Source organism: Gymnoscopelus braueri (genome assembly GCF_963280865.1).
Source record: "Gymnoscopelus braueri genome assembly, chromosome: 7".
NCBI classification, from domain to species: domain Eukaryota; kingdom Metazoa; phylum Chordata; class Actinopteri; order Myctophiformes; family Myctophidae; genus Gymnoscopelus; species Gymnoscopelus braueri.
Window position 1 is genome coordinate 49,327,936 of NC_137608.1, and position 144,179 is coordinate 49,472,114.

A 144,179-nucleotide genomic window follows, 5' to 3' on the forward strand; every position below is an offset into this window, starting at 1 on the left:
TACAATTGCATTAATCCTATTGTGATAAGGCTCATTGGTGAGAAATGTAAAACATGAATATATACAAATACATTCTCTCTTCACTTGTCAATACAGACAACTACATTATCAGCCTGTTCAACAGCCAATAACTCATTATGCCTTAATCCTACTACAAACATCAGGGATCTCCATATATGGGCATAAAAGAGACATGGACAGACCGATACAGAGATCTCCATACAGTATATGGACATTAAAGGGACACAGGCAGATACAGAGATCTCTAGATATGGCATAAAAATACACAGACAGACAGACAGGTACAACGGCAACTTTGACAACGGGCACAACGGCATCCCATAGGGGCATGCTAGCTGTAGTATACAACCCTCGTAGACGTATTTATGATTCTGACGTCTTTGAAGACGTCAGAATCATAAATACGTCTACGAGGGTGTATACTACAGCTAGGGGCATGCATGCATTCCCAACTTTCATCGTTCTCTACTTTCGTTCCTGGTCTGGTGTTGCAGTATATAAATACAGGACAGAGAGACATTTACTTTTTATCAATATGAATATACATCTCTCTAAAGCTGGGAAATAAGGATTCTCTAAGAGATGCCATTTGTTTTTGCTTTTTAGAAATCTTGAGACGTAGATGTTGTTTGACTGTACTTCTTCTCTTCACTTAACGCATTTGCAATTTTTAAAACGAAAGAGCTCCACAGTGTCTTCTTAATGTCTTTGCCCATGAATGCATAGAGAAATGGATTCATGCAACTGTTTGCGCTCGCAAGAGTCACTGATATCATCGTTCCAGTTGAAACGAATGCGTGTTGACTGTTGTTAATGTCTAGTAAAACAAAGATGTGGTAGGGAAGCCAACAGATGACAAATATAACTATCAGGGCCGTCATGACTTTGAATTGCTTAGTGATCATGCCCTCCTCGTTCCGTAGACTTACAATGATGATAGGATAACACACAGTGATGATTGCCAGTGGAACTACGAAGCCTAGAACGAAGCGAACAACAGGAATACTTACAGAGCTGTTGGGTAGAACTGCAAAATTGTTGTAGCATTTAATAACCTGCTTATGGTCGTTGGATGTAACGTCACGAACCACAAAGGAGGGAATGCTCAGCACCACAGAAAAGAGCCAGGCAACAAAAACTACAACTGCTGCCTTTTTCACCGTACGACTGTTTCGGGTCCAAAATACGAACACAACAGTCACACAACGGTCAACACTGATAATCACCATTAGGAAGATGCTGCTGAACATGTTGAGTAACATAACAAAGGAGGTGAACTTGCACATGAAAAGTCCAAAGAGCCAAGATCCTGTTGCTGTCATTGTGATGATGGTGAAAGGCAGCGTTGCACAGTAGATGAAGTCGGAGACGGCCAGGCTCAAGTACCACGTTGTGGTCATTGTCTTCTCTTTCATCTTGAAGACAATAACCCAGATGACCAGGCCATTCCCCAAAAGCCCTAGCAGGAAGATGATCACATTTATCACAGCCAGGGTGACATACCCTGCTTGGTTAATGGACAATGGTGGGGTGATGATGTATGGAGGTGGTGACTCATAGTCATAGTCATGGTCATAGTCAAACTCTGCACTGGTAGGTGAAGGTGATGATGGCACAGATGTCATGGTGTACTCCTATAGAAAAGGAAAGTTGTTGATGTGTTAAAGTCAAGTTCATTTTTGTCATAACACAAGGAGCAATTTGTACATTTTGGGTAACAGAAAAGAATGACTCACAACTTACAGTGAAAATATTGTATACTGTAAGCACTGCAAGTAATACAGGCTACTGAATGGCTGCACCTGCATACAGATAAAGAAAAGGGAAAATATATATATTTTTTATATTTTGAAAGTATGAAATTATTAAATATGTCATTTCTTTATATCTTTTTTTGTTTGCAAAGCCTAAATGCAAACAGAAATGTAATTGTAATTCATACATTCCCATGTGCAAAACTCAAAACACAATTAAATCATTAGTCACAATGCCCTATACTTCTTCATACTGTCACACAAAAGCAGCTATTGTTTTGAATTAAAAATAAAAAGTGAAAGTGTGTTTGTGGGTTTTATAAATATTGAACAAATGAAAAGTATTAACAAGAGCTTGTGACTAAATAACTACATTTGATCCATTGGAACAACACAGGTTCTGGAAAATCTGGAATTCTGGAAATGTCACTCACCTCACACAAGAGCTCCTGTTGAGAACAGATCTGGTCAATGAGTCAGAAGAGGATGTCACTGCTTTTTTCCCCCCAGTGGTGGAAGAAGTACTCACATTTTTTACTTAAGTAAAAGTATCAGCAATTTAGAAATACTCTGTTACAAGTAAAAGTAAAAGTCAGGTGTTCAAAATGTACTTGAGTAAGAGTACAAAAGTATTGGCATCAAAATGTACTTAAAGAACCAAAAGTAAAAGTAGCCTACTCATTCATTATGCAGTATGTCCCATTTCACAAGTTTGTGGTGTATACATTTCTTTTGAAAATAGCTTATCTCACAAGCTTGTAGATCGGCTATTTTCAAATGATATAGGGTTGAAGTGGTTAATGCATGTTTTGTTTTGTAATAATACTCCAAATCTACAAAGTAACTGTAGGGGGCGTTGTGGTATAAAGGTGGACGTCTAATTTAAATAGGACACTAGTGAAAAAATAAGTACAGTACTTATTTACTCAAGTACTGTACTTAAAGTTGGACAATGCAAATTCACAACTAACGATTTTTAGCAACCTCTGCTGGTCACTACCGTCACTGCATACAATTTCCGAAGTCCTCGATTACCCAGAATTCCATTCGTTTTCACCGGAAGGCGGAAGCGTTTCAAAAAGCGATCTTTTAATTGTTTTATACTATCTACGGATCGTTTCTCTTAGCCAGTGGAGCATTAGTTACCATGAGCTGTGCTTTCTTTTTCTGTTCTTTTTCGATCTTCTAATCCTACATTCTCTTAAAATCAGCGTGAGGTTCATTTTTGTTATTAGCGCGATAGTTCCTGGCCAAACAGGAAACCGTTGCGGTAGTTCCTGGCCAAACAGGAAACCAGTGCATTTCCACCTCCGTTTTCCGGCCAGATGACGTCATTTCCCCGGGAAAGTCCCCCCAGTCCACGTTCAATATAAAATATATAAATAAAAGGCTTCCGGGGGTGAAATTCATGGAGTGGGTGTTGTGAAACTTTTGCCACTCACAAAAGATATACAATTTAACTTTAGTTTTGTTGAAAACGTTACCTAGTATGCCTTTAAGTACAATTTTGAGGTATTCAGACTTTACTGGGGTGTTAAAAAATACTTTACTAGTACTCCACTACATCTCAGAGCCAATGTCAGTACTTTTACTTGTACTCCACTACATCTCAGAGCCAGGAAAATGTTATACTTTTACTCCACTACAATTATTTGAAAACATCCGGCTTTGTCAAGTGTGCTCCTGGTGCCAAGAGTACAGAATCACATGACTTACAAGAAGCCAGGCAGAGGCTGTCAAGAGGTTGTATTGAAAATGGTGTATTGCTGCATGCAATACTAAATAGTACCATAGGGTGGTGTCTCCCTTTGTTTTGGTTTGTTACACATTACACTAGACTAGAGCAGTGGTCTTCAACGTTTTTCAGGCCAAGGACCCCTTGGCAGAGAGAGAGATGAAGCAGGGACCCCCCCCCACCACATATTGTATGACATTATGTTTCAGATTAAACTTTTTCATAGATTTCATAGATAGCTTCAGAGACCTGTTTGACAGCACTATCATCAGTGTTGTGTAAATTCATGTTTTTGTTTGATTTAATTGTTTAGACATTTTCTAAAATGTTGGATTCATGTTAATGTGTATTTTCAGACAGTTAACCTTTTAAACCCTCAATATTAAGTCAACTTGACCTTTATCTCTTTTGGCTCTTTTTCCCTCTACACCAACTCTCCGAAAATAGCCGATCTACAAGCTCACAAGGCCTCACACTTTTTTTTTGCTATGTTCCCCATCACACAAAGATTTGGCGGACCCCATAGGTACTCTGAGGACTCCCTAGGGGTCCCTGACCCCCTGTTGAAGACCCCTGCACTAGAGCTAAGGGTCCACACATTATTTTCATTACAAAACATACATTAACCACTTACATTTCAGCCATTTGAAAATAGCCGATCTACAAGCTCAAAATGCTCGTAGATCGGCTATTTTCAAAAGATTTTTATATATTTTACACATTTTAAAATTGTGAAATGGCACATTCTGCATAATGAGTATTTTTACTTTTGGTACTTTAAGTATATTTTGATACCAATACTTTAGTACTTTTACTTACATTTTGAATTCCAGAGTATTTCTACATTGCAGTTTTGATACTTTTACTTAAGTAAAAAAAAAAGAAGTACTTTCCCCACCACTGAACAATCTAGTATAAGCACAGAACAATTACTAAATGTTCAGACTAAGTGCATACATGTCCAAAACTGTTAAAGAACCTGTGTTCCAATGGATCCAATTATTATTTAATAATTAGAGATTCAATACTTAAGAGTGGAAGTAAAAGTGGTTAAGGTCATGTGTAACCAACAACTACAAAATAAAAAATAAACCTATCTGCTATTTTGCTACTTTTGTGTGACACTGTCTCTCTCCTGATTGGTATCCCGACCAGAACATTTTATTCATTATATTTTCTGTTCACAAAATATACAGGAGAGATGGGGAGAGTCCTGTTACTGAACAAACACTCAATACAATAGCAATGATTACTATCAGAATATAGACTTTCTTTTCTTTCTTTTTTTCACAAACATATGTCACTTACACCACCATTGGCATTGACTTTACAATGCCAGGTCTCTATAATCATACATAAGCAGTGGCATATAGACACCATAAACTGCACCAACTCATTACTGATGAAAATAATGCGTGGACCCATAGCTCTAGTGTAATGCAGTAATACACCACTTTTACTGGAAACTCTGCCTGGCTTCTTGTAAATCGTGTGATTCTGCACTCTTGGCATCATGAGCACACTTTACCAGCCTAGGTGCCCAGCCGCCCACGCCTTTTTTAATCATACCTGTCATCTCCAGCCTCTGAAGGAATGGTATTCAAGAACAGTACCACTGTCAGGTCATAACGTGACAGTGGGCCTGCGGCCAAACCTACAATACAGTAGGTGAGGATGAGGATTTTGGTGGGGTGGGTTGTGCTAAGTGCTGTCTAAAAACAAATTCCTCTCTGTGTTATGACAACTTTAACACATCAATAACTTTCCTTTTCTATATGAGTATACACCATGACCTCTGTGCCATCACCTTCACCTGTGCAGATTTTGATTATGACTATCCTACTATATAATTGGAGTAACCTCTGTCTGTCTGTCTGTCTTGGTGTCTTGGGTCGACCGGGTATGGGCTAGTGAGTGGTAAACCGCAGAGATTGTGGGTTGTGGGTTCGAAACCACCGTGGTCAATGCACGCCTTATCTCAGCACCAAAGGAAGAGATCATGGAAGTACACTTGTGGACAGAATTACTTCCTGTTGATGAACATGATTCCAAGTGTGAATGTTTATTACTAGTAGAAGCCCTAGGAGGGGTCCACGCGCACCCTCTTATTTTTTTTTCTAGTTTGGATTTTTGGCATCCATAGGACCTCTAATATAGGGTTTTTGATGATCCCAAGAAAAAAAGTGGTCCAAAGTGTGTTTTTTTCAATGTTTTATAACCCCTATGAGACCTGCAGGATTGCTGGCTGGAACGCCGGCGAGACTGTCTTTCGGAGACTGTGGCACGCTCAAATTTAGACGTAGCCCAAAGATAGAGATACCATTTGATTCTAGACAACCTCAGGTTTCCAATGGGACCAACCTTGTCATGCTACCTTGTCGGGAAAGGGGCTAAATACCTAATGATTCAAAGTTTGACAACATTTTGGCGAGGGAAAAACGGCCATCACCATTTTCCAAATGGTCCCTTGAGCTGTCACCTCGATATAAGTGAATTGAAATGGGTTCCATAGATACCTACAAGCCCCCCCTGTACAGAAATGCCACATTTATGCCTATCTCATGCAGTTTTGGGCAAGAACATGCAGTTTTTTGCATGCAGTACAAATATGTAATTTCCGCCTATTGTAAAAAGGAGACCACTTTACTGTATCTATAGCTGCATGAGATCACTGTACTGTATCTATAGCTGTATGAGACCACTGTACTGCATCTAGAGACCACTGTACTGTATCTATAGCTGTATGAGACCACTGTACTGCATCTAGAGACCACTTTACTGTATCTATAGCTGTATGAGACCACTGTACTGCATCTAGAGACCACTGTACTGTATCTATAGCTGTATGAGACCACTGTACTGCATCTAGAGACCACTGTACTGTATCTATAGCTGTATGAGACCACTGTACTGCATCTAGAGACCACTGTACTGTATCTATAGCTGTATGAGACCACTGTACTGCATCTATAGCTGCATGAGACCACTGTACTGTATCTATAGACCACATACATTGACCACTGTATCTATAGACCACTACTGCATCTCAACTCAACACTCAATGTATTTATAAAGCACATTTAACTTGACCAGGTCACCCAAAGTGCTGTAAAAAAAAGAGTACAGGGTAAAACAAAACCAGGACACAAAACCGGACATAAACCAGTGGGGGGGGGGGTCACCACGAAGGCTCGGTAGATGCAGCACAGTGGTCTATAGATGAAGTACAGTAGTCTACAGATGCACTACAGTGGGCTACAGATGCACTACAGCGGTCTACAGTGAGCTACAGATGCACTACAGTGGGCTACAGTCAGATGCTCAACAGTGGGCTACAGATAAACTACGATGGTCTACAAATTCACTAGAGTGGTCTACAGATGCTCTACAGATGCACTAGAGTGGTCTACAGATCACGACAGTGGTCTACAGATGCACTAGAGTAGTCTACAGATACACTAGAGTGGGCTACAGATGCACTAGAGTGGGCTACAGATGCACTAGAGTAGTCTACAGATACACTAGAGTGGGCTACAGATGCACTAGAGTGGGCTACAGATGCACTAGAGTGGGCTACAGATGCACTAGAGTGGACTACAGATGCACTAGAGTGGTCTACAGATACACTAGAGTGGGCTACAGATGCACTAGAGTGGGCTACAGATCACGACAGTGGTCTACAGATGCACTAGAGTGGTCTACAGATCACGACAGTGGTCTACAGATGCACTAGAGTGGTCTACAGATGCACTAGAGTGGTCTACAGAGGCACTAGAGTGGTCTACAGAGGCACTAGAGTGGTCTACAGAGGCACTAGAGTGGTCTACAGAGGCACTAGAGTGGTCTACAGATGCACTAGAGTGGTCTACAGAGGCACTAGAGTGGTCTACAGATGCACTAGAGTGGTCTACAGATGCACTAGAGTAGTCTACAGATGCTCTACAGATGCACTAGAGTGGTCTACAGATCACGACAGTGGTCTACAGATGCACTAGAGTGGGCTACAGAGGCACTACAGTGGTCTACAGATCACGACAGTTGTCTACAGAGGCACTAGAGTGGGCTACAGATCACGACAGTGGTCTACAGATGCACTAGAGTGGTCTACAGATGCACTAGAGTGGTCTACAGATGCACTACAGTGGGCTTCAAATGCACTTGAGTGGTCTACAGATGCACTACAATGGTCTACATATCACAACAGTGGTCTACATATGCACTAGAGTAGTCTATAGATACAGTACAGCATTCTATAGATACAGTAGTCTATAGATGTAGTACAGTGGTCTCATAAAGCTATAGATACAGTGCAGTGGTCTATAGATACAGTACAGTGGTATATAGATGCAGTACAGTGGTTTATAGATTCAGTACAGTGGTCCATAGATGCAGTTCAATGGTCTATATATGCAGTACAGTTTATGGATTCAGCACAGTTGTCTATAGATGCAGTACAGTGGTCAAGATGCAGTATGTGATCTCATGCAGCTATAGATGCAGTGGTCTCATATAGCGCAGTACAGTGGTCTAGATACAGTACAGTGGTCTCTAGATGTAGTGCAGTGGTCTCATGCAGCTATAGATGCAGTACAGTGGTCTAGATACAGTACAGTGGTCTCTAGATGTAGTGCAGTGGTCTCATGCAGCTATAGATGCAGTACAGTGGTCTAGATACAGTACAGCGGTCTCTAGATGTAGTGCAGTGGTCTCATGCAGCTATAGATGCAGTACAGTGGTCTAGATACAGTACAGCGGTCTCTAGATACAGTAAAGTGGTCTCCTTTTAACAATAGGCGTAAATTACATATTTGTACTGCATGCAAAAAACTGCATGGTTCTTGCCCAAAACTGCATGAGATAGGCATAAATGTGGCATTTCTGTTCAGGGGAGGCTTGTAGGTATCTATGTAACCCATTTTAATTCACTTATATCGAGGTGACAGCTCAAGGGACCATTTGGAAAATGGTGATGGCCGTTTTTCCCCTCACCAAAATGTTGTCAAACTTTGAATCATTAGGTATTTAGCCCCCTTCCCGACAAGGTAGCATGACAAGGTTGGTCCCATTGGAAACCTGAGGTTGTCTAGAATCAAATGGTATCTCTATCTTTGGGCTACGTCTAAATTTGAGCGTGCCACAGTCTCCGAAAGATAGTCTCGCCGGCGTTCCAGCCAGCAATCCTGCAGGTCTCATAGGGGTTATAAAACATTGAAAAAAACACACTTTGGACCACTTTTTTTCTTGGGATCATCAAAATCCCTATATTAGAGGTCCTATGGATGCCAAAAATCCAAACTAGAAAAAAAAATAAGAGGGTGCGCGTGGACCCCTCCTAGGGCTTCTACTATACTGTAAGTTACTGACTGTGAACAGACGGTGGTGGGGGATTTCTGTAAAGGAGAAGCTTACTGACAAGATAATGCAGGTACATCCACTTCAGTGTCCATGGGCAGGACAAACTAAATAATTGATGAGACCTTGATGAGATGGAATTTCCTGGAAATGACCTTATTTGAAAATTACCTTGTTTGGGCCTTAGTTTTCCATCAGTAAACCAAGGCCTATAAGAAGTTTAAGACTGCATTTACAGAATAATGGTAAATAACACTTGATGACATGGAATTTCCTGAAAATTACCTGGTTTTTCACTCTGTAACTATGTTTAAACAGTACAGAGCTTCAGTTAACTATTAAGTGATGAATATACTACAGGTATATTAGGTAAATAATCTACTGTACCTTTTCAATCATTCTATCTATCTGATAATTATGTCCTTGTCTCTCGCTTGCAGCTCAAATGGAATGGAAAAAAAAAGATAAGCCCCTCGGTGGCAACTTCAACCCCAAGGCCTACACCATCCTGGAGGCTGGCGAAGGCTGTAAAGATGGCGCCACTGTGTATGTGACACATGTTTCAGTAAATATTATGTCATGGAACTGTTGCTTGCTACTTGCTAGTGATGTTGCTACTGTACATCCTACTTGCAAAACAATCCATATAAGAGTGAAATAATAATTTATAGCTAAGCCAGCTAGGTCTAAATTCACGCTTCATTCCAGGTTCGAAACCAGGTCAGACAGGGTGAAGTACTAATTCGTACATATCATCAGCAAACAGAATCGATGATACAGCAGCCAGGTCATTGATGGAAATAAGAAATAATAGGGGTCCAAGAATAGGTATGGTTGTTTTTATCATTATTATTATTATTATTATTATTATTATTATTATTATTAGTATTATCATTATTATTATTATTATTGTTATTGTGATTGTTATTGTTGTTATTATTATTATTATTATTATTATTATTATTATTATTATTATTATTATTATCATCATTATTATTATTATTATTATGTCCTAACACCTCGTATTTTATAAGGTATCTAATATCAATCTAATTGATAGATCTATTACCAAGTACTCACAATTCTAGCTGGGAAAGCCTCCCTGCTCGTGCGCATGCGCAGGCAGGGGAAAACGTCCCGGACGGTGCTTCCGGGTTTCTTCAGTCAGCTGACTTCAGTGTGTGTTTGCAAACAAGTGGAGAGACATAACATCAGACACACACTACATTACACGACCCCACGGCGTGCAAGCCGTGTCCGTCCGCGTGTCCGTCCTATCCGTCCTCGTCCTACCCGTCCACGGGGTCGTGCGTGTCCTCCGTCATGGGGGAGAACCAGAACCAGCTGCATGAGGACAGTGAGGTGGTTGAACAGCATGAAGATGATGTGGTTGTTGTGGACCAGGAGGTACAGTAGGGCTGGCAGCCTGGCACCACCATCATCACGACATAATAGATTCATGTTAGCCTTGGATCAAGACTACCAGAGATGTATTTTATTGATTTTTACATTTTTATATCTACGATATTAGTCTTGGCTAGCACCCCCCAGTGCGTCCTGCACTTTCACCAGTAAAGCCCGTACTACTCCGTACATGTACAAAAAAAAGATATAAGGTGCTTACCCGGTTGGCCCAAATGTTAAGTCGTGTTTCGGAGTCTTTGTGCAATGTATTAGTCCGTATTTTTCAATAGCTTTGTGTTTTAATCCCGTCTGTGTCGGATTCTGTCGGAAGTTCCCTGTATTTCTCAATGTGCGGTGGTGACGGGGCGCATCCGGTGAAAGCCGGAATTACACTCACTGTAAACAGGAAGTAAACCAGGGGGGGATGGCGTTCGGCCACAGGCGGGATTAAAACACTTCTTTATTGAGAAATACGGACTAATACATTGCACAAAGACTCCGAAGCGTGACTTAACATTTGGGGCAACCGGGTAAGCACCTTATATATTTGTTCTGTGCATATACGGAGTAGTACGGGCTTTACTGGTGAAAGTGCAGAACGCACAGGGGGGGGGGGGGGGGTGCGGGCCAAGACTAGACACGAAAGTAAAAGACAGACTCGATAAGATACATCTATGATAGTCTTGATCCAATGCTTAAAGCCTAAGGCTAGATTAATGTGGTTGTTGTGGGGCTGTCAGCCTGGCACCAGCACCACCATTATCATGGCATATTATTAGATAATATGATAATATCTATGTATAAGATTATGTGGTTGTTGTGGACCTAGCCCTGGTTCAGAGCGTTAGTGAGTTCCCTCTAACGCCCTGGAAGACCCAGGGCTCTGCGCTTGTACAAGGAATTCCACTGCCCTGCGAGCGCTCAAGAGTAGTGAAAATAAACAAAACCATTTGGCTACACACCGAAACAAAGGCTGTTTTGTGTTGTTGAAAGTCTATTCTCGGAGGTGGGAAGCCTCTCAGCACCCCACCTACTCTGTAAAATACACTTTTTGGGCAGAAAAAAAATATGTCAGCGAGACGGAAATTATATTTATTTACTCCACAGTGCCCTCTACAGATTTTAGTTAATGGTAAGTTCAAATCCTCCAGATCTGTAGAGGGCGCAGTGGAGTAAATAAAAATAATTTCCGTCTAGCTGACATATTTTATTTTCTGCCCAAAAAGTGTATTTTACAGAGTAGGTGGGGTGTTGAGAGGCTTCCCACCGCCGAGAATAAACACAAAACAGCCTTTGTTTCGGTAAGTAGCGAAATGGTTTTGTTTATTTTCACTACTCTTGAGCACTCGCAGGGCAGTGGGATTCCTTGTACAAGCGCAGAGCCCTGGGTCTTCCAGGGCGTTAGAGGGAACTCACTAACGCTCTGAAGGATGTAGGGCTGGCACCACCATCATCATGTCATAATAGATTAATTGCCATGTAAATAATTGGAGATTATAACGATTTAATTGTTTATTTGGCTTGGAACATTGGAATAAGAATTTTAAAAATACATTTCTGTTTGCCTTTTATGGCTTTGTAAACAATAATTGCGATTATGCAAATATCAAAGATCTAATAACTGTGACAGGCCTACCAGGAGGAGGAGGACATGGAGAAGCAGAGGAGGAACATCATCATGATGATGGACCATCATCATCATCATGCAGCGCCTGCTGGACACAGCAGCACTCAGTCCTCTCACAGACTGCTGGCCTACAGCGACGCACTCATCTCTATTATAGCTACTGTCATGGTAGGACTGCATTACAACACATTATTATGATCTATTATAGCTACTGTCATGGTAGGACTGCATTACAACTCATTATTATGATCTATTATAGCTACTGTCATGGTAGGACTGCATTACAACACATTAATATGATCTATTATAGCTACTGTCATGGTAGGACTGCATTACAACTCATTATTATGATCTATTATAGCTACTGTCATGGTAGGACTGCATTACAACACATTATTATGATCTATTATAGCTACTGTCATGGTAGGACTGCATTACAACTCATTATTATGATCTATTATAGCTACTGTCATGGTAGGACTGCATTACAACACATTAATATGATCTATTATAGCTACTGTCATGGTAGGACTGCATTACAACTCATTATTATGATCTATTATAGCTACTGTCATGGTAGGACTGCATTACAACACATTATTATGATCTATTATAGCTACTGTCATGGTAGGACTGCATTACAACTCATTATTATGATCTATTATAGCTACTGTCATGGTAGGACTGCATTACAACACATTATTATGATCTAGTATAGCTACTGTCATGGTAGGACTGCATTACAACACCACATTACTATTATAGCTACTGTCATGGTAAGGAAGACATTACAAACGTTACATTTATTATGTCAGGACAATAAGGAGTTAAGGACATAAACACTGATTTATAATACAGGTGGGGTTGGTGAAAGGGCCTTTCTGTGTGGAGTTTTGCATGTTCTCCCCGTGTCCCCTAGGGTACCCTCACAAAAACATGCAGTAATCCTGGTCTCTATACTGCCTCCCCCTGGTCAGCCGGGGCGCCTGATGGAGGGGAAAGGAACTGGTTGGAATAACGTGTTCCTTCCACGCGCTACGTCCTACCGGGGAAACTCCTCCCTGTCAGGTGATAAGTAAAAAAGGCATGGGTTTCCGAGGCTAGGTGATAAGAAGCGGCCTGCTCACTCCTCATGCATTGAAGGAAGCATGAGCTCAGTTCGGGTCTCTGTCTCTCCCCTGACTGGCAGAGGGAGAGTAGCCGCCAGGATAACAGCTTAGGCATGGGCACTGGGGGAAAAATGGGTTACAAAAATCGTGGGATAAAAATAATGAAAAGAAAAAAGAAAAACACAAATTGCTAATTAAATGTATAATATAATGATATGCATTTGGATGATGCATCCCGAACCCCTCCCCCCAGTTTAACAACACAAATTTTCCACCTGTTACACTTACCTAACTTTTTTTTATTTTATTTTTAGATATTACCTGTTGCACATACCAAGATTGCAGATAACGAGGTAATGAGCTAGTATAACACACTCTTGATGCAGAACAAACAAATTGCTGTAAATAATAAGGTTCTATGACATACTAAATCCATGTGTGTTTGTCTGTTAGGAATTAAGGGAAAGCATTCAACTGATGCTGTCAACAAAGATCGCTGTATACTTGATGACATTCATGATTGTCACTATGGCATGGGCTGCTCATGTTAGGTATATGCTATAACTTCATAGATTTTCAGTTTTGTTTCACATGATCTTTTATGTAACAGTGTTTTTGTTTCTAACATGTTTGTCATTCATTCATTCATTCCTGTTTTATGTTTTCACAGATTGTTTCAAGTCATTGAACGAATTGACGATAGTCTTGCACTTCTGAACCTCGTAAGTGTCAAACAGCCGTGACTTTAAGGTGGTGTTATTATGTTTTGGTTGAAACAAAATGTTTTTCATTATACATTTGAAGCTATAATTATAGTGTTTGTTCAGTAACAGGGGGTCTCTCCAGCTCTTCAATAAACAGAAAGTTAATGTTCGGGGGGGTTGCCAATATCATCCAATCAAGAGAGTGTGCCCATTTATCAGCTACACTTTAGTGTTCCAGTTCCAATTTTGTCTGCTAATGTCTTTGTGTAATCACTTCCAATTTCACTTGTTCATCTTGTATACTATCCAGTATAAGTTCTCTATCCTGATTGGATAAAATTGTTATCCCGACATGAAAATGTATTTACATTTTTTACTAAAAAGCTGGAGAGATGGCTAGACCCTGTTACTGAACAAACACTAGCAATGATTACTATCACAATATAGAGCTCTTTAACACTTATTTTAACAAAAAAATCACACACTTCACTGCTAGCTAATCACAATACTGAATGGAGTCTACCAATCATGTACAAAAAATAAATACATTTATTGAAACACTCTTTATGATGGAAGAAACCATAACTTAAAAAAAAAAAACTTATGTTTTTTTTAAAGTTATGGTTTCTTATATAGGGCTATGCACATGTGTCATGTGACACTGGCCAATCACAGTCCTGAATAGACTGTGATTGGCCAATCACGGTGCAGGGTTAGGCGGGGTACATTTTTGGCCAATCACAGCGCAGGATTTGTTGTACAAATATCCAAACCTCACTTATAGGGGCGGTTTCACCGCCCAAAAATATCACTTACTGGCTGCACCTAAAATGTTATTACTTTACAAATAGTTAATATCCTATATATTAAAATTGGCTTAAGGGAGGATCGGCTGGCTGGCCGGCCGGCCGGCGGACCACAGCCACGTCACTCTGACTCAGACATGACCATAAACAAACCCGATATGCCCATATATAGGCATATATGGAGATCCAGTTGTCCAGAGCCACAGATCCGACTGCTATGCACACAATATGGTCATGTGCACATAATATGGGACCGACCAACTTCAAACTCGGCTCGCACATCTGCAAGGACTGGAGATAGTGTGGTGCCTACCGGATATGCGGTTGTCCAGAACCGCCGATCCGACCGATATGTCCATATATGGGCAATTGGGCATATATGAATATCCAGTTGTCCAGAACCACCGATCCAACCAATACGCCCATATATGGGCATGTCAATATACAGTGTATGGGCATATCTCCATATGGGTATAAAAGGGACACAGACAGGTGGTTACAATGGGTCGGATCGGCGGTGCGACGTAGGTATGAGGGCCGAACCTCTAGTAACTAATATGAGCCAAATGTACGTTAGAGTTATGTCATGCCTTGAATGGTAGTAGAGGGTGGATAAAATAGTAATGTCTGTTTTTCTCTGGTGAAAAGGTTCCCTCTGTTCTAATTTTAAGTTCTGCTCTCGGTTCTGTTTCAGGCCTGCATGATGTTAATAACGTTTCTACCTTACACAGTGAGTATAAGTCGACTGAAAGTGCTGCTCACAGGCATTGTAATAATGTTAGGCAGCTGTGGTGGGTCTATGAAAGGGTACATCATTATACACTGCTGCAAGAGTGTGTTCTCACTCAGTCAACCTGTTTGGTTAAATAGCTTTAGTAGTTGTAGTTGCATGTGACTAAACATTGAATGTCCATGACCATGCCTCCTTCACACTTGCTTTTTACACAGTTTCCTCATCTGGCTCATATTGTTTAACCCATTAACTCTTTCAATGCCATGCTTATTTATGGAATTTTGGTTCTGAGTGCCACAACCAAAATTAATTGTAAAAAAAAAAGTGCTTAGGAGCCGAGATACAGCCTTTTTCAGTAAAAAGTTAAACAAGAAGTGAATGGAGCAGTAAATCTTCAAATCATCATATCTTGGGTTCTGAACATGTTTTTCCCCCCCAAAAAAAAAAAAATTCGAGATTTTTTTTTCATGACGTATTTTCATGTCAAGGACCCCCAAAATGATATATATTTGGCCGTGGACCCCCATCTCACAGTATACCGTAATTTTCGCACTATAAGCCGCACCTGAATATAAGCCGCAGCAGCTAAATTGAATGATTTGTACATGTATAAGCCGCACTGGACTATAAGCCGCGGGTGTAAAATCCATAGATTTAGGAGGTCCCCTAGTGGCCGTTAGCTGTAAAAATCCATAGATAAGCCGCACCGTTATATAAGCCGCAGGGTCGAAAAATGGGAAAAAAGTCGCGGCTTATAGTCCGAATTTAAGGTATATATATTCAAAGATTTGCAAAAATGCTCACGATAAAAACAAAATAGATCTACAAGCTTGTAGATCTGCTATTTTTGAATAGCCAAAGACAGAGTGGTTACACAGATGCATTCCCGGTTTTAATGGGTTAAACAGGGTTCAGAATGAAACATAAAGCCGGTTGATTCTCTTGTTCACAACAGAACAGAAAGCGTGGACTCTGGTGTTGTTTTTCCACACTCGTAACAAGGTTGTCTTTTTCTTTCCTCTGCAGTTCAGCCTCATGGCAACCTTCCCTAACAACATCTTGGGGATTCTGTTGTTCTGTGCGTGTGTCATGGTGATAGGTTTAATTCAGGTAAGGAAGGAGTCTGCTGTGCAAAATGAACAGAGAGGAATCAAAACCACGAGGAAATGCCTGTGATTTTTATTTAGTTTTAATAGTTGTATTGCAGTTGTTTTGCCTATTTCCCCTAGTTCCTATAGTTCCTCTGATTAAATAGGGAAAGGGGAGTATTTTCTTGGCCCTGAGGGAGGATACATTGCTTTTACAGTTTCACCCAGCAGATAGCTGCTCAGGTGACTTTCATGCGCGCATGGGGGTTGGGGGGGGGGGAGGGGGCTGTTTTAAGTGTCTTGCTCAGGGACACTTTGACACATACGGTACATTGGGCGAGCCGAGGGTCAAACCGATCTTCCAATTCCCAGACAGCCTCTCTACACACTCAGCATTGATGACCAATGGATGATTTTTTCCCTACAGTTAGTATGTGTCATGTGTAGCAGAGAAGGCCTGCTTTGATTAAATCTAATTTAAAATGTGTGTATTCACTAACATATTGTTGATGCCGGGCAGAAAGCTTGTATCTCCATATTTAAACTTTTTTAGGTTTGTTTTTGTTTTGCAAATTAATGCCCTACTTCGTTGTATAAGAGTGTCCCTCAAAATATTTTAGAACATTTGTGAAAGTGGTTAAGTCTGTCAGTGTTTTTTTATAATTATTTAACCAATGGCTAAAGGATCCATTGGATCCATTGGAACACGGGTTCTTTATTCCATTTCCTGAAAAGTAACATTTTTGGACATACAAGATTTCCATTCCATTTGTTTGCCATGATTCTCCTTTATTTCGAATCAAAATAAAGGAACACTTGAGCTCACCCTGCCTCTGCTACTTGAGCTCAAGTACTAACAGATACACTCCAGAGCAATGCATGCACATCCAAAACAAACACGGGTGCAGGATGAAGAATACTGAAGATCAGGAAAATAAATAATTATCCACACACCACTCTAAATGCTCCCTTGTATTGGAGGTACTAAGTTTCGCCCATCAGGTCTTCATCAGGTACACGATGAGGAGGTTGGAGATTTAGACACAAGGAAATTTAAACCCTATGGTCGCATAGGACCACTACTAGCTGAAAAGTAGTATTGCCTGAAGCATGAAGCGCAACATCCCACCCTCCCCAAGCAGGCATTCTCTGTGACAGAAATTGTGTTTTCCGTGCTGGAGACCTGCATGTTCGAATTGCGGGAAGGACATAAATCTTACGTAGTGCAGCTTTATCTTCTCTCTCTCATGTGTCTCCAGGCTGTGATTGTGGTCTATGCGTTCAGCCGTCCGTTCCTTCTGAACGAGCAGATCCAGATCTCGGAGAACCAGACCTTCTACAAGCACCACATCCTCAAGGTCATCATGAGGGTTCCCATCATGTGCTTCTTCGCCAGTATCTTCGCGTTCATATTCTTCCAAGTGGTCGGTGGTGCTTTAAAATCTTCTCTCTTTCTGTCTATTCATTTGCAACAAGAAACGGGTCAAGCTGGGTTCTCTGGCGTGCTCGTCATAGATCGAGTTGAGAGAACAGTCTGACTGCCTTTTGTTTAGGAGAAGTCAAGTTGACCCATTATATATTTTATTAACCTTTTAAGACCAGGTGTCATTTTAAGATTTCTTTGGCTATATAAAAAAACTTTTATGTTGCTATATCAGTGGTGCTCCAACCTTTCCATGTCAAGGACCCCCAAAATGATATGTATTTGGCCGCAGACCCCCATCTCAAAATATGTTGTTCCAGGGACCCCCAGAAGAACAGATCGGAGTAAATGTTCGCTTTAAAACGTATATATTCAAAGATTTGCAAAACATTTCGATTTTTCAAAAAATAGCAGATCTACAAGCTCATATGAGCTTGTAGATCTGCCGTTTTTGAATAGCACAAAGACATCAATTGTGAAATCAATTTCAATTGTCAAGCATACAGTATCTTACCTAAATTGGACTGGCTTTTTACTACTACTAAGCAAGGTAGTTAGTAGTTCAGCCAGCTTGCGTGGTGGAAGCCAAACAGTACGGTACCCGTAACTACCAGTGGCAGTGAAACACTGTCTTTGCATCCCTGCAACTTCCATTGGAACGCATATTTCCGAAGGCTGGATATTATATTGTCAATAAAGAGAAGGAATTCCCTTCTACCTGACAATGTGGACAGATTAGACTTCTTGGCACACAACCTGAAGAGTTCATTTGCAAATTTGTGGATTTAACATTTTCCAAGCTACTAGGCTTACTTTTCATTTAAAATGTTGTTGTTTTATATGGGCATATGAAACTCAAACACTTTTATCCACTGCTAGGCTCTGCAATGTTGCCCCCCACTGGATCTATAATGAATTGCAGGTTTTGGATTGTCGGGCCAGCCCTACATATAACATAAGGGCAGAAGTATTAAATATCCTCTTAAAATCTTGTCATAAACATATTAATATTCCTGCATCCAGTGAGCACCTGAACTGTTGTGTCTACTAGTAACTCGCACAGCTTTTTCTTAGATTATGAATTGTTGTACTATATATGCAATTTAATGTCGGATTTGTACTTTTTAACTGTTGTTATTGTAAAGCACTTTGTAACTTGTTTTTGAAAGGCGCTATATAAATAAAGTTATTATTATTAACTTTGTTTTCATTTTTGTCTCGCAGGCCTACGTGCTCTTAGCCATTGTGATCTTCTTGCCATACATCACACAGTCGTTAAAGTGGTGTCGCAGCAAAGCCATCGGTAAGGAATGATTCATCTTAAGCAGTGTTGGGCAGTAGAGCAAGTTGGTATCTTATCAATAAGGATCTTTAGCTGGATAAGTGACCTCCGTGAAGGTGGGTAGGTGGTCACCTAAAGCTGGAGCATGTAACTCCGCTCTGGTTAAGAGCTCCTGTGCATGTTCTTCTAGCTCAGCTATTTTTTTTGAAAGATTTAGAAAGTTAAAGTTAAGTGGTCTATCTGTGGATTTATACATATTTAACCAATGCAAAGTATTAAAGAGCTTATAACTAAATATTAACTACATTGGGTCCATTAGAACATAGGCTCCAGTTTGCTTTTCTGCTTAGATCATTCTTTTGTTACAGAATATGAATGTATGTTTGTTTCAGGTCAAAGGGAGGAGACTCCAGAGTCCATGCAGATGTTTCTGTACCACCCCAATGAACCCCTCAGCAAAGAGCGCGTGGAGGCTTTCAGTGACGGAGTTTACGCCATCGTAGCCACACTCCTCATCCTGGATATTTGGTTTGTTGAATCCCTTTATTTTGTTGTCATAATACAGTAGGATTAATGGAGGGTAAATACCTTTTTTTTAAATCAATTATTTTCACTGAAACATTTCAGTACAGCAGGCCACATGTGCCAAGGGATCATCAAGTCCGTCGACTTGAGCGGTTCTTTTGTGTTTTATATCGATGTGTCAAAGAAAATCTGAACTAATCACCGTTTCCATGTCCTGTGGGGCCTTCAGCGAGGACAACATTCCCGACGCAGACACGGTACAGAAGCAGTACGGCGGCAGTCTGGTCGCAGCTCTGCAGGCCTACGGCCCGGAATTCCTGGCTTACTTCGGCTCCTTCGCCACCGTCGGTCTCCTCTGGTTCGTCCACCACTCCCTCTTCCTCCACGTCACCAGAGCCACGCGTTTCATGGGCCTTCTCAACACCTTCTCCCTCGCCTTCGTCGGAGGCTTGCCTCTAGCCTACCAGCTAACCCACGAGTTCCCGCGCAACTCCCGCAACGAGCTGGAGGCCATTCAGATCAGCTGTGTCATCATCTTCTTTGCGGGCATATTCCAGCTAGCCATTTGGATCGTCGCACTGTTTGATGAACGGAACACTCTGCACCCAAAAGTGAGATACGGTGGATCAGAGCATGCCTTTATGCTAGCGAAGCTAGCGTTGTATCCGAGTATAGCGTTCGGGACGTTTTTTCTAACGTGTATTTTGAGTAGATTTAGCACATCTATCTTTCACCTGATGGAGATCACGGTGCCATTTGCCTTTCTGGTGTTAAGGTTGTTGGTACGTGTTGCCTTGGCGCTTTTGCGGTTAATGTTCTGTCCTGATAGACCAGATGTTCAGTCGGTTTTAGAGGAGGAGGAGGAGGAGGAGGAAGACCCTAGATTGCCCTTTAATGCACTAGTCACTTAGCTTTGAAGGAAGTGGCCATTGGAAAGTGAAATGTTTGTTACTGGAAATGGGCATTGCAAATATGCATGGCCTTAAGGGGGAATGTGGGGTTGGATTGATCCTATTTATTTAGATTCAGGTGAGTGGTACCTTAAATCTGATGTGAGGACCCATTACAAAATAATCGAACACGATAAGTTTCAATTTAAAATCTTAAGTACTGTGCCGTTTAAGGAAAAGCACACAAAAAAAGAAATGGCAAGGGAGGCAAAACTGAAACATTGTGACATGAAGAACTTGTAGAGAATGAGCCGAAGGAGTCCCGTCTTGTACCGTTGGGGCAAACAAACGAGGGAAGTGACAGCAGGTGAGTAGATACTGCAGGACTGATGAGGGAGTGGAGACAGGTGTGTACAGTAGGTAACACTGAGGTGAGGCGAAAGGAGAGAGACAGACTCCTCCTGAACAGTATTATTGGATCAAGCTTATAAAAACTGACATACAACGTGTTGATATCTTTAGTTTTGAGGGCGTGGATCAGTACATAAATTGGGCCAATCATCACAAAAATGTAAGTACCTGAAACATACCCTGTGTAAAATTACTTTGAAATCACACAATAGCAATTTCGGTTCCAAATACATGGACCATGGGCTCTGTGAACATTTGGCTTGAAATCAATGTCAGTTTGTCCAAACATCACCCAACCAGGTATTTTTAACGAAGCTGTTGGAATATTTGGCCTTAAATTAATGTCTGTATAATTGTAATAGTTGGAAGCTGTCTTTAATACAGGTGTTGGAAACTTCATCTTTATCTAATTCATCACCTTCCTCTTTAACATCTTCTATTCTGTGCTTGGACCCCATTAGTTTGCTGCTTGTGGATGGCCATAATATTTTAAAGTGCCAATTGGATGTAGAAGGGTAAAGTTCAACAGTAGAGAAATGATAATGCAGTTGGAGATGGATTCTTCCATTTTTGGCTTTGACATAGCAGGGAGTGATCGACCCCTGGCCACAGTCTGATGTAGAGTCAAACCCCCCCACTGGACATTGAGGGTTAGAACAGTGGGAAAGTGCAATGACTTTGGAGTAGCAGGAGGTGGAATTGAGTGTACTGTAGATCATGGGTTCCCAAACTTTTCAGCACGCGACCCCAAAATAATGCGGCCATTGACTCGCACGTTCGGTGCGCATTTGCGATGTATTAAAATGGTAAAATGTACCATGTGTAATCATTTTTAGATTGTATTTCATCCATTCTGTTGAATTTCAATTTTCATTAATTTTTAATGACCCAAAATAAATTCGCGACCCCACCGTCAGTGTCCCGCAACCCCAAGTGGGGTCGCGACCCCAACTTTGGGAACCCCTGCTGTAGATGGAGGGTATTTGAAACTGTGGTTATGTAGTAAACTGGGTGAGTGATGGGCTAGAAGGACAATGAAGCATTGAGGACTCTCCTCAGTGGGGTGTTGTATAGATTTGTCTGTAGAACGATGAATGAGAATCTCTTAAAATGTGTGTGATTTGTAGGAATAACTTTGATATTGAACACAAACTGAAGATGCATAGACACTCCGTCCAGTTACTGTTATGTTTGATTATGACATGATGATAGAAGAGTGAACTTTGTTTAGTTACAGGTTCAAATGTCAGATGTGCAGGCCATATCTAATCAATGTGTTGTGTTCGTTGCGCCTTTTCTTTTAAAAAGCAATTTAAATATTGGAGTCAGTGTGTGATTCAAAAATGTTTGTGTGTAATGCCACCCCTTTTAAACCTTTATTTATTTTTGTAGGTAGGTTGTTTGTATGTAGTTCTGCTAAATGACTGTATGTTCCTTTAATATTTGTATATCTACTCAGTTTTGAAAGAGACTTGAGATATTAAACTTGAAAATTGTTTAATTATGAACTGAAATCTGTGTGATTTCCTTTGAATGATCACTATTTTTGTATGTAGAAAGTAGGCCTACTATGGCATAACGTACATACATGGTCCAGTAGATGGCGCTGTGAGGGTCCGTTCAAAAGCCAGATCCCAATGCTCAACTTGCTGCCTCCTCCATCCTCCAGCATGGCTGTGTTAGTGTTAGATTGGTGACCTGCTGAAATATGTGACCATCTTGTTGACTTCGTTTATCAACAGAGTATACTAGGTTTAACTGTTAATAAACAAACGGCAGTGATTTGCGTTCACAAGATGGTCACATATTTCAGCAGGTCACCAATTTCACCATAACGCCCGATGGTAATCATTACTATAGAGTGTTTGTTCAGTAACAGTGTTAAATAGCTCTATATTGTGATAGTAATCATTACTATAGAGTGTTTGTTCAGTAACAGTGTTAAATAGCTCTATATTGTGATAGTAATCATTACTATAGAGTGTTTGTTCAGTAACAGTGTTAAATAGCTCTATATTGTGATAGTAATCATTACTATAGAGTGTTTGTTCAGTAACAGTGTTAAATAGCTCTATTTTGTGATAGTAATCATTACTATAGAGTGTTTGTTCAGTAACAGTGTTAAATAGCTCTATATTGTGATAGTAATCATTACTATAGAGTGTTTGTTCAGTAACAGTGTTAAATAGCTCTATATTGTGATAGTAATCATAGCTATAGAGTGTTTGTTCAGTAACAGGAGTCTCCAATTGTGTCTCCAGCTCTTAACTAAACAAATGCACATACACATTAAACAGCTGATGCATGGGCACTCTCTCTTGATTGGCTGAAATTGACAAACAACATGCAGTGAAATGTAAGAGAACATGAGGGACAATTATGTTTTCTCATTCCTTTATTGATATTGTGACATTCCATTCAAACCAAGCAAATTAAAGCCAATATCTAACATCTGAACTTCAAACCATTCATGATCAGGGGCCCAGATCCCAGGGGAGAAGGAGGGGACATGTCTGACATGTTCCTCCAATAAAATATTTAGAAATAAATGATACAATTTGAAATATATAAAGTGATTCCACTTTTGAAATCATTCTCCCATACAGTAAACACAATACCTTTTGAAGGATTAGCTTTTGCCACCCGTGTGTCCTGATCATCAACAACTGCCAAATAAATGAATCCACAAGCCTCATCATCATCATCATCATCATCATCATCATCATCATCACTTGTCCACAGAGCTGTTAACTAGTTTAATGAGTGAAGTTCAGCCAATATGAACGGATAGAAACACAACGGAAAAACGGAAAGATAAATAATACTGATCAAGGAATATCTAAACTGTCCGAATTAGACACATATTTTGTTCTTTGTTTTAGTAAGCATCCGAATGGGGTACCCACTGTCACACCATGAGCGCTCATTCTCCTAATTAACATACTTACAATTAATAATTAAAACCTCATGGGACGATGGGACAGGATAAACTGAATGTATGGATCATGTTATAAATTGAAGTTTATACATATAGGACATTTTTAGGACACTTCACCATGTGTCCTTCAATTAGTGCTGAGAAATGAATTATTATTTATGAACTGACAGGAAGCCCTGCCCAGTTTTTAAGCATTTTAGATATCAATAATTTACAGTAGATATTGATAATAAACGGAAGGTATTGATTACTGGATGTATTGATCATTAGTCAAATCAGGATCCAAACATAAGAACTGAACTCTGTGTTGGTGATATTATTGATGAGAATGATCCTTGTTTGTGCCCCCCCCCCTGAGATCTGCTCCCCTGCTCCTTATACATATGAATGATTACATATCATTACTTAATATAAATGATTGCAATCAGTGTTTCCCATTAATGTCATAGACCAGGGGTCCTCAACTACAAATGTTGAAGGTCCACAAATAATTTTTTGAATAAGCCAAAGGTCCTGTCATTAAAGTCGGTCAATCAAGCCAAGCTTATCAAATCGGATCCCCTCCCAACCAGGGGCGGATTAACCCTTCGTGGTGCCCGGTGCGGTGCCCCCCGGGAGCATTTTGTCAAGGCGGGGGGGGGGGGGGGGACTGCGCAGAGAAAATTACGCTTCACCGGCGCGTAATCATATTTGAACTGGGGACCACCCCCAAAATTTGTCATATTTTAACTGGGGACACCCCACCCAAAACAATCATATTTGAACTGGGGACCCCCACCCAAAATAATCATATTTGAACGGGGGACCCAACCCAAAATTAATCATATTTGAACTGGTGACCCCCACAAAATAATCATATTTAAACTGGGGACCCCCAAAAAAAAAGAATCATATTTTAAATGGGGACCCCCCACCCAAAATAATCATATTTGAACTGGTGACCCCCCCCAAAATAATCATATTTTAACTGGGGACCCCCCACCCAAAATAATCATATTTGAACTGGTGACCCCCCCAAAAGAATCATATTTTAACTGGGGACCCCCCACCCAAAATAATCATATTTTAACTGGGGACCCCCCACCCAAAATAATCATATTTGAACTGGGAAACCCCACCCAAAATAATCATATTTGAACTGGTGACCCCCCCAAAATAATCATATTTTAACTGGGGACCCCCACCCAAAATAATCATATTTGAACTGGGGACCCCCCACCCAAAACAATCATATTTGAGTTGTAGGCATTACATTTAGTTTGACTCGGTTCCACAGATACATATTGTGAGCAGATCTACAAGCTCAGAACGCCTCACCAGCCAGTATTTCAGTAGGTCTGGTTGCTGTGGAATCTGAGAGTGGGATTTTAGCTGTCATTTCCTCTTTTTCTTTGGCTTCAAACATGGTGTCCATCACTTCAATCAAGCATTATTAATTATTTATGCATCAGAGAAAGGCTTCTTGTGCTTACCCAAAACGCACTCTGAGTGAGCACTCCGTTGCTATGTTCAAAATGTAGTCTTTTTCTGTTGGTAACAGGCAGCTAGCAAAGTGCTGGTGCTAGCATACAAACTCACTGCTGTGCTGCTGAACTCTCGTGACCCCAGCTAACAGCCAATCAGCGCTGATTGCTTGCGCAGTCACCCACACCCACACACAGGCACACACACACACAGAGTCAGTCCAAATGCATAGCGTGAATACAAAGAAAATTCTGACTCGTGGTCGCGGTAACTCGCAGATTGGCCTGACCTACAAATAATATTTTTTTTAAAAAGTCCACCACCGCAGTCCACCCTAGAAGGTCTAGGTCCACCCATCACCTCAGACCACCCTATAGGTGTATAGGTCCACCCATCACCTCAGACCACCCTAGAGGGTTTAGGTCCACACATCACCTCAGACCACCCTAGAGGTGTCTATGTCCACCCATCACCTCAGACCACCCTAGAGGGTTTAGGTCCACCCATCACCTCAGACCACCCTAGAGGGTTTAGGTCCACCCATCACCTCAGACCACCCTAGAGGTGTCTAGGTCCACCCATCACCTCAGACCACCTTAGAGGGTTTAGGTCCACCCATCACCTCAGACCACCCTAGAGCTGACCCTCAGGGAAACACTGATGTCATAATGATCGTAACACATTAATTATCACACATTATAAATGATTACATAATAAATGACTTATGGCCAATTATAAAATAATAAAACCCTTTTCACAAACTTGGTTGACTGACTTCCATTCAGATGGATATTAATATTAATGTTCTGAAGAACTGTGATTGTGTGTGTGATCATTTATTTAATGTTTCAATATAGTGTAGAACTGAAATATTATGTTTGTGTTTTCTGACGACATAAACTATACAAAGTAGTTTGATGAACCGCCCACACTAATTGGGACTCCCTCTTCCTCTGGTGTGTTGCCCAGGTGGCGCCTAAACCCTGACCTTTAACCTCACAAACACTATGTCTATAAACCTAACCTTAACCCTAAACCCTGACCTTTAACCTCACAAACACTACGTCTATAAACCTAACCTTAACCCTAACCTTAATCTCACCTCAAAACCACTTCAACCTTTGCGAAACACCGGGAAAAGACAGTAATTATCGTTAGCCTTGGCTAGCCATTTAGCATTTTGAATTGTTTAAAGGACACATTAGTGAAAAAAGTTGATGATCATTGTGCTGCTGTTATGACTATTTAAAAGCTGAATGGACACACATGTATTTCGTCCTCCCTCCACCGTGGAGCAGCGATGACTCTCTGCTTCTCTGAAAACACTCCCAGGTGTTCTGTGAAAAGACAAAAAAACTATAAGAATCTGAATTTATCAACTGTGTGAACATATTAACACTTTAAAATAATAACCCTTATAACAGTAAATTAATCATTCCCAAATTATTATTAATATGTCATTCATAACTTGTTAAATGTTTGTTAATGATTTAACGATTGCTATAAATGGATAATAGATCATGAACAAGTTATTAGTAAACTACTTAAAAAAACCTAACCTCCCAGCACCCTCCCTGCAACTACAGTAACCATCAAAGTAGAAACAACATTTGACCAAAACTTTGTCAATAGTGTATCTTAGTAGGAAGCCCAGCTCAGTTGGTAGAACACTCACTTTTGGACCACAATGTTCTGTCTTTGATCCTGCTAGTGATGAAATGATCTGCTAGTGATGGTTTACCAGGCTAGCTGTTTCACTTATTACACAAGCATGTTGTTTTGTGTATGTTTTCTAGTTTTATACACTTTTATACATTGAAAAAAAAAGTTTAGTAAAAAGAAAGAGGAAGTGAACCTGGGTGTGTGGGAGGAGTCTAGAGATTCTCATTGGTTGTCGGCACCAGAATACGACCTGATAGAAGAAGAAGAGAGACAGTTAAACCAGACACATCATCATATGTACTGTATTGTGTGTATTTCTCCATAAAATGCAGAAATGTTAACACAATAACACAACAACACAGCAACATTAGGGTTGTAATTAAACATGTTAATTAAACATGCTAATCACCTCGTTTCTTCCACTGGAAGTAGATGAATCCAGACAGGAACAAGACCAGACCCAGAACCAGACCTGATGCTCCCATGGCCACCTTGTTCTTCACTGACTCTGGCATGGAGTCATCTGACAATACAAATATCATATCATATCATATCATATCATATCATATCATATCATATCAGTAGATTAAAACACCTTGTTCTTCACAGACTCTGACATGGAGTCATCTGACAATAAGCTGCAACAACCAAACACAATAAACAATAAACAGACGACACAGTCATTGTGAGTCTGTTCAGTAATAATGAGTCCAACCCTATTGGTCCAGTCCTTGAGGAGTTTGTCACCTGATGTGACATGTCCTTCTTAGAGCTAAATACATCCAAAACAAAGGATATGATGATAGATTTTAGAAGACATGAATCAACGTTTTACTATGATGATTATAAACCAGGCTGTGGAATGTGCAGAAAGTATCTTGGGACAGAGTCATAGACTCAGAACTGTGAGGCAGTTTGTAAAAAAGAACATCAGTGCTTGTTCTGTCTAAGAAAACTGTCTTGTTTTCACATTGAAAAAAACATGATGACTCTTTGATCTGCTTTATCGAATCAATCTGGTCTTTTATCTGTTATTATCAAATCAATAAGCTCATAGCGAGCTTGTAGATCTGCAATTTTTTTTAAAATCTTGAACTTTTGTGAAAATAATAAATAATATAATTTATAGAAACATTTATAGAAACATTTTAAACAACATTTTTAACTCAAATATTTGCTTCTGGGTCCCTGGAACAACATATTTTGATGGGGATCAGCGGCCAAAAACATACAATTTTAGGGGTCCTTGACAAGAAAAAGTTTGAGCACCACCGATATAGCAATAATAGTTTCTTTCCGAAAAATTAAGACTGTTGAGAGATGTTTGACAATTACAAATGTTCGCTTTAAAAAATATATGTATTCAAAGATTTGCACTTAATGTTCACGATAAAAAAAAAATAGCATATACAAGCTCATAAAAGCGCGGCACAAGCTCATGAGCTTGTAGATCTGCTATTTTTGAAAAGTCTAGTTTTTTCAGATAAATTAAGACATACAGTATGTTGAGAGATATTTGACAGTTAAAAATGTTCACTTTAAAAATATATACAAATATTCGTGAACATTTGTGCAAATATTTGCACAAATGTTCACGATTTTTCAAAAATAGCAGATATACAAGCTCAGAGTGCGGCACTCAGTGCCGCACTAGGAGCTTGATATTCATGCATTTTATATATTTCTCAAATGTAAAATGCCTGCTTTCTAGCATTGGACAAACAATATGTGGACTCTTATCTCAGTCAGTATAAGAGCGCTCTTGACCACTCTTAAAATATGCTTTTACATATTTGAGAAGAGCAAAGTAAGAAAATAATACTGAATCCCCCACAATAACAAAATTGAAGAAAATCAAGGATAAGAACAAGAAGAAATGTGTTCTTAAATTGTTGCCTGCATGAGGCCTATTGCTCTCTTTTTAGAAGCCTAGTCTAATCCACCACCCAGTGACGTAGTCTCTGGAGTTTCAACTGTATCTGGTTGTGGAATGAATGAATGAACTATATTTCTTTCAACTGACCATCAGCAATGACTTCATATCCACAAAAAAAGTGGTAAAGTTCATTAACAATGCCATGCTCATGCACATCCCAAGGCTTATATCTGCTATTTAGACAGTAGATTACACTAGTTTATAGTAACTGACCCCAGTCCATCTTGATAGGCGCGGTCAGGCTGGGATGTTCCACCATGCATGTGATCTTCTCTCCTGATCTGTAAAACAAATGGCCCATTAATTGGTAGGCTAATATTAAGTGTCACAAACACACACACACACACACACACACACACACACACACACACACACACACACACAGAAGTAGTAGCCGATCTACACGCTGAAATGTGCCGCGATTCGACACATTGATCCGTTGATCTTTGTTAATATTTTGCTTGACTATTTTTGTGTAGGAGCGTGAATGCCCCGCTGGGCTCTCCTCCGCTTTAGTGTTTATTGTGTATTCCACTATTCCCTCCCCATTGCAGAAAAAAATAGGAAGGCAAGAGGCAGAAGAAACTTAGTAACGGGATACGTTATAGCGTATTCCTGTGTGTGTATTCATGTATAGCACACTTGCGCGCCGGTCTCTGTGCGTTCGTCATGCGTGCACGACGACGAGCTTGCTGCGTGGTTGTGTCTGGAGTGGACTGGTGATAAACTCGTGTGTGTGTGTGTGTGTGTGTGTGTGTGTGTGTGTGTGTGTGTGTGTGTGCGTGTGCGTGTGCGTGTGCGTGTGTGTGACACTTAATATTAGCCTATCAATTAATGGGCCATTTGTTTTATTTTTAAGAATATATGTATAGGTGTCTATTAGGTGTGTATTTCTATGTATAGGTGTCTGTTAGGTGTTTACCTGGGTGTGTACTCCAGGTAGGAGTGGTACTGATAGTACCAGTCTCCATCAGACAGCTCATCGGTAGAGGAGAGACCGGAGGTCAAAGGTTCTTGACCTCTCCACCAGGTCACCAGGATCACTTTAGGATAGAAGTCGTAGCTGCTGCACCTCAGCATGTGAGTGTGTTCACCACGACGAGGGGGAGTCTCTGACTTCAGTCTCACTTTGGGCTCCACTCCTAAACAAATATGATTATTATTATTAATTTTATTATTATTATTATTATTATTATTATTATTATTATTATTATTATTATTATTATATACCAGTCATAGGAACATGTCATTATCATTAATAATTGTATATCATCCAAATAAGATCCAAATGATCCAGAAAGCCGCAACACACTTGGTCTTCAAACAGCCAAAATGTTAACGTTTCCCGGCTCTCCCCTGTTCTCCACTCCCTCCATCGGCTCCCACGTGCTGCCCTCACAGAGTACAAAACACTGATGTTGGTCTACAAAGCAACCAAAGGTATGACACCCCCATATCTTCAAGCCTGATCCAACCCTACAACCCCTTCCCGCTCACTCTGAATCTTCTCTAAAAGACCCTGGAAAATGCTCCACACGTCCTAGACTCTTCTTCCTTCTTTAAAACACCCTGGACAACACTCCACACATCCTGGACTCTACTCCCTTCTCTAAAACACCCTGGTCAACGCTCCAAACATCCTAGACTCTTCTCTCTTCTCTAAAACACCCTGTACAGCGCTCCACGCGTCCTAGACTCTACTCCCTTCTCTAAAACACCCTGGACAACGCTCCACACGTCCTAGACTCTTCTCTCTTCTCGAAAATACCCTGGACAACGCTCCACACGTCTTAAACTCTTCTCCCTTCTGGCTCCTAAACGGTGGAACAAACTCCCCATTGCAGTTAGAGCTGCAGACTCACTCCCAATCTACCACCATAATCTGAAGACTGTAGCACTAGACCTAGCCTTGATGACCTTGCAGGCTTATGCAAAATCTATGGGGAACATGTGTTGCTACTGGAGTGACTCAATCACAACAATTTATACCCTGGTGTGTTGTCATTTATATTTTTTAACTTTTCAAAGATTAATTGAATGGTAAAATGTTTTATATGTGGAACTGGACACATTAGGCAATAACATGGCCTTATCAATAATCAATTTCAGGGTCTATGTTGGTGATTTATATAGCTGTAGCATATCAAAGTAAGTGTCAGTGTTTGGCCACCAGATGGCACCAAAGAATAACATTTCATAGAGTAGCCCTAATGTAGATTCTACAATAGTCTACAGTTTTCTACATTTATATAATTTAATTTAAACATATTGAATAATTCACAGTTACACAGTAATTTACCATAAACAACAATACACCATTAAATATCATTTAATGAAAATAGTTCAAATGAACTAGAGAACAAACAAAACAATATATAAATAAACATAATCCTGTAAAATATTACTAAAGTGATTAAAACATACAAAACAAACTAGTAAAGACAATAATTAAAATATAAAATCAGGTGGTGAAATGAAGTGTATAGAGGTGTGTTTTAGCCTGCATGGTTCTTTTTAAAGTTCATTTAAAAACATTAATCCTGGTGTCTCTGTTTTAGGCAGGTCATTATATGAGGGTGAAAACACTCAGAAATAGATCTATATGTTTCATTTATACTCGGTGTATGATGGTGACACCATATGTTGTGAGCTTGTAGGTCTGCTATTTCCACTACGTGACAGTGTGTTAGGATAATTTGATGACCGGCGGTCTCTCCGGTAGGAGACTCAAAGAGTCTCCTTTGAGTCTCCTACCGGATACATTAGCATCTTTCCACCGGTAATCAAATTATTGTCTCAGGAATGAGACAAAAACCAAAAAATCTCCATGAATTCAAGGCTTCATGGCGTTTAATTGATAGAAAATACGTCATTTTTGGGGTGAACTACTCCTTTAAGTGTTTAAGAGGATCTGAAATGTTTCTCAGCAGATTAAGTAATGTTTTATAATCATTATCAGATCAATATTAACACCATTAATCATCTCTGAATAGAATCATGTGATTTCATGTTATAGTTTATGAGGTGATGAGTGTTGAGTGCTGCTCTGAGATCAGCTCACCTCTCTTGTTCAGAACAGAGGAGTATCTGATCTCAATGTTGGGTTTGCAGAGTGTCTCTCGGTTTGCTCTCATCCCAGCCAGTATTCTAGGATCTTTATTGAGGTGCTCTGCGTTCTTCACACCATACTCAGTGTATCCAACAAACTGATCTACTCTACTGTCCCACCTGAGCAGCTCATCACCATCGAAATTCCATGAGTATATGTACTGTATGTCCTTCAGCTCACTGGAGTTAAACACACAGCGGTGAGCCACATAGAACACATATCCATCTGGAAATAGACAATTAAAAATGTCATTAATGTTCAGTTTTATTATCATCTGTATAATATCAACACTAGGCTAACTGCTCCCTATCGGACAAATATGTCACTACATAAAGTCTAAAATAGGTTCAGGATGTGAAATCTGGCATTAAAATGTTTTGAATATATATTGAATATCTTAAATACAATGTGATAGAGCTACCAGTTAAGTTTTTCTCTCTATGTGTCCAGTTGTCTAGGGCAGCTGAGTAAACAAGGACTCTGTCTGTCTGTCTGTCTGTCTGTCTGTCTGTCTGTCTGTCTGTCTGTCTGTCTGTCTGTCTGTCATGTATTTCCAGGATGACCCCTTTTTTTATACCTTTATTTGAAAATAGCAGATCTACAAGCTCATAGCGCGGCACCGAGTGCCGTGCTACGAGCTTGTAGATCTGCTATTTTCAAACATTAGTACTTTTACTTTTGGTACTTTAAGTCAATTTTGATGCCAATACTTTTGCACTTTTACTCAAGTACATTTTGAATTCCGGACTTTTACTTGTAACAGAGTACTTCTAGATTACAGTATTGATACTTTTACTTAAGTAAAACATTTGAGTACTTTTCCCACCACTGACTCTAGTCAGCAAACAAGGTAAATAGTCACATAAGTAGAGAGTAGAGAGAACAATGTAGAGCCTCAAAGAAACTATAGGATACCAGGTCAATCATTATAACAATCAGCTGAGTTATATTAAACAAATAAAAGTCATTATTTATACTGTAATTAAAGCCTGCATTGCAAACCTAAACGAAAACACTAGACTGTTGCTTTTGAATTTAAATTGCAATATTTTATATAACCCCCAAATGTATCAAATAAATCATCATTCAATTCAAATAATTGAATGAGTGCATTGACTTCTGGGGGGTCCTCAGATAACTTTTTTTTGGGGTCCCCAGATGATTAGCTTAATAGGTAACATTGTTTTCTCACTCAACAGTAAACAAACCAACTTGCAGTATAAATGGATACAGGGTATCTGCACATTTATAAAGTGACAATTTAATGACTTAAGACCTTTTTGATAGCAAATTGGCCAAATTGTCAAATGAATAAGAGACAGGCAAACGTTGTGACAATAACCGATCTACAAGCACACAAAAATATAATTATTTTGGGAGGTCCCGAGTTCAAATATGATTACACAAGGTGATAGGCCATACCCAGAGATTCAAACCAACCCCCCCAAGGTGTTAAGCCATGCCTAGAGCTTCAAACCAACCCCCCAAGGTGATAAGCCACGCCCACCCCCAGCCGATAGCAGATCTACGATATAGAGAAATACTCTGTTACAATTAAAAGTCCGTAATTCAAAATGTACTTGAGTAAAAGCACAAAAGTAAAAGTACTCATTATACAAATGTCCCATTTCAAGTTTTTAAATGTATACAAATCTTTTGAAAATAGCAGATCTACAAGCTCACAATGCATCAAATCGTGATCAGTGACGCATTGTGAGCTTGTAGATCGGCTATTTTCAAATGGCCTATATGGCTGAAGTGGTTACTGTATGTTTTGTAATAATAATCAAAATCTACAAAGTAACTAGTAACTAAAGTTTTCAAATACTTGTAGTGGAGTAAAGTACAATATTTGCCTCTAAGATGTAGTGGAGTAGAAGTAAAAGTATTGGAAATTGGAAATACTCAAGTAAAGTACAAATGCCTCAAAATTGTAAATAAGTACAGTACTTGAGTACATGTACTTAGTTACTCACCTCTGTAATTTAATTCATGAATCACAGGAACATTTTGATGGTAACTGTTGTATAATCGTATTATCTTGGATTTTGACATGATTCATTATGTCTTTTAATTTAAAATCCGAATAAAGAAATTAAAGTGTATCAGATACGCTCAGTGGTCATTGGTCATGGGCCGCGGTAACACGCCGTCCCACCAGTCTTTTGAGCAGGAGCACGCACACACACATGCATCGATTAAAACAACCCTTAAGTTCACACCTCAACAAAGGCTGCCGACTGCCGGGTGTCACACCAGGTGAATTAACATAGGAATGAGCCTAGATGCATATCAATTGTCCATTGTGTGAACTGTAGTGTAGGTGTTAAGCCACGTGCGCGTGACCTCTTTAAAATAGTGTCCCACCAGAGATAGATTCACCAAATCAACACTGGATACGCTTCCTCAGACGCTTTTTGGATGCTATACGCTTCAAAAAGAAAATCTTTACAGTATACTACGTATATAGTGTAACACGGTAGAACACACCTCTGCATCTACATAGTTGTACCATCTACACCTCACCTACAGCTCAGGCTGTACTCCTTGAGCACATATTCATGTTTACTAGAAATACATATTATTTAGAAGATATTTCACCATAAATGCTTAATATACATGTTTAAACATTTTCATTCATGTTAAATATATTCAACCGTTTTAGTTCATAACTATTGTGTTCATAGTATTCATGTACCTTTCACTGGTGGTTTCTTCAAGGCAGTGCGAATGGTGTCCAGGCTGGCTTTGCAGAGCGCCTGCTGATTCAAAGCATATCCATAAGCTCCTTGGTAGGTCATATGATCTACAAACGGAGGCTGAGGCTCCACCACCTTCCCTTTATTGAAGTCTGCGTACGCCATCACTTCACCATCCAGTGCAAACATGAACTCTTTATATGGGTCTTTAACTGTGTCTGAACAGCCAATGACATTAATGTCCTCATGGAACACTGGAAATAAAACAAAGCTGAAATTAAATTCAACAACAAACTTCTTCAGTGACAATAACACATAATCATCATGTTAAACAATCATGTTTGCAGTGGTGGAAAAAGTACTCAAATATTTTACTTAAGAAAAAGTATCAATACTGCAATTTAGAAGTACTCTGTTACTGTCTGGAATAAAAAAAAATACAAAGGTATAGGTACAAAGGTATAGGTATCAAAATGTACTTAAAATACCAAAAGTAAAAGTACAAAAATGTTTGAAAATAGCAGATCTAAAGTAACTAGTAACTAAAGTTTTCAAATAATTGTAGTGGAGTAAAATATATTTGCCTGTGAGATGTAGTGGAGAAGAAGTAAAAGTACTGGAAATTGGAAATACTCCAGTAAAGATAAAGTATAAGTACCTCAAAATTGTACTTGACTACAGTACTTTAGTAAATGTAATTAGTTACTTTATACCACTGCATGTTTTGTTCTTATATGAAGTGAAAGGTTGGATATTAAAAGTAGCTTCCTGTCAAACGTTTATTATGAAAGTAATTCATACAGAATGATTTATTTCATGATGTCACAGCAACAGTTCCTAACATCTGTTTTAATGTTTGTATTTGGACCAACATTCAAGATCCAATACTGTATATATATATGTACTGTATAATACTGTATATAATATGTGTGTGTGTGTGTGTGTGTGTGTGTGTGTGTGTGTGTGTGTGTGTGTGTCATGTGCTTATATTGTGCATTATTCATATTTGGTTTTATATAATAACAGTAGATATACATGTATATATAATAACATAAATATAATGTACTTACTTCCTGGGATCGCTTTGACATGAAGTACAGAGGAGAGGATGAGGAGGGTGGCTGTAATCTTCATCATCACTGGTCAAAACTGAACTGAATTTAACAGATGAGAATAAACAGATGAGAATAAACAGATCAGAATAAACAGAACAGAATAAACAGATGTTTACTGAAAGAGAAGTTCTGGAGTCTGAAAGAGAATGAAGGAGGACTCGTTCTCTAGTTCAGAAGATTCAGCCAATCAGATTAAAGATATGATGTTACATCATCTGTTTCCAAGAAGACGACAGTGTGGATTATTGCACATATCATGAACAGTATATAGCTGCTGCTTATGCACCTTATGTCTCATCATGTACATGCTGTACCTTATGCACCTTATGTCTATGCACCTTATGTCTCCTCATGAACATACTGTACCTTATGCACCATATGTCTAACCTCAAGTACATGCTGTACCTTATGCACCTTATGTTTATGCACCTTATGTCTCCTCATGAACATACTGTACCTTATGCACCTTATGTCAAACCTCATATACATACTGTAGGTAAATATCTTTGTTTAATTGTCTCCGCCAGGCCGAAAGGCATGGCGAGAGAGTATGTTTTACCCTCCGTCCGTGTGTCCGTGTGTGTGTGTGTGTGTGTGTGTGTGTGTGTGTGTGTGTGTGTGTGTGTGTGTGTGTGTGTGTGTGTGTGTGTGTGTGTGTGTGTGTGTGTGTGTGTGTGTGTGTGTGTGTGTGTGTGTGTGTGTGTGTGTGTGTGTGTGTGTGTGTGTGTGTGTGTGTGTGCGTGCGTGCGTGCGTGCGTGCGTGTGTGTGTGTGTGTGTGTGTGTGTGCGTGTGTGTGTGTGTGTGTGTCATTTGTTTGTATTGTGCATCGTTCATATTTGGTTTATAAACGTAGATATACATGTATATATTATATAATAACATAAATATAATTTACTTACTTCCTGGGATGCTTTGACATGAAGTACAAAGGACAGGATGAGGAGGGTGGCTGTAATCTTTATCATCACTGATCAAAACTGAACTGAATTTAATAGATGAGAATAAACAGATGAGAATAAACAGATGAGAATAAATAGATCAGAATAAAAAGATGAGAATAAACAGATGTTTACTGAAAGAGAAGTTCTGGAGTCTGAAAGAGAATGAAGGAGGACTCGTTCTTTAGTTCAGAAGAATCAGCCAATCAGATTAAAGATATGATGTTACATCATCTGTTTCTGGAAAGAGGACAGTCTGGATTATTGCACATATCATGAACAGTATAGCTGCTGCTAATGCACCTTATATCTCCTCATGTACATACCGTACCTTATGCACCTTATGTCTAACCTCATGTACATACTGTCTGTAAATATCTTTGTTTAATTCATCTTTTATTCTTTCCATGCCCCTCCCCCGTCTTCTTTTCTTTGCGTGTGTGCGTGTGTGCGTGCGTGCGTGCGTGCGGTTGGTTGAAGCTTCTCACTGGAAACTCACCAAACTTGTATTTCCTGATTCACTCAACAGCCAATCAGGATTATTCTTTTATTAAACATCAGCAGTTACTAGAGAAAGAGACATGTTGATGTGAACAACCTGTCAGACTGACTGTACATTTATTTATTTATTGTTTTATTTGACTCGCTTTGACAATGTAAACATATCATGACAATAGGGACACTGAATCTAGTCTATTCCATTTCACAGTGAAATGAGCACCAACAAGGGTTAAATAAAGCTTAGTTTAGGACCAATCAAGGACTTGTTGATCTAGGATTTATTTTAATTAGAGTTGTGTTGTTCATTTTAAGCATTGCTTAACAAATCTGCGATAACATCCTTAACCTGTGATTAAAACTGAAAGGGTGCACCCCCCCATTCCTAAACCCCCCCAGGGGGGGGGGGTTTCGGAATGGGGGTGTGTATGAGTGGGGGGGTTTAGGAATGGGGGGTGCACCCCTCAAGGGGCGGTAGTGACGGGACGCATCCGGTGAAAGAAGGAATTACACTCACTGTAAACAGGAAGTAAATCAGGGGGGGGGAATGGCGTTCGGCCACAGACGGGATTAAAACACTTCTTTATTGAGAAATACGGACTAATACATTGCGCAAAGACTCCGAAGCGTGACTTAACATTTGGAACAACCGGGTAAGCACCTTATATATTTGTTTTGTACAAGTATGGAGAAGTACGGGCTTTACTGGTGAAAGTGCAGGACGCACTGGCTGGGGGGTGCAGGCCAAGACTAGACACGAAAGTAAAAGACAGACTTCGATACAATACATCTATGATCATCATGCAGCGCCTGCTGGACACAGCAGCACACAGTCCTCTCACAGACTGCTGGCCTACAGCGACGCACTCATCTCTATTATAGCTACTGTCATGGTAGGACTGCATTACAACAACACATTAATATGATCTATTATAGCTACTGTCATGGTAGGACTGCATTACAACACATTAATATGATCTATTATATACTACTGTCATGGTAGGACTGCATTACAAAAACACATTAATATGATCTATTATAGCTACTGTCATGGTAGGACTGCATTACAACACATTATTATGATCTATTATAGTTACAGTCATGGTAGGACTGCATTACAACATATTAATATGATCTATTATAGCTACTGTCATGGTAGGACTGCATTACAACACATTAATATGATCTATTATAGCTACTGTCTTTGTAGGACTGCATTACAACACATTAATATGATCTATTATAATTACTGTCATGGTACAGTAGGACTGCATTACAACTCATTATTATGATCTATTATAGTTACAGTCATGGTAGGACTGCATTACAACACATTAATATGATCTATTATAGCTACTGTCATGGTAGGACTGCATTACAACTCATTATTATGATCTATTATAGCTACTGTCATGGTAGGACTGCATTACAACACATTATTATGATCTATTATAGTTACAGTCATGGTAGGACTGCATTACAACTCATTATTATGATCTATTATAGCTACTGTCATGGTAGGACTGCATTACAACACATTATTATGATCTATTATAGTTACTGTCATGGTAGGACTGCATTACAACTCATTATTATGATCTATTATAGTTACTGTCATGGTAGGACTGCATTACAACTCATTATTATGATCTATTATAGCTACTGTCATGGTAGGACTGCATTACAACACCACATTACTATTATAGCTACTGTCATGATAAGGAAGACATTACAAATGTTAACGTTACATTTATTATGTCGGGACAATAAGGAGTCAAGGACATAAACACTGATTTATAATACAGGTGGGGTTGGCGAAAGGGCCTTTCTGTGTGGAGTTTTGCATGTTCTCCCCGTGTCCCCTATGGTAGGTACCCTCACAAAAACATGCAGTAATCCTGGTCTCTATACTGCCTCCCCCTGGTCAGCCGGGGCGCCTGATGGAGGGGAAAGGAACTGGTTGGAATAACGTGTTCCTTCCACGCGCTACGTCCTACCGGGGAAACTCCCCCCTGTCAGGTGATAAGTAGAAAAGGCATGGGTTTCCGAGGCTAGGTGATAAGAAGAGGCCTGCTCACTCCTTATGCAGTGAAGGAAGCATGAGCTCAGTTCGTGGCTCTCCCCTGACTGGCAGAGGGAGAGTAGCGGCCAGGATAACAACTTAGGCATTGGCACTGGGGGAAAAATGGGTTAAAAAAAATCAAGGGATACAAATAATTAAAACAAAAAAGAAAAACACAAATTGCTAATTAAAGGTATAATATAATGATATGCATTTGGATGATGCATCCCGAACCCCTCCCCCCCAGTTTAACAACACACATCTTCCACCTGTTACACTTACCTAACTGCTTTTTATCCTTTTATTTATAGATATTACCTGTTGCACATACCAAGATTGCAGATAACGAGGTAATAATGAGCTAGTATAACACACTCTTGATGCAGAACAAACAAATTGCTGTAAATAATAAGGTTCTATGACATACTAAATCCATGTGTGTTTGTCTGTTAGGAATTAAGGGAAAGCATTCAACTGATGCTGTCAACAAAGATCGCTGTATACTTGATGACATTCATGATTGTCACTATGGCATGGGCTGCTCATGTTAGGTATATGCTATAACTTTATAGTTTTTCAGTTTTGTTTCACATGATCTTTTATGTAACAGTGTTTTTGTTTCTAACATGTTTGTCATTCATTCATTCATTCCTGTTTTATGTTTTCACAGATTGTTTCAAGTCATTGAACGAATTGACGATAGTCTTGCACTTCTGAACCTCGTAAGTGTCAAACAGCCGTGACTTTATGGTGGTGTTAGTGATATGTTTTGGTTGAAATTATACATTTGAAGATATACTTATAGTGTTTGTTCAGTAACAGGGGGTCTCTCCAGCTCTTCAATAAACAGAAAGTTAATGTTCGGGTGGGTTGCCAATATCATCCAATCAAGAGAGCGTGCCCATTCATTCCCGGTATGCCCATATATAGGCATATATGTAGATCCAGTTGTCCAGAGCCACAGATCCGACTGCTATGCACACAATATGGTCATGTACACATATGGGACCGACCAACTTCAAACTCGGCTCGCACATCGGCAAGGACTCGAGGGAGTGTGGTGCCTACCGGATATGCGGTTGTCCAGAACCGCCGATTCCGACCGATATGTCCATTATGGGCAATTGGGCATGTATGAATATCCAGCTGTCCAGAACCACCGATCCAACCAATACGCCCATATATGGGCATGTCAATATACAGGGTATGGGCATATCTCCATATGGTATAAAAGGGACACAGACTGGCAGTTACAATGGGTACTCTGACAAACTCCCGGCATAAGATTCAGACATATGGGTCGGATCGGCGGTGCGACGTGGGTATGAGGGCCGAACCTCTAGTAACTAATATGGGCCAAATGTACGTTAGAGTTATGTCATACCTTGAATGGTAGTAGAGGGTGGATAAAATAGTAATGTCTGTTTTTCTCTGCAGAAAAGGTTCCCTCTGTTCTAATCTTAAGTTCTGCTCTCGGTTCTGTTTCAGGCCTGCATGATGTTGATAACGTTTCTACCTTACACAGTGAGTATAAGTGGACTGGGAGTGCTGCTCACAGGCATTGTAATAATGTTAGGCAGCTGTGGGTCTGTGAAAGGGGTATGAGTCTCTGTTCTTTTACATCATTATACACTGCTGCAAGAGTGTGTTCTCACTCAGTCAACCGGTTTGGTTAAATAGCTGTAGTAGTTGTAGTTGCATGTGACTAAACATTGAATGTCCATGACCATGCCTCCTTCACACTTGCTTTTTACACAGTTTCCTCATCTGGCTCATATTGTTTAACCCATTAAGAGCAAGAACGCATCTGTATTTTTAGATTTCTTTGGCTATTCAAAAATAGCAGATATACAAGCTTTTTCATGTCAAGGACCCCCAACATGATATATATTTGGCCGTGGACCCCCATCTCACAGTATATATATATTCAAAGATTTGCAAAACTGCTCACGATAAAAAAAAAAATAGATCTACAAGCTTGTAGATCTGTTATTTTTGAATAGCCAAAGACAGAGTGGTTACACAGATGCATTCCCGGTTTTAATGTGTTAAACATGGTTCAGAATGAAACATACCAAGCCAGTTGATTCTCTTGTTCACAACAGAACAGAAAGCGTGGTGACTCTGGTGTTGTTTTTCCACACTCGTAACAAGGTTGTCTTTTTCTTTCCTCTGCAGTTCAGCCTCATGGCAACCTTCCCTAACAACATCTTGGGGATTCTGTTGTTCTGTGCGTGTGTCATGGTGATTGGTTTAATTCAGGTAAGGACGGAGTCTGCTGTGCAAAATGAACAGAGAGGAATCAAAACCACGAGGAAATGCCTGTGATTTTTATTTAGTTTTAATACTTGTATTGCAGTTGTTTTGCCTAGTTCCTATAGTTCCTCTGATTAAATAGGGAAAGGGGAGTATTTTCTGGGCCCTGAGGGAGGATAAATTGCTTTTACAGTTTCACCCAGCAGATAGCTAATCAGGTGACTTTCATGAGCGCATGGGGGTTGGGGGGGGGGGGGGGGTCTTGCTCAGGGACACTTTTGACACATACGGTACATTGGGCGAGCCGAGGGTCAAACCGATCTTCCAATTCCCAGACAGCCTCTCTACACACTCAGCATTGATGACCCATTGATGATCTTTTCCCTACAGTTAGTATGTGTCATGTGTAGCAGAGAAGGCCTACTTTGATTTCTCTAATTAAATCTAATTTAAAATGTGTGTATTCACTAACATATTGTTGATGCCGGGCAGAAAGCTTGTATCTCCATATTTAAACTTTTTTAGGTTTGTTTTTGTTTTGCAAATTAATGCCCTACTTCGTTGTATAAGAGTGTCCCTCAAAATATTTTAGAACATTTGTGAAAGTGGTTAAGTCTGTCTGTGTTTGTTTTATAATTATTTAACCAATGGCTAAAGGATCCATTGGATCCATTGGAACACAGGTTCTTTATTCCATTTCCTGAAAAGTAACATTTTTGGACATACAAGATTTCCATTCCATTTGTTTGCCATGATTCTCCTTTATTTCTAATCAAAATAAAGGAACACTTGAGCTCACCCTGCCTCTGCTACTTGAGCTCACTAACACTAACAGATACACTCCAGATCAATGCACGCACATCCAAAACAAACACGGGTGCAGGATGAAGAATACTAAAGATCAAGAAAATAAATAATTATCCACACACCACTCTAAATGCTCCCTCAGAGCAAATTGTTTTGGAGGTACTAAGTTTCGCCCATCAGGTCTTCATCAGGTACATGATGAGGAGGTTGGAGATTTAGACGAAAGGACATTTAAACCATATGGTCGCAGAGGACCACTACTAGCTGAAAAGTAGTATTGCCTGAAGCATGAAGCGCAACACCCCACCCCCTTCCCAAGCAGGCATTCTGTGTGACAGAAATTGTGTTTTCTGTGCTGGAGACCTGCATGTTCGCATCGCGGGAAGGACATAAATCTTACGTAGTGCAGCTTTATCCTCTCTCTCTCTCATGTGTCTCCAGGCTGTGATTGTGGTCTATGCGTTCAGCCGTCCGTTCCTTCTGAACGAGCAGATCCAGATCTCAGAGAACCAGACCTTCTACAAGCACCACATCCTCAAGGTCATCATGAGGGTTCCCATCATGTGCTTCTTCGCCAGTATCTTCGCGTTCATATTCTTCCAAGTGGTCGGTGGTGCTTTAAAATCTTCTCTCTTTCTGTCTATTCATTTGCAACAAGAAACGGGTCAAGCTGGGTTCTCTGGCGTGCTCGTCATAGATTGAGTTGAGAGAACAGTCTGACTGCCTTTTGTTTAAGAGAAGTCAAGTTGACCCATTATATATTTTATTAAATACTAGAGTTCCTTTCAATTGTCAAGCATACAGTATCTTACCTAAATTGGACTGGCTTTTTACTACTACTAAGCAAGGTAGTTAGTAGTTTAGCCAGCTTGCGTGGTGGAAGCCAAACAGTACGGTACCCGTAACTGCCGCTGGCAGTGAAACACTGTCTTTGCATCCCTGCAACTTCCATTGGAACGCATATTTCCGAAGGCTGGATATTATATTGTCAATAAGAGAAGGAATTCCCTTCTACCTGACAATGTGGACAGATTAGACTTCTTGGCACACAACCTGAAGAGTTCATTTGCAAATTTGTGGATTTAACATTTTCCAAGCTACTAGGCTTACTTTTCATTTAAAATGTGTTGTTTATATGAAACTCAAACACTCTTATCCACTGCTAGGCTCTGCAATGTTGCCCCCCACTGGATCTATAATGAATTGCATCTTTTGGATCGTAGGGCCAGCCCTACATATAACATAAGGGCAGAAGTATTAAATAAGACCTCTTAAAATCTTGTCATAAACATATTAATATTCCTGCATCCAGTGAGCACCTGAACTGTTGTGTCTACTAGTAACTTGCACAGCTTTTTCTTAGATTATGAATTGTTGTACTATATAGGCAATTTAATGTCTGATTTGTACTTTTTAGTCAGGGGATATTAGCAGAAAATGTTCCAAGCTTGGAATAAATTCCTTACCAGAAGAAATCTTCACCAATGTGTTTGTAAAAGTGTCTAGTAACACATCTCACAAAGACTGAAATGCAGATTTTTTTTTTGGTAAGGAATTTATTCCAAGATTTCTTTAATATCCCCTGACTATTTTAACTGTTGTTATTGTAAAGCACTTTGTAACTTGTTTTTGAAAGGCGCTATATAAATAAAGTTATTATTATTAACTTTGTTTTCATTTTTGTCTCGCAGGCCTACGTGCTCTTAGCCATTGTGATCTTCTTGCCATACATCACCCAGTCGTTAAAGTGGTGTCGCAGCAAAGCCATCGGTAAGGAATGATTCATCTTAAGCAGTGTTGGGCAGTAGAGCAAGTTGGTATCTTATCAATAAGGATCTTTAGCTGGATAAGTGACCACCGTGAAGGTGGGTAGGTGGTCACCTAAAGCTGGAGCACGTAATTCCACTCTGGTTAAGAGCTCCTGTGCATGTTCTTCTAGCTCAGCATTTTTTTTTGAAAGATTTAGAAAGTTAAAGTTAAGTGGTCTATCTGTGGATTTATACATATTTAACCAATGCAAAGTATTAAAGAGCTTATAACTAAATAATAACTACATTGGGTCCATTAGAACATATGGCTCCAGTTTGGTTTTCTGCGTAGATAATTTTTTTGTTACAGAATATGAATGTATGTTTGTTTCAGGTCAAAGGGAGGAGACTCCAGAGTCCATGCAGATGTTTTTGTACCACCCCAATGAACCCCTCAGCAAAGAGCGCGTGGAGGCTTTCAGTGACGGAGTTTACGCCATCGTAGCCACACTCCTCATCCTGGACATTTGGTTTGTTGAATCCCTTTATTTTGTTGTCATAATACAGTAGGATTAATGGAGGGTAAATACCTTTTTTTAAATCAATTATTTTCACTGAAACATTTCAGTACAGCAGGCCACATGTGCCAAGGGATCATCAAGTCCGTCGACTTGAGCGGTTCTTTTGTGTTTTTATATCGATGTGTCAAAGAAAATCTGAACTAATCACCGTTTCCATGTCCTGTGGGGCCTTCAGCGAGGACAACATTCCCGATGCAGACACGGTACAGAAGCAGTACGGCGGCAGTCTGGTCGCAGCTCTGCAGGCCTACGGCCCGGAATTCCTGGCTTACTTCGGCTCCTTCGCCACCGTCGGTCTCCTCTGGTTCGTCCACCACTCCCTCTTCCTCCACGTCACCAGAGCCACGCGTTTCATGGGCCTTCTCAACACCTTCTCCCTCGCCTTCGTCGGAGGCTTGCCTCTAGCCTACCAGCTAACCCACGAGTTCCCGCGCAACTCCCGCAACGAGCTGGAGGCCATTCAGATCAGCTGTGTCATCATCTTCTTCGCGGGCATATTCCAGCTAGCCATTTGGATCGTCGCACTGTTTGATGAACGGAACACTCTGCACCCAAAAGTGAGATACGGTGGATCAGAGCATGCCTTTATGCTAGCGAAGCTAGCGTTGTATCCGAGTATAGCGTTCGGGACGTTTTTTCTAACGTGTATTTTGAGTAGATTTAGCACATCTATCTTTCACCTGATGGAGATCACGGTGCCATTTGCCTTTCTGGTGTTAAGGTTGTTGGTACGTGTTGCCTTGGCGCTTTTGCGGTTAATGTTCTGTCCTGATAGACCAGATGTTCAGTCGGTTTTAGAGGAGGAGGAGGAGGAGGAGGAGGAGGAAGACCCTAGATTGCCCTTTAATGCACTAGTCACTTAGCTTTGAAGGAAGTGGCCATTGGAAAGTGAAATGTTTGTTACTGGAAATGGGCATTGCAAATATGCATGGCCTTAAGGGGGAATGTGGGGTTAGATTGATCCTATTTATTTAGATTCAGGTGAGCGGTACCTTAAATCTGATGTGAGGACCCATTACAAAATAATCGAACACGATAAGTTTCAATTTAAAATCTTAAGTACTGTGCCGTTTAAGGAAAAGCACACAAAAAAAGAAATGGCAAGGGAGGCAAAACTGAAACATTGTGACATGCTTTAAGAACTTGTAGAGAATGAGCCGAAGGAGTCCCGTCTTGTACCGTTGGGGCAAACAAACGAGGGAAGTGACAGCAGGTGAGTAGATACTGCAGGACTGATGAGGGAGTGGAGACAGGTGTGTACAGTAGGTAACACTGAGGTGAGGCGAAAGGAGAGAGACAGACTCCTCCTGAACAGTATTATTGGATCAAGCTTATAAAAACTGACATACAACGTGTTGATATCTTTAGTTTTGAGGGCGTGGATCAGTACATAAATTGGGCCAATCATCACAAAAATGTAAGTACCTGAAACATACCCTGTGTAAAATTACTTTGAAATCACACAATAGCAATTTCGGTTCCAAATACATGGACCATGGGCTCTGTGAACATTTGGCTTGAAATCAATGTCACTTTGTCCAAACATCACCCAACCAGGTATTTTTAACGAAGCTGTTGGAATATTTGGCCTTAAATTAATGTCTGTACAATTGTAATAGTTGGAAGCTGTCTTTAATACAGGTGTTGGAAACTTCATCTTTATCTAATTCATCACCTTCCTCTTTACCATCTTCTATTCTGTGCTTGGACCCCATTAGTTTGCTGCTTGTGGATGGCCATAATATTTTTAAGTGCCAATTGGATGTAGAAGGGTAAAGTTCAACAGTAGAGAAATGATAATGTAGTTGGAGATGGATTCTTCCATTTTTGGCTTTGACATAGCAGGGAGTGATCGACCCCTGGCCACAGTCTGATGTAGAGTCAAACCCCCCCCACTGGACATTGAGGGTTAGAACAGTGGGGAAAGTGCAACGACTTTGGAGTAGCAGGAGGTGGAATTGAGTGTGATCATGGGTTCCCAAACTTTTCAGCATGTGACCCCAAAATAATGCGGCCATTGACTTGCACGTTCGGTGCGAATTTGTAATGTATTAAACTGGTAAAATGTACCATTTGTAATCATTTTTAGATTGTATTTCATCCATTCTGTTGAATTACAAATTTCAAATTTTTTAATGCCCCAAAATAATTTCGCGACCCCACCGTCAGTGTCCCGCAACAAACCCCTGCTGTAGGATGGAGGGTATTTGTAGTAAACTGGGTGAGTGATGGGCTAGAAGGACAATGACGCATTGAGGACTCTCCTCAGTGGGGTGTTGTATAGATTCGTCTGTAGAACGATGAATGAGAATCTCTTAAAATGTGTGTGATTTGGAGGAATAACTTTGATATCGAACACAAACTGAAGATGCATAGACACTCCGTCCAGTTACTGTTATGTTTGATTATGACATGATGATAGAAGAGTGAACTTTGTTTAGTTACAGGTTCAAATGTCAGATGTGCAGGCCATATCTAATCAATGTGTTGTGTTCGCATTTTCTTTTAAAAAGCAATTTCAATATTGGAGTCAGTGTGTGATTCAAAAATGTTTGTGTGTAATGCCACCTCTTTTAAAGCTTTATTTATTTTTGTAGGTAGGTTGTTTGTATGTAGTTCTGCTAAATGACTGTAATGTTCCTTTAATATTTGTATATCTACTCAGTTTTGAAAGAGACTTGGGATATTAAACTTGGAAATTGTTTCATTTTGAACTGAAATGTATGTGATTTCCTTTGAATGATCACTATTTTTGTATGTAGAAAGTAGGCCTACTATGGCATATGTAACGTACGTACATGGTCCAGTAGATGGCGCTGTGAGGGTCCGGTCAAAAGCCAGATCCCAATGCTCAACTTGCTGCCTCCTCCATCCTCCAGCATGGCTGTGTTAGTGTTAGATTGGTGACCTGCTGAAATATCTGACCATCTTGTTGACTTTGTTTATCAACAGAGTATACTAGGTTTAACTGTTAATAAACAAACGGCAGTGATTTGCGTTCACAAGATGGTCACATATTTCAGCAGGTCACCAATTTCACCATAACGCCCGATGGTAATCATTACTATAGAGTGTTTGTTCAGTAACAGTGTTAAATAGCTCTATATGGTGATAGTAATCATTACTATAGAGTGTTTGTTCAGTAACAGTGTTAAATAGTTCTATATTGTGATAGTAGTCATTACTATAGAGTGTTTGTTCAGTAACAGTGTTAAATAGCTCTATATTGTGATAGTAATCATTACTATAGAGTGTTTGTTCAGTAACAGTGTTAAATAGCTCTATATTGTGATAGTAATCATTACTATAGAGTGTTTGTTCAGTAACAGTGTTAAATAGCTCTATATTGTGATAGTAATCATAGCTATAGAGTGTTTGTTCAGTAACAGGAGTCTCCAATTGTGTCTCCAGCTCTTAACTAAACAAATGCACATACACATTAAACAGCTGATGAATGGGCACTCTCTCTTGATTGGCTGCAATTGGCAAACAACATGCAGTGAAATGTAAGAGAACATGAGGCACAATTATGTTTTCTCATTCCTTTATTGATAATGTGACATTCCATTCAAACCAAGCAAATTAAAGCCAAAATCTAACATCTGAACTTCAAACCATTCATGATCAGGGGCCCAGATCCCAGGGGGGAAGGAGGGGACATGTCTGACATGTTCCTCCAATAACATATTTAGAAATAAATGATACAATTTGAAATTTATAAAGTGATTACACTTTTGAAATCATTCTCCCATACAGTAAACACAATACCTTTTGAAGGATTAGCTTTTGCCACCCGTGTGTCCTGATCATCAACAACTGCCAAATAAATGAATCCACAAGCTTAATCATCATCATCATCATCATCATCACTTGTCCACAGAGCTGTTAACTAGTTTAATGAGTGAAGTTCAGTCAATATGAACGGATAGAAACACAACAGTGGAGCTGAAAAACGGCAAGATAAATAATACTGACCAAGGAATATCTAAACTGTCTGAATTAGACACATATTTTTTTCTTTGTTTTAGTAAGCATCCGAATGGGGTACCCACTGTCACACCATGAGCGCTCATTCTCCTAATTGGGCCGACATGGGACGATGGGACAGGATAAACTGAATGTATGGATCATGTTATAAATTGAAGTTTATACATATAGGACATTTTTAGGACACTTCACCATGTGTCCTTCAATTAGTGCTGAGTAATGAATTATTATTATTTATGAACTGACAGGAAGCCCTGCCCAGTTTTTAAGCATTTTAGATATCAATAATTTACAGTAGATATTGATAATAAACGGAAGGTATTGATTACTGGATGTATTGATCATTAGTCAAATCAGGATCCAAAAATAAGAACTGAACTCTGTGTTGGTGATATTATTGATGAGAATGATCCTTGTGAGATGAGATCTGCTCCCCTGCTCATTATACATATGAATGATTACATATCATTACTTAATATAAATGATTGCAATCAGTGTTTCCCATTAATTGATGAAGCCAAGCTTATCAAATCGGATCCCCTCCCAACCAGGGGCGGATTAACCCTTCGTGGTGCCCAGTGCGGTGCCCCCCGGGAGCGTTTTGTCAAGGGAGGGGGGGAGGTTGATGCGCGGAGAAAATGACGCTTCACAGGCGCGTAATCATATTTGAACTGGTGACCCCCACAAAATAATCATATTTGAACTGGGGACCCCCCCAAAATAATCATATTTTAACTGGGGACCCCCCACCCAAAATAATCATATTTGAACTGGGGACCCCCATCCAAAATAATCATATTTGAACTGGGGACCCCCACCCAAAACAATCATATTTGAGTTGTAGGCATTACATTTAGTTTGACTCGGTTCCACAGATAAATATTGTGAGCAGATCTACAAGCTCAGAACGTCTCACCAGCCAGTATTTCAGTAGGTCTGGTTGCTGTGGAATCTGAGAGTGGGATTTTAGCTGTAATTTCCTCTTTTTCTTTGGCTTCAAACATGGTGTCCATCACTTCAATCAAGCATTATTAATTATTTCTGCATCAGAGAAAGGCTTCTTGTGCTTACCCAAAACGCACTCTGAGTGAGCACTCCGTTGCTACAGTATGTTCAAAATGTAGTCTTTTTCTGTTGGTAACAGGCAGCTAGCAAAGTGCTGGTACGAGCATACAAACTCACTGCTGTGCTGCTGAACTCTCGTGACCCCAGCTAACAGCCAATCAGCACTGATTGCTTGCGCAGTCACCCACACCCACACACAGGCACACACACACACAGAGTCAGTCCACATGCATAGCGTGAATACAAAGAAAATTCTGACTCGTGGTCGCGGTAACTCGCAGATTAATGGCCTGACCTACAAATAATATTTTAAAAAAAAGTCCACCACCGCAGTCCAACCTAGAAGGTCTAGGTCCACCCATCACCTCAGACCACCCTATAGGTGTCTAGGTCCACCCATCACCTCAGACCACCCTATAGGTGTCTAGGTCCACCCATCACCTCAGACCACCCTAGAGGGTTTAGGTCCACACATCACCTCAGACCACCCTAGAGGTGTCTAGGTCCACCCATCACCTCAGACCACCCTATAGGTGTCTAGGTCCACCCATCACCTCAGACCACCCTATAGGTGTCTAGGTCCACCCATCACCTCAGACCACCCTAGAGGGTTTAGGTCCACCCATCACCTCAGACCACCCTAGAGGGTTTAGGTCCACCCATCACCTCAGACCTCCCTAGAGCTGACCCTCAGGGAAACAGTGATGTCATAATGATCGTAACACATTAATTATCACACATTATAAATGATTACATAATAAATGACTTATAGTCAATTATAAAATAATAAAACCCTTTTCACAAACTTGGTTGACTGACTTCCATTCAGATGGATATTAATATTAATGTTCTGAAGAACTGTGATTGTGTGTGATCATTTATTTAATGTTTCAATATAGTATAGAAATGAAATATTATGTTTGTTTTCTGACGACATAAACTATACAAAGTAGTTTGATGAACCGCCCACACTAATTGGGACTCCCTCTTCCTCTGGTGTGTTGCCCAGGTGGCGCCTAAACCCTGACCTTTAACCTCACAAACACTATGTCTATAAACCTAACCTTCACTCTAAACCCTGACCTTTAACCTCACAAACACTATGTCTATAAACCTAACCTTAACCCTAACCTTAATCTCACCTCAAAACCACTTCAACCTTTGCGAAACACCGGGAAAAGACAGTAATTATCGTTAGCCTTGGCTAGCCATTTAGCATTTTGAATTGTTTAAAGGACACATTAGTGAAAAAAGTTGATGATCATTGTGCTGCTGTTATGACTATTTAAAAGCTGAATGGACACACATGTATTTCGTCCTCCCTCCACCGTGGAGCAGCGATGACTCTCTGCTTCTCTGAAAACACACCCAGGTGTTCTGTGAAAAGACAAAAAAACAATAAGAATCAGAATTTATCAACTGTGTGAACATATTAACACTTTAAAATAATAACCCTTATAACAGTAAATTAATCATTCCCAAGTCATTCATAACTTGTTAAATGTTTGTTAATGATTTAACGATTTAAAACTATGCTATAAATGGATAATAGATCATGAACAAGTTATTAGTAAACTACTTAAAAAACCTAACCTCCCAGCACCCTCCCTGCAACTACAGTAACCATCAAAGTAGAAACAACATTTGACCAAAACTTTGTCAATAGTGTATCTTAGTAGGAAGCCCAGCTCAGTTGGTAGAACACTCACTTTTGGACCACAATGTTCTGTCTTTGATCCTGCTAGTGATGGAATGATCTGCTAGTGATGGTTTACCAGGCTAGCTGTTTCACTTATTACACAAGCATGTTGTTTTGTGTATGTTTTCTAGTTTTATACACTTTTATACATTGAAAAAACAAACAAAAAAGTTTAGTAAAAAGAAAGAGGAAGTGAACCTGGGTGTGTGGGAGGAGTCTAGAGATTCTCATTGGTTGTCGGCACCAGAATACGACCTGATAGAAGAAGAAGAAGAAGAGAGACAGTTAAACCAGACACATCATCATATGTACTGTATCGTGTGTATTTCTCCATAAAATGCATAAATGTGAACACAATAACACAACAACACAGCAACATTAGGGTTGTAATTAAACATGTTAATTAAACATGCTAATCACCTCGTTTCTTCCACTGGTAGTAGATGAATCCAGACAGGAACAAGACCAGACCCAGAACCAGACCTGATGCTCCCATGGCCACCTTGTTCTTCACTGACTCTGGCATGGAGTCATCTGACAATACAAATATCATATCATATCATATCAGTAGATTAAAACACCTTGTTCTTCACAGACTCTGACATGGAGTCATCTGACAATAAGCTACAACAACCAAACACAATAAACAATAAACAGACGACACAGTCATTGTGAGTCTGTTCAGTAATAATGAGTCCAACCCTATTGGTCTCGTCCATGAGGAGTTTGTCACCTGATGTGACATGTCCTTCTTAGAGCTAAATACATCCAAAACAAAGGATATGATGATAGATTTTAGAAGACATGAATCAACCTTTTACTATGATGATTATAAACCAGGCTGTGGAATGTGCAGAAAGTATCTTGGGACAGAGTCATAGACTCAGATCTGTGAGGCAGTTTGTAAAAAAGAACATCAGCGCTTGTTCTGTCTAAGAAAATTGTCTTGTTTTCACATTGAAAAAAACATGATGACTCTTTGATCTGCTTTATCAAATCAATCTGGTCTTTTATCTGTTTTTATCAAATCAATAATCTCATAGGCTACGAGCTTGTAGATCTGCTATTTATTTTTTTAAATCTTGAACTTTTGTGCAAATCTTTGAATATAATTTATAAAAACATTTCTTTTGTTTTTAAACTCAAATATTTGCTTCTGGGGGGTCCCTGGAACAACATATTTTGATGGGGATCAGCGGCCAAAAACATAACATTTTGGGGGTCCTTGACAAGAAAAAGTTTGAGCACCACCGATATAGCAATAATAGTTTCTTTCCGAAAAATTAAGACTGTTGAGAGACGTTTGACAATTACAAATGTTCGCTTTAAAAAATATATGTATTCAAAGATTTGCACTTAATGTTCACGATAAGAAAAAAACATAGCATATACAAGCTCATAAAAGCGCGGCACAAGCTCATAGCGAGGCACTCGGTGCCGCGCTATGAGCTTGTAGATCTGCTATTTTTTAAAAGTCTAGTTTTTTTCAGATAAATTAAGACATACAGTATGTTGAGAGATATTTGACAGTTAAAAATGTTCACTTTAAAAATATATACAAATATTCAAAGATTTTTCAAAAATAGCAGATATACAAGCTCAGAGTGCGGCACTCAGTGCCGCACTAGGAGCTTGATATTCATGCATTTTATATATTTCTCAAATGTAAAATGCCTGCTTTCTAGCATTAGATAAACAATATGTGGACTCTTATCTCAGTCAGTATAAGAGCGCTCTTGACCACTCTTAAAATATGCTCTTACCTTAAGAGCAAAGTAAGAAAATATTACTGAATCCCCCACAATAACAAAATAAGAAGAAAATCAAGGATAAGAACAAGAAGAAATGTGTTCTTAAATTGTTTCCTGCATGAGGCCTATTGCTCTCTTTTTAGAAACCTAGTCTAATTCACCACCCAGTGACGTAGTGAATGAACTATATTTCTTTCAACTGACCATCAGCAATGACTTCATATCCACAAAAAAAGTGGTAAAGTTCTTTAACAATGCCATGCTCAAGCACATCCCAAGGCTTATATCTGCTATTTAGACAGTCGATTACACTAGTTTATAGTAACTGACCCCAGTCCATCTTGATAGGCGCGGTCAGGCTGGGATGTTCCACCATGCATGTGATCTTCTCTCCTGATCTGTAAAACAAATGGCCCATTAATTGGTTGGCTAATATTAAGTGACAGACAGACAGACAGACAGACAGACAGACAGACAGACAGACAGACGCCGATCTACACGCTGAAATGTGCCGCGATTCGACACATTGATCCGTTGATCTTTGTTAATATTTTGTTTGACTATTTTTGTGTAGGAGCGTGAATGCCCTGCTGGGCTCTCCTCCGCTTTAGTGTTTATTGTGTATTCCACTATTCCCTCCCCATTGCAGAAGCAAATAGGAAGGCAAGAGGCAGAAGAAACTTAGTAACGGGATACGTTATAGCGTATTCCTCTGTGTGTATTCATGTATAGCACACTTGCGCACCGGTCTTTGTGTGCGTTCGTCATGCGTGCACGACGACGAGCTTGCTGCGTGGTTGTGTCTGGAGTGGACTGGTGATAAACTCGTGAGGTGTGTGTGTGTGTGTGTGTGTGTGTGTGTGTGTGTGTGTGTGTGTGTGTGTGTGTGTGTGTGTGTGTGTGTGTGTGTGTGTGTGTGTGTGTGTGTGTGTGTGTGTGTGTGTGTGTGTGTGTGTGTGAGACACTTAATATTAGCCTACCAATTAATGGGCCATTTGTTTTATTTTTAAGAATATATGTATAGGTGTCTATTAGGTGTGTATTTCTATGTATAGGTGTCTGTTAGGTGTGTACCTGGGTGTGTACTCCAGGTAGGAGTGGTACTGGTAGTACCAGTCTCCATCAGACAGCTCATCGGTAGAGGAGAGACCGGAGGTCAAAGGTTCTTGACCTCTCCACCAGGTCACCAGGATCACTTTAGGATAGAAGTCGTAGCTGCTGCACCTCAGCATGTGAGTGTGTTCACCACGACGAGGGGGAGTCTCTGACTTCAGTCTCACTTTGGGCTCCACTCCTAAAAAAATATGATTATTATTATTATTATTATTATTATTATTATTATTACCCTTATTATAATATACCAGTCATAGGAACATGTCATTATCATTAATAATTGTATATCATCCAAATAAGATCCAAATGATCCAGAAAGCTGCAACACACTTGGTCTTCAAACAGCCAAAAATGTTAACGTTTCCCGGCTCTACCCTGTTCTCCTCTCCCTCCCACGTGCTGCCCTCACAGAGTACAAAACACTGATGTTGGTGTACAAAGCAACCAAAGGTATGACACCCCCATATCTTCAAGCATGATCCAACCCTACAACCCCTTCCCGCTCACTCTGAATCTTCTCTAAAAGACCCTGGAAAATGCTCCACACGTCCTAGACTCTTCTTCCTTCTTTAAAACACCCTGGACAACACTCCACACATCCTGGACTCTACTCCCTTCTCTAAAACACCCTGTATAACGCTCCACGCGTCCTAGACTCTACTCCCTTCTCTAAAACACCCTGGACAACGCTCCACACGTCCTAGACTCTTCTCTCTTCTCTAAAACACCCTGGACAACCCTCCACAAGTCTTAAACTCTTCTCCCTTCTCTAAAACACCCTGGACAACGCTCCACATGTACCAGACTCTTCCCCCTTCTCTAAAACACCCTGGACAACTCTCCACACGTCTTAAACTCTTCTCCCTTCTGGCTCCTAAACGGTGGAACAAACTCCCCATTGCAGTTAGAGCTGCAGACTCACTCCCAATCTACCACCATAATCTGAAGACTGTAGCACTAGACCTAGCCTTGATGACCTTGCAGGCTTATGCAAAATCTATGGGGAACATGTGTTGCTACTGGAGTGACTCAATCACAACAATTTATACCCTGGTGTGTTGTCATTTATTTTTTAACTTTTCAAAGATTAATTGAATGGTAAAATGTTTTATATGTGGAACTGGATACATTAGGCAATAACATGGCCTTATCAATAATCAATTTCAGGGTCTATGTTGGTGATTTATATAGGCACGGTACTGTAGCATATCAAAGTAAGTGTCAGTGTTTGGCCACCAGATGGCACTAAAGAATAACATTTCATAGAGTAGCCCTACTGTAGATTCTACAATAGTCTACAGTTTCATTTATATAATTTAATTTAAACATATTGAATAATTCACAGTTACACAGTGCTTTATATAAACAACAATAAACCATTAAATATAATTTAATGAAAATAGTTCAAATGAACTAGAGTAGAAACAAACAAAACAATATATAAATAAACATAATCCTGTAAAATATTGCTAAAGTGATTAAAAACATACAAAACAAACTAGTAAAGACAATAATTAAAATCAGGTGGTGAAATGAAGTGTATAGAGGTGTGTTTTAGCCTGCATGGTTCTTTTTAAAGTTCATTTAAAAACATTAATCCTGGTGTCTCTGTTTTAGGCAGGTCATTATATGAGGGTGAAAACACAAACAAATAGATCTATATGTTTCATTTATACTCGGTGTACGATGGTGACACCACATGTTGTGAGCTTGTAGATCTGCTATTTCCACTGCGTGACAGCGTGTTAGGATAGAGTATAAATCAGGCTTAAAGGAGTAGTTCACCCCAAAAATGACTTATTTTCTATCAATTACACCCCATGAAGCATTGAATTCATGGAGATTTTTTTTGTTTTTGTCTCTAGCGTATATTATGGACCCTAAGTTGCTTATATTAATCTAAACTAGATGGAACTGTGAAATGTAACCTTGCTAAAGTCAGAAGAGTAATCATGAGTGTTGTGACTGGTGAATGCCTGGTGAATGTGCTAATTCTAACACAGCTACAGCTGTCAATCTAACAGCTGAGCCGAATGGTCATTGCTATTTGTATGTGTACCTATGCTTGTGTCGCTCTTATCTTTAGTACATACCTTATATGACTATTTAAAATAGCATCTTTGGTAAATGGTCTACTATAAGAACTGTGTAAGATGGGTGTTTGGAAGGACTGTCACACGTCGTGAGGCTGCTGGGGGGTGGACAGGGGCTCTGCCCCTGGATGACATTGCTATGATGCTGTTTGTTTGATGCTGAATAAATGAACATGGAACCTGGACACCTGACGTCTCTTCTCTTCCTCTTCTTCATTACAACTACAAGCCTGCTAACACGCAGTTTAATGCCTCATCATATACGACATTTTGGCGAGCCAGCTCCATCGTTGTGCTCACTTTTACGGGTGTGTGCTTCGATTAAAGAACCTGTGTATTTTGAGGTGGCCGTGGGAACAGGCCTGTGAGGAGGATCGGATCCGTGGGTGTCTTCCTACGACGGGGAGGACCACCGCAAAGCAAGCCTTGGAGACGTCGGCTCGACCTGGTTTCTACGCCTACGATGAAGGACTCGCAGCGGCGACGCTGTGATGGCTGACTGCTCGGCCTCGGGACCACATCTCAGATGGCTACACCACTACTCTACTCGATGGAGCGCTTGGCTGTGGAGATGGCGGAGCGGAGAACTTTCTGTGTCAAAGTTATCCGTGGGGGGAGGTGGTGTGAGAATGGAGAGGCTATCTTCTGGCTGGAGGACAATGGAACCACCTGGACCTGCGCTCAGCTTTTCTGCTGAGGTACGTGGATATTGAGATAGAGGCGACAACAGCAGCATTATCGGATGGGAACTCTGAACATTCAGGAGAGAGGTTGTATTTTTGGTGATAAAGTGGTTTAAACTACGGAGCGTTGTTTTCGTTGCCGTGAGTAACAGTGTGACGTGAGGATTTTGTTGTTTCACTTTCTGGTCTCTTGTATTTAATGTGGGTTTACTTTGTGATTTATTATTTCATTGAGGGTACACTGTCCTTCTGTTATCAATGTGGGCACTTCCGTTGGTAGTTATCATATGTAATTAAATGGTTTGTATTTTTGGTTGCTCGGCGGGGGGGGACATTGGTCGGGAGGGGGGTGTTATCGGCTTGGTGAGTGTAATTCAACTGTGTTCTTTCAGCTTCTATCATATTAGGGTGGACGTGTGTTATGGTCCCTTTCTAGGTAAAGGAGACATTCGTTCATGCCAAAATATTTATGGTTGGCTGTGTACATTTTATTCTAGAGTTTAAGGAACAGAAAGGCCTGCGCACTAATTGGAAGGGAAATGCATTTTGATGCGACGTGAGCATATTGATGTATTTTCTCTGAATAAGATTTTCTAGGTTGTTTTATATTTTTAAGCTTGTTTTATTGGGAAATAAGTTCCAGTATTGCCGTTATCGTCAGACGAGCGCCATGTGATCCATGACTACGTAGTGATTTAAGCCGACACGTTTCTAAATACCGATATTCTTTCTTATTTTGTGAAACAGTCTGTCTATTTTTATTCTGAAATTTGAGGTAAATCACCCTATGACTCAATTGTGTAATTTCGATGCCTGTATCTACAGTTGCTCTGTCTGATGTGATGTTGTTTGTGTTTACTCTTACTGAATGTCTTTTGTTCTGCTTGAGTTCTATTCTATGAGAATCTAACAGCTGAGCCGAATGGTCATTGCTATTTGTATGTGTACCTATGCTTGTGTCGCTCTTATCTTTAGTACATACCTTATATGACTATTTAGAATAGCATCTTTGGTAAATGGTCTACTATAAGAACTGTGTAAGATGGGTGCTTGGAAGGACTGTCACACGTCGTGAGGCTGCTGGGGGGTGGACAGGGGCTCTGCCCCTGGATGAAGTTGCTATGATGCTGTTTGTTTGATGCTGAATAAATGAACATGGAACCTGGACACCTGACGTCTCTTCTCTTCTCCTCTTCTTTATTACAACCAGCCTGCTAACACGCAGTTTGCTGCCTATTTTACACGACATCTCATTCCTGAGACAATAATTTAATGACCGACGGTCTCTCCGGTAGGAGACTCAAAGAGTCTCCTTTGAGTCTCCTACCGGATACATTAGCATCTTTCCACCAATAATCAAATTATTGTCTCAGGAATGAGACAAAAACTAAAAAAAATCTCCATGAATTCAAGGCTTCATGGGGTGTAATTGATAGAAAATAAGTCATTTTTGGGGTGAACTACTCCTTTAAGTGTTTAAGAGGATCTGAAATGTTTGTCAGCAGATTAAGTAATGTTTTATAATCATTATCAAATCAATATCAACACCATTAATCATCTCTGAATAGAATCATGTGATTTCATGTTATAGTTTATGAGGTGATGAGTGTTGAGTGCTGCTCTGAGATCAGCTCACCTCTCTTGTTCAGAACAGAGGAGTAGTAGAGCTCAATGTTGTGTTTGCAGAATGTCTCTCGGTATGCTCTCCTATAAGCCAGTATTCCAGGATCTTTATTGAGGCGCTCTGCGTTCTTCACACCAAGCTCAGTGTATCCAACATACTGATCTACTCTACTGTCCCACCTGACGAACTCATCACCATCAAAATTCAATGACTCTATGTACTGTATGTCCTTCAGCTCACTGGAGTTAAACACACAGCGGTGAGTGTCATAGAACACATATCCATCTGGAAATAGACAATTAAAAATGTCATTAATGTTCAGTTTTATTATCATCTGTATAATATCAACACTAGGCTAACTGCCCCCCATCGGCCAAATATGTCTCTACATAAAGTCTAAAATAGGTTCAGGATGTGAAATCTGGCATTAAAATGTTTTGAATATATGGCTGAGTAAACAAGGACCCTGTCTGTCTGTCTGTCTGTCTGTCAAACATTTTAGTACTTTTACTTTTGGTACTTTAAGTCAATTTTGATGCCAATACTTTTGCACTTTTACTCAAGTACATTTTGAATTCCGGACTTTTACTTGTAACAGAGTACTTCTAGATTGCAGTATTGATACTTTTACTTAAGTAAAACATTTGAGTACTTTTCCCTCCACTGACTCAGCAAACAAGGTAAATAGTCACATAAGTAGAGAGTAGAGAGAACAATGTAGAGCCTCAAAGAAACTATAGGATACCAGGTCAATCATTATAACAATCAGCTGAGTTATATTAAACAATAAAAAGTTATTTATACTGTAATTAAAGCCTGCATTGCAATCCTAAATGAAAACACTAGACTGTTGCTTTTGAATTTAAATTGCAATATTTTATATAACCCCCAAATGTATCAAATAAATCATCATTCAATTCAAATAATTGAATGAGTGCATTGACTTCTGGGGGGTCCTCAGAAGCCACGCCCACCCCCAGCCGATAGCAGATCTACAATATAGAGAAATGCTCTGTTACAATTAAAAGTCCGTAATTCAAAACGTACTTGAGTAAAAGCACAAAAGTATTTGCATCAAAATGTACTTAAAGTACCAAAAGTAAAAGTACTCATTATACAAAATGTCCCATTTCAAGTTTTGAAATGTATACAAATCTTTTGAAAATAGCAGATCTACAAGCTCACAATGCATCAAATCGTGATCAGTGACGCATTGTGAGCTTGTAGATCGGCTATTTTCAAATGGCCTATAGGGCTGAAGTGGTTACTGTATGTTTTGTAATAATAATCAAAATCTACAAAGTAACTAGTAACTAAAGTTTTCAAATACTTGTAGTGGAGTAAAGTACAATATTTGTAGTGGAGTAGAAGTAAAAGTATTGGAAATTTGAAATACTCAAGTGAAGTACAAATGCCTCAAAATTGTAAATAAGTACAGTACTTGAGTACATGTACTTAGTTACTCACCTCTGTAATTTAATTCATGAATCACAGGAACATTTTGATGGTAACTGTTGTATAATTGTATTATCTTGGATTTTGACATGATTCATATGTCTTTTAATTTAAAATCCAAATAAATAAATTAAAGTGTATCAGATACGCTCAGTGGTCATTGGTCATGGGCCGCGGTAACACGCCGTCCCACCAGTCTTTTGAGCAGGAGCACGCACACGCACATGCATCGATTAAAACAACCCTTAAGTTCACACCTCAACAAAGGCTGCCGACTGCCGGGTGTCACACCAGGTGAATTAACATAGGAATGAGCCTAGATGCATATCAATTGTCCATTGTGTGAACTGTAGTGTAGGTGTTAAGCCACGTGCGCGTGACCTCTTTAAAATAGTGTCCCACCAGAGATAGATTCACCAAATCAACACTGGATACGTTTCCTCAGACGCTTTTTGGATGCTATACGCTTCAAAAAGAAAATCTTTACAGTATGCTATGTATATAGTGTAACACGGTAGAACACACCACTGCATCTACATAGTTGTACCATCTACACCTCACCTACAGCTCAGGCTCCACTCCTTGAGCACATATTCATGTTTACTAGAAATACATATTATTTAGAAAATATTTCACCATAAATGCTTAATATACATGTTTAAACATTTTCATTCATGTTAAATATATTCAACCGTTTTAGTTAATAACTATTGTGTTCATAGTATTCATGTACCTTTCACTGGTGGTTTCTTCGTGGCAGTGCGAATGGTGTCCAGGTTGGCTTTGCAGAGCGCCTGCTGATTCAAAGCTATTTCATAAGTGTCTGCAGGCCAGGTCATATGATCTACAAACGGAGGCTGAGAATCCACCACCTTCCCTTTGTTGAAGTCTGCGTACGCCGACACTTCACCATCCAGTGCATACATGAACTCTTTATATGGGTCTTTAACTGTGTCTGAACAGCCAGTGACTCTAATGTCCTCATGGAACACTGAAAATAAAACAAAGATGAAATTAAATTCAACAACAAACTTCTTCACAGTGACAATAACACATAATCATCATGTTAAACAATCATGTTTGCAGTGGTGGAAAAGGTACTCAAATATTTTACTTAGGTAAAAGTATCAATACTGCAATTTAGAAGTACTCTGTTACTGTCTGGAATTAAAAAAGAATACAAAGGTATAGGTACAAAGGTATAGGTATAAAAATGTACTTAAAATACCAAAAGTAAAAGTACAAAAATGTTTGAAAATAGCAGATCTAAAGTAACTAGTAAATAAAGTTTTCAAATAATTGTAGTGGAGTAAAAGTACAATATTTGCCTGTGAGATGTAGTGTAGAAGAAGTAAAAGTACTGGAAATTGGAAATACTCCAGTAAAGATAAAGTATAAGTACCTCAAAATTGTACTTGAGTACAGTACTTTAGTAAATGTAATTAGTTACTTTACACCACTGCATGTTTTGTTCTTATATGAAGTGAAAGGTTGGATATTAAAAGTAGCTTCCTGTCAAACATTTATTATGAAAGTAATTCATACAGAATGATTTATTTCAATCATGATGTCACAACAACAGTTCCTAACATCTGTTTTAATGTTTGTATTTGGACCAACATTCAAGATCCAATACTGTATATACAGGTACTAAAAGTGTGTGTGTGTGTGTGTGTGTGTGTGTGTGTGTGTGTGTGTGTGTGTGTGTGTGTGTGTGTGTGTGTGTGTGTGTGTGTGTGTGTGTGTGTGTGTGTGTGTGTGTCATGTGCTTATATTGTGCATTATTCATATTTGGTTTTATATAATAACAGTAGATATACATGTATATATTATATAATAACATAAATATAATGTACTTACTTCCTGGGATCGCTTTGACATGAAGTACAGAGGAGAGGATGAGGAGGGTGGTTGTAATCTTCATCATCACTGGTCAAAACTGAACTGAATTTAACAGATGAGAATAAACAGATCAGAATAAATAGATCAGAATAAACAGTCTGAAAGAGAATGAAGGAGGACTCGTTCTCTAGTTCAGAAGAATCAGCCAATCAGATTAAAGATATGATGTTACATCATCTGTTTCCAAGAAGACGACAGTGTGGATTATTGCACATATCATGAACAGTATATAGCTGCTGCTTATGCACCTTATGTCTCCTCATGTACATGCTGTACCTCATGCACCTTATGTCTATGCACCTTATGTCTCCTCATGAACATTCTGTACCTTATGCACCTTATGTCTAACCTCAAGTACATGCTGTACCTTATGCACCTTATGTCTATGCACCTCATGTCTCCTAATGTACATACTGTACCTTATGCACCTTATGTCTAACCTCATGTACATACTGTATGTAAATATCTTTGTTTAATTGTCTCCGCCAGGCCGAAAGGCATGGCGAGAGAGTATGTTTTACCCTCCGTCCGTCCGTCCGTGTGTCCGTGTGTGTGTCCGTGTGTGTGTCTGTGTGTCCTGTCCGTGTGTTAGCAGCTAATCTCTGGCACCGTTGGCCCGGTCGCTGCCAAACTGTGCGCACACACTCCCTGGATGCCAATTCAGAACCTCTGCCTCGAAATTTTCACATGGGCCTGTTATAGCGCCACCTGGTGGCCAATTTGTGCAAAGCCAATTTTTTTTACATTACTCCTACAGATTTTATCCAAACGTCATGCAAATCGGTACACAGTATCTCTATAGTCATGTGATCAACACGGATCTGTCCGATTTCACATATTCCATCCTCATTGGCTAAGGTTCGCTTCCAAAATTTGCAGGATTGGTCCGTTTTGAACAAAATGCCCCAAATCATGAACGCAGCTTGCGATTTCCGTGAAATTTCACAAACACATTCCCACTAGGCCAAGACAGAAATGCCAACCTTTTTCACATTGGCCTGTTATAGCGCCACCAGCAGGTCTAATTTAGCAAAACACATTTTTGGAACAAAATGCCTCAAATCATGAATGCAGTGTCCGATTGCCGTGAACGACCTAAGAATAAATGGCACCCTTTTCACATTGGCCTATTATAGCGCCACCAGGAGGCCACAAGAACGTACCTGACCTGGCGGAGACCTGTGCTCCGAGGAGCACTTTTTCTAGTTCATCTTTCATTCTCTCCTTGCCCCCCTCCCCGTCTTCTTTTATTTCTCTTTCTGAAAAGAACTAAAACGATGGAGCTGCGCTAAAAATAATTCACCCACTAATTTACACATTTAACCTGTGATGTGACAATAAAGATGATTCTGATTCTGTTGAAGAGAAACACAAGAAAGAAAGAAAGAAAGAAAGGGGGACAACTTGAATCAGAAAGTAAAATATCTGGTCAGAAGAGAATATCCAAATAAAATGCTGGAGCACTCCACTGGTCTACTCTGCACATATGTATTATTATGTAGGGTGACAAGGGGGTGCAGTCTCTGAAGACCATATTCACACGGCGGCCATTTTGCTATTAAGTTAATGAAATGCCACCCTGTTTATTCAATGCAAAATGCTAAAATGTCTGCCATGTGAATATGGTTTATTATTTCCAATTCCATAGTGTAAAATAATACCAGTCAGAGTTCCATAGCTTTTGTCCCCCCCCCTCCTCCCCACCCCCCCCCCCTCCGACAAAATCTTGCCCCCCCTACTGACAGAGGCTAAAATCGCTTGTCTGCGTGCGTGCGTGCGTGCGTGCGTGCGTGCGTGCGTGCGTGCGTGCGTGCGTGCGTGCGTGCGTGCGTGCGTGTTCAGCGTCACTGGTAAAATGCTGTTCATGTTCAATAAGCATCATTCCAAGCCTCATTACATCTCACTGCTGAAACCATCAAATGTCTTTAAAAACACACTGGTCGTGTGTGTGTGTGTGTGTGTGTGTGTGTGTGTGTGTGTGTGTGTGTGTGTGTGTGTGTGTGTGTGTGTGTGTGTGTGTGTGTGTGTGTGTGTGTGTGTGTGTGTGTGTGTGTGTGTGTGTGTGTGTGTGTGTGTGTGTGTGTGTGTGTGTGTGTTTGTTTCTGTGTGTGTGTGTGTGTGTGTGTGTGTGTGTGTGTGTGTGTGTGTGTGTGTGTGTGTGTGTGTGTGTGTGTGTGTGTGTGTGTGTGTGTGTGTGTGTGTGCGTGCGTGCGTGCGTGTGCGTGCCAGTGTGTGTCATTTGTTTGTATTGTGCATCGTTCATATTTGGTTTATAAACGTATACACATGTATATATTATATAATAACATAAATATAATGTACTTACTTCCTGGGATGCTTTGAAATGAAGTACAGAGGACAGCATGAGGAGGGTGGCTGTAATCTTTATCAACACTGATCAAAACTGAACTGTATTTAATAGATGAGAATAAACTGTTGAGAATAAACAGATGAGAATAAACAGATCAGAATAAAAAGATCAGAATAAACAGATGTTTACTGAAAGAGAAGTTCTGGAGTCTGAAAGAGAATGAAGGAGGACTCGTTCTTTAGTTCAGAAGAATCAGCCAATCAGATTAAAGTTATGATGTTACATCATCTGTTTCTGGAAAGAGGACAGTATGGATTATTTCACATATCATGAACAGTATAGCTGCTGCTGATGCACCTTATGTCTAACCTCATGTACATACTGTCTGTAAATATCTTTAATTCATCTTTTATTCTCTCCTTGCCCCTCCCCGTCTTCTTTTCTTTCTCTTTCTGAAAATAACTAAAACAATGGAGCTGCACTAAACATAATTTCACCCACTTCTTTACACCTTTAACCTGTGATGTGACAATAAAGATCATTCTGATTCTGTTGAAGAGAAACACAAGAAAGAAAGAAAGAAAGAAAGGGGGACAACTTGAATCAGAAAGTAAAATATCTGGTCACTTCAGAAGAGAAAACCCAAATGAAATGCTGGAGCACTCCACTGGCCTACTCTGTACATATGTATTATTATGCAGGGTGACAAGGGGGTGTGGTCTCTGAAGACCATATTCACACGGCGGCCATTTTGCTATTAAGTTAATGAAATGCCACCCTGTTTCTTCAATGCAAAATGCTAAAATGGCCACCATGTGAATATGGTCTTTTATTTCCAATTCCATAGTTTAAAATAATACCAGTCAGAGTTCCATAGCTTTTGTCTCCCCCCCCTGTTTCCCCCCCTCCCCTCCTCCTCCTATCTTGCCCCCCCCCTACTGACAGAGGCTAAAATCGCGCGTGTGTGTGTGTGTGTGTGTGTGTGTGTGTGTGTGTGCGTGTGCGCGCGCGTGCGTGCGTGTGGTTGGTTGAAGCTTCTCACTGGAAACTCCCCAAACTTGTATTTCACTTCCTGATTCACTCAACAGCCAATCAGGATTATTATTTTATTAAACATCAGCAGTTACTAGAGAAAGAGACATGTTGATGTGAACAACCTGACAGACTGACTGTACATTTATTTATTTATTGTTTTATTTGACTCGCTTTGACAACATAAACATATCATGACAATAGGGAGGGACACTTTGAATCTAATCTATTCCATTTCACAGTGAAATGAGCACCAACAAGGGTTAAATAAAGCTTAGTTTAGGACCAATCAAGGACTTGTTGATCTAGGATTTATTTTAATTAGAGTTGTGTTGTTCATTTAACAAAAATGCGATAACATCCTTAACCTGTGATTAAAACTGAAAGGGTGCACCCCCCCATTCCTAAACCCCCCCAGGGGGGGGGGGGGGTTCGGAATGGGGGTGTGTATGAGTGGGGGGGTTCAGAAATGGGGGGGTGCACCCCTCAAGGGGCGGTAGTGACGGGACGCATCCGGTGAAAGGCGGAATTACACCCACTGTAAACAGGAAGTAAACCAGGGGGGGGGAATGGCGTTGGGCCACAGACGGGATTAAAACACTTCTTTATTGAGAAATACGGACTAATACATTGCACAAAGACTCCGAAGCGTGACTTAACATTTGGAACAACCGGGTAAGCACCTTATATATTTGTTTTGTACATGTATGGAGAAGTACGGGCTTTACTGGTGAAAGTGCAGGACGCACTGGCTGGGGGGTGCAGGCCAAGACTAGACACGAAAGTAAAAGACAGACTTCGATACAATACATCTATGATAGTCTTGATCCAAGGCTTAAAGCCTAAGGCTACATTACTGTGGTTGTTGTGGACCAGGAGGTAGGGCTGTCAGCCTGGAACTACCATTATCATGACATATTATTAGATAATATGATAATATCATAAGATTAATGTGGTTGTTGTGGACCAGGAGGTAGGGCTGGCAGCCTGACATTATCATGTCATAATAGATTAATTGCCAAATAATTGGAGATTATAACGATTTAATTGTTTATTTGGCTTGGAACATTGGAATAATAATTTTTAAAATACATTTCTGTTTGCCTTTTAGGGCTTTCTAAACAATAATTGTGATTATGCAAATGATGTAATAACTGTGACAGGCCTACCAGGACAGGCCTACCAAGCAGAGGAGGAACATCATCATGATGATGGACCATCATCATCATCATGCAGCGCCTGCTGGACACAGCAGCACTCAGTCCTCTCACAGACTGCTGGCCTACAGCGACGCACTCATCTCTATTATAGCTACAGTCATGGTAGGACTGCATTACAACACATTAATATGATCTATTATAGCTACTGTCATGGTAGGACTGCATTACAACAACACATTAATATGATCTATTATAGCTACTGTCATGGTAGGACTGCATTACAACACATTAATATGATCTATTATAGCTACAGTCATGGTAGGACTGCATTACAACACATTAATATGATCTATTATAGCTACAGTCATGGTAGGACTGCATTACAACACAATAATATGATCTATTATAGCTACAGTCATGGTAGGACTGCATTACAACACATTAATATGATCTATTATAGTTACAGTCATGGTAGGACTGCATTAAAACACATATTATATGTATTATAGCTACAGTCATGGTAGGACTGCATTAAAACACATATTATATCTATTATAGCTACTGTCATGGTAGGACTGCATTAAAACACATTATATCTATTATAGCTACTGTCATGGTAGGACTGCATTAAAACACATTATATCTATTATAGCTACTGTCATGGTAGGACTGCATTAAAACACATTATATCTATTATAGCTACTGTCATGGTAGGACTGCATTAAAACACATTATATCTATTATAGCTACTGTCATGGTAGGACTGCATTAAAACACATTATATCTATTATAACTACTGTCATGGTAGGACTGCATTACAACACATTAATATGATCTATTATAGCTACTGTCATGGTAGGAAAGACATTACAAACGTTAACGTTACATTTATTATATGTCAGGACAATAAGGACATAAACACTGATTTATTAATACAAACATTAAAGACTAATTATTATATTATAATTTGACATTCTCACGAACAATAGATATGTTAGATGATTTAAAAAAATATATATATATATATATAAAAAAAGAGTGATGTATCATATTTTGCATGTACACAAATTGCTATTTAAAGGTATAATATAATGATATGCATTTGGATGATGCATCCCATTTTGTGAACCCCTCTCCCCCATGTAACAGTTGCACAACACACGTTTTCCACCTGTTACATTTACATAACTGCTATTTTCTTTTATTTATAGATATTACCTGTTGCACATACCAAGATTGAAGATAACGAGGTAATAATGAGTTAGTATAACACACTCTTGATGCAGAACAAACAAATTGCTGTAAATAATAACGTTCTATGACATACTAAATCCACGTGTGTTTGTCTGTTAGGAGCTAAGGGAAAGCATTCAACTGATGCTGTCAACAAAGATTGCTGTATACTTGATGACATTCATGATTGTCACTATGGCATGGGCTGCTCATGTTAGGTATATGCTATAACTTTATAGATTTTCAGTTTTGTTTCACATGATCTTTTATGTAACAGTGTTTTTGTTTGTAACATGTTTGTCATTCATTCATTCATTCCTGTTTTATGTTTTCACAGATTGTTTCAAGTCATTGAACGAATTGACGATAGTCTTGCACTTCTGAACCTCGTAAGTGTCAAACAGGCGTGACTTTAAGGTGGTGTTAGTTATATGTTTTGGTTGAAACAATTTTTTTTTCATTATAAATTTGAAGCTATAATTATATTTTTGATAGTAAGCATTGCTATATAGAGTGTTTGTTCAGTAACTGGGGTCTCTCCAGCTCTTCAATAAACAGAAAGTTAATGTTCGGGTGGTTTGCCAATATCATCCAATCAAGAGAGCGTTCCCATTTATCAGCTTCACTTTAGTGTTCCAGTTCCAATTTTGTCTGCTAATGTCTTTGTGTAATCACTTCCAATTTCACTTGTTCATCTTGTATCCAGTATAAGTTCTCTATCCTGATTACGGACCACAGCCACGTCACTCTGACTGAGACATGACCATAAACAAACCCGATATGCCCATATATAGACATATATGGAGATCCAGTTGTCCAGAGCCACAGATCCGACTGCTATGCACACAATATGGTCATGTGCACATATGGGACCGACCAATTTAAACTCGGCTCGCACATCTGCAAGGACTGGAGATAGTGTGGTGCCTACCGGATATGCGGTTGTCCAGAACCGCCGATCCGACCGATATGTCCATATATGGGCAATTGGGCATATATGAATATCCAGTTGTCCAGAACCACCGATCCAACCAATACGCCCATATATGGGCATGTCAATATACAGGGTATGGGCATATCTCCATATGGGTATAAAAGGGACACAGACAGGCGGTTACAATGGGTCGGATCGGCGGTGCGACGTAGGTATGAGGGCCGAACCTCTAGTAACTAATATGGGCCAAATGTACGTTAGAGTTATGTCATGCCTTGAATGGTAGTAGAGGGTGGATAAAATAGTAATGTCTGTTTTTCTCTGGTGAAAAGGTTCCCTCTGTTCTAATTTTAAGTTCTGCTCTCGGTTCTGTTTCAGGCCTGCATGATGTTGATAACGTTTCTACCTTACACAGTGAGTATAAGTCGACTGAGAGTCCTGCTCACAGGCATTGTAATAATGTTAGGCAGCTGTGGTGGGTCTATGAAAGGGTACATCATTATACACTGCTGCAAGAGTGTGTTCTCACTCAGTCAACCTGTTTGGTTAAATAGCTTTAGTAGTTGTAGTTGCATGTGACTAAACATTGAATGTCCATGACCATGCCTCCTTCACACTTGCTTTTTACACAGTTTCCTCATCTGGCTCATATTGTTTAAACAGGGTTCAGAATGAACCATAAAGCCGGTTGATTCTCTTGTTCACAACAGAACAGAAAGCGTGGACTCTGGTGTTGTTTTTCCACACTCGTAACAAGGTTGTCTTTTTCTTTCCTCTGCAGTTCAGCCTCATGGCAACCTTCCCTAACAACATCTTGGGGATTCTGTTGTTCTGTGCGTGTGTCATGGTGATAGGTTTAATTCAGGTAAGGAAGGAGTCTGCTGTGCAAAATGAACAGAGAGGAATCAAAACCACGAGGAAATGCCTGTGATTTTTATTTAGTTTTAATACTTGTATTGCAGTTGTTTTGCCTATTTCCCCTAGTTCCTATAGTTCCTCTGATTAAATAGGGAAAGGGGAGTATTTTCTTGGCCCTGAGGGAGGATAAATTGCTTTTACAGTTTCACCCAGCAGATAGCTGCTCAGGTGACTTTCATGCGCGCATGGGGGTTGGGGGGGGAGGGGGCTGTTTTAAGTGTCTTGCTCAGGGACACTTTGACACATACGGTACATTGGGCGAGCCGAGGGTCAAACCGATCTTCCAATTCCCAGACAGCCTCTCTACACACTCAGCATTGATGACCAATGGATGATCTTTTCCCTACAGTTAGTATGTGTCATGTGTAGCAGAGAAGGCCTGCTTTGATTTCTCTAATTAAATCTAATTTAAAATGTGTGTATTCACTCAATATAACATATTGTTGATGCCGGGCAGAAAGCTTGTATCTCCATATTTAAACTTTTTTAGGTTTGTTTTTGTTTTGCAAATTAATGCCCTACTTCGTTGCTTAAGAGTGTCCCTCAAAATATTTTAGAACATTTGTGAAAGTGGTTAAGTCTGTCTGTGTTTTTTATAATTATTTAACCAATGGCTAAAGGATCCATTGGATCCATTGGAACACAGGTTCTTTATTCCATTTCCTGAAAAGTAACATTTTGGACATACAAGATTTCCATTCCATTTGTTTGCCATGATTCTCCTTTTATTTCTAATCAAAATAAAGGAACACTTGAGCTCACGCTCCCTCTGCTACTTGAGCTCAAGTACTAACAGATCCACTCCAGAGCAATGCACGCACATCCAAAACAAACACGGGTGCAGGATGAAGAATACTGAAGATCAAGATAATAAATAACTACCCACACACCACTCTAAATGCTCCCTCAGAGCAAATTGTTTTGGAGGTACTAAGTTTCGCCCATCAGGTCTTCATCAGGTACACGATGAGGAGGTTGGAGATTTAGACGCAAGGACATTTAAACCCTATGGTCGCATCGGACCACTACTAGCTGAAAAGTAGTATTGCCTGAAGCATGAAGCGCAACACCCCACCCCCTTCCCAAGCAGGCATTCTGTGTGACAGAAATTGTGTTTTCCGTGCTGGAGACCTGCATGTTCGAATCGCGGGAAGGACATAAATCTTACGTAGTGCAGCTTTATCCTCTCTCTCTCTCTCATGTGTCTCCAGGCTGTGATTGTGGTCTATGCGTTCAGCCGTCCGTTCCTTCTGAACGAGCAGATCCAGATCTCAGAGAACCAGACCTTCTACAAGCACCACATCCTCAAGGTCATCATGAGGGTTCCCATCATGTGCTTCTTCGCCAGTATCTTCGCGTTCATATTCTTCCAAGTGGTCGGTGGTGCTTTAAAATGTTCTCTCTTTCTGTCTATTCATTTGCAACAAGAAACGGGTCAAGCTGGGTTCTCTGGCGTGCTCGTCATAGATCGAGTTGAGAGAACAGTCTGACTGCCTTTTGTTTAAGAGAAGTCAAGTTGACCCATTATATATTTTATTAACCTTTTAAGACCAGGAACACATCTGTGTCATTTTAAGATTTCTTTGGCTATATAAAAACACGTTTATGTTGCTATATCAGTGGTGCTCCAACTTTTCCATGTCAAACACCCCCAAAATGATATGTATTTGGCCGCGGACACCCATCTCAAAATATGTTGTTCCAGGGACCCCCAGAAGAACAGATCGGAGTAAATGTTAGCTTTAAAACGTATATATTCAAAGATTTGCAAAACATTTCGTTTTTTCAAAAAATAGCAGATCTACAAGCTCATATGAGCTTGTAGATCTGCCGTTTTTGAATAGCACAAAGAAATCAATTGTGAAATCAATTTCAATTGTCAAGCATACAGTATCTTACCTAAATTGGACTGGCTTTTTACTACTACTAAGCAAGGCAGTTAGTAGTTCAGCCAGCTTGCGTGGTGGAAGGCAAACAGTACGGTACCCGTAACTACCAGTGGCAGTGAAACACTGTCTTTGCATCCCTGCAACTTCCATTGGAACGCATATTTCCGAAGGCTGGATATTATATTGTCAATAAAGAGAAGGAATTCCCTTCTACCTGACAATGTGGACAGATTAGGCTTCTTGGCACACAACCTGAAGAGTTCATTTGCAAATTTGTGGATATAACATTTTCCAAGCTACTAGGCTTACTTTTCATTTAAAATGTTGTTGTTTTATATGGATCTATAATGAATTGCACTTTTTGGATTGTAGGGCCAGCCCTACATATAACATAAGGGCAGAAGTATTAAATATTCTCTTAAAATCTTGTCATAAACATATTAATATTCCTGCATCCAGTGAGCACCTGAACTGTTGTCTACTAGTATCTCACACAGCTTTTTCTTAGACTATGAATTGTTGTACTATATATGCAATTTAATGTCTGATTTGTACTTTTTAAATGTTGTTATTGTAAAGCACTTTGTAACTTGTTTTTGAAAGGCGCTATATAAATAAAGTTATTATTATTAACTTTGTTTTCATTTTGTCTCGCAGGCCTACGTGCTCTTAGCCATTGTGATCTTCTTGCCATACATCACCCAGTCGTTAAAGTGGTGTCGCAGCAAAGCCATTGGTAAGGAATGATTCATCTTAAGCAGTGTTGGGCAGTAGAGCAAGTTGGTATCTTATCAATAAGGATCTTTAGCTGGTTAAGTGACCTCCGTGAAGGTGGGTAGGTGGTCACCTAAAGCTGGAGCACGTAACTCCGCTCTGGTTAAGAGCTCCTGTGCATGTTCTTGTAGCTCAGCTATTTTTTTTTGAAAGATTTAGAAAGTTGAAGTTAAGTGGTCTATCTGTGGATTTATAAATATTTAACCAATGAAAAGTATTAAAGAGCTTATAACTAAATATTAACTACATTGGGTCCATTAGAACATAGGCTCCAGTTTGGTTTTCTGCTTAGATTAGATTTTTTGTTACAGAATATGAATGTATGTTTGTTTCAGGTCAAAGGGAGGAGACTCCAGAGTCCATGCAGATGTTTTTGTACCACCCCAATGAACCCCTCAGCAAAGAGCGCGTGGAGGCTTTCAGTGACGGAGTTTACGCCATCGTAGCCACACTCCTCATCCTGGACATTTGGTTTGTTGAATCCCTTTATTTTGTTGTCATAATACAGTAGGATTAATGGAGGGTAAATACCTTTTTTTAAATCAATTATTTTCACTGAAACATTTCAGTACAGCAGGCCACATGTGCCAAGGGATCATCAAGTCCGTCGACTTGAGCGGTTCTTTTGTGTTTTATATCGATGTGTCAAAGAAAATCTGAACTAATCACCGTTTCCATGTCCTGTGGGGCCTTCAGCGAGGACAACATTCCCGATGCAGACACGGTACAGAAGCAGTACGGCGGCAGTCTGGTCGCAGCTCTGCAGTCCTACGGCCCGGAATTCCTGGCTTACTTTGGCTCCTTCGCCACCGTCGGTCTCCTCTGGTTCGTCCACCACTCCCTCTTCCTCCACGTCACCAGAGCCACGCGTTTCATGGGCCTTCTCAACACCTTCTCCCTCGCCTTCGTCGGAGGCTTGCCTCTAGCCTACCAGCTGACCCACGAGTTCCCGCGCAACTCCCGCAACGAGCTGGAGGCCATTCAGATCAGCTGTGTCATCATCTTCTTTGCGGGCATATTCCAGCTAGCCATTTGGATCGTCGCACTGTTTGATGAACGGAACACTCTGCACCCAAAAGTGAGATACGGTGGATCAGAGCATGCCTTTATGCTAGCGAAGCTAGCGTTGTATCCGAGTATAGCGTTCGGGACGTTTTTTCTAACGTGTATTTTGAGTAGATTTAGCACATCTATCTTTCACCTGATGGAGATCACGGTGCCATTTGCCTTTCTGGTGTTAAGGTTGTTGGTACGTGTTGCCTTGGCGCTTTTGCGGTTAATGTTCTGTCCTGATAGACCAGATGTTCAGTCGGTTTTAGAGGAGGAGGAGGAGGAGGAGGAGGAAGACCCTAGATTGCCCTTTAATGCACTAGTCACTTAGCTTTGAAGGAAGTGGCCATTGGAAAGTGAAATGTTTGTTACTGGAAATGGGCATTGCAAATATGCATGGCCTTAAGGGGGAATGTGGGGTTAGATTGATCCTATTTATTTAGATTCAGGTGAGCGGTACCTTAAATCTGATTACCCATTACAAAATAATCGAACACGATAAGTTTCAATTTAAAATCTTAAGTACTGTGCCGTTTAAGGAAAAGCGCACAAAAAAAGAAATGGCAAGGGAGGCAAAACTGAAACATTGTGACATGCTTTAAGAACTTGTAGAGAATGAGCCGAAGGAGTCCCGTCTTGTACCATTGGGGCAAACAAACGAGGGAAGTGACAGCAGGTGAGTAGATACTGCAGGACTGATGAGGGAGTGGAGACAGGTGTGTAGGTAACACTGAGGTGAGGCGAAAGGAGAGACAGACTCCTCCTAAACAGTATTATTGGATCAAGCTTATAAAAACTGACATACAACGTGTTGATATCTTTAGTTTTGAGGGCGTGGATCAGTACATAAATTGGGCCAATCATCACAAAACTGTAAGTACCTGAAACATACCCTGTGTAAAATTACGAAGCTGTTGGAATATTTGGCCTTAAATTAATGTCTGTACAATTGTAATAGTTGGAAGCTGTCTTTAATACAGGTGTTGGAAACTTCATCTTTATCTAATTCATCACCTTCCTCTTTAACATCTTCTATTCTGTGCTTGGACCCCATTAGTTTGCTGCTTGTGGATGGCCATAATATTTTAAAGTGCCAATTGGATGTAGAAGGGTAAAGTTCAACAGTAGAGAAATGATAATGCAGTTGGAGATGGATTCTTCCATTTTTGGCTTTGACATAGCAGGGAGTGATCGACCCCTGGCCACAGTCTGATGTAGAGTCAACCCCCCCACTGGACATTGAGGGTTAGAACAGTGGGGAACGTGCAATGACTTTGGAGGAGCAGGAGGTGGAATTGAGTGTACTGTAGATCATGGGTTCCCAAACTTTTCAGCCCGCGACCCCAAAATAATTCGGCCATTGACTCGCACGTTCGGTGCGCATTTGCAATGTATTAAAATGGTAAAATGTACCATTTGTAATCATTTTTAGATTGTATTTCATCCATTCTGTTGATTTACAATTTTCAAATGTTTTAATTATTTTTTTAATGACCCAAAATAATTTCGCGACCCCACCGTCAGTGTCCCGCAACCCCAAGTGGGGTCGCGACCCCAACTTTGGGAACCCCTGCTGTAGGATGGAGGGTATTTGAACCTGTGGTTATGTAGTAAACTGGGTGAGTGATGGGCTAGAAGGACAATGACGCATTGAGGACTCTCCTCAGTGGGGTGTTGTATAGATTTGTCTGTAGAACGATGAATGAGAATCTCTTAAAAGGTGTGTGATTTGGAGGAACAACTTTGATATCGAACACAAACTGAAGATGCATAGACACTCCGTCCAGTTACTGTTATGTTTGATTATGACATGATGATAGAAGAGGGAACTTTGTTTAGTTACAGGTTCAAATGTCAGATGTGCAGGCCATATCTAATCAATGTGTTGTGTTCGCCTTTTCTTTTAAAAAGCAATTTAAATATTGGAGTCAGTGTGTGATTAAAAAATGTTTGTGTATAATGCCACCCCTTTTAAAGCTTTATTTATTTTTGTAGGTAGGTTGTTTGTATGTAGTTCTGCTAAATGACTGTAATGTTCCTTTAATATTTGTATATCTACTCAGTTTTGAAAGAGACTTGGGATATTAAACTTGGAAATTGTTTAATTTTGAACTGAAATCTATGTGATTTCCTTTGAATGATCACTATTTTTGTATGTAGAAAGTATTCCTAATATGGCATATGTAACGTACGTACATGGTCCAGTAGATGGCGCTGTGAGGGTCCGGTCAAAAGCCAGATCCCAATGCTCAACTTGCTGCCTCCTCCATCCTCCAGCATGGCTGTGTTAGTGTTAGATTGGTGACCTGCTGAAATGTGTGACCATCTTGTTGACTTCGTTTATCAACAGAGTATACTAGGTTTAACTGTTAATAAACAAACGGCAGTGATTTGCGTTCACAAGATGGTCACATATTTCAGCAGGTCACCAATTTCACCATAACGCCCGATGGTAATCATTACTATAGAGTGTTTGTTCAGTAACAGTGTTAAATAGCTCTATATTGTGATAGTAATCATTACTATAGAGTGTTTGTTCAGTAACAGTGTTAAATAGCTCTATATTGTGATAGTAATCATAGCTATAGAGTGTTTGTTCAGTAACAGTGTTAAATAGCTCTATATTGTGATAGTAATCATTACTATAGTGTTTGTTCAGTAACAGTGTTAAATAGCTCTATATTGTGATAGTAATCATAGCTATAGAGTGTTTGTTCAGTAACAGTGTTAAATAGCTCTATATTGTGATAGTAATCATAGCTATAGAGTGTTTGTTCAGTAACAGTGTTAAATAGCTCTATATTGTGATAGTAATCATTACTATAGAGTGTTTGTTCAGTAACAGTGTTAAATAGCTCTATATTGTGATAGTAATCATAGCTATAGAGTGTTTGTTCAGTAACAGGAGTCTCCAATTGTGTCTCCAGCTCTTAACTAAACAAATGCACTGTTACGAAAACCCTTTAGGGTCTAGGTCTGGGTTTGTAACACAGGATGGAAAAACGGATTGTTGAGCAAGGGTGTGCAAATAATGGAGGCGAAACAATGGTTGAGCAAAAGGTGCTAGGTGCTTTTACTCTGCAACAGTCTTATTTACAATATGTACATGGAAGTATGCACAGGGCATAAGATGTAACCAAAACAAAAGTAAGCCACTACCAGGGGACTCGGGTGTTGCCAAAATAACAAACAAAACAGCTAGGGAACAAAGGACAGCTTAACTACCTGACTAAATCGTAACTAGTACAAAACAAAAGACTGCCTACCTAACTACACTAACAATGACCAGTGTCAAAATACATAGGTGGCAAACACCCCTTACCTAGTGTGCTTAACAATGTTCTTCCTACGTGATGGCTATGTACAGAGGCCTCTGTCTTTCCTGTCCCAAGGCAGCAGCATACACATAGCAGGTTTAACTGTATAATACTTTCAGTAGCTTCTGGTTAGCTCTGGGCATATAGCTGTATACAGGTGAAATGTTGGTGAGAGAGTGAGCTGAGGTGGAACCCAGCCTTTTATAGGCAGCAGATGGTGGTGATTGGATGAAGGCGGGGCCAGGTAACAGTTTGATGGACAGCTGATGGGTTGGTGACTTCAGACCTGTAGTGAGTGACAGAGGGGAGAGATAGACAGGAGAAAACCACAGTAGCAACCATAGTGGAACGTAACACGCCCACCAACAAGAACGAACTTACACTAAGTTTGTTCTTACCTTAGTTATATATATACAAATAAACTTACCAAACAAAACAAAAAAACGTACACTTATGCACGCGACAACGCATCGGCCAGAACATTCTCTACGCCCTTCTTATGCTTAATTTCTAGGTTATAGTTTTGGATAATGAGGGCCCACCTCATTAACCGCTGGTTCTGATTATACATTCTGGCCAGGAAAACCAATGGGTTGTGGTCAGTGTATATAACCACCGGTATAGAGCTGGACCCAACATACACTTCAAAGTGCTGCAATGCCAACAATAAGGCCAGCGCTTCCTTCTCGATGGTGGAATAATTCAACTGCGGCTTAGTAAACTTACGAGAGAAGAAACAGACGGGATGATCAATTCCATCAGCACTTTCTTGAAGCAATACAGCCCCAGCCCCCAAGGCACTTGCATCTACCTCTATTTTGAAGGGTAGGGCAAAGTCTGGGGCAGCGAGAACAGGAGCACTGCATAGTAACGCTTTGGCCGTTTCAAAGGCATGCTGACACTCCGAGGACCAGACAAACTGTCTAGTAGCACTAAGCAAGCTGGTTAAAGGAGCCATAACCGAGGAAAAGTTACGACAGAAGGATCTATAGTAGCCCGACATTCCAACGAATCGGCGTAACTCACGCTTGTTGGTTGGGGCCGGGTAATCGATAATAGCCATTACCTTTGCATGCACAGGACGCACTTTTCCCAAGCCAACCTCCTTACCCAGATAAGTAACCGTTGCTTTTCCAAATTCACATTTGGCCAGATTCACAGTTAACGTAGCTTCTCTCAACCTGTCAAACACCATCCTCAGGATGTGGATGTGTTCTGACCAGGTGTCTGTATAGATGACCAAGTCATCCAAGTAAGCATTACAGTGGGGAATACCAGATAACACAGTGTTAACTAACCTCTGAAAAGTGGCTGGAGCATTTCGCATGCCAAAAGCTAACACATCATACTGCAGGAAATCATCGGGAGTGACAAACGCAGATATCTCTGAGGCACGGGCTGTTAGGGGGACTTGCCAATAACCTTTCAGCAGATCAAGTTTGCTCACAAACTGAGCTGAGCCAACATTATCAATACAGTCCTCCATCCGTGGGAGAGGATAGGAGTCTGGTACTGTGACTGCATTGACCTTGCGAAAGTCAGTGCAGAACCTAGGAGTACCATCAGATTTTGGCACCAACAAGCAAGGTGAACTCCAAGGACTGGAACTCTGTCTTGCTAGACCATTACTTAACAGATACTGTACTTCCTTCTTCATGGCTGCCCGCTTGGTGGCGTTGACACGGTACGGATGCTGTCGAATGGGTGTGGGATTACTCACAACTATGTCATGCTCTATCACTGAGGTGCGAGTAGGGGTGTCATTAAAGAGCATCGAATACTCTGTGATTAACTGAGTAACATCCGCACGTTGTTCTACAGGCAAGTGGGCAAGATGGGAAGACAGGTCTGCCAATATTTCTGAATTAGCCAGCCTGGCACACTGCTGAGGTGCATATCTAAGCTTAAGACCATCATCATCTGGAGCAGTGTTAAACACAGTGGAAACTGAAGCTACAGCTGAAACAAGTGGAACATCACTCTCAGATGGATCTGGAGCTCTGGCATGGTACAACTTGAGCATATTGATGTGACAAACACGGGTGCTGCGCCTGCGTTCAGGAGTAGAGATAACATAATCGGTGTCACTCAACTTCTCCACCACCGAGTAGGGACCTGAGAAGCGAGCGGACAATGCAGAACCTGGAATAGGCAGTAAGACCAACACTTGATCTCCAACACAAAAGGATCGTGCAACAGCACTCCTATCATAGCGCTTCTTCATAATACTCTGGGAGGTGGCAAGTGTTTCTTTAGCTAGAGAGCAAGCCCTACGTAAGCGCTCTCTAAACTGGCTCACATATTTCAACATGTTCGTAGCCTTAGTGAATTTGTCAGGAGACAGGATTTGCTCTTTCAGAACCTGAAGTGGACCTCGCACTGTGTGACCAAAAACCAGCTCTGAGGGGCTGAAGCCCAGTGACTCCTGAACAGCCTCTCGTAGTGCCAGCAAGGCAAAAGGCACACCCTCATCCCAAGCACTACCCACTTCCAAACAATATTTCCTCAGTACTGACTTTAATGTCTGATGCCAACGTTCTAGTGCCCCTTGTGACTCAGGGTGGTAAGCGGAAGAGACTCTGTGCTCAATTCCGAGAGACCCTAGAACTTGTTTGAACACACGGGACAGGAAATTAGTACCTTGGTCACTCTGGACCACTTTGGGAAAACCAAAAGTAGAGAAAAACTTTGTCATGGCCTTAACAACTGCTTTCGCAGTAATAGTGCGAAGAGGAATAGCCTCGGGAAATCGGGTGGCCGTACACATTAGAGTCAGGAGATACTGATTTCCATTACGGGACTTGGGTAGTGGTCCAACACAATCCACTATGACGTGACTGAAAGGTTCGCCCATTACTGGGATAGGACAGAGAGGAGCTGCGGGGATGGTTTGGTTAGGTTTACCTGTTATCTGACAGACATGACAGGTTTTACAAAACTGGGCAACAGAGGTCCTCAACTTAGGCCAGAAGAAATGTTTCAACACCTTGTTGTAGGTCTTAGTGATTCCTAAGTGACCAGACCAAGGGGTCTCGTGTGCCAGTGACAGCACTTGGTGGCGAAAGGGGGTAGGCACAACCACCTGAGTCACCACACCCCAATCCATGCCGGCTGCAGCAGGCAACGACCACCTCCTCATTAGCAAGTCATCTTCAACAAAGTAAGCTATTGGCTTACACTTGGCAGCCACAGGAGAAATAGCCAAGTTGAAGCAATGGTCTAGAGAGGGATCGTTGTTTTGTGCAGCAATTATCTGTTTACGAGAAACTGGAAGCTTAATGGACGGCATATGTACTGACTTCTCAAATTTTGCTTTTGCCTGACCAGTTGGACCTTGGGGAAGAACATCAGTAGAAAGCGGAGTGGCCAAGATGGAGTCTGACAAGTCAACAGGCTCACCCCACTTGTGTTTCTGTGCACGTGTAAGCACACAGGCAGGGAAGATAACTGGACCGGTTTCTGAGCCACATGGCATAGCCTGGGCCTCAGGGTGTTCAGTAACCTCTAACACTGGATATACCTTGTCACCAGCAATGTCGTTGCCCATTATTAGGTCTATACCAGGAACAGGCAACGCAGGGCGCACAGCTACTTTAAAACAGCCAGAAACCAGTTTTGTGTCAAGGAGCACATGGTGTAGTGGAACCTTAATGAAACTCATATCAATTCCCTGAGCGATACTGTATGATCCAGAAAACGATGCATCTGACAGAGGCAACACATCGGTCAACAGGAATGACTGGTCTGCCCCAGTGTCTCTCAAAACACGAATGGCCTTTCTAGTGCTGGATTCTCCAACCAAAGACACTATGCCCTCAAAGGTGAACGGCTTGAAACCATCACTGTAATTACGAACAGGGCTGTTGGGCGCCTGCTGCTCAGGAACTGTCCTGACAAAACCCATAGCTTTTGGATTAGCAGGTCTGGGGGAACCACCATTCTTCCTTTTCAACTGAAAACAATCCTTCGCAACATGACCCTTAGCGTGGCAATAATAACATTCTCGCTCCTCCCTAGTGCGCACAGGAGAGGTGCGGTTATCTGGGCGTGCACCAGACACAGAAGGACCCTTACCACGAGGTGTCCCAAACACATCCTTATGGGTTAACATGTACTCGTCAGCGAACACCGCTGCTTCAGCAATCAGAGAGACCTTCTTTTCGTTAAGATGGACAACACACCGTTCCGGAACACATTTCTTGAACTCCTCTAGCAGGACTAACTCTCTGATTGCTGCAAAATCACTAACGTTGCAAGCAGCACACCATTTATCGAACAGGACTCCCTTCTCCCTGGCAAACTCTACAAAAGTATCAGTGGAACTTTTCCTAAAGCTTCTAAACTTTTGCCTATATGCCTCAGGCACCAGTTCGTAGGCACGGAGAACAGCAGTTTTACATATCTCGTAATCGAGGCTGTCGGCAAGAGGCAAGGATGCCATTACATGTTGTGCTCTACCGGTTAGTTTACACTGCAGTAAGGTGGTCCAATTCTGCTTTGGCCAATTTAGAACACCAGCAAGACGCTCAAAAGTCGTGAAAAATTCATCTACCTCTGACTCCCGAAAGGGAGGGAGTTCAATGTGTTTGAACAAATTGGATTTACCTGGTGGTGCTGTAGAGATAGTGGAGGTGGGTGTACCGATACTGGCAGTAGAGGCCGGTGCTGCCTCAATTGGAGAAAGAACAGGAGCAGGGGAGATCGCTGCCACAGTTTGTAACTGGCCAGACTCTAGGTCCATTTTACGCAGCCTAACGGCCGTCTCCAACTGGAATTCCAGCTCGAGCCTGCGCATTGCGAGCTGTTGCTCGTGCTCAGCTCTCTGAGACCTTTCTGCAGCTTCACGGGTTTCTCCTTCCCTTCTATCCTCCCGCTCCCTGTTCATGCGGGCCAGACGCATCTTTAGCCTCGCACTATCCAATGACCCTGTTGAGGTCGGTGTAAATGCCATGGGGTCCCCCTTCGGCAAGGCAGCTGGTGACCCCCCCGTCTCCACAGTTTCAGGGAGGGCTGCACCACCTGGCCCTGCCTCTGGAGAACGCACCAAGACACCCGTGTCCACTAAATGGTCCAGCACCACTGGCTTAATCTCTCTTTTAAGAGACAGGCTACTAATTTGTATGCCAAAATGTTCAGCTATCAAAACCAAATCTGACTTTCTACACAGTTCAAAAGCTTTGAGCGTAGGACTGGCGACAAAATGTTTCAAATCAAACCCAGAGGCCATAGTGCTACAAGTAGCCACTAAATATATATATATATATATATAAATAATAATATATATTATCTATATGTATATATATTATATTATATTATATTATATTATATTATATATATAAATAATAATAATATATATATATATATATTATATTATATTATACATATAAATAATAATAATATATACACCTCTCCTGCAGTGAAATACCAGTACTTGTTATTTATTTGCACCTCTAATGTTCAACAATCCCGGACGAGCCCCCAATTATGTTACGAAAACCCTTTAGGGTCTAGGTCTGGGTTTGTAACACAGGATGGAAAAACGGATTGTTGAGCAAGGGTGTGCAAATAATGGAGGCGAAACAATGGTTGAGCAAAAGGTGCTAGGTGCTTTTACTCTGCAACAGTCTTATTTACAATATGTACATGGAAGTATGCACAGGGCATAAGATGTAACCAAAACAAAAGTAAGCCACTACCAGGGGACTCGGGTGTTGCCAAAATAACAAACAAAACAGCTAGGGAACAAAGGACAGCTTAACTACCTGACTAAATCGTAACTAGTACAAAACAAAAGACTGCCTACCTAACTACACTAACAATGACCAGTGTCAAAATACATAGGTGGCAAACACCCCTTACCTAGTGTGCTTAACAATGTTCTTCCTACGTGATGGCTATGTACAGAGGCCTCTGTCTTTCCTGTCCCAAGGCAGCAGCATACACATAGCAGGTTTAACTGTATAATACTTTCAGTAGCTTCTGGTTAGCTCTGGGCATATAGCTGTATACAGGTGAAATGTTGGTGAGAGAGTGAGCTGAGGTGGAACCCAGCCTTTTATAGGCAGCAGATGGTGGTGATTGGATGAAGGCGGGGCCAGGTAACAGTTTGATGGACAGCTGATGGGTTGGTGACTTCAGACCTGTAGTGAGTGACAGAGGGGAGAGATAGACAGGAGAAAACCACAGTAGCAACCATAGTGGAACGTAACATGCACATACACATTAAACAGCTGATGCGTGGGCACTCTCTCTTGATTGGCTGAAATTGGCAGACAACATGCAGTGAAATATAAGAGAACATGAGGCACAATTATGTTTTCTCATTCCTTTATTGATATTGTGACATTCCATTCAAACCAAGCAAATTAAAGCCAAAATCTAACATCTGAACTTCAAACCATTCATGATCAGGGGCCCAGATCCCAGGGGAGAAGGAGGGGACATGTCTGACATGTTCCTCCAATAAAATATTTAGAAATAAATGATACAATTTGAATTGATTCCACTTTTGAAATCATTCTCCCATACAGTAAACACAATACCTTTTGAAGGATTAGCTTTTGCCACCCGTGTGTCCTGATAATCAACAACTGCCAAATAAATGAATCCACAAGCTTCATCATCATCATCATCATCATCACTTGTCCACAGAGCTGTTAACTAGTTTAATGAGTGAAGTTCAGTCAATATGAACGGATAGAAACACAACAGTGGAGCTGAAAAACGGAAAGATAAATAACACTGATCAAGGAATATCTAAACTATCAGAATTAGACACATATTTTGTTCTTTGTTTTAGTAAGCATCCGAATGGGGTACCCACTGTCACACCGTGAGCGCTCATTCTCCTAATTAACATAATTAAATGTAATAATTAAAACCTCATGGGACGATGGGACAGGATAAACTGAATGTATGGATCATGTTATAAATTGAAATTTATACATATAGGACACATTTAGGACACTTCACCATGTGTCCTTCAATTAGTGCTGAGTAATGAATTATTATTTATGAACTGACAGGAAGCCCTGCCCAGTTTTTAAGCATTTTAGATATCAATAATTTACAGTAGATATTGATAATAAACGGAAGGTATTGATTACTGGATGTATTGATCATTAGTCAAATCAGGATCCAAAAATAAGAACTGAACTCTGTGTTGGTGATATTATTGATGAGAATGATCCTTGTTTGTGCCCCCACCCCCTGAGATCTGCTCCCCTGCTCATTATACATATGAATGATTACATATAAATCATTACTTAATATAAATGATTGCAATCAGTGTTTCCCTTAATGTCATAGACCAGGGGTCCTCAACTACAAATGTTGAAGGTCCACAAAGACTTTTTTGAATAAACCAAAGGTCCGGTCATTAAAGTCGGTCAATCAAGCCAAGCTTATCAAATCGGATCCCCTCCCAACCAGGGGCGGATTAACCCTTCGTGGTGCCCAGTGCGGTGCCCCCCGGGAGCGTTTTGTCAAGGGAGGGGGGGGGGGGGGGGGCTGTGCGGAGAAAATGACTCATCAACGGCGCGTAATCATATTTGAACTGGGGACCACCCCCAAAATTTGTCATATTTGAACTGGTGACCCCCACAAAATAATCATATTTGAACTGGGGACCCCCCCAAAATAATCATATTTGAACTGGTGACCCCCCCAAAAGAATCATATTTGAACTGGGGACCCCCCACCCAAAATAATCATATTTGAACTGGGGACCCCCATCCAAAATAATCATATTTGAACTGGGGACCCCCACCCAAAATAATCATATTTGAACTGGGGACCCCCCACCCAAAACAATCATATTTGAGTTGTAGGCATTACATTTAGTTTGACTCGGTTCCACAGATAAATATTGTGAGCAGATCTACAAGCTCAGAACGTCTCACCAGCCAGTATTTCAGTAGGTCTGGTTGCTGTGGAATCTGAGAGTGGGATTTTAGCTGTCATTTCCTCTTTTTCTTTGGCTTCAAACATGGTGTCCATCACTTCAATCAAGCATTATTAATTATTTCTGCATCAGAGAAAGGCTTCTTGTGCTTACCCAAAACGCACTCTGAGTGAGCACTCCGTTGCTATGTTCAAAATGTAGTCTTTTTCTGTTGGTAACAGGCAGCTAGCAAAGTGCTGGTATGAGCATACAAACTCGCTGCTGAACTCTCGTGACCCCAGCTAACAGCCAATCAGCACTGATTGCTTGCGCAGTCACCCACACACAGGCACACACACACACAGTCAGTCCACATGCATAGCGTGAATACAAAGAAAATTCTGACTCGTGGTCGCGGTAACTCGCAGATTAATGGCCTGACCTACAAATAATATTTTTTTTTAAAAGTCCACCACCGCAGTCCACCCTAGAAGGTCTAGGTCCACCCATCACCTCAGACCACCCTATAGGTGTCTAGGTCCACCCATCACCTCAGACCACCCTATAGGTGTATAGGTCCACCCATCACCTCAGACCACCCTAGAGGGTTTAGGTCCACACATCACCTCAGACCACCCTAGAGGTGTCTAGGTCCACCCATCACCTCAGACCACCCTAGAGGGTCTAGGTCCACCCATCACCTCAGACCACCCTAGAGGGTTTAGGTCCACACATCACCTCAGACCACCCTAGAGGTGTCTAGGTCCACCCATCACCTCAGACCACCCTAGAGGGTTTAGGTCCACCCATCACCTCAGACCACCCTAGAGCTGACCCTCAGGGAAACAGTGATGTCATAATGATCGTAACACATTAATTATCACACATTATAAATGATTACATAATAAATGACTTATAGTCAATTATAAAATAATAAAACCCTTTTCACAAACTTGGTTGACTGACTTCCATTCAGATGGATATTCATATTAATGTTCTGAAGAACTGTGAGTGTGTGTGTGTGATCATTTATTTAACGTTTCAATATAGTGTAGAACTGAAATATTATGTTTGTGTTTTCTGACGACATAAACTATACAAAGTAATTTGATGAACCGCCCACACTAATTGGGACTCCCTCTTCCTCTGGTGTGTTGCCCAGGTGGCGCCTAAACCCTGACCTTTAACCTCACAAACACTATGTCTATAAACCTAACCTTAACCCTAAACCCTGACCTTTAACCTCACAAACACTATGTCTATAAACCTAACCTTAACCCTAACCTTAATCTCACCTCAAAACCACTTCAACCTTTGCGAAACACAGGGAAAAGACAGTAATTATCGTTAGCCTTGGCTAGCCATTTAGCATTTTGAATTGTTTAAAGGACACATTAGTGAAAAAAGTTGATGATCATTGTGCTGCTGTTATGACTATTTAAAAGCTGAATGGACACACATGTATTTCGTCCTCCCTCCACCGTGGAGCAGCGATGACTCTCTGCTTCTCTGAAAACACACCCAGGTGTTCTGTGAAAAGACAAAAAAACAATAAGAATCAGAATTGATCAACTGTGTGAACATATTAACACTTTAAAATAATAACCCTTATAACAGTAAATTAATCATTCCCAAATTATTATTGATGTCATTCATAACTTAAATGTTAAATGTTTGTTAATGATTTAATGATTTAAAACTATGCTATGAATGGAAAATAGATCATGAACAAGTTATTAGTAAACTACATAAAAAACCTAACCTCCCAGCACCCTCCCTGCAACTACAGTAACCATCAAAGTAGAAACAACATTTGACCAAAACTTTGTCAATAGTGTATCTTAGTAGGAGGCCCAGCTCAGTTGGTAGAACACTCACTTTTGGACCACAATGTTCTGTCTTTGATCCTGCTAGTGATGGAATGATCTGCTAGTGATGGTTTACCAGGCTAGCTGTTTCACTTATTACACAAGCATGTTGTTTTGTGTATGTTTTCTAGTTTTATACACTTTTATACAGTGAAAAAACAAACAAAAAAGTTTAGTAAAAAGAAAGAGGAAGTGAACCTGGGTGTGTGGGAGGAGTCTAGAGATTCTCATTGGTTGTCGGCACCAGAATACGACCTGATAGAAGAAGAAGAGAGACGGTTAAACCAGACACATCATATGTACTGTATTGTGTGTATTTCTCCATAAAATGCATAAATGTGAACACAATAACACAACAACACAGCAACATTAGGGTTGTAATTAAACATGTTAATTAAACATGCTAATCACCTCGTTTCTTCCACTGGTAGTAGATGAATCCAGACAGGAACAAGACCAGACCCAGAACCAGACCTGATGCTCCCATGGCCACCTTGTTCTTCACTGACTCTGGCATGGAGTCATCTGACAATACAAATATCATATCATATCAGTAGATTAAAACACCTTGTTCTTCACAGACTCTGACATGGAGTCATCTGACAATAAGCTACAACAACCAAACACAATAAACAATAAACAGACGACACAGTCATTGTGAGTCTGTTCAGTAATAATGAGTCCAACCCTATTGGTCCAGTCCTTGAGGAGTTTGTCACCTGATGTGACATGTCCTTCTTAGAGCTAAATACATCCAAAACAAAGGATATGATGATAGATTTTAGAAGACATGAATCAACCTTTTACTATGATGATTATAAACCAGGCTGTGGAATGTGCAGAAAGTATCTTGGGACAGAGTCATAGACTCAGAACTGTGAGGCAGTTTGTAAAAAAGAACATCAGCGCTTGTTCTGTCTAAGAAAATTGTCTTGTTTTCACATTGAAAAAAACATGATGACTCTTTGATCTGCTTTATCAAATCAATAAGCTCATAGCTACGAGCTTGTAGATCTGCTATTTTTTTTTTTTTATCTTGAACTTTTGTGCAAATCTTTGAATATAATTTATAAAAACATTTTAAACAATTTTTAACTCAAATATTTGCTTCTGGGGGTCCCTGGAACAACATATTTTGATGGGGATCAGCGGCCAAAAACATAACATTTTGGGGGTCCTTGACAAGAAAAAGTTTGAGCACCACCGATATAGCAATAATAGTTTCTTTCCGAAAAATTAAGACTGTTGAGAGACGTTTGACAATTACAAATGTTCGCTTTAAAAAATATATGTATTCAAAGATTTGCACTTAATGTTCACGATAAAAAATAAACATAGCATATACAAGCTCATAAAAGCGCGGCACAAGCTCATAGCGCGGTGCCGCGCTATGAGCTTGTAGATCTGCTATTTTTGAAAAGTCTAGTTTTTTTCAGATAAATTATTAGTATTTGACAGTTAAAAATATATACAAATATTCGTTAACATTTGTGCAAATATTTGCACAAATGTTCACGATTTTTCAAAAATAGCAGATATACAAGCTCAGAGTGCGGCACTAGGAGCTTGATATTCATGCATTTTATATATTTCTCAAATGTAAAATGCCTGCTTTCTAGCATTGGACAAACAATATGTGGACTCTTATCTCAGTCAGTATAAGAGCGCTCTTGACCACTCTTAAAATATGCTCTTACCTAAGAGAAGAGCAAAGTAAGAAAATATTACTGAATCCCCCACAATAACAAAATAAGAAGAAAATCAAGGATAAGAACAAGAAGAAATGTGTTCTTAAATTGTTTCCTGCATGAGGCCTATTGCTCTCTTTTTAGAAGCCTAGTCTAATCCACCACCCAGTGACGTAGTCTCTGGAGTTTCAACTGTATCTGGTTGTGGAATGAATGAATGAACTATATTTCTTTCAACTGACCATCAGCAATGACTTCATATCCACAAAAAAAGTGGTAAAGTTCTTTAACAATGCCATGCTCATGCACATCCCAAGGCTTATATCTGCTATTTAGACAGTAGATTACACTAGTTTATAGTAACTGACCCCAGTCCATCTTGATAGGCGCGGTCAGGCTGGGATGTTCCACCATGCATGTGATCTTCTCTCCTGATCTGTAAAACAAATGGCCCATTAATTGGTAGGCTAATATTAAGTGTCACAAACACACACACACACACACACACACACACACACACACACACACACACACACACACACACACACACACACACACACACACACACAGTATAGTAGCCGATCTACACGCTGAAATTTGCCGCGATTCGACACATTGATCCGTTGATCTTTGTTAATATTTTGTTTGACTATCTTTGTGTAGGAGCGTGAATGCCCCGCTGGGCTCTCCTCCGCTTTAGTGTTTATTGTGTATTCCACTATTCCCTCCCCATTGCAGAAAAAAATAGGAAGGCAAGAGGCAGAAGAAACTTAGTAACGGGTGTGTGTATTCATGTATAGCACACTTGCGCGCCGGTCTCTGTGTGCGTTCGTGCAGCGTGCACGACGACGAGCTTGCTGCGTGGTTGTGTGTGTCTGGAGTGGACAGGTGATAAACTCGTGTGTGTGTGTGTGTGTGTGTGTGTGTGTGTGTGTGTGTGTGTGTGTGTGTGTGTGTGTGTGTGTGTGTGTGTGTGTGTGTGTGTGTGTGTGTGTGTGTGTGTGTGTGTGTGTGTGTGTGTGTGTGTGTGTGTGTGTGTCACTTAATATTAGCCTACCAATTAATGGGCCATTTGTTTTATTTTTAAGAATATATGTATAGGTGTGTATTTCTATGTATAGGTGTCTGTTAGGTTTGTACCTGGGTGTGTACTCCAGGTAGGAGTGGTACTGGTAGTACCAGTCTAGCCTGGTAAACCCTCCCTCCGGAAATCTCAATTCCATTTCATTCCTGGAGTGAGTCTGGCATGAACCGCCTCTCTGCAATATTGGCTGTATATGCCAAACGCCCGCGCCTATCAGCGTCGTCGCTCATTGTTCTGTGATTGACAGCTTACGTTGGCCAATCAGGTGGCGAGTTCGAGTGAGCCCAAAACACGAACGGCAGCCATCTTTTTCTTGTGCGGCCAATTGTCCGCTATTTTTTTACTTCAAAAAGCTCTCTAACTTCTATTTTGAGGCACGGAATTTACTTATAAGATATCGTTTGGATAGAATTTAGTTGTTTAACTTCATATATGTGGTCAATTAATCATGACAAAGCCTATTTAAAAAATAATAATTAGAGAACCGGTAGGGGCGGGCAGTGACACCATTGTACCCGAAAAAGGCAACCCATTTTGGGTATGGCTGTCTCAAAAGTCCCGTCGCGTCACATTAAGACTGGTGAACTGCTGATTGGCTGAAGGGGGAAAATTATCATTGGCTGAAGGGGTTGTCAGTCAACGGTATTACTCCCGCCCAACTCCAGCACAGCCAATATTGCAGACAGGCGGATCAGGCCAGACTCACTACTGAAATGAAATGGAATTGAGATTTCCGGAGGGAGGGTTTACCAGGCTAGTACCAGTCTCCATCAGACAGCTCATCGGTAGAGGAGAGACCGGCGGTCAAAGGTTCTTGACCTATCCACCAGGTCACCAGGATCACTTTAGGATAGAAGTCGTAGCTGCTGCACCTCAGCATGTGAGTGTGTTCACCACGACGAGGGGGAGTCTCTGACTTCAGTCTCACTTTGGGCTCCACTCCTAAAAAAATATGATTATTATTAATATTATCATTGTTGTTATTATTATTATTATTATTATTATTATTATTATTATTATTATATACCAGTCATAGGAACATGTCATTATCATTAATAATTGTATATCATCCAAATAAGATCCAAATGATCCAGAAAGCCGCAACACACTTGGTCTTCAAACAGCCAAAATGTTAACGTTTCCCGGCTCTCCCCTGTTCTCCTCTCCCTCCATTGGCTCCCACGTGCTGCCCTCACAGAGTACAAAACACTGAGTTGGTCTACAAAGCAACCAAAGGTATGACACCCCCATATCTTCAAGCCTGATCCAACCCTACAACCCCTTCCCCCTCACTCTGAATCTTCTCTAAAAGACCCTGGAAAATGCTCCACACGTCCTAGACTCTTCTTCCTTCTTTAAAACACCCTGGACAACATTCCACACATCCTGGACTCTACCCTCTTCTCTAAAACACCCTGGTCAACGCTCCACACATCCTAGACTCTTCTCCCTTCTCTAAAACACCCTGTACAGCGCTCCACGCGTCCTAGACTCTACTCCCTTCTCTAAAACACCCTGGACAACGCTCCACACGTCCTAGACTCTTCTGTCTTCTCTAAAACACCCTGGACAACGCTCCACACGTCTTAAACTCTTCTCCCTTCTGGCTCCTAAACGGTGGAACAAACTCCCCATTGCAGTTAGAGCTGCAGACTCACTCCCAATCTACCACCATAATCTGAAAACTGTAGACCTAGCCTTGATGACCTTGCAGGCTTATGCAAAATCTATGGGGAACATGTGTTGCTACTGGAGTGACTCAATCACAACAATTTATACCCTGGTGTGTTGTCATTTATTTTTCAAAGATTAATTGAATGGTAAAATGTTTTATCTGTGGAACTGGACACATTAGGCAATAACATGGCCTTATCAATAATCAATTTCAGGGTCTATGTTGGTGATTTATATAGGCGCGGTACTGTAGCATATCAAAGTAAGTGTCAGTGTTTGGCCACCAGATGGCACCAAAGAATAACATTTCATAGAGTAGCCCTACTGTAGATTCTACAATAGTCTACAGTTTTCTACAAAGTAGAATTCATTTATATAATTTAATTTAAACATATTGAATAATTCACAGTTACACAGTGCTTTATATAAACAACAATAAACCATTAAATATCATTTAATGAAAATAGTTCAAATGAACTAGAGTAGAAACAAACAAAACAATATATAAATAAACATAATCCTGTAAAATATTACTAAAGTGATTAAAAACATACAAAACAAACTAGTAAAGACAATAATTAAAATATAAAATCAGGTGGTGAAATGAAGTGTATAGAGGTGTGTTTTAGCCTGCATGGTTCTTTTTAAAGTTCATTTAAAAACATTAATCCTCGTGTCTCTGTTTTAGGCAGGTCATTATATGAGGGTGAAAACACTCAGAAATAGATCTATATGTTTCATTTATACTCGGTGTACGATGGTGACACCACATGTTGTGAGCTTGTAGATCTGCTATTTCCACTGCGTGACAGCGTGTTAGGATAGAGTATAAATCAGGATCATCATTCAATCATTCATGGAGATTTTTTTGGTTTTTGTCTCATTCCTGAGACAATAATTTGATTACCGACGGTCTCTCCGGTAGGAGACTCAAAGGAGACTCAAAGAGACTCCTTTTGAACTACCGGATACATTAGCATCTTTCCACCGGTAATCAAATTATTGTCTCAGGAATGAGACAAAAACTAAAAAAATCTCCATGAATTCAAGGCTTCATGGGGTGTAATTGATAGAAAATAAGTCATTTATGGGGTGAACTACTCCTTTAAGTGTTTAAGAGGATCTTAAATGTTTGTCAGCAGATTAAGTAATGTTTTATAATCATTATCAGATCAATATTAACACCATTAATCATCTCTGAATAGAATCATGTGATTTCATGTTATAGTTTATGAGGTGATGAGTGTTGAGTGCTGCTCTGAGATCAGCTCACCTCTCTTGTTCAGAACAGAGGAGTAGAAGATCTCAGTGTTGTGTTTGCAGAGTGCCTCTCGTTCTGCTCTCGCCGCAGCCAGTATTCTAGGATCTTTATTGCCGCGCTCTGCGTTCTTCACACCAAACTCAGTGTATCCAACAAACTGATCTACTCTACTGTCCCACCTGAGCAGCTCATCACCATCGAAATTCCATGAGTATATGTACTGTATGTCCTTCAGCTCACTGGAGTTAAACACACAGCGGTGAGTCTCACAGAACACATATCCATCTGGAAATAGACAATTAAAAATGTCATTAATGTTCTGTTTTATTATCATCTGTATAATATCAACAATAGGCTAACTGCCCCCTATCGGCCAAATATGTCACTACATAAAGTCTAAAATAGGTTCAGGATGTGAAATCTGGCATTAAAATGTTTTGAATATATATTGAATATCTTAAATACAATGTGATAGAGCTACCAGTTAAGTTTTTCTCTCTATGTGTCCAGTTGTCTAGGAAGGCTGAGTAAACAAGGACTCTGTCTGTCTGTCTGTCTGTCTGTCTGTCTGTCTGTCTGTCATGTATTTCCAGGATGACCCCTTTTTTTATACCTTTATTTGAAAATAGCAGATCTACAAGCTCATAGGGCGGCACCGAGTGCCGCGCTACGAGCTTGTAGATCTGCTATTGTCAAACATTTTAGTACTTTTACTTTTGGTACTTTAAGTCAATTTTGATGCCAATACTTTTGCACTTTTACTCAAGTACATTTTGAATTCCGGACTTTTACTTGTAACAGAGTACTTCTAGATTGCAGTATTGATACTTTTACTTAAGTAAAACATTTGAGTACTTTTCCCACCACTGACTCTAGTCAGCAAACAAGGTAAATAGTCACATAAGTAGAGAGTAGAGAGAACAATGTAGAGCCTCAAAGAAACTATAGGATACCAGGTCAATCATTATAACAATCAGCTGAGTTATATTAAACAAATAAATTTTATACTGAAATTAAAGCCTGCATTGCAATCCTAAACGAAAACACTAAACTGTTGCTTTTGAATTTAAATTGCAATATTTTATATAACCCCCAAATGTATCAAATAAATCATCATTCAATTCAAATAATTGAATGAGTGCATTGACTTCTGGGGGGTCCTCAGATAACTTTCTTTGGGGTCCCCAGATGATTAGCTTAATAGGTAACATTGTTGTCTCACTCAACAGTAAACAAACCAACTTGCAGTATAAATGGATACAGGGTATCTGCACATTTATAAAGTGTCAATTTAATGACTTAAGACCTTTTTAATAGCAAATTGGCCAATTGTCAAATAAATAAGAGAGAGGCAAACGTTGTGACAATAACCGATCTACAAGCACACAAAAATATCATTATTTTGGGAGGTCCCGAGTTCAAATATGATTACACAAGGTGATAGGCCATACCCAGAGATTCAAACCAACCCCCCCAAGGTGATAAGCCACGCCCACCCCCAGCCAATAGCAGATCTACAATATAGATTAACAATTAAAAGTCCGTAATTCAAAATGTACTTGAGTAAAAGCACAAAAGTAAAAGTACTCATTATACAAATGTCCCATTTCAAGTTTTGAAATGTATACACATCTTTTGAAAATAGCAGATCTACAAGCTCACAATGCATCAAATCGTGATCAGTGACGCATTGTGAGCTTGTAGATCGGCTATTTTCAAATGGCCTATATGGCTGAAGTGGTTACTGTATGTTTTGTAATAATAATCAAAATCTACAAAGTAACTAGTAACTAAAGTTTTCAAATACTTGTAGTGGAGTAAAGTACAATATTTGCCTCTGAGATGTAGTGGAGTAGAAGTAAAAGAATTGGAAATTGTACAAATGCCTCAAAATTCTAAATAAGTACAGTACTTGAGTACATGTACTTAGTTACTCACCTCTGTAATTTCATTCATGAATCACAGGAACATTTTGATGGTAACTGTTGTATAATCGTATTATCTTGGATTTTGACATGATTCATTAAAGGGATACTTCACTTTAGGGCCGGGGAAACATTTAAAAAATATATTAAAAATAAATGAAAAAAGTAATGGAAAATTCATGGCCCCCTCACGCATTAGAGTGTCCTACTAATGTCGAGGGGGCCTTTATTTTGCCATAACTTTTTTTTAATATATATTTTTAATGTTTATTTTATGTGAAAGTGAAGTATCCCTTTAAGTCTTTTAATTGAAAATCCAAATAAATAAAGTAAAGTGTATCAGATACGCTCAGTGGTCATTGGTCATGGGCCGCGGTAACACGCCGTCCCACCAGTCTTTTGAGCAGGAGCACGCACACGCACATGCATCCATTAAAACAACCCTTAAGTTCACACCTCAACAAAGGCTGCCGACTGCCGGGTGTCACACCAGGTGAATTAACATAGGAATGAGTCTAGATGCATATCAATTGTCCATTGTGTGACCTGTAGTGTAGGTGTTAAGCCACGTGCGTGTTACGTCTTTAAAATAGTGTCCCACCAGAGATAGATTCACCAAATCAACACTGGATACGCTTCCTCAGACGCTTTTTGGATGCTATACGCTTCAAAAAGAAAATCTTTACAGTATACTACGTATATAGTGTAACACGGTAGAACACACCACTGCATCTACATAGTTGTACCATCTACACCTCACCTACAGCTCAGGCTGTACTCCTTGAGCACATATTCATGTTTACTAGAAATACATATTATTTAGAAAATATTTCACCATACAGTAAATGCTTAATATACATGTTTAAACATTTTCATTCATGTTAAATATATTCAACCGTTTTAGTTAATAACTATTGTGTTCATAGTATTCATGTACCTTTCACTGGTGGTTTCTTCAAGGCAGTGCGAATGGTGTCCAGGTTGGCTTTGCAGAGCGCCTGCTGATTCCTAGCTGCTTCATAAGCTGCTGGGTAGGTGATTGGATCTACAAACGGAGGCTGAGGAAACACTGCCTTCCCTTTGTTGAAGTCTGCGTACATGAACACTTCACCATCCAGTGCCATCATCCACTCTTTATATGGGTCTTTAACTGTGTCTGAACAGCCAACAAGTTGAATCTGCTCATGGAACACTGGAAATAAAACAAAGATGACATTAAATTCAACAACAAACTTCTTCACAGTGACAATAACACATAATCATCATGTTAAACAATCATGTTTGCAGTGGTGGAAAAAGTACTCAAATATTGTACTTAAGTAAAAGTATCAATACTGCAATTTAGAAGTACTCTGTTACTGTCTGGAATTTAAAAAAATACAAAGGTATAGGTAAAAAAGGTATAGGTATCAAAATGTACTTAAAATACCAAAAGTAAAGGTACAAAAATGTTTGAAAATAGCAGATCTAAAGTAACTAGTAACTAAAGTTTTCAAATAATTGTAGTGGAGTAAAAGTACAATATTTGCCTGTGAGATGTAGTGGAGAAGAAGTAAAAGTACTGGAAATTGGAAATACTCCAGTAAAGATAAAGTATAAGTACCTCAAAATTGTACTTGAGTACAGTACTTTAGTAAATGTAATTAGTTACTTTACACCACTGCATGTTTTGTTCTTATATGAAGTGAAAGGTTGGATATTAAAAGTAGCTTCCTGTCAAACGTTTATTATGAAAGTAATTCATACAGAATGATTTATTTCATGATGTCACAACAACAGTTCCTAACATTTGTTTTAATATTTATGTATTTGGACCAACATTCAAGATCCAATACTGTATATACAGGTACTAAGAGTGTGTGTGTGTGTGTGTGTGTGTGTGTGTGTGTGTGTGTGTGTGTGTGTGTGTGTGTGTGTGTGTGTGTGTGTGTGTGTGTGTGTGTGTGTGTGTGTGTGTGTGTGTGTGTGTCATGTGCTTATATTGTGCATTATTCATATTTGGTTTTATATAATAACAGTAGATATACATGTATATATTATATAATAACATAAATATAATGTACTTACTTCCTGGGATCGCTTTGACATGAAGTACAGAGGAGAGGATGAGGAGGGTGGCTGTAATCTTCATCATCACTGGTCAAAACTGAACTGAATTTAACAGATGAGAATAAACAGATGAGAATAAACAGATCAGAATAAACAGATCAGAATAAACAGATGTTTACTGAAAGAGAAGTTCTGGAGTCTGAAAGAGAATGAAGGAGGACTCGTTCTCTAGTTCAGAAGAATCAGCCAATCAGATTAAAGACATGATGTTACATCATCTGTTTCCAAGAAGACGACAGTGTGGATTATTGCACATAACATGAACAGTATATAGCTGCTGCTTATGCACCTTATGTCTCCTCATGTACATGCTATACCTTATTTACCTTATGTCTCCTCATGAACATACTGAACCTTATGCACCTTATGTCTAACCTCAAGTACATGCTGTACCTTATGCACCTTATGTCTATGCACCTCATGTCTCCTAATGTACATACTGTACCTTATGCACCGTATGTCTAACCTCATGTACATACTGTATGTAAATATCTTTGTTTAATTGTCTCCGCCAGGCCGAAAGGCATGGCGAGAGAGTATGTTTTACCCTCCGTCCGTGTGTCCGTGTGTTTGTCCGTGTGTGTGTCTGTGTGTCCTGTCCGTGTGTTAGCAGCTAATCTCTGGCACCGTTGGCCCGGTCGCTGCAAAACTGTGCGCACACACTCCCTGGATGCCAATTCAGAACCTCTGCCTCAAAATGTTCACATGGGCCTGTTATAGCGCCACCTGGAGAACGATTTGTGCAAAGACAATTTTTTTACATTACTCCTACAGATTTTATCCAAACGTCATGCAAGTCGGTACACAGTATCTCTATAGTCATGTGATCAACACGGATCTGTCCAATTTCACATATTTCATCCTCATTGGCTAAGGTTCGCTTCCAAAATTTGCAGGATTGGTCCGTTTTGAACAAAATGCCTCAAATCATGAACGCAGCTTGCGATTTCCGTGAAATTTCACAAACACATTCCCACTAGGCCAAGACAGAAATGCCAACCTTTTTCACATTGGCCTGTTATAGCGCCACCAGCAGGTCTAATTTAGCAAAACAAATTTTTGGAACAAAATGCCTCAAATCATGAATGCAGTGTCCGATTGCCGTGAACGACCTAAGAATAAATGGCACCCTTTTCACATTGGCCTATTATAGCGCCACCAGGAGGCCACAATAACGTACCTGACCTGGCGGAGACCTGTGCTCCGAGGAGCACTTTTTCTAGTTCATCTTTCATTCTCTCCTTGCCCCCCTCCCCCGTCTTCTTTTCTTTCTCTTTCTGAAAATAACTAAAACGATGGAGCTGCGCTAAAAATAATTCACCCACTTCTTTACACATTTAACCTGTGATGTGACAATAAAGATGATTCTGATTCTGTTGAAGAGAAACACAAGAAAGAAAGAAAGAAAGAAAGGGGGAAAACTTGAATCAGAAAGTAAAATATCTTCTCACTTCAGAAGAGAATATCCAAATAAAATGCTGGAGCACTCCACTGGTCTACTCTGCACATATGTATTATTATGTAGGGTGACAAGAGGGTGCAGTCTCTGAAGACCATATTCACACGGCGGCCATTTTGCTATTAAGTTAATGAAATGCCATCCTGTTTATTCAATGCAAAATGCAAAAATGTCTGCCATGTGAATATGGTCTATTATTTCCAATTCCATAGTGTAAAATAATACCAGTCAGAGTTCCATAGCTTTTGTCCCCCCCCCCCTCCTCCCCACCCCCCCCTCCGACAAAATCTTGCCCCCCCTACTGACAGAGGCTAAAATCGCTTGTCTGCGTGCGTGCGTGCGTGCGTGCATGTGTGTGTGTGTGTGTGTTCAGCGTCACTGGTAAAATGCTGTTCATGTTCATTAAACATCAATCCAAGCCTCATTACATCTCACTGCTGAAACCATCAAATGTCTTTAAAAACACACTGGTCATGTGATCAAAGTGTGTGTGTCTGTGTCTGTGTGTGTGTGTGTGTGTGTGTGTGTGTGTGTGTGTGTGTGTGTGTGTGTGTGTGTGTGTGTGTGTGTGTGTGTGTGTGTGTGTGTGTGTGTGTGTGTGTGTGTGTGTGTGTGTGTGTTTGTCATTTGTTTGTATTGTGCATCGTTCATATTTGGTTTATAAACGTAGATATACATGTATATATTATATAATAACATAAATATAATTTACTTACTTCCTGGGATGCTTTGACATGAAATACAGAGGACAGGATGAGGAGGTTGGCTGTAATCTTTATCATCACTGATCAAAACTGAACTGAATTTAATAGATGAGAATAAACAGATGAGAATAAACAGATGAGAATAAACAGATGAGAATAAACAGATGTTTACTGAAAGAGAAGTTCTGGAGTCTGAAAGAGAATGAAGGAGGACTCGTTCTTTAGTTCAGAAGAATCAGCCAATCAGATTAAAGATATGATGTTACATCATCTGTTTCTGGAAAGAGGACAGTCTGGATTATTGCACATATCATGAACAGTATAGCTGCTGCTGATGCACCTTATGTCTAACCTCATGTACATACTGTACCTTATGCACCTTATGTCTAACCTCATGTACATACTGTCTGTAAATATCTTCGTTTAATTCATCTTTTATTTTTTCCATGCCCCTCCCCCGTTTTCTTTTCTTTCTCTTTCTGAAAATAACTAAAACAATGGAGCTGCACTAACCCTTTACACCTTTAACCTGTGATGTGACAATAAAGATGATTCTGATTATGTTGAAGAGAAACACAAGAAAGAAAGAAAGAAAGAAATTGGGACAACTTGAATCAGAAAGTAAAATATCTGTTCACTTCAGAAGAGAAAACCCAAATAAAATGCTGGAGCACTCCACTGGTCTACTCTGCACATAATGTATTTTCATTTAGACACTTCAGCTCAGAAATAACCAGACCGTAATGAACCATTAACCATTTATTACCATAGCTGTTATATGTGCAATGATATTGCATCCGAAGTTTGGCGGTGTGACTCTGCTCATGTGATATTACAGATTCCTGTGCAAACATGTCACAGATCATTCCATCACAACCCCCTGAGCAGAGCGTAAACAATTATAACATCACACAACAGTTATTACACAACAGTTATAACTCGACAGTTATAACACAATAGTTAACACAACATAAACCCTTAATGTACAACCAACGTACAACCATCACCAATGCAACGCCATCTACAACTTATCCTGACAACATCAGATGCCAGGGAGGAGGCCGGGGAGGAGGAGGAGTTTTGACACTGACAGCTGACCAACCGAGACTGACAGCTAAGCACGTAGAATGAACAGAGAACTGGGGCTGCTTAAATGGAACGCCAGTGTTGCACTGTGGGTATAAGAGGCGTGAGTGAGTTAGCTTATAGCGAATGAGAATGACAAAGTTGAGAGACGTATGACTTAAAGGAGTACAACTGAATAAGCTGTTAGCGAATGGGGGGGTCCGGGGAGTGTGAATATGATATATAAACATTCTGCCTTCCGTGACTACATGAACTAACGTTTACACTGAATATTATGCAGGGTGACAAGGGGGTGTGGTCTCTGAAGACCATATTCACACGGCGGCCATTTTGCTATTAAGTTAATGAAATGCCACCCTGTTTCTTCAATGCAAAATGCTAAAATGGCCGCCATGTGAATATGGTCTTTTCCCCCCCAATTCCATAGTTTAAAAAATACCAGTCAGAGTTCCATAGCTTTTGTCTCCCCCCCTCTCCTCCTCCTCCTCCTGTCTTGCCCCCCCCTACTGACAGAGGCTAAAATCATGTGTGTGTGTGTGTGTGTGTGTGTGTGTGTGTGTGTGTGTGTGTGTGTGTGTGTGTGTGTGTGTGTGTGTGTGTGTCTGTGTGTCTGTGTGTCTGTGTGTCTGTGTGTCTGTGTGTGTGTGTGTGTGTGTGTGTGTGTGTGTGTGTGGGTGGGTGGGCGGGCGGGAGGGCGTGTGGTTGGTTGGTTGGTTGGTTGGTTGGTTGAAGCTTCTCACTGGAAACTCCCCAAACTTGTATTTCACTTCCTGATTCACTCAACAGCCAATCAGGATTATTATTTTATTAAACATCAGCAGTTACTAGAGAAAGAGACGTGTTGACGTGAACAACCTGACAGACTGACTGTACATTTATTTATTTATTGTTTTATTTGACTGGCTTTGACATATATATGTAAACATATCATGACAATAGGGACACTTTGAATCTAATCTATTCCATTTCACAGTGAAATGAGCACCAACAAGGGTTAAATAAAGCTTAGTTTAGGACCAATCAAGGACTTGTTGATCTAGGATTTATTTTAATTAGAGTTGTGTTGTTCATTTTAAGCATTGCTTAACAAATCTGCGATAACAACCTTAGATTAAAACTGAAAGGGTGCACCCCCCCATTCCTAAACCCCCCCAGGGGGGGGTTCGGAATAGGGGTGTGTATGAGTGGGGGCGTTTAGGAATGGGGGGGTGCACCCCTCAAGGGGCGGTAGTGACGGGACGCATCCGGTGAAAGGCGGAATTACACCCACTGTAAACAGGAAATAAACCAGGGGGGGGGGGTTTGGGGGGGTGGCGTTCGGCCACAGACGGGATTAAAACACTTCTTTATTGAGAAAGACGGACTAATACATTGCGCAAAGACTCCAAAGCGTGACTTCACATTTGGAACAACCGGGTAAGCACCTTATATATTTGTTTTGTACATGTATGGAGAAGTACAGGCTTTACTGGTGAAAGTGCAGGACGCACTGGCTGGGGGGTGCAGGCCAAGACTAGACACGAAAGTAAAAGACAGACTTCGATACAATACATCTATGATAGTCTTGATCCAAGGCTCAAAGCCTAAGGCTAGATTAACGTGGTTGTTGTGGACCAGGAGGTGGGGCTGCCAGCCTGGCACTACCATTATCATGACATATTATTAGATAATATGATAATATCTTAAGATGATGTGGTTGTTGTGGACCAGGAGGTCATAATAGATTAATTGCCATGCAAATAATTGGAGATTATAACGATTTAATTGTTTATTTGGCTTGGAACATTGGAATACGATTTTTTTTAATACATTTCTGTTTGCCTTTTAGGGCTTTGTAAACAATAATTGCGATTATGCAAATGATGTAATAACTGTGACAGGCCTACCAGGAGGAGGAGGACATGGAGAAGCAGAGGAGGAACATCATCATGATGATGGACCATCATCATCATCATGCTGCGCCTGCTGGACACAGCAGCACACAGTCCTCTCACAGACTGCTGGCCTACAGCGATGCACTCATCTCTATTATAGCTACTGTCATGGTAGGACTGCATTACAACACATTATTATGATCTATTATAGCTACTGTCATGGTAGGACTGCATTACAACACATTAATATGATCTATTATAGCTACAGTCATGGTAGGACTGCATTAAAACACATTATTATAATCTATTATAGCTACAGTCATGGTAATAATAATAATAATAATAAACTTTATTTGTATAGCACCTTTCATGACATGAAATGCAGCTCAAAGTGCTTTACAGAGCAAGAATACAATTACAGTTAGAACCAATTTAACAATAAAGCAAACAAAGATAAAATGAAATAAAACTAGAAAAAGTGCTCCTCGGAGCACAGGTCTCCGCCAGGTCAGGTAAGTTATTGTGGCCTCCTGGTGGCGCTATAATAGGCCAATGTGAAAAGGGTGGCATTTCTTCCTCGGCCTAGTGGGAATGTGCGTGCAAATTTTCACGGAAATCGCACGCCGCGTTCATGATTTCATACATTTTGTTCAAAACGGACCAATCCTGCAAACTTTGGAAGTCAACCTTAGTCAATCAGGATGGAATATGAAATATCGGACAGATGCGTCTTGATCACATGACTATAGAGATACTGTGTACCAATTTGTGTGATGTTTGGATAAAATCTGAAGGATTAATATCCAAAAATGTATTTGACATAAGTCGGCCTCCTGGTGGCGCTGTAAAAAGCAGATGTGAAAAATGCAGTGCAGATGTTTTTCCTTGGCCTCTAGGGAGTAGGCGTGCAAAGTTTCACGCAGATCGGTGCAGTTATAGTTAAAAATGCAAATCGGCCTGTTATAGCGCCACCATGAGGCTGATGTGAAAAGTTTTAAGTGCCATTTCTTCCTCGGCCTAGTGGGAATGTGCGTGTGCAATTTTATGCAAATGGCAAGCTGCGTTCATGATTTGAGGCAGTTTGTTCAAAACGGACTAATCCTGCAAACTTTGGATGGTAACCTTAGCCAATGAGGATGGAATATGGGAAATCGGACAGATCAGGGTTGATCACATGACTATAGAGATACTGTGTACCGATTTGCATGAGGTTTGGTTAAAAACTGTAGGAGTAATGGGAAAAAATGGGTTTTGCACAAATCGGCCTCCTGGTGGCGCTATAACAGGCCCATGTGAAAAATGTGAGGCAGAGGTTCTGAATTGGCATCCAGGGAGTGTGTGTGCACAGTTTCGCAGCGACCGGGCCTACGGTGCCGGAGATTTGGTGGTAACACACAGACAGGACGGACGGACGGACGGACGGACACACGGACGGACGGACGGACAGGGGCGAAAACATACTCTCTCGCCATGCCTTTCGGCCTGGCGGAGACAATAAAAGCAAAGGCATAAAACAACATTAAAATAGGCAATACAGTGAGGAATTAAAAATCAACCAAAGAATCAGCTAAAAGCAAGAGTGAAGTAATAGGTCTTGAGCTGTGCTTTAAAGCTATCGACAGAGGCTGCCTGTCTTAAGTGTAATGGGAGTTTATTCCACACTGTCGGTCCGTAAAAGCAGAATGCTGCTTCACCGTATTTTTGATATGTCATTGTAGGCACCTCGAGCAGGTCAGCACTTGAAGACCTGAGGGCCCGGTTTGGAACATATCTCTCTAGGCAGTCAGAGAGGTAGGAAGGTGCCAGACCATTTAGAGCTTTATAAACTATTAAAATAATTTTAAAATCAATCCTAAAAACAACCGGGAGCCAGTGTAGTGAAGCTAGAACTGGAGTGATATGTTCTCTCATCCTAGTTTTAGTTACAATTCTGGCTGCCGCATTTTGAACAAGTTGTAATCTGTCAGTTGTTTTCTTTGGCAGGCCAGAGTAGAGTGCGTTGCAGTAATCAAGCCGAGAGAAAACAAAAGCGTGGATCAGCGTTTTTGCATCGTCTAACGACAGATAGTCTCTAATTCGCGCAATATTTCTAAGATGAAAGAAAGCAATCTTGGTGACATGGTAGGACTGCATTACAACACATTAATATGATCTATTATAGCTACAGTCATGGTAGGACTGCATTACAACACATTATTATGATCTATTATAGCTACAGTCTTGGTAGGACTGCATTACAACACATTAATATGATCTATTATAGCTACAGTCATGGTAGGACTGCATTACAACTCATTTATATAATCTATAATTATAATCTATTATAGCTACTGTCATGGTAGGACTGCATTACAACACATACTTTATCTATTATAGCAGCTACTGTCATGGTAGGACTGCATTACAACACGTTATTATGATCTATTATAGCTACTGTCTTGGTAGGACTGCATTACAACACATTAATATGATCTATTATAGCTACTGTCATGGTAGGACTGCATTACAACACATTATTATGATCTATTATAGCTACTGTCATGGTAGGACTGCATTACATCTCATTATTATGATCTATTATAGCTACTGTCATGGTAGGACTGCATTACAACTCATTATTATGATCTATTATAGCTACTGTCATGGTAAGACTGCATTACGACAACACATTAATATGATCTATTATTGCTACTGTCATGGTAGGACTGCATTACAACAACACATTATTATGATCTATTATAGCTACTGTCATGGTAGGACTGCATTACAACACCACATTACTATTATAGCTACTGTCATGGTAAGGAAGACATTACAAACGTTAACGTTACTTTTATTATGTCAGGACAATAAGGAGTCAAGGACATAAACACTGATTTATAATACAGGTGGGGTTGGCGAAAGGGCCTTTCTGTGTGGAGTTTTGCATGTTCTCCCCGTGTCCCCTAGGGTAGGTACCCTCACAAAAACATGCAGTAATCCTGGTCTCTATACTGCCTCCCCCTGGTCAGCCGGGGCGCCTGATGGAGGGGAAAGGAACTGGTTGGAATAACGTGTTCCTTCCACGCGCTACGTCCTACCGGGGAAACTCCCCCCTGTCAGGTGATAAGTAAAAAAGGCATGGGTTTCCGAGGCCAGGTGATAAGAAGCGGCCTGCTCACTCCTTATGCAGTGAAGGAAGCATGAGCTCAGTTCGTGGCTCTCCCCTGACTGGCAGAGGGAGAGTAGCGGCCAGGATAACAACTTAGGCATTGGCACTGGGGGAAAAATGGGTTAACAAAAATCGAGGGATAAAAATAATTCAAACAAATAAGAAAAACACAAATTGCTAATTAAAGGTATAATATAATGATATGCATTTGGATGATGCATCCCGAACCCATCCCCCCCAGTTTAACAACACACATCTTCCACCTGTTACACTTACCTAACTGCTTTTTTTCCTTTTATTTATAGATATTACCTGTTGCACATACCAAGATTGAAGATAACGAGGTAATAATGAGCTAGTATAACAAACTCTTGATGCAGAACAAACAAATTGCTGTAAATAATAAGGTTCTATGACATACTAAATCCACGTGTGTTTGTCTGTTAGGAATTAAGGGAAAGCATTCAACTGATGCTGTCAACAAAGATCGCTGTATACTTGATGACATTCATGATTGTCACTATGGCATGGGCTGCTCATGTTAGGTATATGCTATAACTTTATAGATTTTCAGTTTTGTTTCACATGATCTTTTATGTAACAGTGTTTTTGTTTCTAACATGTTTGTCATTCATTCATTCAGTGGCGTAACGGAGGGGCAGCAAGGGCTGCGGTGCGGGGGGGCCACCAGCAGGGGGGTTGTGCACGCACATGCACGCGCGCTGCCTCACGTGAAACTCCCGCGGGGAGGCCCCGCGATTCTGCGTTACGCCACTGCATTCATTCCTGTTTTATGTTTTCACATATTGTTTCAAGTCATTGAACGAATTGACGATAGTCTTGCACTTCTGAACCTCGTAAGTGTCAAACAGCCGTGACTTTTAGGTGGTGTTAGTGATATGTTTTGGTTGAAACAAAATGTTTTTCATTATACATTTGAAGCTATAATTATAGTGTTTGTTCAGTAACAGGGCGTCTCTCCAGCTCTTCAATAAACAGAAAGTTAATGTTCGGGTGGGTTGCCAATATCATCCAATCAAGAGAGCGTGCCCATTTATCAGCTTCACTTTAGTGTTCCAGTTCCAATTTTGTCTGCTAATTAATGTCTTTGTGTAATCACTTCCAATTTCACTTGTTCATCTTGTATACTATCCAGTATAAGTTCTCTATCCTGATTGGATAAAATTGTTATCCCGACATGACAATGTATTTTAATTTTTTACTAAAGAGCTGGAGAGATGGCTAGACCCTGTTACTGAACAAACACTAGCAATGATTACTATCACAATATAGAGCTCTTTAACACTTATTTTAACAAAGAATATCACTTACTGGCTGCACCAAAACATTTTATTACTTTACAAATAGTTCATATCCTAAAATTGTCTTAAGGGAGGATCGGCTGGCTGGCCGGTCGGCGGACCACAGCCACGTCACTCTGACTCAGACATGACCATAAACAAACCCGATATGCCCATATATGGGCATGTCAATATACAGGGTATGGGCATATCTCCATATGGGTATAAAAGGGACACAGACAGGTGGTTACAATGGGTACTCTGACAAACTCCCGGCATATGACTCAGACATATGGGTCGGATCGGCGGTGCGACGTAGGTATGAGGGCCGAACCTCTAGTAACTAATATGGGCCAAATGTACGTTAGAGTTATGTCATGCCTTGAATGGTAGTAGAGAGTGGATAAAATAGTAATGTCTGTTTTTCTCTGCAGAAAAGGTTCCCTCTGTTCTAATTTTAAGTTCTTCTCTCGGTTCTGTTTCAGGCCTGCATGATGTTAATAACGTTTCTACCTTACACAGTGAGTATAAGTGGACTGGGAGTGCTGCTCACAGGCATTGTAATAATGTTAGGCAGCTGTGGGTCTGTGAAAGGGGTGTGAGTCTCTGTTCTTTTACATCATTATACACTGCTGCAAGAGTGTGTTCTCACTCAGTCAAACTGTTTGGTTAAATAGCTTTAGTAGTTGTAGTTGCATGTGACTAAACATTGAATGTCCATGACCATGCCTCCTTCACACTAGCTTTTTACACAGTTTCCTCATCTGGCTCATATTGTTTAAACAGGGTTCAGAATGAAACATACCAAGCCAGTTGATTCTCTTGTTCACAACAGAACAGAAAGCGTGGTGACTCTGGTGTTGTTTTTCCACACTCGTAACAAGGTTGTCTTTTTCTTTCCTCTGCAGTTCAGCCTCATGGCAACCTTCCCTAACAACATCTTGGGGATTCTGTTGTTCTGTGCTTGTGTCATGGTGATAGGTTTAATTCAGGTAAGGAAGGAGCCTGCTGTGCAAAATGAACAGAGAGGAATCAAAACCACGAGGAAATGCGTGTGATTTTTATTTAGTTTTAATACTTGTATTGCAGTTGTTTTGCCTATTTCCCCTAGTTCCTATAGTTCCTCTGATTAAATAGGGAAAGGGGAGTATTTTCTGGGGCCTGCGGCGAGGACAAATTGCTTTTACAGTTTCACCCAGCAGATAGCTGCTCAGGTGACTTTCATGAGCGCATGGGGGTTGGTCGGGGGGGGGGGCTGTTTTAAGTGTCTTGCTCAGGGACACTTTGACACATACGGTACATTGGGCGAGCCGAGGGTCAAACCGATCTTCCAATTCCCAGACAGCCTCTCTACACACTCAGCATTGATGACCCATTGATGATCTTTTCCCTACAGTTAGTATGTGTCATGTGTAGCAGAGAAGGCCTGCTTTGATTTCTCTAATTAAATCTAATTTAAAATGTGTGTATTCACTAACATATTGTTGATGCCGGGCAGAAAGCTTGTATCTCCATATTTCAACTTTTTTAGGTTTATTTTTGCTTTGTAAATTAATGCCCTACTTCGTTGTTTAAGAGTGTCCCTCAAAATATTTTAGAACATTTGTGAAAGTGGTTAAGTCTGTCTGCGTTTTTTTTTATTATTTAACCAATGCAAAGTAAAGGATTCATTGAAACACGGGTTATTTATTCCATTTCCTGAAAAGTAACATTTTTGGACATACAAGATTTCCATTCCATTTGTTGTCTCCGCCAGGCCGAAAGGCATGGCGAGAGAGTATGTTTTCGCCCCTGTCCGTCCGTCCGTCCGTGTGTCCGTGTGTCCGTCCGTCCGTCCTGTCTGTGTGTTACCACCAAATCTCCGGCACCGTAGGCCCGGTCGCTGCGAAACTGTGCACACACACTCCCTGGATGCCAATTCAGAACCTCTGCCTCAAATTTTTCACATGGGCCTGTTATAGCGCCACCAGGAGGCCGATTTGTGCAAAACCCATTTTTTCCCATTACTCCTACAGTTTTTAACCAAACCTCATGCAAATCGGTACACAGTATCTCTATAGTCATGTGATCAACCCTGATCTGTCCGATTTCCCATATTCCATCCTCATTGGCTAAGGTTACCATCCAAAGTTTGCAGGATTGGTCCGTTTTGAACAAACTGCCTCAAATCATGAACGCAGCTTGCCATTTGCATAAAATTGCACACGCACATTCCCACTAGGCCGAGGAAGAAATGGCACTTAAAACTTTTCACATCAGCCTCATGGTGGCGCTATAACAGGCCGATTTGCATTTTTAACTATAACTGCACCGATCTGCGTGAAACTTTGCACGCCTACTCCCTAGAGGCCAAGGAAAAACATCTGCACTGCATTTTTCACATCTGCTTTTTACAGCGCCACCAGGAGGCCGACTTATGTCAAATACATTTTTGGATATTAATCCTTCAGATTTTATCCAAACATCACACAAATCGGTACACAGTATCTCTATAGTCATGTGATCAAGACGCATCTGTCCGTTATTTCATATTCCATCCTGATTGACTAAGGTTGACTTCCAAAGTTTGCAGGATTGGTCCGTTTTGAACAAAATGTATGAAATCATGAACGCGGCGTGCGATTTCCGTGAAAATTTGCACGCACATTCCCACTAGGCCGAGGAAGAAATGCCACCCTTTTCACATTAGCCTATTATAGCGCCACCAGGAGGCCACAATAACTTACCTGACCTGGCGGAGACCTGTGCTCCGAGGAGCACTTTTTCTAGTTTGCCATGATTCTCCTTTATTTCTAATCAAAATAAAGGAACACTTGAGCTCACCCTGCCTCTACTACTTGAGCTCAAGTACTAACAGATACACTCCAGATCAATGCACGCACATCCAAAACAAACACGGGTGCAGGATGAAGAATACTAAGGATGAAGAAAATAAATAATTACCCACACACCACTCTAAATGCTCCCTCAGAGCAAATTGTATTGGAGGTACTAAGTTTCGCCCATCAGGTCTTCATCAGGTACATGATGAGGAGGTTGGAGATTTAGACACAAGGAAATTTAAACCCTATGGTCGCATAGGACCACTACTAGCTGAAAAGTAGTATTGCCTGAAGCATGAAGCGCAACATCTACCCCTGCCCAAGCAGGCATTCTGTGTGACAGAAATGGTGTTTTCCGTGCTGGAGACCTGCATGTTCGAATCGCGGGAAGGACAAATCTTACGGAGTGCGGCTTTATCTTCTCTCTCTCTCATGTGTCTCCAGGCTGTGATTGTGGTCTATGCGTTCAGCCGTCCGTTCCTTCTGAACGAGCAGATCCAGATCTCAGAGAACCAGACCTTCTACAAGCACCACATCCTCAAGGTCATCATGAGGGTTCCCATCATGTGCTTCTTCGCCAGTATCTTCGCGTTCATATTCTTCCAAGTGGTCGGTGGTGCTTTAAAATCTTTCTCTCTTTCTGTCTATTCATTTGCAACAAGAAACGGGTCAAGCTGGGTTCTCTGGCGTGCTCGTCATAGATCGGGTTGAGAGAACAGTCTGACTGCCTTTTGTTTAAGAGTAGTCAAGTTGACCCATTATATATTTTCTTAAATACTAGAGTTCCTTTCAATTGTCAAGCATACAGTATCTTACCTAAATTGGACTGGCTTTTTACTACTACTAAGCAAGGTAGTTAGTAGTTCAGCCAGCTTGCGTGGTGGAAGGCAAACAGTACGGTACCCGTAACTACCAGTAGCAGTGAAACACTGTCTTTGCGTCCCTGCAACTTCCATTGGAACACATATTTCCGAAGGCTGGATATTATATTGTCAATAAAGAGAAGGAATTCCCTTCTACCTGACAGATTAGACTTCTTAGCAGCACACAACCTGAAGAGTTCATTTGCAAATTTGTGGATTTAACATTTTCCAAGCTACTAGGCTTACTTTTCATTTAAAATGTTGCTAGGCTCTGCAATGTTGCCCCCCACTGGATCTATAATGAATTGCAGGTTTTGGATTGTAGGGCCAGCCCTACATATAACATAAGGGCAGAAGTATTACATATTCTCTTAAAATCTTGTCAAAAACATATTAATATTCCTGCATCCAGTGAGCACCTGAACGGTTGTGTCTACTAGTAACTCGCACAGCTTTTTCTTAGACTATGAATTGTTGTACTATATATGCAATTTAATGTCTGATTTGTACTATTTAACTGTTTTTATTGTAAAGCACTTTGTAACTTGTTTTTGAAAGGCGCTATATAAATAAAGTTATTATTATTAACGTTGTTTTCATTTTGTCTCGCAGGCCTACGTGCTCTTAGCCATTGTGATCTTCTTGCCATACATCACCCAGTCGTTAAAGTGGTGTCGCAGCAAAGCCATCGGTAAGGAATGATTCATCTTAAGCAGTGTTGGGCAGTAGAGCCAGTTGGTATCTTATCAATAAGGATCTTTAGCTGGATAAGTGACCTCCGTGAAGGTGGGTAGGTGGTCACCTAAAGCTGGAGCATGTAACTCCGCTCTGGTTAAGAGCTCCTGTGCATGTTCCTCTAGCTCAGCTATTCTTTTTGAAAGATTTTGAAAGTTAAAGTTAAGTGGTCTATCTGTGGATTTATACATATTTAACCAATGAAAAGTATTAAAGAGCTTATAACTAAACAATAACTACATTGGGTCCATTAGAACATAGGCTCCAGTTTGGTTTTCTGCTTAGATCATTTTTTTTGTTACAGAATATGAATGTATGTTTGTTTCAGGTCAAAGGGAGGAGACTCCAGAGTCCATGCAGATGTTTTTGTACCACCCCAATGAACCCCTCAGCAAAGAGCGCGTGGAGGCTTTCAGTGACGGAGTTTACGCCATCGTAGCCACACTCCTCATCCTGGACATTTGGTTTGTTGAATCCCTTTATTTTGTTGTCATAATACAGTAGGATTAATGGAGGGTAAATACCTTTTTTTAAATCAATTATTTTCACTGAAACATTTCAGTACAGCAGGCCACATGTGCCAAGGGATCATCAAGTCCGTCGACTTGAGCGGTTCTTTTGTGTTTTATATCGATGTGTCAAAGAAAATCTGAACTAATCACCGTTTCCATGTCCTGTGTGGCCTTCAGCGAGGACAACATTCCCGATGCAGACACGGTACAGAAGCAGTACGGCGGCAGTCTGGTCGCAGCTCTGCAGGCCTACGGCCCGGAATTCCTGGCTTACTTCGGCTCCTTCGCCACCGTCGGTCTCCTCTGGTTCGTCCACCACTCCCTCTTCCTCCACGTCACCAGAGCCACGCGTTTCATGGGCCTTCTCAACACCTTCTCCCTCGCCTTCGTCGGAGGCTTGCCTCTAGCCTACCAGCTAACCCACGAGTTCCCGCGCAACTCCCGCAACGAGCTGGAGGCCATTCAGATCAGCTGTGTCATCATCTTCTTTGCGGGCATATTCCAGCTAGCCATTTGGATCGTCGCACTGTTTGATGAACGGAACACTCTGCACCCAAAAGTGAGATACGGTGGATCAGAGCATGCCTTTATGCTAGCGAAGCTAGCGTTGTATCCGAGTATAGCGTTCGGGACGTTTTTTCTAACGTGTATTTTGAGTAGATTTAGCACATCTATCTTTCACCTGATGGAGATCACGGTGCCATTTGCCTTTCTGGTGTTAAGGTTGTTGGTACGTGTTGCCTTGGCGCTTTTGCGGTTAATGTTCTGTCCTGATAGACCAGATGTTCAGTCGGTTTTAGAGGAGGAGGAGGAGGAGGAGGAAGACCCTAGATTGCCCTTTAATGCACTAGTCACTTAGCTTTGAAGGAAGTGGCCATTGGAAAGTGAAATGTTTGTTACTGGAAATGGGCATTGCAAATATGCATAGCCTTAAGGGGGAATGTGGGGTTAGATTGATCCTATTTATTTAGATTCAGGTGAGTGGTACCTTAAATCTGATGTGAGGACCCATTACAAAATAATCGAACACGATAAGTTTCAATTTAAAATCTTAAGTACTGTGCCGTTTAAGGAAAAGCACACAAAAAAAGAAATGGCAAGGGAGGCAAAACTGAAACATTGTGACATGCTTTAAGAACTTGTAGAGAATGAGCCGAAGGAGTCCCGTCTTGTACCGTTGGGGCAAACAAACGAGGGAAGTGACAGCAGGTGAGTAGATACTGCAGGACTGATGAGGGAGTGGAGACAGGTGTGTACAGTAGGTAACACTGAGGTGAGGCGAAAGGAGAGCGACAGACTCCTCCTGAACAGTATTATTGGATCAAGCTTATAAAAACTGACATACAACGTGTTGATATCTTTAGTTTTGAGGGCGTGGATCAGTACATAAATTGGGCCAATCATCACAAAACTGTAAGTACCTGAAACATACCCTGTGTAAAATTACTTTGAAATCGCACAATAGCTATTTCGGTTCCAAATACATGGACCATGGGCTCTGTGAACATTTGGCTTGAAATCAATGTCAGTTTGTCCAAACATCACCCAACCAGGTATTTTTTAATGAAGCTGTTGGAATATTTGGCCTTAAATTAATGTCTGTACAATTGTAATAGTTGGAAGCTGTCTTTAATACAGGTGTTGGAAACTTCATCTTTATCTAATTCATCACCTTCCTCTTTACCATCTTCTATTCTGTGCTTGGACCCCATTAGTTGCTGCTTGTGGATGGCCATAATATTTTAAAGTGCCAATTGGATGTAGAAGGGTAAAGTTCAACAGTAGAGAAATGATAATGCAGTTGGAGATGGATTCTTCCATTTTTGGCTTTGACATAGCAGGGAGTGATCGACCCCTGGCCACAGTCTGATGTAGAGTCAAACCCCCCCACTGGACATTGAGGGTTAGAACAGTGGGGAAAGTGCAATGACTTTGGAGGAGCAGGATGTGGAATTGAGTGTACTGTAGATCATGGGTTCCCAAACTTTTCAGCACGCGACCCCAAAATAATGCGCCCATTGACTCGCACGTTCGGTGCGCATTTGCGATGTATTAAAATGGTAAAATGTACCATGTGTAATCATTTTTAGATTGTATTTCATCCATTCTGTTGAATTACAATTTTCACTTTTTTTTTTTTTTTTTAATGACCCAAAATAAATTCGCGACCCCACCGTCAGTGTCCCGCAACCCCAAGTGGGGTCGCGACCCCAACTTTGGGAACCCGGCTGTAGGATGGAGGGTATTTGAACCTGTGGTTATGTAGTAAACTGGGTGAGTGATGGGCTAGAAGGACAATGAAGCATTGAGGATTCTCCTCAGTGGGGTGTTGTATAGATTTGTCTGTAGAACGATGAATGAGAATCTCTTAAAATGTGTGTGATTTGGAGGAATAACTTTGATATCGAACACAAACTGAAGATGCATAGACACTCCGTCCATTTACTGTTATGTTTGATTATGACATGATGATAGAAGAGTGAACTTTGTTTAGTTACAGGTTCAAATGTCAGATGTGCAGGCCATATCTAATCAATGTGTTGTGTTCGTTGCACCTTTTCTTTTAAAAAGCAATTTAAATATTGGAGTCAGTGTGTGATTCAAAAATGTTTGTGTGTAATGCCACCCCTTTTAAAGCTTTATTTATTTTTGTAGGTAGGTTGTTTGTATGTAGTTCTGCTAAATGACTGTAATGTTCCTTTAATATTTGTATATCTACTCAGTTTTGAAAGAGACTTGGGATATTAAACTTTGAAATTGTTTTATTTTGAACTGAAATCTATGTGATTTCCTTTGAATGATCACTATTTTTGTATGTAGAAAGTAGGCCTACTATGGCATATGTAACGTACGTACATGGTCCAGTAGATGGCGCTGTGAGGGTCCGGTCAAAAGCCAGATCCCAATGCTCAACTTGCTGCCTCCCCATCCTCCAGCGTGGCTGTGTTAGTGTTAAATTGGTGACCTGCTGAAATATGTGACCATCTTGTTGACTTCGTTTATCAACAGAGTATACTACATAGATATTAGAAACCTAGATACCTCTTTGTTCTCTGCAGTTCATTGGGGCGACTTGTATCGCAATACACGGCGGCTCTTCCGTCTTCCGCAGGGAACCTGTCACTCAAAGTGACTACTGGCCAATCACAGCGCTCACAGTGCGTTGACTACTGGCCAATCACAGTGCGTCTTTTCCGGGACTTGTCAGTGCAATGGTTCTCAACCAGTGGTCCGGGAACCACCAGTGGTCATTGAGGGGGTTCCAGGTGGTACCCAGCTAAATGATGGAGAGTTGATAATAACCAAATGGACCCTTATAGATCTTTAAATCTTGAGTATAACATTTCACACTGTCAAGAGTCAAATTGTTAAACATCTGCATTACTTACTAAACAAGTACACAATTAGAGAACGTAAACAATTGTTATTTTGACAACAGCTTATCGAACGATAACATATTCTACGTTTTGGGTGTGAGAGGCTAAAGCTTATCAAACGGTGTTCCGTGACTCAAATGCTGAATAAATAATGGACCTTGATATGAAAAAGGACCATGTCTCTTATTTGAATTTCACAAATAGAGTGTGGAGTTTGCCAAGTTCCAACTAACTAGATGCTGCGCACAGCTGTCAGCTGCTGCCTCTCAAAGGGTTAAGAGCTGGGTTAAGAGCTGGGTTACAAAAAGACCCGCCCCCACCTGCCTCTGATTGGCCTACCGAACTTCCGCGTGTGTGACGCACAGGGCAGCCCTGCGGAAGCAGGAAGCGCGCCCGAGATACAGACGCTTCAGAGCCGAATGAGGCGTCTACCTTTATATGTCTATGGTATACTAGGTTTAACTGTTAATAAACAAACGGCAGTGATTTGCGTTCAGAAGATGGTCACATATTTCAGCAGGTCACCAATTTCACCATAACGCCCGATGGTAATCATTACTATAGAGTGTTTGTTCAGTAACAGTGTTAAATAGCTCTATATTGTGATAGTAATCATTACTATAGAGTGTTTGTTCAGTAACAGTGTTAAGTCGCTCTATATTGTGATAGTAATCATTACTATAGAGTGTTTGTTCAGTAACAGTGTTAAATAGCTCTATATTGTGATAGTAATCATTACTATAGAGTGTTTGTTCAGTAACAGTGTTAAATAGCTCTATATGGTGATAGTAATCATTACTTTAGAGTGTTTGCTCAGTAACAGTGTTAAATAGCTCTATATTGTGATAGTAATCATAGCTATAGTGTTTGTTCAGTAACAGGAGTCTCCAATTGTGTCTCCAGCTCTTAACTAAACAAATGCACATACACATTAAACAGCTGATGCATGGGCACTCTCTCTTGATTGGCTGAAATTGGCAAACAACATGCAGTGAAATGTAAGAGAACATGAGGCACAATTATGTTTTCTCGTTCCTTTATTGATATTGTGACATTCCATTCAAACCAAGCAAATTAAAGCCAAAATCTAACATCTGAACTTCAAACCATTCATGATCAGGGGCCCAGATCCCAGGGGAGAAAGAGGGGACATGTCTGACATGTTCCTCCAATAAAATATTTCGAAATAAATGATACAATTTGAAATATATAAAGTGATTCCACTTTTGAAATCATTCTCCCATACAGTAAACACAATACTTTGTGAAGGTTTAGCTTTTGCCACCTGTGTGTCCTGATCATCAACAACTGCCAAATAAATGAATCCACAAGCTTCATCATCATCATCTTCATCTTCATCACTTGTCCACAGAGCTGTTAACTAGTTTAATGAGTGAAGTTCAGCCAATATGAACGGATAGAAACACAACAGTGGAGCTGAAAAACGGCAAGATAAATAATACTGATCAAGGAATATCTAAACTGTCAGAATTAGACACATATTTTGTTCTTTGTTTTAGTAAGCATCCGAATGGGGTACCCACTGTCACACCGTGAGCGCTCATTCTCCTAATTAACATACTTAAAATGAATAATTAAAACCTCATGGGACGATGGGACAGGATAAACTGAATGTATGGATCATGTTATAAATTGAAGTTTATACATATAGGACACATTTAGGACACTTCACCATGTGTCCTTCAATTAGTGCTGAGTAATGAATTATTATTTATGAACTGACAGGAAGCCCTGCCAAGTTTTTAAGCATTTTAGATATCAATAATTTACAGTAGATATTGATAATAAACGGAAGGTATTGATTACTGGATGTATTGATCATTAGTCAAATCAGGATCCAAAAATAAGAACTGAACTCTGTGTTGGTGATATTATTGATGAGAATGATCCTTGTTTGTGCCCCCCCCCCCCCCCGAGATCTGCTCCCCTGCTCATTATACATATGAATGATAACATATAAATCATTACTTAATATAAATGATTGCAATCAGTGTTTCCCATTAATGTCATAGACCAGGGGTCCTCAACTACAAATGTTGAGGGTCCACAAATCATTTTTTTAATAAGCCAAAGGTCCGGTCATTAAAGTCGGTCAATCAAGCCAAGCTTATCAAATCGGATCCCCTCCCAACCAGGGGCGGATTAACCCTTCGTGGTGTCCAGTGCGGTTCCCCCCGGGAGCGTTTTGTCAAGGGAGGGGGGGGGGGGGGGGGGGGTGCTGCGCGGAGAAAATGACGCATCACCGGCGCGTAATCATATTTGAACAGGGGACCACCCCCAAAATTAGTCATATTTGAACTGGTGACCCCCACAAAATAATCATATTTGAACTGGTGACCCCCACAAAATAATCATATTTGAACTGGTGACCCCCCCAAAAGAATCATATTTGAACTGGTGACCCCCCACCCAAAATAATCATATTTGAACTGGGGAACCCCATCCAAAATAATCATATTTGAACTGGGGACCCCCACCCAAAATTATCATATTTGAACTGGGGACCACCCCCAAAATAATCGTATTTGAACTGGTGACCCCCCCAAAATAATCATATTTGAACTGGGGACCCCCCACCCAAAACAATCATATTTGAACTGGGGACCCCCACCCAAAATAATCATATTTGAACTGGGGAACCCCCCCCAAAATTAATCATATTTGAACTGGTGACCCCCCCAAAATAATCATATTTGAATTGGTGATCCCCCCATAAGAATCATATTTGAACTGGGGACCCCCCACCCAAAATAATCATATTTCAACTGGGGACCCCCACCCAAAATAATAATATTTGAACTGGGGACCCCCACCCAAAATAATCATATTTGAACTGGGGACCCCCCACCCAAAACAATCATATTTGAGTTGTAGGCATTACATTTAGTTTGACTCGGTTCCACAGATAAATATTGTGAGCAGATCTACAAGCTCAGACACACACATCACCTCAGACCACCCTAGAGGGTCTAGGTCCACCCATCACCTCAGACCACCCTAGAGGGTTTAGGTCCACCCATCACCTCAGACCACCCTAGAGCTGACCCTCAGGGAAACAGTGATGTCATAATGATCGTAACACATTAATTATCACACATTATAAATGATTACATAATAAATGACTTATGGTCAATTATAAAATAATAAAACCCTTTTCACAAACTTGGTTGACTGACTTCCATTCAGATGGATATTAATATTAATGTTCTGAAGAACTGTGATTGTGTGTGATCATTTATTTAATGTTTCAATATAGTGTAGAACTGAAATATTATGTTTGTGTTTTCTGACGACATAAACTATACAAAGTAGTTTGATGAACCGCCCACACTTATTGGGACTCCCTCTTCCTCTGGTGTGTTGCCCAGGTGGCGCCTAAACCCTGACCTTTAACCTCACAAACACTATGTCTATAAACCTAACCTTAACCCTAAACCCTGACCTTTAACCTCACAAACACTATGTCTATAAACCTAACCTTAACCCTAACCTTAATCTCGCCTCAAAACCACTTCAACCTTTGCGAAACACCGGGAAAAGACAGTAATTATCGTTAGCCTTGGCTAGCCATTTAGCATTTTGAATTGTTTAAAGGACACATTAGTGAAAAAAGTTGATAATCATTGTGCTGCTGTTATGACTATTTAAAAGCTGAATGGACACACATGTATTTCGTCCTCCCTCCACCGTGGAGCAGCGATGACTCTCTGCTTCTCTGAAAACACACCCAGGTGTTCTGTGAAAAGACAAAAAAACAATAAGAATCAGAATTTATCAACTGTGTGAACATATTAACACTTTAAAATAATAACCCTTATAATAGTAAATTAATCATTCCCAAAATATTATTAATATGTCATTCATAACTTGTTAAATGTTTGTTAATGATTTAACGATTTAAAACTATGCTATAAATGGATAATAGATCATGAACAAGTTATTAGTAAACTACTTAAAAAACCTAACCTCCCAGCACCCTCCCTGCAACTACAGTAACCATCAAAGTAGAAACAACATTTGACCAAAACTTTGTCAATAGTGTATCTTAGTAGGAAGCCCAGCTCAGTTGGTAGAACACTCACTTTTGGACCACAATGTTCTGTCTTTGATCCTGCTAGTGATGGAATGGTCTGCTAGTGATGGTTTACCAGGCTAGCTGTTTCACTTATTACACAAGCATGTTGTTTTGTGTATGTTTTCTAGTTTTATACACTTTTATACATTGAAAAAACAAAAAAAAAGTTTTGTAAAAAGAAAGAGGAAGTGAACCTGGGTGTGTGGGAGGAGTCTAGAGATTCTCATTGGTTGTCGGCACCAGAATACGACCTGATAGAAGAAGAAGAAGAGAGACAGTTAAACCAGACACATCATCATATGTACTGTATTGTGTGTATTTCTCCATACAATGCATAAATGTGAACACAATAACACAACAACACAGCAACATTAGGGTTGTAATTAAACATGTTAATTAAACATGCTAATCACCTCGTTTCTTCCACTGGTAGTAGATGAATCCAGACAGGAACAAGACCAGACCCAGAACCAGACCTGATGCTCCCATGGCCACCTTGTTCTTCACTGACTCTGGCATGGAGTCATCTGACAATATAAATATCATATCATATCAGTAGATTAAAACACCTTGTTCTTCACAGACTCTGACATGGAGTCATCTGACAATAAGCTACAACAACCAAACACAATAAACAATAAACAGACAACACAGTCATTGTGAGTCTGTTCAGTAATAATGAGTCCAACCCTATTGGTCCAGTCCTTGAGGAGTTTGTCACCTGATGTGACATGTCCTTCTTAGAGCTAAATACATCCAAAACAAAGGATATGATGATAGATTTTAGAAGACATGAATCAACCTTTTACTATGATGATTATAAACCAGGCTGTGGAATGTGCAGAAAGTATCTTGGGACAGAGTCATAGACTCAGAACTGTGAGGCAGTTTGTAAAAAAGAACATCAGCGCTTGTTCTGTCTAAGAAAACTGTCTTGTTTTCACATTGAAAAAAACATGATGACTCTTTGATCTGCTTTATCAAATCAATCTGGTCTTTTATCTGTTTTTATCAAATCAATAATCTCATAGGCTACGAGCTTGTAGATCTGCTATTTTATTTTTTATCTTGAACTTTTGTGCAAATCTTTGAATATAATTTATAAAAACATTTTCAACAACATTTTTAACTCAAATATTTGCTTTTGGGGGGTCCCTGGAACAACATATTTTGATGGGGATCAGCGGCCAAAAACATACAATTTTGGGGGTCCTTGACAAGAAAAAGTTTGAGCACCACCGATATAGCAATAATAGTTTCTTTCCGAAAAATTAAGACTGTTCGCTTTAAAAAATATATGTATTCAAAGATTTGCACTAAATGTTCACGATAAAAAAAAAACATAGCATATACAAGCTCATAAAAGCGCGGCACAAGCTCATAGCGCGGCACTCTGTGCCACGCTATGAGCTTGTAGATCTGCTATTTTTGAAACGTTTTTTTCAGATAAATTAAGACATAAAGTATGTTGAGAGTATTTGACAGTTAAAAATGTTCACTTTGAAAATATATACAAATATTCGTGAACAATTGTGCAAATATTTGCACAAATGTTCACGATTTTTCAGAAATAGCAGATATACAAGCTCAGAGTGCGGCACTCTGAGCTTGATATTCATGCATTTGATATATTTCTCAAATGTAAAATGCCTGCTTTCTAGCATTGGACAAACAATATGTGGACTCTTATCTCAGTCAGCATAAGAGTGCTCTTGACCACTCTTAAAATATGCTCTTACCTAAGAGAAGAGCAAAGTAAGAAAATATTACTGAATTCCCCACAATAACAAAATAAGAAGAAAATCAAGGATAAGAACAAGAAGAAATGTGTTAAATTGTTTCCTGCATGAGGCCTATTGCTCTCTTTTTAGAAGCCTAGTCTAATCCACCACCCAGTGACGTAGTCTCTGGAGTTTCAACTGTATCTGGTTGTGGAATGAATGAATGAACTATATTTCTTTCAACTGATCATCAGCAATGAAGTGTCGATGATCAATGGCTGCGGGTACATGGACCATCATGTATTCATTCAGAATGAATTCATTCCGAATGAACTCATTCCGAATAGAGGAATCTGATCCACTCACCTGTTTACATGGGAACTGAATAAAAGTATTCCTCGTTTACATGACCAAAGCATTCATTCGGAATATAACTTTTGACATGCGCAAAGTGGTTCCCTCCTACGCCCAGGGGCCACTACCCGGAGCAGAGCTTCCCCTGGTGGGCATGGGAGGAGGCAATAGCCCCCTTGTGCCTCCGTGGCGGAGGTCTGTCGGTCGTAGACAGGCCGGTAAGCAACGCACCGACTCCTGGCCAGGCAGCGTTGTATGCGGTACAAGCCGCCTGTGTTCCTTTGTTATCGCCGTTTTAATGCAAAAGTAGCAGATCTACAAGTTCAGACCAGTTTCTTTTTTTGTATTGGTACCAGACACGTAGGCTAGCCTATACTATTTGTCACATTTCTCATGTAGGTACGATGACGTCATCGCGCATTCGCACATGGTCATTATAATAATAAATAATAATACATAAACACCGGACCGCTCATGGTCATTATAATAATAAATGGAGAGAGAGAGTCTATGAAACAAGGCACGCTCATTTATGGCAAAAGTACAAAAGTATTGGCATCAAAATATACTTAAGTAGAAAGTATAAGCTACTCATTATACCGAGTGTCACGTTTTTTCTTGTAGGCCTATTATTATGAAAAAGCTTTGAAAACCATCTTACTGCGCCGAGTAGCGCGCGGTGCGCACACGGGTGAATGCGGGGTCTGTCGCCCTAAAACACAATCGCCCCGGGTCAAAATCCAGCGACCATGGAGCGGCCGTGGATGGCCCGCTCAAAAGGTGCGTGGGGCGTGGTGTTTTGGACGACCGTTCCGACTGCCCATGTAATGATGTAATTAAGTAAAACTCATCTGTTTTCGCTGCAGCTGCGCCCTAATAATGTTGTTTTCATTTATTTTTGTTCACGTATGCTATTAAAACAATGCAGCTATTGCAGTATTGGGCCTTAACATGTGATTAAAAATGTATAAGTATTTGGCCCCTCATATATAAAATAAATGTAAAATCTGATTTAAAATTGAAACTTGCAGCTGATCAATGCGTTTACGCATTTAAAAAAAAAAATCTTTGTCATGTGGTCAGGGATTCTTTTTAAAAACTGAGGACTAAAATACCTGTTTAGAAAAAGATCCATATAAGTGTAGCCTAGGCCAGCAATCCTCGGAGCGTCCGTTCTCCTGGACAAGTCTGGGCTTAACCATTACAGGCTTATTAAATGACGCTATAGAATAGAATCATTCATTTTATCCCGCAGGAGCGACCGTGGCCGAATTAGAGATTTGATAGGTCATTTTTGGACAATTCTGACAGCACTACTAAGCACGGACATGCGCAAAGTAATGCATGTATTCCAAACAGAGAGGAGTGTTTGGAATAGTGTTTACATGGTCAATTCAGATTGGTATATCCCGATTCAAACGGTCTATACCACCCCTCCTAACCCGAATGAAAATTCATTCGGGTCAGACTGGAATGGAATATTCTATTCCAATTGAGGTGTTTACATGAGCATTTCTATTCTGAATGAATTCATCCATTCATTAATTCCGAATAGAAGTGTATTCATTCAGAATGAAACTGTCCATGTACCTGCAGCCACTGTGTCCTGCAATTCACATTACTTCTCGCAGCTAGCTGCGTTCTTCAACGACGCATGAGCCGAGTGATCCACCGCTAAGAGTTGTACTCTTTGGTTTTGTTTGGCGACGGCCGCGGGTTCACGAAAGCAGAGTAAGTATAAGACCTCGGCGACAGACCACAAAAAAAGTGGTAAAGTTCTTTAACAATGCCATGCTCATGCACATCCCAAGGCTTATATCTGCTATTTAGACAGTAGATTATAGTTTATAATAACTGACCCCAGTCCATCTTGATAGGCGCGGTCAGGCTGGGATGTTCCACCATGCATGTGATCTTCTCTCCTGATCTGTAAAACAAATGGCCCATTAATTGGTAGGCTAATATTAAGTGTCACACACACACACACACACACACACACACACACACACACACACACACACACACACACACACACACACACACACACACAGTAGTAGTAGCCGATCTATACGCTGAAATGTGCCGCGATTCGACACATTGATCCGTTGATCTTTGTTAATATTTTGTTTGACTATTTTTGTGTAGGAGCGTGAATGCCCCGCTGGGCTCTCCTCTGCTTTAGTGTTAATTGTGTATTCCACTATTCCCTCCCCATTGCAGAAAAAAATAGGAAGGCAAGAGGCAGAAGAAACTTAGTAATGGGATACGTTATAGCGTATTCGTGTGTGTGTATTCATGTATAGCACACTTGCGCGCCGGTCTCTGTGTGCGTTCGTCACGACGAGCTTGCTGCGTGGTTGTGTCTGGAGTGGACTGGTGATAAACTCGTGAGGTGTGTGTGTGTGTGTGTGTGTGTGTGTGTGTGTGTGTGTGTGTGTGTGTGTGTGTGTGTGTGTGTGTGTGTGTGTGTGTGTGTGTGTGTGTGTGTGTGTGTGTGTGTGTGTGTGTGTGTGTGTGTGTGTGTGACACTTAATATTAGCCTACCAATTAATGGGCCATTTGTTTTATTTTTAAGAATATATGTATAGGTGTCTATTAGGTGTGTATTTCTATGTATAGGTGTCTGTTAGGTGTGTACCTGGGTGTGTACTCCAGGTAGGAGTGGTACTGGTAGTACCATTCTCCATCAGACAGCTCATCGGTAGAGGAGAGACCGGAGGTCAAAGGTTCTTGACCTATCCACCAGGTCACCAGGATCACTTTAGGATAGAAGTCGTAGCTGCTGCACCTCAGCATGTGAGTGTGTTCACCACGACGAGGGGGAGTCTCTGACTTCAGTCTCACTTTGGGCTCCACTCCTAAAAAAATATGATTATTATTATTAATTTTATCATTATTATTATTATTATTATTATTATTACACTTATTATTATTATTATTATTATTATTATTATTATTATTATAATATACCAGTCATAGGAACATGTCATTATCATTAATAATTGTATATCATCCAAATAAGATCCAAATGATCCAGAAAGCCGCAACACACTTGGTCTTCAAACAGCCAAAATGTTAACGTTTCCCGGCTCTCCCCTGTTCTCCTCTCCCTCCATTGGCTCCCACGTGCTGCCCTCACAGAGTACAAAACACTGATGTTGGTCTACAAAGCAACCAAAGGTATGACACCCCCATATCTTCAAGCCTGATCCAACCCTACAACCCCTTCCCGCTCACTCTGAATCTTCTCTAAAAGACCCTGGAAAATGCTCCACACGTCCTAGACTCTTCTTCCATCTTTAAAACACCCTGGACAACACTCCACACATCCTGGACTCTACTCCCTTCTCTAAAACACCCTGGTCAACGCTCCACACATCCTAGACTCTTCTCCCTTCTCTAAAACACCCTGTACAGCGCTCCACGCGTCCTAGACTCTACTCCCTTCTCTAAAACACCCTGGACAACGCTCCACACGTCCTAGACTCTTCTCTCTTCTCTAAAACACCCTGGTCAACGCTCCACACATCCTAGACTCTTCTCCCTTCTCTAAAACACCCTGTACAGCGCTCCACGCGTCCTAGACTCTACTCCCTTCTCTAAAACACCCTGGACAACGCTCCACACGTCCTAGACTCTTCTCTCTTCTCTAAAACACCCTGGACAACACTCCACACGTCTTAAACTCTTCTCCCTTCTGGCTCCCAAACGGTGGAACAAACTCCCCCTTAGCAAAAAGCAGTTTATTAAAGTGCACTATAAGTATACTTCTTTTATACTAAAAATGAGATAGTATACTTTATGTTTACTTTTATATACTCAACAGATATATATACTTAAAACTAGTATACTTAAAGTATAACTACAAGTAAGCTAGTAGTTTACTGAGGATATACTTTAAAGTGTACTTCAATGAACTACAAAGTGGGCTAGAAGTATATAACAAGTACATAAATAGTATACTTAAAGTATAACTACAAGTAAGCTAGTAGTTTACTGAGAATATACTTTAAAGTGTACTTCAATGAACTACAAAGTGGGCTAGAAGTATATAACAAGTACATAAATAGTATACTTAAAGTATAACTACAAGTAAGCTAGTAGTTTACTGAGAATATACTTTAAAGTGTACTTCAATGAACTACAAAGTGGGCTAGAAGTATATAACAAGTACATAAATAGTATACTTAAAGTATAACTACAAGTAAGCTAGTAGTTTACTGAGAATATACTTTAAAGTGTACTTCAATGAACTACAAAGTGGGCTAGAAGTATATAACAAGTACATAAATAGTTTACTTAAAGTATAACTACAAGTAAGCTAGTAGTTTACTGAGAATATACTTTAAAGTGTACTTCAATGAACCACAAAGTGGGCTAGAAGTATATAACTAGTACATAAATAGTATACTTAAAGTATAACTACAAGTAAGCTAGTAGTTTACTGAGGATACACTTAAAAGTGTACTTCAATGAACCACAAAGTGGGCTAGAAGTATATAACTAGTACACTTGCAGTATTTAGATGAGTGTACTTTCAAGTACATAAATAGTATACTTAAAGTATAACTACAAGTAAACTAGTAGTTTACTGAGGATATACTTTAAAGTGTACTCCAATGAACCACAAAGTGGGCTAGAAGTATATAACTAGTACACTAGCAGTATATAGATGAGTGTACTTGTGGTATACTTGAAAGTGTTCCAATTTAGTATTACTTTAAGTATACTCTCTAGTGTACTACAAGTACATTTGTATTAGTATACTTACTATACATATACTTATACTTAAGTATACTTGATCAAATGACCTTGAAGTATACTATTTTTTGCTAAGGGCCCCATTGCAGTTTAGAGCTGCAGACTCACTCCCAATCTACCACCATAATTTGAAGACTGTAGCACTAGACCTAGCCTTGATGACCTTGCAGGCTTATGCAAAATCTATGGGGAACATGTGTTGCTACTGGAGTGACTCAATCACAACAATTTATACCCTGTTGTCATTTATTTTTTAACTTTTCAAAGATTAATTGAATGGTAAAATGTTTTATATGTGGAACTGGACACATTTAAATAACATGGCCTTATCAATAATCCATTTCAGGGTCTATGTTGGTGATTTATATAGGCACGGTACTGTAGCATATCAAAGTAAGTGTCAGTGTTTGGCCACCAGATGGCACCAAAGAATAACATTTCATAGAGTAGCCCTACTGTAGATTCTACAATAGTCTACAGTTTTCTACAAAGTAGAATTCATTTATATAATTTAATTTAAACATATTGAATAATTCGCAGTTACACAGTGCTTTATATAAACATCAATAAACCATTAAATATCATTTAATGAAAATAGTTCAATTGAACTAGAGTAGAAACAAACAAAACAATATATAAATAAACAATCCTGTAAAATATTACTAAAGTGATTAAAAACATACAAAACAAACTAGTAAAGACAATAATTAAAATATAAAATCAGGTGGTGAAATGAAGTGTATAGAGATGTGTTTTAGCCTGCATGGTTCTTTTTAAAGTTCATTTAAAAACATTAATCCTGGTGTCTTTGTTTTAGGCAGGTCATTATATGAGGGTGAAAACACTCAGAAATAGATCTATATGTTTCATATATACTCAGTGTACGATGGTGACACCACATGCTGTGAGCTTGTAGATCTGCTATTTCCACTGCGTGACAGTGTGTTAGGATAGACCGGCGGTCTCTCCGGTAGGAGACTCAAAGAGTCTCCTTTGAGTCTCCTACCGGATACATTAGCATCTTTCCACCGGTAATCAAATTATTGTCTCAGGAATGAGACAAAAAAAAAAAAAATTCCATGAATTCAAGGCTTCATGGGGTGTAATTGATAGAAAATAAGTCATTTTTGGGGTGAACTACTCCTTTAAGTGTTTAAGAGGATCTGAAATGTTTCTCAGCAGATTAAGTAATGTTTTATAATCATTATCAGATCAATATTAACACCATTAATCATCTCTGAATAGAATCATGTGATTTCATGTTATAGTTTATGAGGTGATGAGTGTTGAGTGCTGCTCTGAGATCAGCTCACCTCTCTTGTTCAGAACAGAGGAGTAGTAGATCTCAGTGTTGGGTTTGCAGATTGCCTCTCGTCCTGCTCTCATATAAGCCAGTGTTCCAGGATCTTTATTGAGGCGCTCTGCGTTCATCACACCAAACTCAGTGTGTCCAACCAACTGATCTACTCTACTGTCCCACCTGATGAACTCATCGCCATCGAAATTAGATGAGTATATGTACTGTATGTCCTTCAGCTCACTGGAGTTAAACACACAGCGGTGAGTGTCATAGAACACATATCCATCTGGAAATAGACAATTAAAAATGTCATTAATGTTCAGTTTTATTATCATCTGTATAATATCAACACTAGGCTAACTGCCCACCCATCGGCCAAATATGTCACTATATAAAGTCTAAAATAGGTTCAGGATGTGAAATCTGGCATTAAAATGTTTTTAATATATATTGAATATCTTAAATACAATGTGATAGAGCTACCAGTTAAGTTTTTCTCTCTATGTGTCCAGTTGTCTAGGAAGGCTGAGTAAACAAGGACTCTGTCTGTCTGTCTGTCTGTCTGTCTGTCTGTCTGTCTGTCTGTCTGTCTGTCATGTATTTCCAGGATGACCCCTTTTTTATACCTTTATTTGAAAATAGCAGATCTACAAGCTCATAGCGCGGCACCGAGTGCCGCGCTACGAGCTTGTAGATCTGCTATTTTCAAACATTTTAGTACTTTTACTTTTGGTACTTTAAGTCAATTTTGATGCCAATACTTTTGCACTTTTACTCAAGTACATTTTGAATTCCGGACTTTTACTTGTAACAGAGTACTTCTAGATTGCAGTATACTTAAGTTTTTTTTACTTAAAAACATTTGAGTACTTTTCCCACCACTGACTCTAGTCAGCAAACAAGGTAAATAGTCACATAAGTAGAGAGAACAATGTAGAGCCTCAAAGAAACTATAGGATACCAGGTCAATCATTATAACAATCAGCTGAGTTATATTAAACAAATAAAAGTCATTATTTATACTGTAATTAAAGCCTGCATTGCAAACCTAAACGAATTTAAATTTAAATTGCAATATTTTATATAACCCCCAAATGTATCAAATAAATCATCATTCAATTCAAATAATTGAATGAGTGCATTGACTTCTGGGGGGTCCTCAGATAACTTTTTTTGGGGTCCCCAGATGATTAGCTTAATAGGTAACATTGTTTTCTCACTCAACAGTAAACAAACCAACATACAGTATAAATGGATACAGGGTATCTGCACATTTATAAAGTGACAATTTAATGACTTAAGACCTTTTTAATAGCAAATTGGCCAACTTGTCAAATGAATAAGAGAGAGGCAAACGTTGTGACAATAACCGATCTACAAGCACACAAAAAAATGATTATTTTGGGAGGTCCCGAGTTCAAATATGATTACACAGGGTGATAGGCCATACCCAGAGCTTCAAACCAACCCCCCAAGGTGATAAGCCACGCCTACCCCCAGCCGATAGCAGATCTACAATATAGAGAAATACTCTGTTACAATTAAAAGTCCGTAATTCAAAATGTACTTGAGTAAAAGCACAAAAGTATTTGCATCAAAATGTACTTAAAGTACCAAAAGTAAAAGTACTCATCATACAAAATGTCCCATTTCAAGTTTTGAAATGTATACAAATCTTTTGAAAATAGCAGATCTACAAGCTCACAATGCATCAAATCGTGATCAGTGACGCATTGTGAGCTTGTAGATCGGCTATTTTCAAATGGCCTATAGGGCTGAAGTGGTTACTGTATGTTTTGTAATAATAATCAAAATCTACAAAGTAACTAGTAACTAAAGTTTTCAAATACCTGTAGTGGAGTAAAGTACAATATTTGCCTCTGAGATGTAGTGGAGTAGAAGTAAAAGTATTGGAAATTGGAAATACTCAAGTCAAGTACAAATGCCTCAAAATTGTAAATAAGTACAGTACTTGAGTACATGTACTTAGTTACTCACCTCTGTAATTTAATTCATGAATCACAGGAACATTTTGATGGTAACTGTTGTATCATCGTATTATCTTGGATTTTGACATGATTCATATGTCTTTTAATTGAAAATAAATAAAGTAAAGTGTATCAGATACGCTCAGTGGTCATTGGTCATGGGCCGCGGTAACACGCCGTCCCACCAGTCTTTTGAGCAGGAGCACGCACACGCACATGCATCGATTAAAACAACCCTTAAGTTCACACCTTAACAAAGGCTGCCGACTGCCGGTGTCACACCAGGTGAATTAACATAGGAATGAGCCTAGATGCATATCAATTGTCCATTGTGTGACCTGTAGTGTAGGTGTTAAGCCACGTGCGTGTGACGTCTTTAAAATAGTGTCCCACCAGAGATAGATTCACCAAATCAACACTGGATACGCTTCCTCTGACGGTTTTTGGATGCTACACGCTTCAAAAAGAAAATCTTTATAGTATACTACGTATATAGTGTAACACGGTAGAACACACCACTGCATCTACATAGTTGTACCATCTACACCTCACCTACAGCTCAGGCTGTACACCTTGAGCACATATTCATGTTTACTAGAAATACATATTATTTAGAACATATTTCACCATAAATGCTTAATATACATGTTTAAACATTTTAATTCATGTTAAATATATTCAACCGTTTTAGTTAATAACTATTGTGTTCATAGTATTCATGTACCTTTCACTGGTGGTTTCTTCAAGGCAGTGCGAATGGTGTCCAGGTTGTGTTTGCAGATGGCCTGCAGATTCAAAGCTATTCCATAAGCTCCTGCAGCGTAGGTCATATGATCTACAAACGGAGGCTGAGGGTACACCACCTTCCCTTTATTGAAGTCTGCGTACGCCACCACTTCACCATCCAGTGCATACATCCACTCTTTATATGGGTCTTTAACTGTGTCTGAACAGCCAAGGACTTGAATCTGCTCATGGAACACTGGAAATAAAACAAAGATGAAATTAAATTCAACAACAAACTTCTTCACAGTGACAATAACACATAATCATCATGTTAAACAATCATGTTTGCAGTGGTGGAAAAAGTACTCAAATATTTTACTTAAGTAAAAGTATCAATACTGCAATTTAGAAGTACTCTGTTACTGTCTGGAATTTTAAAACATACAAAGGTATAGGTACAAAGGTATAGGTATCAAAATGTACTTAAAATACCAAAAGTAAAAGTACAAAAATGTTTGAAAATAGCAGATCTAAAGTAACTAGTAACTAAAGTTTTCAAATAATTGTAGTGGAGTAAAAGTACAATATTTGCCTGCGAGATGTAGTGGAGAAGAAGTAAGTACTGGAAATTGGAAATACTCCAGTAAAGATAAAGTATAAGTACCTCAAAATTGTACTTGAGTACAGTACTTTAGTACATGTAATTAGTTACTTTACACCACTGCATGTTTTGTTCTTATATGAAGTGAAAGGTTGGATATTAAAAGTAGCTTCCTGTCAAACGTTTATTATGAAAGTAATTCATACAGAATGATTTATTTCATGATGTCACAACAACAGTTCCTAACATCTGTTTTAATGTTTGTATTTGGACCAACATTCAAGATCCAATACTGTATATACAGGTGTGTGTGTGTGTGTGTGTGTGTGTGTGTGTGTGTGTGTGTGTGTGTGTGTGTGTGTGTGTGTGTGTGTGTGTGTGTGTGTGTGTGTGTGTGTGTGTGTGTGTGTGTGTGTGTGTGTGTGTGTCATGTGCTTATATTGTGCATTATTCATATTTGGTTTTATATAATAACGGTAGATATAAATGTATATATTATATAATAACAGTAGATATACATGTATATATTATATAATAACATAAATATAATGTACTTACTTCCTGGGATGGCTTTGACATGAAGTACAGAGGAGAGGATGAGGAGGGTGGCTGTAATCTTCATCATCACTGGTCAAAACTGAACTGAATTTAACAGATGAGAATAAACAGATGAGAATAAACAGATCAGAATAAACAGATGTTTACTGAAAGAGAAGTTCTGGAGTCTGAAAGAGAATGAAGGAGGACTCGTTCTCTAGTTCAGAAGAATAAGCCAATCAGATTAAAGATATGATGTTACATCATCTGTTTCCAAGAAGACGACAGTGTGGATTATTGCACATATCATGAACAGTATATAGCTGCTGCTTATGCACCTTATGTCTCCTCATGTACATGCTGTACCTTATGCACCTTATGTCTATGCACCTTATGTCTCCTCATGAACATACTGTACCTTATGCACCTTATGTCTAACCTCAAGTACATGCTGTACCTTATGCACCTTATGTCTATGCACCTCATGTCTCCTACTGTACATACAGTACCTTATGCACCTTATGTCTAACCTCATGTACATACTGTATGTAAATATCTTTGTTTAATTGTCTCCGCCAGGCCGAAAGGCATGGTGAGAGAGTATGTTTTACCCTCCGTCCGTCCGTCCGTGTGTCCGTGTGTGTGTCTGTTTGTCCTGTCCGTGTGTTAGCAGCTAATCTCTGGCACCGTTGGCCCGGTAGCTGCGAAACTGTGCGCACACACTCCCTGGATGCCAATTCAGAACCTCTGCCTCAAAATTTTCACATGGGCCTGTTATAGCGCCACCTGGAGGCCGATTTGTTTAAAGCCCATTTTTGGGCGGTGAAACCGCCCCTAAGTGAGATTTGGAAAAATGTACATTATCCTGCGCTGTGATTGGCCAATCACAGTCTATTCAGGACTGTGATTGGCCAGTGTCACATGACACATGTGCATAGCCCTATATAATAAACCATAACTTGAAAAAGTTATGGTTTCGTCCATCATAAAGAGTGTTTCAATAAATGTATTTATCTTTTGTACATGATTGGTTGACTCCATTCAGTATTGTGATTAGCTAGCAAGACACCGCCCACTTCACACAGGGTGTGATTTTTTTACATTACTCCTACAGATTTTATCCAACCGTCATGCAAATCGGTACACAGTATTTCTATAGTCATGTGATCAACACGGATCTGTCCGATTTCACATATTTCATCCTCATTGGCTAAGGTTTGCTTCCAAAATTTGCAGGATTGGTTAGTTTTGAACAAAATGCCTCAAATCATGAACGCAGCTTGCGATTTCCGTGAAATTTCACAAACACATTCCCACTAGGCCAAGACAGAAATGCCAACCTTTTTCACATTGGCCTGTTATAGCTCCACCAGCAGGTCTAATTTAGCAAAACAAAATTTTGGAACAAAATGCCTCAAATCATGAATGCAGTGTCCGATTGCCGTGAACGACCTAAGAATAAATGGCACCCTTTTCACATTGGCCTATTATAGCGCCACCAGGAGGCCACAATAACGTACCTGACCTGGCGGAGACCTGTGCTCCGAGGAGCACTTTTTCTAGTTCATCTTTCAATCTCTCCTTGCCCCCCTCCCCGTCTTGTTTTCTTTCTCTTTCTGAAAATAACTAAAACGATGGAGCTGCGCTAAAAATAATTCACCCACTTCTTTACACATTTAACCTGTGATGTGACAATAAAGATGATTCTGATTCTGTTGAAGAGAAACACAAGAAAGAAAGAAAGAAAGAAAGAAAGAAAGAAAGGGGGAAAACTTGAATCAGAAAGTAAAATATCTGGTTACTTCAGAAGAGAATATCCAAATAAAATGCTGGAGCACTCCACTGGTCTACTCTGCACATATGTATTATTATGCAGGGTGACAAGGGGGTGCAGTCTCTGAAGACCATATTCACACAGCGGCCATTTTGCTATTAAGTTAATGAAATGCCACCCTGTTTATTCAATGCAAAATTAAGAAATGTCTGCCATGTGAATATGGTCTATTATTTCCAATTCCATAGTGTAAAATAATACCAGTCAGAGTTCCATAGCTTTTGTCCCCCCCCTCCTCCCCACCCCCCCCCTCCGACAAAATCTTGCCCCCCCTACTGACAGAGGCCAAAATCGCTTGTCTGCGTGCGTGCGTGCATGTGTGTGTGTGTCAGAGGTCGCGTTAGTCCGATAATTGCCGGTTTTGACCGATTTTTTATGACAAAGACCGGAAAAAATAAATCTCCCCGGACATCCTGACCGGTTGATTATGACACAGCAGTTCATTAATTATCACCGCAAATCAGGCACATTTCAAATCCTTTGCTTTGCAAGCTCTCTCTCTCTCTCTCTCTCTCTCTCTCTCTCTTAACAGCGTGCGTGAGTTTCTGGGAGAGAGAGAGAGAGAGGTAGAAAGAAAGAGTGTGTCACACGCTGATAAGTTACACCTATGTCCTATTAATTATAACCAGTGTAAAATGTGCTGCATTGGGCGGTAAATGGGAGACACTTTATTGTGAAGGTACAACAGGAAGAAGAGAGTTGATGTTGCTGCTGCTAGTTGTTGCTGCTGCTGCGTAGAGACTGCGATCTCTGCAGTCAGACAGAGACCGCGATCGGTCCGGTTACAAGTTACATTATATAAAGTTGTGTATTTAACAGTCAGTCACTCACAAGTTGTATCATTTCGAGTTAGAATATGTCACAGACACTAGGCTACTACAAGGGCACTGTGAGTAAAGTTGGCAAGTTGCCCTACAGTTTAACAAGGCAAACTGAAGATGAACTATCCAACACAGATGTGTAAATACTCTTCACAACAGCTATAGGCTACTGCAACTATGGCATCGATGTGAAACACAACGTTAATCATAATCGTGGACCTATTTTTAACGCTATGACTGAGGTGGACACGTTAAAACGTTACCACTTTGAACTGAATAGCTCTATGAGGAGACGACAAGATTCTCACAACTCATCAACTTTCCCACGGCTGTCCCAACTAGACGCACGGACGGCATCCACTGCCTAACTATACAGTATAACCTCCTGTGAGTGAGTAGTGGTCTATCATTTATTGCCCTAACACAGGGGTCTTCAACCTTTTCAGGCCAGGGACCCCCAAACTGATGGGGAGATGGAGCAGGGACCCCCTAGGGGGGGCTACCACATATATTGTATATTTATGTATACAATTGTGTTTTATATTGCCTGCTCCTATACGCACCTGCCCCAGTAGTGTGCAAAAAAAAAAATCTCTACAAAATATGTATACACATACCATGTTATTGTGCATTGTGCCTCCATTTATCTGTTTGCTATGGATTCATGTTATGTTTAAAGACAATTTGACATTTTGGGGGGAAAAAAATATATTTTTTCCCCATTTTTATTTAAAAAAAAAAAATTGTTTAATCAAACAACAATTTCGCGGACCCCCTGCAGTACCTCCGCTGACCCCCTAGGGGTCGCGGACCCCCTGTTGAATACCTCTGCCCTAACAGGTCAGCTGAGCCACGTTATGAAGGATTAATCTGAAATGCCCAATTTTTTGCAGTGCCCTTTGATTAGAAAATGCATCCAAACGCAATTGATTATTGAGAAACCATTACGCACGCAGCATGCGCAAATGGTAATGTAGGTAATTAATGTATTTGTATGTATCAGATGTCCGATCAATTTGAACCCTTCCGGACATCGGGACCGGCAGATAAAAATCCTAGCGCGACCCCTGGTGTGTGTGTGTTCAGCGTCACTGGTAAAATGCTGTTCATGTTCATTAAACATCAATCCAGGCCTCATTATATCTCACTGCTGAAACCATCAAATGTCTTTAAAAACACACTGGTCATGTGATCAATGTGTGTGTGTGTGTGTGTGTGTGTGCGCGTGTGCGTGCGTGCGTGCGTGCGTGCGTGCGTGCGTGCGTGCGTGCGTGCGTGCGTGCGTGCCATTTGTTTGTATTGTGCATCGTTCATATTTGGTTTATAAACGTAGATATACATGTATATATTATATAATAACATAAATATAATTTACTTACTTCCTGGGATGCTTTGACATGAAGTACAGAGGAGAGGATGAGGAGGGTGGCTGTAATGTTTATCATCACTGATCAAAACTGAACTGAATTTAATAGATGAGAATAAACAGATGAGAATAAATAGATCAGAATAAAAAGATGAGAATAAACAGATGTTTACTGAAAGAGAAGTTCTGGAGTCTGAAAGAGAATGAAGGAGGACTCGTTCTTTAGTTCAGAAGAATCAGCCAATCAGATTAAAGATATGATGTTACATCATCTGTTTCTGGAAAGAGGACAGTCTGGATTATTGCACATATCATGAACAGTATAGCTGCTGCTGATGCACCTTATGTCTCCTCATGTACATACCGTAACTTATGCACCTTATGTCTAACCTCATGTACATACTGTCTCTAAATATCTTTGTTTAATTCATCTTTTATTCTTTCCATGCCCCTCCCCCGTCTTCTTTCTTTCTCTTTCTGAAAATAACTAAAACGATGGAGCTGCACTAAAAATAATTTCACCCACTTCTTTACACCTTTAACCTGTGATGTGACAATAAAGATGATTCTGATTCTGTTGAAGAGAAACACAAGAAAGAAAGAAAGAAAGAAAGGGGGACGACTTTAATCAGAAAGTAAAATATCTGGTCACTTCAGAAGAGAAAACCCAAATAAAATGCTGGAACACTCCACTGGTCTACTCTGCACATATGTATTATTATGCAGGGTGACAAGGGGGTGTGGTCTCTGAAGACCATATTCACACGGCAGCCATTTTGCTATTAAGTTAATGAAATGCCACCGTGTTTCTTCAATGCAAAATGCTAAAATGGCCACCATGTGAATATGGTCTTTTATTTCCAATTCCATAGTTTAAAATAATACCAGTCAGAGTTCCATATCTTTTGTTTCCCCCCCTGTCTCCCCCCCCTCCCCTCCTCCTCCTATCTTGCCCCCCCCTACTGACAGAGGCTAAAATCGTGTGTGTGTGTGTGTGTGTGTGTGTGTGTGTGTGTGTGTGTGTGTGTGTGTGTGTGTGTGTGCGTGTGCGTGTGTGCGGTTGGTTGAAGCTTCTCACTGGAAACTCCCCAAACTTGTATTTCACTTCCTGATTCACTCAACAGCCAATCAGGATTATTATTTTATTAAACATCAGCAGTTACTAGAGAAAGAGACATGTTGATGTGAACAACCTGACAGACTGACTGTACATTTATACATACATACATTTATACATATCATGACAATAGGGACACTTTGAATCTAATCTATTCCATTTCACAGTGAAATGAGCACCAACAAGGGTTTAATAAAGCTTAGTTTAGGACCAATCAAGGACTTGTTGATCTAGGATTTATTTTAATTAGAGTTGTGTTGTTCATTTTAAGCATTGCTTAACAAATCTGCAATAACATCCTTAGATTAAAACTGAAAGGGTGCACCCCCCCATTCCGAAACCCCCCCGGGGGGGGGGGGGGGGGGGGGTCGGAATTAGGGGGGGGGGGGGCGTTAGAAATGGGGGGGTGCACCCCTCAAGGGGCGGTAGTGACGGGACGCATCCGGTGAAAGGCGGAATTACACTCACTGTAAACAGGAAGTAAACCAGGGGGGGGGGGGGGGGATGGCGTTCGGCCACAGACGGGATTAAAACACTTCTTTATTGAGAAATACGGACTAATATATTGCGCAAAGACTCCGAAGTGTGACTTAACATTTGGGGCAACCGGGTAAGCACCTTATATATTTGTTTTGTACATGTAGTACGGAGAAGTACAGGCTTTACTGGTGAAAGTACAGGACGCACTGGCTGGGGGGTGCAGGCCAAGACTAGACACGAAAGTATAAGACAGACTTCGATACAATACATCTATGATAGTCTTGATCCAAGGCTTAAAGCCTAAGGCTAGATTAACGTGGTTGTTGTGGACCAGGAGGTGGGGCTGTCAGCCTGACATTATCATGTCATAATAGATTAATTGCCATGCAAATAATTGGAGATTATAACGATTTCATTGTTTATTTGGCTTGGAACATTGGAATAAGAATTAAAAAAATACATTTCTGTTTGCCTTTTAGGGCTTTGTAAACAATAATTGCGATTATGCAAATGATGTAATAACTGTGACAGGCCTACCAGGAGGAGGAGGACATGGAGAAGCAGAGGAGGAACATCATCATGATGATGGACCATCATCATCATCATCATGCAGCGCCTGCTGGACACAGCAGCACTCAGTCCTCTCACAGACTGCTGGCCTACAGCGACGCACTCATCTCTATTATAGCTACTGTCATGGTAGGACTGCATTACAACACATTAATATGATCTATTATAGCTACTGTCATGGTAGGACTGCATTACAACACATTATTATGATCTATTATAGCTACTGTCATGGTAGGACTGCATTACAACACATTAATATGATCTATTACAGCTACTGTCATGGTAGGACTGCATTACAACACATTATTATGATCTATTATAGCTACTGTCACGGTAGGACTGCATTACAACTCATTATTATGATCTATTATAGCTACTGTCATGGTAGGACTGGATTAAAACACATATTATATCTATTATAGCTACTGTCATGGTAGGACTGCATTACAACTCATATTATCCTCCCACTATAATTGACAAGCAAACTCATGGAGACGAAATGATTGCATGTGGAGGGTATCCAAGCAGAGCCATGGCCCAACTAACTCCAAACTTTTCAAAAAAATTCCTCAATATTCTGCCTCCCAGCATACCTGCTTCACATACCGTTACTGTACTTGCAGGATGTACAATTATATGAAACGCATTATGCCCCAATACTTATGCAAATCACTTCGCCAGCTGCAATTTACTTCCGGAGGGTTCTTTTAACAGCCAATCATCATCATCTGCCACAAAACCTCAGCACCTTCGTTCCCCTGCAGAGCACACAGAAACAAGCGCTGCCTTGGTCTATGCAGCCCACCCCCTCCCCTCTCAGATCTACAAGCTAACAACGCTTTGCGCGTCGATACGCTGTTGCCTTGTAGATCAGATGTACTGCCAGCAGCCCCTCCCCCTGCAGAGCACACAGGCCATCTACACAGCGCAGCCACACCATCTTTTGGACAACAGATCTACAAGCTTCAGAAAGACACACATGGACATAGAGAGAGGGACAGAGACACAAAGAGACAACACGAAAGTTTTCTTCTACAGCGGTCACAGCCGCGAGTGAGGTAGGGACAGAGAGACAGACAGACAGAGAGGGGGACAGAGAGAGAGAGAGACACTACACAAAACTTTGCACGCAGCCATGGCACGCAGAAAAACTATGCTGAGCGAACGCACACGCAACGCCAAGAAACTGTGTGTGTGTGTGTGTGTGTGTGTGTGTGTGTGTGTGTGTGTGTGTCGCTCGTCGCAAAAACACAGCGGCCATTTTGACCAGCTTGAACAGGGTCACACTTTTCTGTATAACACCCTCCACCAAAACATCGAATTCATTCTAACACATCCGTTGGTAGGTCAGTATGTCCACAACGCGTCGCAAAAACACACAAACAGTGGCCATTTTGACCAGATTGTACAGGGTCACACATTCCTGCATAACACCCTCCGCAGAAACCACGCACAGCCTTTTGCTGTGTAGTTGAAGCACAAGGGGGGGGGGGGCTGGGGGGGAGAGAGTCAGTGCACTGAAGTCAAGGCACAGACTATTGTGCTGTTGACGGACAACGGAAAGGAAACATTCAGTCTAAATGTCCACTTTGTTAATTCACAACTACTGTGCCAGATAATCACCAAGACAGTCCAAAATAAAATAAAAATCAGTCATTCAGTCCCACTTCACTGTAGCCTAACTAGCCTTTACATACATTATATTTGTATTAGGCTGTCCTGACACTTTATAATATTTAGAGAAATTTAACGTTTCAAATACAAAAGCAGTGGTAGTAGTTGCACATTACTGGACATTTACACTGATTTTTCTACACACATAAGAACCCAGCTCTAATGAAAACACGTACAAACGCCTATAAGTCAGACCAGGTTGCCACATTGCGCGAGACAACTACGCCACCAGCTCTATGAAAACAAAAAAAATAGCCCTCCCACATCCATCTGTGTGTGTGTGTGTGTGTGTGTGTGTGTGTGTGTGTGTGTGTGTGTGTGTGTGTGTGTGTGTGTGTGTGTGTGTGTGTGTGTGTGTGTGTGTGTGTGTGTGTGTGTGTGTGTGCGCGCGCTAATCTCCGGCACAGTTGGCTTCAGTTCACAGTTCTTCACCAGATGCAATTTAAACACTGTGATGCCTGTTCAGAGTCATATTGTGTCTAACATACACATCTCCTCTCTCATCTCAGCTGTACCTGGGCCCTAGGTGTATTTCAACCAACCAGAGTGCAGTGGCCATCACTCCAAATGTTGTGACGTCAGGGCTCTCAATACTGCACATTGGGGGAGGGGGAGGGGTGCAGGGCGGGCGCACAGATCGCTGTGTGGGCGCGGGTGCTATGTGGGCGCGGGCGATAGAGCTGAGGCCGCGCGCAGCGCGGCCGAAGTTCTAGTATTTATTATAGCTACTGTCATGGTAGGAAAGACATTACAAACCTTAACGTTACGTTTATTATATGTCAGGACAATAAGGACATAAACACTGATTTATTAATACAAACATTAAAGACTAATGTGAAACAGTACCTATATATTATAATTTGACATTCTCACGAACAATAGATATGTTAGATGATTTAAAAATATATATATATATAAAAAAAGAGTAATGTGTCATATTTTGCATGTGCACAAATTGCTATTTAAAGGTATAATATAATGATATGCATCATCCAATGATGCATCCCATTTTGTGAACCCCTCTCCCCATGTAACAGTTGCACAACACACGTTTTCCAGCTGTTACATTTACATAACTGCTATTTTCTTTTATTTATAGATATTACCTGTTGCACATACCAAGATTGAAGATAACGAGGTAATAATGAATGAGTTAGTATAACACACTCTTGATGCAGAACAAACAAATTGCTGTAAATAATAAGGTTCTATGACATACTAAATCCACGTGTGTTTGTCTGTTAGGAGCTAAGGGAAAGCATTCAACTGATGCTGTCAACAAAGATTGCTGTATACTTGATGACATTCATGATTGTCACTATGGCATGGGCTGCTCATGTTAGGTATATGCTATAACTTTATAGATTTTCAGTTTTGTTTCACATGATCTTTTATGTAACAGTGTTTTTGTTTCTAACATGTTTGTCATTCATTCATTCATTCCTGTTTTATGTTTTCACAGATTGTTTCAAGTCATTGAACGAATTGACGATAGTCTTGCACCTGTCTGAACCTCGTAAGTATCAAACAGCCGTGACTTTAAGGTGGTGTTAGTTATATGTTTTGGTTGAAACACAATGTTTTTCATTATAAATTTGAAGCTATAATTATATTTTTGATAGTAAGCATTGCTATATAGAGTGTTTGTTCAGTAACTGGGGTCTCTCCAGCTCTTCAATAAACAGAAAGTTAATGTTCGGGTGGGTTGCCAATATCATCCAATCAGGAGAGCGTGCCCATTTATCAGCTTCACTTTAGTGTTCCAGTTCCAATTTTGTCTGCTAATGTCTTTGTGTAATCACTTCCAATTTCACTTGTTCATCTTCTATCCAGTATAAGTTCTCTATCCTGATTGGATAAAATTGTTATCCCGACATGAAAATGTATTTGAATTTTTTACTAAAGAGCTGGAGAGATGGCTAGACCCTGTTACTGAACAAACACTAGCAATGATTACTATCACAATATAGAGCTCTTTAACACTTATTTTAACAAAGAATATCACTTACTGGCTGCACCAATTTTTTTTATTACTTTACAGATAGTTAATATCCTTTATATTAAAATTGGCTTAAGGGAGGACCGACTGGCTGGCCGGCCGGCGGACCACAGCCACGTCACTCTGACTCAGACATGACCATAAACAAACCCGATATGCCCATATATAGACATATATGGAGATCCAGTTGTCCAGAGCCACAGATCCGACTGCTATGTACACAATATGGTCATGTGCACATATGGGACCGACCAACTTCAAACACGGCTCGCACATCGGCAAGGACTCGAGATAGTGTGGTGCCTACCGGATATGCGGTTGTCCAGAACTGCCGATCCGACCGATATGTTCATATATGGGCAATTGGGCATATATGAATATCCAGTTGTCCAGAACCACCGATCCAACCAATACGCCCATATATGGGCATATCAATATACAGGGTATGGGCATATCTCCATATGGGTATAAAAGGGACACAGACAGGCGGTTACAATGGGTACTCTGACAAACTCCTGGCATATGACTCAGACATATGGGTCGGATTGGCGGTGCGACGTAGGTGTGAGGGCCGAACCTCTAGTAACTAATATGGGCCAAATGTACGTTAGAGTTATGTCATTCCTTGAATGGTGGTAGAGAGTGGATAAAATAGTAATGTCTGTTTTTCTCTGCAGAAAAGGTTCCCTCTGTTCTAATTTTAAGTTCTGCTCTCGGTTCTGTTTCAGGCCTGCATGATGTTGATAACGTTTCTACCTTACACAGTGAGCATTGTGGACTGAGAGTGCTGCTCACAGGCATTGTAATAATGTTAGGCAGCTGTGGTGGGTCTATGAAAGGGTATGAGTCTCTGTTCTTTTACATCATTATACACTGCTGTAGTTGCATGTGACTAAACATTGAATGTCCATGACCATGCCTCCTTCACACTTGCTTTTTACACAGTTTCCTCATCTGGCTCATATTGTTTAACCCATTAAGACCGAGAACGCATCTGCATTTTTAGATTTCTTTGACTATTCAAAAATAGCAGATATACAAGCTTTTTTATGTCAAGGACCTCAAAATGATATATATTTGGCCGTGGACCCCCATCTCACAATATATATATGTTACAGTATGATTGGAGAACCAGTACGATTGAAGAAAGCGCGCTCGTTTTTACCACCCACCCAGCACTAGAGGGAGCCACAAGCCAGGCTTGTGCACAAACATATATGGCCACACACACACACAGTCACAATCACACACACACACACACACACACACACACACACACACACACACACACACACAAGCGCACACACACGCGCACGCGCTCATGCTTTTTTTGGTTTATTGAAAGCAGGACTGTTTAGTTACTTTTATTGTGTTCTGGCTTTTGTTTTACTTTCTCCCTGACACACACACACACACACACACACACACACACACACACACACACACACACACACACACACACACACACACACACACACACACACACACACACACAGTGATCCATGAAAATAACTATTCTGTCCCTATCGGTTTACAACTCAAACGGCGCTGAGTCGACTAGTAGAGCATCGGCCGGTCAGCGCGGGCACTCGCGCCTGGAGGCGCGAGGGCACGCTTCCTCGGCCTCAAGCTCTACTAAGTCGGCGCGCCTCCGTCATGGACAAGCGTGTGCGTGTGAACGCGTGTTCAGCGTTCCCCTCATAGATATTATGGTTCCCCTTGCGTAGCTTCCTGGTTGCTATGTGGGGGGGAACAACAAAAGTCAGGTCCGCGTCGGCGCATCAAAGCCCCGCCTCTCCGCGTTCTCCTTCTCCTCCTCCTCGGAGGAGGAGAAGGAGAGAAGGAGGACGGTTTATTACGCGAGGAGGAGGAGGAGGAGGAGGAGGAGGAGGAGGAGGAGGCTCCTCTTCCTCGCGAGCCTCGCGTAATAAACCCCCGCCTCGCAGCGCCGCGTCCTCCTTCTCCTCCTCGCGAGCCTTGCTAATAAACCCTGTCTCGAAAAGCCCCGCCTCGCCCCGAAGGAGCCCCGTGCCTAAAAACGAGCGCTCTGTCTTCAATCGTACTGGTTCTCCAAACGTACTGTGACATATATATTCAAAGATTTGCAAAAATGCTCACGATTAAAAAAATAATTAAAAAAAATCACACCCAGTGTGAAGTGGTCGGTGTGGTCATCACAGTGGTCATCATAGTGATGGAAGCTCACTTCCAAAAAAAGAGTCAGCCAATAGAGTCAGCCAATCACAGTGCAGCTAGGGGTCTACTAATGGGCCAATCACAGTGCAGGAAACTAATACTAATGAGGTGTCCCAACCCCACTTATAGGGGCGGCTACACAGCCCAAAAAACACACCCAGTGTGAAGTGAGCGGTGCTATTTATGAGTTATTAATTTCATCATGCATCTCGGTAGCCAATCACAGCACGTCCTGCGAAGTGACGTGCTTACATTTTTTACATTATTATTAATTTCATCATGCGTCTCGCTAGCCAATCACAGCGCGTCTGCGAAGTTTGAAGTTAATTTCATCATGTGTCTCGCTAGCCAATCACAGCACCTCCTGCAAAGCTTAGCCTATGGGCGTGTTTTCCACAGCATGGTGTCACAGCGAAAGACACATTTTCGTGACGGAAAGAAGAACCTTCACCACAGATGGGTCCTAAACCCACTTATAGGAGCGGTTACACCGCTCAAAAATAGATCTACAAGCTCGTAGATCTGCTATTTTTGAATAGCCAAAGACAGAGTGGTTACACAGATGCATTCCCGGTTTTAATGGGTTAAACAGGGTTCAGAAAGAAACATAAAGCCAGTTGATTCTCTTGTTCACAACAGAACAGAAAGCGTGGACTCTGGTGTTGTTTTTCCACACTCGTAACAAGGTTGTATTTTTCTTTCCTCCTCAGTTCAGCCTCATGGCAACCTTCCCTAACAACATCTTGGGGATTCTGTTGTTCTGTGCGTGTGTCATGGTGATAGGTTTAATTCAGGTAAGGAGTCTGCTGTGCAAAATGAACAGAGAGGAATCAAAACCACAAGGAAATGCCTGTGATTTTTATTTAGTTTTTTTTTTTTCGCAGTTGTTTCGCCTATTTCCCCTTGTTCCTATAGTTCCTCTGATTAAATAGGGAAAGGGGAGTATTTTCTGGGCCCTGAGGGAGGATACATTGCTTTTACAGTTTCACCAAGCAGATAGCTGCTCAGGTAACTTTCATGAGCGCATGGGGGTCGGGGGGGGGGGGGGGGGCTGTTTTAAGTGTCTTGCTCAGGACACTTTGACACATACGTTGGGCGAGCGGAGGGTCAAACCGATCTTCCAATTCCCAGACAGCCTCTCTACACACTCAGCATTGATGACCCATTGATGATCTTTTCCCTACAGTTAGTATGTGTGATGTTTAGCAGAGAAGGCCTACTTTGATTTCTCTAATTAAATCTAATTTAAAATGTGTGTATTCACTAACATATTGTTGATGCCGGGCAGAAAGCTTGTATCTCCATATTTCAACTTTTTTAGGTTTGTTTTTGTTTTGTAAATTAATGCCCTACTTCGTTGTATAAGAGTGTCCCTCAAAATATTTTAGAACATTTGTGAAAGTGGTTAAGTCTGTCTGTGTTTTTTTTTTAATTATTTAACCAATGGCTAAAGGATCCATTGGATCCATTGGAACACGGGTTCTTTATTCCATTTCCTGAAAAGTAACATTTTTGGACATACAATATTTCCATTCCATTTGTTTGCCATGATTCTCCTTTATTTCTAATCAAAATAAAGGAACACTTGAGCTCACCCTGCCTCTGCTACTTGAGCTCAAGTAACAACAGATCCACTCCAGAGCAATGCACGCACATCCAAAACAAACACGGGTGCAGGATGAAGAATACTGAAGATCAAGAAAATAAATAATTATCCACACACCACTCTAAATGCTCCCTCAGAGCAAATTGTATTGGAGGTACAGTACTATGTTTCGCCCATCAGGTACACGATGAGGAGGTGGGAGATTTAGACACAATGAAATTTAAACCCTATGGTCGCAGAGGACCACTACTAGTTGAAAAGTAGTATTGCCTGAAGCATGAAGCGCAACATCCCCCTGCCCAAGCAGGCATTCTGTGTGACAGAAATTGTGTTTTCCGTGCTGGAGACCTGCATGTTCGAATCGCGGGAAGGACATAAATCTTACGTAG

At 40.4% G+C, this 144,179-nt stretch overlaps 8 protein-coding genes, 3 long non-coding RNA genes and 1 pseudogene across 13 annotated transcripts in view; 5 read left to right on the forward strand and 7 right to left on the reverse strand.

The window, feature by feature from the left end:
* Nucleotides 1-619: 619 nt before the first annotated feature.
* LOC308089093 (chemerin-like receptor 1) lies at nt 620-1,646 on the reverse strand (the record flags this gene model as incomplete). Its single annotated transcript, XM_080433665.1, has 1 exon — nt 620-1,646. One exon carries the CDS (start codon nt 1,644-1,646, stop codon nt 624-626), a length of 1,023 nt encoding a protein of 340 aa, XP_080289791.1. The 3' UTR covers nt 620-623.
* Nucleotides 1,647-10,054: 8,408 nt separating this feature from the next.
* LOC308088476 (endosomal/lysosomal proton channel TMEM175-like) lies at nt 10,055-22,276 on the forward strand. The gene is made up of 11 exons (XM_080432938.1): nt 10,055-10,269; nt 11,897-12,061; nt 13,317-13,355; nt 13,456-13,553; nt 13,673-13,724; nt 15,207-15,242; nt 16,272-16,355; nt 17,593-17,757; nt 18,981-19,059; nt 19,431-19,566; nt 19,793-22,276. The coding sequence occupies exons 1-11, from the start codon at nt 10,186-10,188 to the stop codon at nt 20,472-20,474; spliced, it is 1,620 nt and encodes a 539-aa protein (XP_080289064.1). The 5' UTR covers nt 10,055-10,185; the 3' UTR covers nt 20,475-22,276.
* A 2,644-nt stretch (nt 22,277-24,920) lies between these two features.
* Nucleotides 24,921-36,845, reverse strand: LOC308089369 (H-2 class II histocompatibility antigen, E-S beta chain-like). 2 transcript variants are annotated; one of them, XM_080434051.1, is made up of 9 exons: nt 36,688-36,845; nt 35,743-35,826; nt 34,672-34,926; nt 31,926-32,198; nt 29,787-30,006; nt 29,078-29,145; nt 27,338-27,451; nt 27,122-27,178; nt 24,921-26,603 (listed from the first exon to the last, which is right to left on the reverse strand). In XM_080434051.1, exons 2-8 carry the CDS (start codon nt 35,807-35,809, stop codon nt 27,141-27,143), a joined length of 1,035 nt encoding a protein of 344 aa, XP_080290177.1. In that variant the 5' UTR covers nt 35,810-35,826; nt 36,688-36,845; the 3' UTR covers nt 24,921-26,603; nt 27,122-27,140. The 2 variants fall into 2 exon arrangements, with proteins under 2 accessions (XP_080290177.1, XP_080290178.1); XM_080434052.1 differs by lacking the exon at nt 31,926-32,198.
* An 827-nt stretch (nt 36,846-37,672) lies between these two features.
* Nucleotides 37,673-45,541, forward strand: LOC308089094 (endosomal/lysosomal proton channel TMEM175-like; the record flags this gene model as incomplete). Its single annotated transcript, XM_080433666.1, has 11 exons — nt 37,673-37,679; nt 38,032-38,117; nt 39,598-39,636; nt 39,740-39,837; nt 39,957-40,008; nt 40,775-40,810; nt 41,465-41,548; nt 42,791-42,955; nt 44,041-44,119; nt 44,492-44,627; nt 44,854-45,541. 11 exons carry the CDS (start codon nt 37,673-37,675, stop codon nt 45,539-45,541), a joined length of 1,470 nt encoding a protein of 489 aa, XP_080289792.1.
* Nucleotides 45,542-50,438: 4,897 nt separating this feature from the next.
* Nucleotides 50,439-51,964, reverse strand: LOC308089371. The gene is made up of 3 exons (XR_013933494.1): nt 51,850-51,964; nt 51,628-51,684; nt 50,439-51,107 (listed from the first exon to the last, which is right to left on the reverse strand). It is a non-coding gene; the product is annotated as an uncharacterized lncRNA (long non-coding RNA).
* Nucleotides 51,965-56,924: 4,960 nt separating this feature from the next.
* Nucleotides 56,925-98,459, reverse strand: LOC308089095 (uncharacterized protein; the record flags this gene model as incomplete). The annotated part of the gene is made up of 5 exons (XM_080433667.1): nt 98,335-98,459; nt 96,118-96,201; nt 94,988-95,242; nt 58,706-58,978; nt 56,925-57,076 (listed from the first exon to the last, which is right to left on the reverse strand). Exons 2-5 carry the CDS (start codon nt 96,182-96,184, stop codon nt 56,925-56,927), a joined length of 747 nt encoding a protein of 248 aa, XP_080289793.1. The 5' UTR covers nt 96,185-96,201; nt 98,335-98,459.
* On the forward strand, nt 66,599-73,682 carry LOC308088249 (endosomal/lysosomal proton channel TMEM175-like; the record flags this gene model as incomplete). Its single annotated transcript, XM_080432653.1, has 10 exons — nt 66,599-66,715; nt 67,765-67,803; nt 67,907-68,004; nt 68,124-68,175; nt 69,099-69,134; nt 69,502-69,585; nt 70,850-71,014; nt 72,185-72,263; nt 72,637-72,772; nt 72,998-73,682. The coding sequence occupies 10 exons, from the start codon at nt 66,599-66,601 to the stop codon at nt 73,680-73,682; spliced, it is 1,491 nt and encodes a 496-aa protein (XP_080288779.1).
* LOC308089372 lies at nt 85,834-86,942 on the reverse strand. The gene is made up of 3 exons (XR_013933495.1): nt 86,830-86,942; nt 86,617-86,673; nt 85,834-86,080 (listed from the first exon to the last, which is right to left on the reverse strand). It is a non-coding gene; the product is annotated as an uncharacterized lncRNA (long non-coding RNA).
* Nucleotides 98,460-106,228: 7,769 nt separating the features above from the next.
* LOC308089096 (endosomal/lysosomal proton channel TMEM175-like) lies at nt 106,229-111,525 on the forward strand (the record flags this gene model as incomplete). The annotated part of the gene is made up of 6 exons (XM_080433668.1): nt 106,229-106,255; nt 106,643-106,726; nt 109,001-109,165; nt 110,032-110,110; nt 110,483-110,618; nt 110,844-111,525. 6 exons carry the CDS (start codon nt 106,229-106,231, stop codon nt 111,523-111,525), a joined length of 1,173 nt encoding a protein of 390 aa, XP_080289794.1.
* Nucleotides 111,526-116,723: 5,198 nt separating this feature from the next.
* LOC308088079 lies at nt 116,724-118,665 on the reverse strand. The gene is made up of 3 exons (XR_013933405.1): nt 118,553-118,665; nt 118,334-118,390; nt 116,724-117,800 (listed from the first exon to the last, which is right to left on the reverse strand). It is a non-coding gene; the product is annotated as an uncharacterized lncRNA (long non-coding RNA).
* A 1,196-nt stretch (nt 118,666-119,861) lies between these two features.
* Nucleotides 119,862-130,295, reverse strand: LOC308089097 (uncharacterized protein; the record flags this gene model as incomplete). The annotated part of the gene is made up of 4 exons (XM_080433669.1): nt 130,149-130,295; nt 128,988-129,245; nt 126,289-126,561; nt 119,862-119,878 (listed from the first exon to the last, which is right to left on the reverse strand). Exons 1-4 carry the CDS (start codon nt 130,213-130,215, stop codon nt 119,862-119,864), a joined length of 615 nt encoding a protein of 204 aa, XP_080289795.1. The 5' UTR covers nt 130,216-130,295.
* A 6,002-nt stretch (nt 130,296-136,297) lies between these two features.
* The window catches only part of LOC308089098 (endosomal/lysosomal proton channel TMEM175-like), a 36,329-nt pseudogene continuing 28,447 nt past the window's right edge, over nt 136,298-144,179 (forward strand). The window contains exons 1-6 of the transcript in view: nt 136,298-136,444; nt 139,089-139,127; nt 139,235-139,332; nt 139,452-139,505; nt 140,717-140,752; nt 142,895-142,978. The product of the transcript in view is annotated as an endosomal/lysosomal proton channel TMEM175-like (transcript). The remainder of the gene's footprint in view (nt 136,445-139,088; nt 139,128-139,234; nt 139,333-139,451; nt 139,506-140,716; nt 140,753-142,894; nt 142,979-144,179) is intronic.

Bases quoted from the DNA above. Each gene is read 5' to 3' on its own strand.
- LOC308088476 (XM_080432938.1), top strand. From the start codon at position 10,186: ATGGGGGAGAACCAGAACCAGCTGCATGAGGACAGTGAGGTGGTTGAA. The intron at 17,758-18,980 runs GTCGGTGGTGCT...TTTGTCTCGCAG, and splicing joins CGTTCATATTCTTCCAAGTG to GCCTACGTGCTCTTAGCCAT. The intron at 19,567-19,792 runs GTTTGTTGAATC...TGGGGCCTTCAG, and splicing joins CTCCTCATCCTGGATATTTG to CGAGGACAACATTCCCGACG.
- LOC308089369 (XM_080434051.1), bottom strand. From the start codon at position 35,809: ATGATGAAGATTACAGCCACCCTCCTCATCCTCTCCTCTGTACTTCAT. The intron at 32,199-34,671 runs GTACATGAATAC...GTCTATTTCCAG, and splicing joins GAAGAAACCACCAGTGAAAG to ATGGATATGTGTTCTATGTG. The intron at 30,007-31,925 runs GTGAGCTGATCT...ATATTTGTTTAG, and splicing joins CTCTGTTCTGAACAAGAGAG to GAGTGGAGCCCAAAGTGAGA.